Here is a 144,179-nt window from a genome sequence, read left to right as displayed (position 1 = left end):
GTCGTCAGGATGAGAGTCAGATATCTTAACCCCTCGACTACACAGCACGTCTTATAACTGGGTTTAGGACGACTGTAAAGGTATTTGGATTATTGGAAACTAGTTTGAGTTCCGTATTTGTAAAGAAGAAGCGTGATTATTCATTGCGGGATTCGAACCTGAGTCGTCAGGACGAGGGTCAGATTTCTTAAACACACGACTACACAGGACGTCCTAAAACTAGGTTTAGGAAGACTGTAAAGGTATTTGGAATATTAGAAACTAGTTTGAGTTCCATATTTGTACAGAAGTAGCTTGATTGGTCATTCCGGGATTCGAACCCGGGTCGTCAGGGTTAGAGTCAGATATCTCAACCACTCGATTACACAGCACGTCTTATAACTGGGTTTAGGAAGACTGTAAAGTTATGTGGAATATTGGAAACTAGTTTGAGTTCCGTATTTGTACAGAAGAAGCGTGATTATTCATTGCGGGATTCAAACCATGGTCGTCAGGGTGAGAGTGAGGTATCTTAACCACTCGATTACACAGCACGTCTTATAACTGGGTTTAGGAAGACTGTAAAGGTATGTGGAATATTGGAAACTAGTTTGAGATCCGTATTTGTACAGAAGAAGCGTGATTATTCATTGCGGGTTTCGAACCTGGGTCGTCAGGATGAGAGTCAGGTATCTTTACCACTCGACTACACAGCACGTCTTATAACTGGGTTTAGGAAGACTGTAAAGGTATGTGGAATATTGGAAACTAGTTTGAGTTCCGTATTTGTACAGAAGAAGCGTGATTATTCATTGCGGGTTTCGAACCTGGGTCGTCAGGATGAGAGTCAGGTATCTTTACCACTCGACTACACAGCACGTCTTATAACTGGGTTTAGGAAGACTGTAAAGGTATGTGGAATATTGGAAACTAGTTTGAGTTCCGTATTTGTACAGAAGAAGCGTGATTATTCATTGCGGGATTCAAACCATGGTCGTCAGGGTGAGAGTCAGGTATCTTTACCACTCGACTACACAGCACATCTCAAAACTGGGTTTAGGAAGACTGTAAAGCTATGTGGAATATTAGAATCTAGTTTGAGTTCCGTATTTGAACAGAAGAAGCGCGATTATTCATTGCGGGATTCGAACCATGGTCGTGAAAATGAAAGTCAGGTATCTTTACTACTCGACTACACAGCACATCTCAAAACTGGGTTTAGGAAGACTGTAAAGCTACGTGGAATATTAGAAACTAGTTTGAGTTCCGTATTTGTACAGAAGAAGCGTGATTATTCATTGCGGGATTCGAACCTGAGTCGTCAGGACGAGGGTCAGATATCTTAAACACACGACTACACAGGACGTCCTAAAACTAGGTTTAGGAAGACTGTAAAGGTATTTGGAATATTAGAAACTAGTTTGAGTTCCATATTTGTACAGAAGCAGCGTGATTGGTCATTCCAGAATTCGAACCTGAGTCGTCAGAACGAGAGTCAGATATCGTAAACACACGACTACACAGCACGTCTCAAAATTGGGTTTAGGAAGACTGTAAAGATATATGGTATATTGGAAACTAGTTTAAGTTCCGTATTTGTACAGACGACGCGTGATTATTCATTGCGGGTTTCGAACCCGGGTCATCAGGGTGAGAGTCAGGTATCTTTACCACTCGACTACACAGCACATCTCAAAACTGGGTTTAGGAAGACTGTAAAGCTATGTGGAATATTAGAAACTAGTTTGAGTTCCGTATTTGTACAGAAGAAGCGTGACTATTCATTGCGGGATTCGAACCATGGTCGTCAGAATGAAAGTCAGGTATCTTTACCACTCGACTACACAGCACATCTCAAAACTGGGTTTAGGAAGACTGTAAAGCTACGTGGAATATTAGAAACTAGTTTGAGTTCCGTATTTGTACAGAAGAAGCGTGATTATTCATTGCGGGATTCGAACCATGGTCGTCAGGACGAGAGTCAGATATTTTAACCACTCGATTACACAGCACGTCTTATAACTGGGTTTAGGAAGACTGTAAAGGTATGTGGAATGTTGGAAACTAGTTTGAGTTCCGTGTTTGTACAGAAGAAGCATGATTATTCATTGCGGGATTCGAACCCGGGTCGTCAGTACGAGAGTCAGATATCTTAACCACTCGATTACACAGCACGTCTTATAACTGGGTTTAATAAGACTGTAAAGGTATGTGGAATATTGGAAACTAGTTTGAGTTCCGTATTTGTACAGAAGAAGCGTGATTATTCATTGCGGGATTTGAACCATGGTCGTCAGGATGAGAGTCATGTATCTTTACCACTCGACTACACAGCACGTCTTATAACTGGGTTAAGGAAGACTGTAAAGGTATGTGGAATGTTGGAAACTAGTTTGAGTTCCGTGTTTGTACAGAAGAAGCATGATTATTCATTGCGGGATTCGAACCCGGGTCGTCAGTACGAGAGTCAGATATCTTAAACACACGACTACACAGCACGTCCTAAAACTGGGTTTAGGAAGACTGTAAAGGTATGTGGAATATTGGAAACTAGTTTGAGTTCCGTATTTGTACAGAAGAAGCGTGATTATTCATTGCGGGATTCAAACCATGGTCGTCAGGGTGAGAGTCAGGTATCTTTACCACTCGACTACACAGCACATCTCAAAACTGGGTTTAGGAAGACTGTAAAGCTATGTGGAATATTAGAATCTAGTTTGAGTTCCGTATTTGAACAGAAGAAGCGCGATTATTCATTGCGGGATTCGAACCATGGTCGTGAAAATGAAAGTCAGGTATCTTTACTACTCGACTACACAGCACATCTCAAAACTGGGTTTAGGAAGACTGTAAAGCTACGTGGAATATTAGAAACTAGTTTGAGTTCCGTATTTGTACAGAAGAAGCGTGATTATTCATTGCGGGATTCGAACCTGAGTCGTCAGGACGAGGGTCAGATATCTTAAACACACGACTACACAGGACGTCCTAAAACTAGGTTTAGGAAGACTGTAAAGGTATTTGGAATATTAGAAACTAGTTTGAGTTCCATATTTGTACAGAAGCAGCGTGATTGGTCATTCCAGAATTCGAACCTGAGTCGTCAGGGTTAGAGTCAGATATCTCAACCACTCGATTACACAGCACGTCTTATAACTGGGTTTAGGAAGACTGTAAAGGTATGTGGAATATTAGAAACTAGTTTGAGTTCCGTATTTGTACAGAAGAAGCGTGATTATTCATTGCGGGATTCAAACCATGATCGTCAGAATGAAAGTCAGGTATCTTTACCACTCGACTACACAGCACATCTCAAATTTGGGTTTAGGAAGACTGTAAAGATATATGGTATATTGGAAACTAGTTTAAGTTCCGTATTTGTACAGACGACGCGTGATTATTCATTGCGGGTTTCGAACCCGGGTCATCAGGGTGAGAGTCAGGTATCTTTACCACTCGACTACACAGCACATCTCAAAACTGGGTTTAGGAAGACTGTAAAGCTATGTGGAATATTAGAAACTAGTTTGAGTTCCGTATTTGTACAGAAGAAGCGTGACTATTCATTGCGGGATTCGAACCATGGTCGTCAGAATGAAAGTCAGGTTTCTTTACCACTCGACTACACAGCACATCTCAAAACTGGGTTTAGGAAGACTGTAAAGCTACGTGGAATATTAGAAACTAGTTTGAGTTCCGTATTTGTACAGAAGAAGCGTGATTATTCATTGCGGGATTCGAACCATGGTCCTCAGGATGAGAGTCATGTATCTTTACCACTCGACTACACAGCACGTCTTATAACTGGGTTAAGGAAGACTCTAAAGGTATGTGGAATGTTGGAAACTAGTTTGAGTTCCGTGTTTGTACAGAAGAAGCATGATTATTCATTGCGGGATTCGAACCCGGGTCGTCAGTACGAGAGTCAGATATCTTAAACACACGACTACACAGCACGTCCTAAAACTGGGTTTAGGAAGACTGTAAAGCTATGTGGAATATTGGAAACTAGTTTGAGTTCCGTATTTGTACAGAAGTAGCTTGATTGGTCATTCCGGGATTCGAACCCGGGTCGTCAGGGTTAGAGTCAGATATCTCAACCACTCGATTACACAGCACGTCTTATAACTGGGTTTAGGAAGACTGTAAAGGTATGTGGAATATTGGAAACTAGTTTGAGTTCCGTATTTGTACAGAAGAAGCGTGATTATTCATTGCGGGATTCAAACCATGGTCGTCAGGGTGAGAGTGAGGTATCTTAACCACTCGATTACACAGTACGTCTTATAACTGGGTTTAGGAAGACTGTAAAGGTATGTGGAATATTGGAAACTAGTTTGAGATCCGTATTTGTACAGAAGGAGCGTGATTATTCATTGCGGGTTTCGAACCTGGGTCGTCAGGATGAGAGTCAGGTATCTTTACCACTCGACTACACAGCACGTCTTATAACTGGGTTTAGGAAGACTGTAAAGGTATGTGGAATATTGGAAACTAGTTTGAGTTCCGTATTTCTACAGAAGAAGCGTGATTATTCATTGCGGGATTCGAACCCGGGTCGTCAGGAAGAGAGTCAGGTATCTTTAAAACTCGACTACAAAGCACATCTCAAAACTGGGTTTAGGAAGACTGTAAAGCTATGTGGAATATTGGAAACTAGTTTGAGTTCCGTATTTGTACAGAAGTAGCTCGATTGGTCATTCCGGGATTCGAACCCGTGTCGTCACGACGAGAGTCAGATATCTTAACTACTCGACTACACAGCACGTCTTATAACTGGGTTTAGGAAGACTGTAAAGCTATGTGGAATATTGGAAACTAATTTGAGTTCCATATTTGTACAGAAGCAGCGTGAACGGTCATTCCAGAATTCGAACCTGAGTCGTGAGTCAGATATCTTAACCTCACGACTACACAGCACGTCTTATAACTGGGTTTAGGAAGACTGTAAAGGTATTTGGAATATTGGAAACTAGTTTGAGTTCCGTATTTGTACAAAAGAAGCGTGATTATTCATTGCGGAATTCGAACCCGGGTCGTCAGGATGAGAGTCAGGTATCTTTACCACTCGACTACACATCACATCTCAAAACTGGGTTTAGGAAGACTGTAAAGCTACGTGGAATATTAGAAACTAGTTTGAGTTCCGTATTTGTACAGAAGAAGCGTGATTATTCATTGCGGGATTCGAACCATGGTCGTCAGGACGAGAGTCAGATATTTTAACCACTCGATTACACAGCACGTCTTATAACTGGGTTTAGGAAGACTGTAAAGGTATGTGGAATGTTGGAAACTAGTTTGAGTTCCGTGTTTGTACAGAAGAAGCATGATTATTCATTGCGGGATTCGAACCCGGGTCGTCAGTACGAGAGTCAGATATCTTAAACACACGACTACACAGCACGTCCTAAAACTGGGTTTAGGAAGACTGTAAAGGTATGTGGAATATTGGAAACTAGTTTGAGTTCCGTATTTGTACAGAAGAAGCGTGATTATTCATTGCGGGATTCAAACCATGGTCGTCAGGGTGAGAGTCAGGTATCTTTACCACTCGACTACACAGCACATCTCAAAACTGGGTTTAGGAAGACTGTAAAGCTATGTGGAATATTAGAATCTAGTTTGAGTTCCGTATTTGAACAGAAGAAGCGCGATTATTCATTGCGGGATTCGAACCATGGTCGTGAAAATGAAAGTCAGGTATCTTTACTACTCGACTACACAGCACATCTCAAAACTGGGTTTAGGAAGACTGTAAAGCTACGTGGAATATTAGAAACTAGTTTGAGTTCCGTATTTGTACAGAAGAAGCGTGATTATTCATTGCGGGATTCGAACCTGAGTCGTCAGGACGAGGGTCAGATATCTTAAACACACGACTACACAGGACGTCCTAAAACTAGGTTTAGGAAGACTGTAAAGGTATTTGGAATATTAGAAACTAGTTTGAGTTCCATATTTGTACAGAAGCAGCGTGATTGGTCATTCCAGAATTCGAACCTGAGTCGTCAGAACGAGAGTCAGATATCTTAAACACACGACTACACAGCACGTCCTAAAACTGCGTTTAGGAAGACTGTAAAGCTATGTTGAATATTGGAAACTAGTTTGAGTTCCGTATTTGTACAGAAGTAGCTTGATTGGTCATTCCGGGATTCGAACCCGGGTCGTCAGGGTTAGAGTCAGATATCTCAACCACTCGATTACACAGCACGTCTTATAACTGGGTTTAGGAAGACTGTAAAGGTATGTGGAATATTAGAAACTAGTTTGAGTTCCGTATTTGTACAGAAGAAGCGTGATTATTCATTGCGGGATTCAAACCATGATCGTCAGGGTGAGAGTCAGGTATCTTTACCACTCGACTACACAGCACATCTCAAAACTGGGTTTAGGAAGACTGTAAAGCTATGTGGAATATTAGAAACTAGTTTGAGTTCCGTATTTGTACAGAAGAAGCGTGACTATTCATTGCGGGATTCGAACCATGGTCGTCAGAATGAAAGTCAGGTATCTTTACCACTCGACTACACAGCACATCTCAAAATTGGGTTTAGGAAGACTGTAAAGATATATGGTATATTGGAAACTAGTTTAAGTTCCGTATTTGTACAGACGACGCGTGATTATTCATTGCGGGTTTCGAACCCGGGTCATCAGGGTGAGAGTCAGGTATCTTTACCACTCGACTACACAGCACATCTCAAAACTGGGTTTAGGAAGACTGTAAAGCTATGTGGAATATTAGAAACTAGTTTGAGTTCCGCATTTGTACAGAAGAAGCGTGACTATTCATTGCGGGATTCGAACCATGGTCGTCAGAATGAAAGTCAGGTTTCTTTACCACTCGACTACACAGCACATCTCAAAACTGGGTTTAGGAAGACTGTAAAGCTACGTGGAATATTAGAAACTAGTTTGAGTTCCGTATTTGTACAGAAGAAGCGTGATTATTCATTGCGGGATTCGAACCATGGTCGTCAGGACGAGAGTCAGATATTTTAACCACTCGATTACACAGCACGTCTTATAACTGGGTTTAGGAAGACTGTAAAGGTATGTGGAATGTTGGAAACTAGTTTGAGTTCCGTGTTTGTACAGAAGAAGCATGATTATTCATTGCGGGATTCGAACCCGGGTCGTCAGTACGAGAGTCAGATATCTTAACCACTCGATTACACAGCACGTCTTATAACTGGGTTTAATAAGACTGTAAAAGTATGTGGAATATTGGAAACTAGTTTGAGTTCCGTATTTGTACAGAAGAAGCGTGATTATTCATTGCGGGATTTGAACCATGGTCGTCAGGATGAGAGTCATGTATCTTTACCACTCGACTACACAGCACGTCTTATAACTGGGTTAAGGAAGACTCTAAAGGTATGTGGAATGTTGGAAACTAGTTTGAGTTCCGTGTTTGTACAGAAGAAGCATGATTATTCATTGCGGGATTCGAACCCGGGTCGTCAGTACGAGAGTCAGATATCTTAAACACACGACTACACAGCACGTCCTAAAACTGGGCTTAGGAAGACTGTAAAGCTATGTGGAATATTGGAAACTAGTTTGAGTTCCGTATTTGTACAGAAGTAGCTTGATTGGTCATTCCGGGATTCGAACCCGGGTCGTCAGGGTTAGAGTCAGATATCTCAACCACTCGATTACACAGCACGTCTTATAACTGGGTTTAGGAAGACTGTAAAGGTATGTGGAATATTGGAAACTAGTTTGAGTTCCGTATTTGTACAGAAGAAGCGTGATTATTCATTGCGGGATTCAAACCATGGTCGTCAGGGTGAGAGTGAGGTATCTTAACCACTCGATTACACAGTACGTCTTATAACTGGGTTTAGGAAGACTGTAAAGGTATGTGGAATATTGGAAACTAGTTTGAGATCCGTATTTGTACAGAAGGAGCGTGATTATTCATTGCGGGTTTCGAACCTGGGTGGTCAGGATGAGAGTCAGGTATCTTTACCACTCGACTACACAGCACGTCTTATAACTGGGTTTAGGAAGACTGTAAAGGTATGTGGAATATTGGAAACTAGTTTGAGTTCCGTATTTCTACAGAAGAAGCGTGATTATTCATTGCGGGATTCGAACCCGGGTCGTCAGGAAGAGAGTCAGGTATCTTTAAAACTCGACTACAAAGCACATCTCAAAACTGGGTTTAGGAAGACTGTAAAGCTATGTGGAATATTGGAAACTAGTTTGAGTTCCGTATTTGTACAGAAGTAGCTCGATTGGTCATTCCGGGATTCGAACCCGTGTCGTCACGACGAGAGTCAGATATCTTAACTACTCGACTACACAGCACGTCTTATAACTGGGTTTAGGAAGACTGTAAAGCTATGTGGAATATTGGAAACTAATTTGAGTTCCATATTTGTACAGAAGCAGCGTGAACGGTCATTCCAGAATTCGAACCTGAGTCGTGAGTCAGATATCTTAACCTCACGACTACACAGCACGTCTTATAACTGGGTTTAGGAAGACTGTAAAGGTATGTGGAATATTGGAAACTAGTTTGAGTTCCGTATTTGTACAAAAGAAGCGTGATTATTCATTGCGGAATTCGAACCCGGGTCGTCAGGATGAGAGTCAGGTATCTTTACCACTCGACTACACATCACATCTCAAAACTGGGTTTAGGAAGACTGTAAATCTATGTGGAATATAGGAAACTAGTTTGAGTTCCGTATTTGTACAGAAGCAGCGTGACTGGTCATTCCAGAATTCGAACCTGTGTCGTCAGGATGAGAGTCAGATATCTTAACCCCTCGACTACACAGCACGTCTTATAACTGGGTTTAGGACGACTGTAAAGTTATTTGGATTATTGGAAACTAGTTTGAGTTCCATATTTGTACAGAAGCAGCGTGATTGGTCATTCCGGAATTCGAACCTGAGTCGTCAGAACGAGAGTCAGATATCTTAAACACACGACTACACAGCACGTCCTAAAACTGGGTTTAGGAAGACTGTAAAGGTATGTGGAATATTGGAAACTAGTTTGAGTTCCGTATTTGTACAGAAGAAGCGTGATTATTCATTGCGGGTTTCGAACCTGGGTCGTCAGGATGAGAGTCAGGTATCTTTACCACTCGACTACACAGCACGTCTTATAACTGGGTTTAGGAAGACTGTAAAGGTATGTGGAATATTGGAAACTAGTTTGAGTTCCGTATTTGTACAAAAGAAGCGTGATTATTCATTGCGGAATTCGAACCCGGGTCGTCAGGATGAGAGTCAGGTATCTTTACCACTCGACTACACATCACATCTCAAAACTGGGTTTAGGAAGACTGTAAATCTATGTGGAATATAGGAAACTAGTTTGAGTTCCGTATTTGTACAGAAGCAGCGTGACTGGTCATTCCAGAATTCGAACCTGTGTCGTCAGGATGAGAGTCAGATATCTTAACCCCTCGACTACACAGCACGTCTTATAACTGGGTTTAGGACGACTGTAAAGTTATTTGGATTATTGGAAACTAGTTTGAGTTCCATATTTGTACAGAAGCAGCGTGATTGGTCATTCCGGAATTCGAACCTGAGTCGTCAGAACGAGAGTCAGATATCTTAAACACACGACTACACAGCACGTCCTAAAACTGGGTTTAGGAAGACTGTAAAGGTATGTGGAATATTGGAAACTAGTTTGAGTTCCGTATTTGTACAGAAGAAGCGTGATTATTCATTGCGGGATTCAAACCATGGTCGTCAGGGTGAGAGTGAGGTATCTTAACCACTCGATTACACAGCACGTCTTATAACTGGGTTTAGGAAGACTGTAAAGGTATGTGGAATATTGGAAACTAGTTTGAGATCCGTATTTGTACAGAAGAAGCGTGATTATTCATTGCGGGTTTCGAACCTGGGTCGTCAGGATGAGAGTCAGGTATCTTTACCACTCGACTACACAGCACGTCTTATAACTGGGTTTAGGAAGACTGTAAAGGTATGTGGAATATTGGAAACTAGTTTGAGTTCCGTATTTGTACAGAAGAAGCGTGATTATTCATTGCGGGTTTCGAACCTGGGTCGTCAGGATGAGAGTCAGGTATCTTTACCACTCGACTACACAGCACGTCTTATAACTGGGTTTAGGAAGACTGTAAAGGTATGTGGAATATTGGAAACTAGTTTGAGTTCCGTATTTGTACAGAAGAAGCGTGATTATTCATTGCGGGATTCAAACCATGGTCGTCAGGGTGAGAGTCAGGTATCTTTACCACTCGACTACACAGCACATCTCAAAACTGGGTTTAGGAAGACTGTAAAGCTATGTGGAATATTAGAATCTAGTTTGAGTTCCGTATTTGAACAGAAGAAGCGCGATTATTCATTGCGGGATTCGAACCATGGTCGTGAGAATGAAAGTCAGGTATCTTTACTACTCGACTACACAGCATATCTCAAAACTGGGTTTAGGAAGACTGTAAAGCTACGTGGAATATTAGAAACTAGTTTGAGTTCCGTATTTGTACAGAAGAAGCGTGATTATTCATTGCGGGATTCGAACCTGAGTCGTCAGGACGAGGGTCAGATATCTTAAACACACGACTACACAGGACGTCCTAAAACTAGGTTTAGGAAGACTGTAAAGGTATTTGGAATATTAGAAACTAGTTTGAGTTCCGTATTTGTACAGAAGAAGCGTGATTATTCATTGCGGGATTCGAACCATGGTCGTCAGGACGAGAGTCAGATATTTTAACCACTCGATTACACAGCACGTCTTATAACTGGGTTTAGGAAGACTGTAAAGGTATGTGGAATGTTGGAAACTAGTTTGAGTTCCGTGTTTGTACAGAAGAAGCATGATTATTCATTGCGGGATTCGAACCCGGGTCGTCAGTACGAGAGTCAGATATCTTAACCACTCGATTACACAGCACGTCTTATAACTGGGTTTAATAAGACTGTAAAGGTATGTGGAATATTGGAAACTAGTTTGAGTTCCGTATTTGTACAGAAGAAGCGTGATTATTCATTGCGGGATTTGAACCATGGTCGTCAGGATGAGAGTCATGTATCTTTACCACTCGACTACACAGCACGTCTGATAACTGGGTTAAGGAAGACTCTAAAGGTATGTGGAATGTTGGAAACTAGTTTGAGTTCCGTGTTTGTACAGAAGAAGCATGATTATTCATTGCGGGATTCGAACCCGGGTCGTCAGTACGAGAGTCAGATATCTTAAACACACGACTACACAGCACGTCCTAAAACTGGGCTTAGGAAGACTGTAAAGCTATGTGGAATATTGGAAACTAGTTTGAGTTCCGTATTTGTACAGAAGTAGCTTGATTGGTCATTCCGGGATTCGAACCCGGGTCGTCAGGGTTAGAGTCAGATATCTCAACCACTCGATTACACAGCACGTCTTATAACTGGGTTTAGGAAGACTGTAAAGGTATGTGGAATATTGGAAACTAGTTTGAGTTCCGTATTTGTACAGAAGAAGCGTGATTATTCATTGCGGGATTCAAACCATGGTCGTCAGGGTGAGAGTGAGGTATCTTAACCACTCGATTACACAGTACGTCTTATAACTGGGTTTAGGAAGACTGTAAAGGTATGTGGAATATTGGAAACTAGTTTGAGATCCGTATTTGTACAGAAGGAGCGTGATTATTCATTGCGGGTTTCGAACCTGGGTGGTCAGGATGAGAGTCAGGTATCTTTACCACTCGACTACACAGCACGTCTTATAACTGGGTTTAGGAAGACTGTAAAGGTATGTGGAATATTGGAAACTAGTTTGAGTTCCGTATTTCTACAGAAGAAGCGTGATTATTCATTGCGGGATTCGAACCCGGGTCGTCAGGAAGAGAGTCAGGTATCTTTAAAACTCGACTACAAAGCACATCTCAAAACTGGGTTTAGGAAGACTGTAAAGCTATGTGGAATATTGGAAACTAGTTTGAGTTCCGTATTTGTACAGAAGTAGCTCGATTGGTCATTCCGGGATTCGAACCCGTGTCGTCACGACGAGAGTCAGATATCTTAACTACTCGACTACACAGCACGTCTTATAACTGGGTTTAGGAAGACTGTAAAGCTATGTGGAATATTGGAAACTAATTTGAGTTCCATATTTGTACAGAAGCAGCGTGAACGGTCATTCCAGAATTCGAACCTGAGTCGTGAGTCAGATATCTTAACCTCACGACTACACAGCACGTCTTATAACTGGGTTTAGGAAGACTGTAAAGGTATGTGGAATATTGGAAACTAGTTTGAGTTCCGTATTTGTACAAAAGAAGCGTGATTATTCATTGCGGAATTCGAACCCGGGTCGTCAGGATGAGAGTCAGGTATCTTTACCACTCGACTACACATCACATCTCAAAACTGGGTTTAGGAAGACTGTAAATCTATGTGGAATATAGGAAACTAGTTTGAGTTCCGTATTTGTACAGAAGCAGCGTGACTGGTCATTCCAGAATTCGAACCTGTGTCGTCAGGATGAGAGTCAGATATCTTAACCCCTCGACTACACAGCACGTCTTATAACTGGGTTTAGGACGACTGTAAAGTTATTTGGATTATTGGAAACTAGTTTGAGTTCCATATTTGTACAGAAGCAGCGTGATTGGTCATTCCGGAATTCGAACCTGAGTCGTCAGAACGAGAGTCAGATATCTTAAACACACGACTACACAGCACGTCCTAAAACTGGGTTTAGGAAGACTGTAAAGGTATGTGGAATATTGGAAACTAGTTTGAGTTCCGTATTTGTACAGAAGAAGCGTGATTATTCATTGCGGGTTTCGAACCTGGGTCGTCAGGATGAGAGTCAGGTATCTTTACCACTCGACTACACAGCACGTCTTATAACTGGGTTTAGGAAGACGGTAAAGGTATGTGGAATATTGGAAACTAGTTTGAGTTCCGTATTTGTACAAAAGAAGCGTGATTATTCATTGCGGAATTCGAACCCGGGTCGTCAGGATGAGAGTCAGGTATCTTTACCACTCGACTACACATCACATCTCAAAACTGGGTTTAGGAAGACTGTAAATCTATGTGGAATATAGGAAACTAGTTTGAGTTCCGTATTTGTACAGAAGCAGCGTGACTGGTCATTCCAGAATTCGAACCTGTGTCGTCAGGATGAGAGTCAGATATCTTAACCCCTCGACTACACAGCACGTCTTATAACTGGGTTTAGGACGACTGTAAAGTTATTTGGATTATTGGAAACTAGTTTGAGTTCCATATTTGTACAGAAGCAGCGTGATTGGTCATTCCGGAATTCGAACCTGAGTCGTCAGAACGAGAGTCAGATATCTTAAACACACGACTACACAGCACGTCCTAAAACTGGGTTTAGGAAGACTGTAAAGGTATGTGGAATATTGGAAACTAGTTTGAGTTCCGTATTTGTACAGAAGAAGCGTGATTATTCATTGCGGGATTCAAACCATGGTCGTCAGGGTGAGAGTGAGGTATCTTAACCACTCGATTACACAGCACGTCTTATAACTGGGTTTAGGAAGACTGTAAAGGTATGTGGAATATTGGAAACTAGTTTGAGATCCGTATTTGTACAGAAGAAGCGTGATTATTCATTGCGGGTTTCGAACCTGGGTCGTCAGGATGAGAGTCAGGTATCTTTACCACTCGACTACACAGCACGTCTTATAACTGGGTTTAGGAAGACTGTAAAGGTATGTGGAATATTGGAAACTAGTTTGAGTTCCGTATTTGTACAGAAGAAGCGTGATTATTCATTGCGGGTTTCGAACCTGGGTCGTCAGGATGAGAGTCAGGTATCTTTACCACTCGACTACACAGCACGTCTTATAACTGGGTTTAGGAAGACTGTAAAGGTATGTGGAATATTGGAAACTAGTTTGAGTTCCGTATTTGTACAGAAGAAGCGTGATTATTCATTGCGGGATTCAAACCATGGTCGTCAGGGTGAGAGTCAGGTATCTTTACCACTCGACTACACAGCACATCTCAAAACTGGGTTTAGGAAGACTGTAAAGCTATGTGGAATATTAGAATCTAGTTTGAGTTCCGTATTTGAACAGAAGAAGCGCGATTATTCATTGCGGGATTCGAACCATGGTCGTGAGAATGAAAGTCAGGTATCTTTACTACTCGACTACACAGCACATCTCAAAACTGGGTTTAGGAAGACTGTAAAGCTACGTGGAATATTAGAAACTAGTTTGAGTTCCGTATTTGTACAGAAGAAGCGTGATTATTCATTGCGGGATTCGAACCTGAGTCGTCAGGACGAGGGTCAGATATCTTAAACACACGACTACACAGGACGTCCTAAAACTAGGTTTAGGAAGACTGTAAAGGTATTTGGAATATTAGAAACTAGTTTGAGTTCCGTATTTGTACAGAAGAAGCGTGATTATTCATTGCGGGATTCGAACCATGGTCGTCAGGACGAGAGTCAGATATTTTAACCACTCGATTACACAGCACGTCTTATAACTGGGTTTAGGAAGACTGTAAAGGTATGTGGAATGTTGGAAACTAGTTTGAGTTCCGTGTTTGTACAGAAGAAGCATGATTATTCATTGCGGGATTCGAACCCGGGTCGTCAGTACGAGAGTCAGATATCTTAACCACTCGATTACACAGCACGTCTTATAACTGGGTTTAATAAGACTGTAAAGGTATGTGGAATATTGGAAACTAGTTTGAGTTCCGTATTTGTACAGAAGAAGCGTGATTATTCATTGCGGGATTTGAACCATGGTCGTCAGGATGAGAGTCATGTATCTTTACCACTCGACTACACAGCACGTCTTATAACTGGGTTAAGGAAGACTGTAAAGGTATGTGGAATGTTGGAAACTAGTTTGAGTTCCGTGTTTGTACAGAAGAAGCATGATTATTCATTGCGGGATTCGAACCCGGGTCGTCAGTACGAGAGTCAGATATCTTAAACACACGACTACACAGCACGTCCTAAAACTGGGTTTAGGAAGACTGTAAAGGTATGTGGAATATTGGAAACTAGTTTGAGTTCCGTATTTGTACAGAAGAAGCGTGATTATTCATTGCGGGATTCAAACCATGGTCGTCAGGGTGAGAGTCAGGTATCTTTACCACTCGACTACACAGCACATCTCAAAACTGGGTTTAGGAAGACTGTAAAGCTATGTGGAATATTAGAATCTAGTTTGAGTTCCGTATTTGAACAGAAGAAGCGCGATTATTCATTGCGGGATTCGAACCATGGTCGTGAAAATGAAAGTCAGGTATCTTTACTACTCGACTACACAGCACATCTCAAAACTGGGTTTAGGAAGACTGTAAAGCTACGTGGAATATTAGAAACTAGTTTGAGTTCCGTATTTGTACAGAAGAAGCGTGATTATTCATTGCGGGATTCGAACCTGAGTCGTCAGGACGAGGGTCAGATATCTTAAACACACGACTACACAGGACGTCCTAAAACTAGGTTTAGGAAGACTGTAAAGGTATTTGGAATATTAGAAACTAGTTTGAGTTCCATATTTGTACAGAAGCAGCGTGATTGGTCATTCCAGAATTCGAACCTGAGTCGTCAGAACGAGAGTCAGATATCTTAAACACACGACTACACAGCACGTCCTAAAACTGGGTTTAGGAAGACTGTAAAGCTATGTTGAATATTGGAAACTAGTTTGAGTTCCGTATTTGTACAGAAGTAGCTTGATTGGTCATTCCGGGATTCGAACCCGGGTCGTCAGGGTTAGAGTCAGATATCTCAACCACTCGATTACACAGCACGTCTTATAACTGGGTTTAGGAAGACTGTAAAGGTATGTGGAATATTAGAAACTAGTTTGAGTTCCGTATTTGTACAGAAGAAGCGTGATTATTCATTGCGGGATTCAAACCATGATCGTCAGGGTGAGAGTCAGGTATCTTTACCACTCGACTACACAGCACATCTCAAAACTGGGTTTAGGAAGACTGTTAAGCTATGTGGAATATTAGAAACTAGTTTGAGTTCCGTATTTGTACAGAAGAAGCGTGACTATTCATTGCGGGATTCGAACCATGGTCGTCAGAATGAAAGTCAGGTATCTTTACCACTCGACTACACAGCACATCTCAAAATTGGGTTTAGGAAGGCTGTAAAGCTATGTGGAATATTAGAAACTAGTTTGAGTTCCGTATTTGTACAGAAGAAGCGTGACTATTCATTGCGGGATTCGAACCATGGTCGTCAGAATGAAAGTCAGGTATCTTTACCACTCGACTACACAGCACATCTCAAAATTGGGTTTAGGAAGACTGTAAAGATATATGGTATATTGGAAACTAGTTTAAGTTCCGTATTTGTACAGACGACGCGTGATTATTCATTGCGGGTTTCGAACCCGGGTCATCAGGGTGAGAGTCAGGTATCTTTACCACTCGACTACACAGCACATCTCAAAACTGGGTTTAGGAAGACTGTAAAGCTATGTGGAATATTAGAAACTAGTTTGAGTTCCGTATTTCTACAGAAGAAGCGTGATTATTCATTGCGGGATTCGAACCCGGGTCGTCAGGAAGAGAGTCAGGTATCTTTAAAACTCGACTACAAAGCACATCTCAAAACTGGGTTTAGGAAGACTGTAAAGCTATGTGGAATGTTGGAAACTAGTTTGAGTTCCGTGTTTGTACAGAAGAAGCATGATTATTCATTGCGGGATTCGAACCCGGGTCGTCAGTACGAGAGTCAGATATCTTAACCACTCGATTACACAGCACGTCTTATAACTGGGTTTAATAAGACTGTAAAGGTATGTGGAATATTGGAAACTAGTTTGAGTTCCGTATTTGTACAGAAGTAGCGTGATTATTCATTGCGGGATTTGAACCATGGTCGTCAGGATGAGAGTCATGTATCTTTACCACTCGACTACACAGCACGTCTTATAACTGGGTTAAGGAAGACTCTAAAGGTATGTGGAATGTTGGAAACTAGTTTGAGTTCCGTGTTTGTACAGAAGAAGCATGATTATTCATTGCGGGATTCGAACCCGGGTCGTCAGTACGAGAGTCAGATATCTTAAACACACGACTACACAGCACGTCCTAAAACTGGGTTTAGGAAGACTGTAAAGCTATGTGGAATATTGGAAACTAGTTTGAGTTCCGTATTTGTACAGAAGTAGCTTGATTGGTCATTCCGGGATTCGAACCCGGGTCGTCAGGGTTAGAGTCAGATATCTCAACCACTCGATTACACAGCACGTCTTATAACTGGGTTTAGGAAGACTGTAAAGGTATGTGGAATATTGGAAACTAGTTTGAGTTCCGTATTTGTACAGAAGAAGCGTGATTATTCATTGCGGGATTCAAACCATGGTCGTCAGGGTGAGAGTGAGGTATCTTAACCACTCGATTACACAGTACGTCTTATAACTGGGTTTAGGAAGACTGTAAAGGTATGTGGAATATTGGAAACTAGTTTGAGATCCGTATTTGTACAGAAGGAGCGTGATTATTCATTGCGGGTTTCGAACCTGGGTCGTCAGGATGAGAGTCAGGTATCTTTACCACTCGACTACACAGCACGTCTTATAACTGGGTTTAGGAAGACTGTAAAGGTATGTGGAATATTGGAAACTAGTTTGAGTTCCGTATTTCTACAGAAGAAGCGTGATTATTCATTGCGGGATTCGAACCCGGGTCGTCAGGAAGAGAGTCAGGTATCTTTAAAACTCGACTACAAAGCACATCTCAAAACTGGGTTTAGGAAGACTGTAAAGCTATGTGGAATATTGGAAACTTGTTTGAGTTCCGTATTTGTACAGAAGTAGCTCGATTGGTCATTCCGGGATTCGAACCCGTGTCGTCACGACGAGAGTCAGATATCTTAACTACTCGACTACACAGCACGTCTTATAACTGGGTTTAGGAAGACTGTAAAGCTATGTGGAATATTGGAAACTAATTTGAGTTCCATATTTGTACAGAAGCAGCGTGAACGGTCATTCCAGAATTCGAACCTGAGTCGTGAGTCAGATATCTTAACCTCACGACTACACAGCACGTCTTATAACTGGGTTTAGGAAGACTGTAAAGGTATTTGGAATATTGGAAACTAGTTTGAGTTCCGTATTTGTACAAAAGAAGCGTGATTATTCATTGCGGAATTCGAACCCGGGTCGTCAGGATGAGAGTCAGGTATCTTTACCACTCGACTACACATCACATCTCAAAACTGGGTTTAGGAAGACTGTAAATCTATGTGGAATATAGGAAACTAGTTTGAGTTCCGTATTTGTACAGAAGCAGCGTGACTGGTCATTCCAGAATTCGAACCTGTGTCGTCAGGATGAGAGTCAGATATCTTAACCCCTCGACTACACAGCACGTCTTATAACTGGGTTTAGGACGACTGTAAAGTTATTTGGATTATTGGAAACTAGTTTGAGTTCCGTATTTGTAAAGAAGAAGCGTGATTATTCATTGCGGGATTCGAATCTGAGTCGTCAGGACGAGGGTCAGATATCTTAAACACACGACTACACAGGACGTCCTAAAACTAGGTTTAGGAAGACTGTAAAGGTATTTGGAATATTAGAAACTAGTTTGAGTTCCATATTTGTACAGAAGCAGCGTGATTGGTCATTCCGGAATTCGAAACTGAGTCGTCAGAACGAGAGTCAGATATCTTAAACACACGACTACACAGCACGTCCTAAAACTGGGTTTAGGAAGACTGTAAAGGTATGTGGAATATTGGAAACTAGTTTGAGTTCCGTATTTGTACAGAAGAAGCGTGATTATTCATTGCGGGATTCAAACCATGGTCGTCAGGGTGAGAGTGAGGTATCTTAACCACTCGATTACACAGCACGTCTTATAACTGGGTTTAGGAAGACTGTAAAGGTATGTGGAATATTGGAAACTAGTTTGAGATCCGTATTTGTACAGAAGAAGCGTGATTATTCATTGCGGGTTTCGAACCTGGGTCGTCAGGATGAGAGTCAGGTATCTTTACCACTCGACTACACAGCACGTCTTATAACTGGGTTTAGGAAGACTGTAAAGGTATGTGGAATATTGGAAACTAGTTTGAGTTCCGTATTTGTACAGAAGAAGCGTGATTATTCATTGCGGGTTTCGAACATGGGTCGTCAGGATGAGAGTCAGGTATCTTTACCACTCGACTACACAGCACGTCTTATAACAGGGTTTAGGAAGACTGTAAAGGTATGTGGAATATTGAAAACTAGTTTGAGTTCCGTATTTGTACAGAAGAAGCGTGATTATTCATTGCGGGATTCAAACCATGGTCGTCAGGGTGAGAGTCAGGTATCTTTACCACTCGACTACACAGCACATCTCAAAACTGGGTTTAGGAAGACTGTAAAGCTATGTGGAATATTAGAATCTAGTTTGAGTTCCGTATTTGAACAGAAGAAGCGCGATTATTCATTGCGGGATTCGAACCATGGTCGTGAGAATGAAAGTCAGGTATCTTTACTACTCGACTACACAGCACATCTCAAAACTGGGTTTAGGAAGACTGTAAAGCTACGTGGAATATTAGAAACTAGTTTGAGTTCCGTATTTGTACAGAAGAAGCGTGATTATTCATTGCGGGATTCGAACCTGAGTCGTCAGGACGAGGGTCAGATATCTTAAACACACGACTACACAGGACGTCCTAAAACTAGGTTTAGGAAGACTGTAAAGGTATTTGGAATATTAGAAAATAGTTTGAGTTCCATATTTGTACAGAAGCAGCGTGATTGGTCATTCCAGAATTCGAACCTGAGTCGTCAGAACGAGAGTCAGATATCTTAAACACACGACTACACAGCACGTCCTAAAACTGGGTTTAGGAAGACTGTAAAGCTATGTGGAATATTGGAAACTAGTTTGAGTTCCGTATTTGTACAGAAGTAGCTTGATTGGTCATTCCGGGATTCGAACCCGGGTCGTCAGGGTGAGAGTGAGGTATCTTTACCACTCGACTACACAGCACATCTCAAAACTGGGTTTAGGAAGGCTGTAAAGCTATGTGGAATATTAGAAACTAGTTTGAGTTCCGTATTTGTACAGAAGAAGCGTGATTATTCATTGCGGGATTCAAACCATGATCGTCAGGGTGAGAGTCAGGTATCTTTACCACTCGACTACACAGCACATCTCAAAACTGGGTTTAGGAAGACTGTAAAGCTATGTGGAATATTAGAAACTAGTTTGAGTTCCGTATTTGTACAGAAGAAGCGTGACTATTCATTGCGGGATTCGAACCATGGTCGTCAGAATGAAAGTCAGGTATCTTTACCATTCGACTACACAGCACATCTCAAAATTGGGTTTAGGAAGACTGTAAAGCTACGTGGAATATTAGAAACTAGTTTGAGTTCCGTATTTGTACAGAAGAAGCGTGACTATTCATTGCGGGATTCGAACCATGGTCGTTAGAATGAAAGTGAGGTATCTTTACCACTCGACTACACAGCACGTCTTATAACTGGGTTTAGGAAGACTGTAAAGGTATGTGGAATATTGGAAACTAGTTTGAGTTCCGTATTTGTACAGAAGAAGCGTGATTATTCATTGCGGGTTTCGAACCTGGGTCGTCAGGATGAGAGTCAGGTATCTTTACCACTCGACTACACAGCACGTCTTATAACTGGGTTTAGGAAGACTGTAAAGGTATGTGGAATATTGGAAACTAGTTTGAGTTCCGTATTTGTACAGAAGAAGCGTGATTATTCATTGCGGGATTCAAACCATGGTCGTCAGGGTGAGAGTCAGGTATCTTTACCACTCGACTACACAGCACATCTCAAAACTGGGTTTAGGAAGACTGTAAAGCTATGTGGAATATTAGAATCTAGTTTGAGTTCCGTATTTGAACAGAAGAAGCGCGATTATTCATTGCGGGATTCGAACCATGGTCGTGAGAATGAAAGTCAGGTATCTTTACTACTCGACTACACAGCACATCTCAAAACTGGGTTTAGGAAGACTGTAAAGCTACGTGGAATATTAGAAACTAGTTTGAGTTCCGTATTTGTACAGAAGAAGCGTGATTATTCATTGCGGGATTCGAACCTGAGTCGTCAGGACGAGGGTCAGATATCTTAAACACACGACTACACAGGACGTCCTAAAACTAGGTTTAGGAAGACTGTAAAGGTATTTGGAATATTAGAAAATAGTTTGAGTTCCATATTTGTACAGAAGCAGCGTGATTGGTCATTCCAGAATTCGAACCTGAGTCGTCAGAACGAGAGTCAGATATCTTAAACACACGACTACACAGCACGTCCTAAAACTGGGTTTAGGAAGACTGTAAAGCTATGTGGAATATTGGAAACTAGTTTGAGTTCCGTATTTGTACAGAAGAAGCGTGATTATTCATTGCGGGATTCAAACCATGATCGTCAGGGTGAGAGTCAGGTATCTTTACCACTCGACTACACAGCACATCTCAAAACTGGGTTTAGGAAGACTGTAAAGCTATGTGGAATATTAGAAACTAGTTTGAGTTCCGTATTTGTACAGAAGAAGCGTGACTATTCATTGCGGGATTCGAACCATGGTCGTCAGAATGAAAGTCAGGTATCTTTACCATTCGACTACACAGCACATCTCAAAATTGGGTTTAGGAAGACTGTAAAGCTACGTGGAATATTAGAAACTAGTTTGAGTTCCGTATTTGTACAGAAGAAGCGTGACTATTCATTGCGGGATTCGAACCATGGTCGTCAGAATGAAAGTGAGGTATCTTTACCACTCGACTACACAGCACATCTCAAAACTGGGTTTAGGAAGACTGTAAAGCTACGTGGAATATTAGAAACTAGTTTGAGTTCCGTATTTGTACAGAAGAAGCGTGATTATTCATTGCGGGATTCGAACCATGGTCGTCAGGATGAGAGTCAGATATTTTAACCACTCGATTACACAGCACGTCTTATAACTGGGTTTAGGAAGACTGTAAAGGTATGTGGAATGTTGGAAACTAGTTTGAGTTCCGTGTTTGTACAGAAGAAGCATGATTATTCATTGCGGGATTCGAACCCGGGTCGTCAGTACGAGAGTCAGATATCTTAACCACTCGACTACACAGCACGTCTTATAACTGGGTTTAGGAAGACTGTAAAGGTATGTGGAATATTGGAAACTAGTTTGAGTTCCGTATTTCTACAGAAGAAGCGTGATTATTCATTGAGGGATTCGAACCCGGGTCGTCAGGAAGAGAGTCAGGTATCTTTAAAACTCGACTACAAAGCACATCTCAAAACTGGGTTTAGGAAGACTGTAAAGCTATGTGGAATATTGGAAACTAGTTTGAGTTCCGTATTTGTACAGAAGTAGCTCGATTGGTCATTCCGGGATTCGAACCCGTGTCGTCACGACGAGAGTCAGATATCTTAACTACTCGACTACACAGCACGTCTTATAACTGGGTTTAGGAAGACTGTAAAGGTATGTGGAATGTTGGAAACTAGTTTGAGTTCCGTGTTTGTACAGAAGAAGCATGATTATTCATTGCGGGATTCGAACCCGGGTCGTCAGTACGAGAGTCAGATATCTTAACCACTCGATTACACAGCACGTCTTATAACTGGGTTTAATAAGACTGTAAAGGTATGTGGAATATTGGAAACTAGTTTGAGTTCCGTATTTGTACAGAAGTAGCGTGATTATTCATTGCGGGATTTGAACCATGGTCGTCAGGATGAGAGTCATGTATCTTTACCACTCGACTACACAGCACGTCCTAAAACTGGGTTTAGGAAGACTGTAAAGCTATGTGGAATATTGGAAACTAGTTTGAGTTCCGTATTTGTACAGAAGTAGCTTGATTGGTCATTCCGGGATTCGAACCCGGGTCGTCAGGGTTAGAGTCAGATATCTCAACCACTCGATTACACAGCACGTCTTATAACTGGGTTTAGGAAGACTGTAAAGGTATGTGGAATATTGGAAACTAGTTTGAGTTCCGTATTTGTACAGAAGAAGCGTGATTATTCATTGCGGGATTCAAACCATGGTCGTCAGGGTGAGAGTGAGGTATCTTAACCACTCGATTACACAGTACGTCTTATAACTGGGTTTAGGAAGACTGTAAAGGTATGTGGAATATTGGAAACTAGTTTGAGATCCGTATTTGTACAGAAGGAGCTTGATTATTCATTGCGGGTTTCGAACCTGGGTCGTCAGGATGAGAGTCAGGTATCTTTACCACTCGACTACACAGCACGTCTTATAACTGGGTTTAGGAAGACTGTAAAGGTATGTGGAATATTGGAAACTAGTTTGAGTTCCGTATTTCTACAGTAGAAGCGTGATTATTCATTGCGGGATTCGAACCCGGGTCGTCAGGAAGAGAGTCAGGTATCTTTAAAACTCGACTACAAAGCACATCTCAAAACTGGGTTTAGGAAGACTGTAAAGCTATGTGGAATATTGGAAACTTGTTTGAGTTCCGTATTTGTACAGAAGTAGCTCGATTGGTCATTCCGGGATTCGAACCCGTGTCGTCACGACGAGAGTCAGATATCTTAACTACTCGACTACGCAGCACGTCTTATAACTGGGTTTAGGAAGACTGTAAAGCTATGTGGAATATTGGAAACTAATTTGAGTTCCATATTTGTACAGAAGCAGCGTGAACGGTCATTCCAGAATTCGAACCTGAGTCGTGAGTCAGATATCTTAACCTCACGACTACACAGCACGTCTTATAACTGGGTTTAGGAAGACTGTAAAGGTATTTGGAATATTGGAAACTAGTTTGAGTTCCGTATTTGTACAAAAGAAGCGTGATTATTCATTGCGGAATTCGAACCCGGGTCGTCAGGATGAGAGTCAGGTATCTTTACCACTCGACTACACATCACATCTCAAAACTGGGTTTAGGAAGACCGTAAATCTATGTGGAATATAGGAAACTAGTTTGAGTTCCGTATTTGTACAGAAGCAGCGTGACTGGTCATTCCAGAATTCGAACCTGTGTCGTCAGGATGAGAGTCAGATATCTTAACCCCTCGACTACACAGCACGTCTTATAACTGGGTTTAGGACGACTGTAAAGTTATTTGGATTATTGGAAACTAGTTTGAGTTCCGTATTTGTAAAGAAGAAGCGTGATTATTCATTGCGGGATTCGAATCTGAGTCGTCAGGACGAGGGTCAGATATCTTAAACACACGACTACACAGGACGTCCTAAAACTAGGTTTAGGAAGACTGTAAAGGTATTTGGAATATTAGAAACTAGTTTGAGTTCCATATTTGTACAGAAGCAGCGTGATTGGTCATTCCGGAATTCGAAACTGAGTCGTCAGAACGAGAGTCAGATATCTTAAACACACGACTACACAGCACGTCCTAAAACTGGGTTTAGGAAGACTGTAAAGGTATGTGGAATATTGGAAACTAGTTTGAGTTCCGTATTTGTACAGAAGAAGCGTGATTATTCATTGCGGGATTCAAACCATGGTCGTCAGGGTGAGAGTGAGGTATCTTAACCACTCGATTACACAGCACGTCTTATAACTGGGTTTAGGAAGACTGTAAAGGTATGTGGAATATTGGAAACTAGTTTGAGATCCGTATTTGTACAGAAGAAGCGTGATTATTCATTGCGGGTTTCGAACCTGGGTCGTCAGGATGAGAGTCAGGTATCTTTACCACTCGACTACACAGCACGTCTTATAACTGGGTTTAGGAAGACTGTAAAGGTATGTGGAATATTGGAAACTAGTTTGAGTTCCGTATTTGTACAGAAGAAGCGTGATTATTCATTGCGGGTTTCGAACCTGGGTCGTCAGGATGAGAGTCAGGTATCTTTACCACTCGACTACACAGCACGTCTTATAACTGGGTTTAGGAAGACTGTAAAGGTATGTGGAATATTGGAAACTAGTTTGAGTTCCGTATTTGTACAGAAGAAGCGTGATTATTCATTGCGGGATTCAAACCATGGTCGTCAGGGTGAGAGTCAGGTATCTTTACCACTCGACTACACAGCACATCTCAGAACTGGGTTTAGGAAGACTGTAAAGCTATGTGGAATATTAGAATCTAGTTTGAGTTCCGTATTTGAACAGAAGAAGCGCGATTATTCATTGCGGGATTCGAACCATGGTCGTGAGAATGAAAGTCAGGTATCTTTACTACTCGACTACACAGCACATCTCAAAACTGGGTTTAGGAAGACTGTAAAGCTACGTGGAATATTAGAAACTAGTTTGAGTTCCGTATTTGTACAGAAGAAGCGTGATTATTCATTGCGGGATTCGAACCTGAGTCGTCCGGACGAGGGTCAGATATCTTAAACACACGACTACACAGGACGTCCTAAAACTAGGTTTAGGAAGACTGTAAAGGTATTTGGAATATTAGAAAATAGTTTGAGTTCCATATTTGTACAGAAGCAGCGTGATTGGTCATTCCAGAATTCGAACCTGAGTCGTCAGAACGAGAGTCAGATATCTTAAACACACGACTACACAGCACGTCCTAAAACTGGGTTTAGGAAGACTGTAAAGCTATGTGGAATATTGGAAACTAGTTTGAGTTCCGTATTTGTACAGAAGTAGCTTGATTGGTCATTCCGGGATTCGAACCCGGGTCGTCAGGGTTAGAGTCAGATATCTCAACCACTCGATTACACAGCACGTCTTATAACTGGGTTTAGGAAGACTGTAAAGGTATGTGGAATATTGGAAACTAGTTTGAGTTCCGTATTTGTACAGAAGAAGGGTGATTATTCATTGCGGGATTCAAACCATGGTCGTCAGGGTGAGAGTGAGGTATCTTTACCACTCGACTACACAGCACATCTCAAAACTGGGTTTAGGAAGACTGTAAAGCTATGTGGAATATTAGAAACTAGTTTGAGTTCCGTATTTGTACAGAAGAAGCGTGACTATTCATTGCGGGATTCGAACCATGGTCGTCAGAATGAAAGTCAGGTATCTTTACCATTCGACTACACAGCACATCTCAAAATTGGGTTTAGGAAGACTGTAAAGCTACGTGGAATATTAGAAACTAGTTTGAGTTCCGTATTTGTACAGAAGAAGCGTGACTATTCATTGCGGGATTCGAACCATGGTCGTCAGAATGAAAGTGAGGTATCTTTACCACTCGACTACACAGCACATCTCAAAACTGGGTTTAGGAAGACTGTAAAGCTACGTGGAATATTAGAAACTAGTTTGAGTTCCGTATTTGTACAGAAGAAGCGTGATTATTCATTGCGGGATTCGAACCATGGTCGTCAGGATGAGAGTCAGATATTTTAACCACTCGATTACACAGCACGTCTTATAACTGGGTTTAGGAAGACTGTAAAGGTATGTGGAATGTTGGAAACTAGTTTGAGTTCCGTATTTGTACAGAAGTAGCGTGATTATTCATTGCGGGATTTGAACCATGGTCGTCAGGATGAGAGTCATGTATCTTTACCACTCGACTACACAGCACGTCTTATAACTGGGTTAAGGAAGACTCTAAAGGTATGTGGAATGTTGGAAACTAGTTTGAGTTCCGTGTTTGTACAGATGAAGCATGATTATTCATTGCGGGATTCGAACCCGGGTCGTCAGTACGAGAGTCAGATATCTTAAACACACGACTACACAGCACGTCCTAAAACTGGGTTTAGGAAGACTGTAAAGCTATGTGGAATATTGGAAACTAGTTTGAGTTCCGTATTTGTACAGAAGTAGCTTGATTGGTCATTCCGGGATTCGAACCCGGGTCGTCAGTACGAGAGTCAGATATCTCAACCACTCGATTACACAGCACGTCTTATAACTGGGTTTAGGAAGACTGTAAAGGTATGTGGAATATTGGAAACTAGTTTGAGTTCCGTATTTGTACAGAAGAAGCGTGATTATTCATTGCGGGATTCAAACCATGGTCGTCAGGGTGAGAGTGAGGTATCTTAACCACTCGATTACACAGTACGTCTTATAACTGGGTTTAGGAAGACTGTAAAGGTATGTGGAATATTGGAAACTAGTTTGAGATCCGTATTTGTACAGAAGGAGCGTGATTATTCATTGCGGGTTTCGAACCTGGGTCGTCAGGATGAGAGTCAGGTATCTTTACCACTCGACTACACAGCACGTCTTATAACTGGGTTTAGGAAGACTGTAAAGGTATGTGGAATATTGGAAACTAGTTTGAGTTCCGTATTTCTACAGAAGAAGCGTGATTATTCATTGCGGGATTCGAACCCGGGTCGTCAGGAAGAGAGTCAGGTATCTTTAAAACTCGACTACAAAGCACATCTCAAAACTGGGTTTAGGAAGACTGTAAAGCTATGTGGAATATTGGAAACTAGTTTGAGTTCCGTATTTGTACAGAAGTAGCTCGATTGGTCATTCCGGGATTCGAACCCGTGTCGTCACGACGAGAGTCAGATATCTTAACTACTCGACTACACAGCACGTCTTATAACTGGGTTTAGGAAGACTGTAAAGCTATGTGGAATATTGGAAACTAATTTGAGTTCCATATTTGTACAGAAGCAGCGTGAACGGTCATACCAGAATTCGAACCTGATTCGTGAGTCAGATATCTTAACCTCACGACTACACAGCACGTCTTATAACTGGGTTTAGGAAGACTGTAAAGGTATTTGGAATATTGGAAACTAGTTTGAGTTCCGTATTTGTACAAAAGAAGCGTGATTATTCATTGCGGAATTCGAACCCGGGTCGTCAGGATGAGAGTCAGGTATCTTTACCACTCGACTACACATCACATCTCAAAACTGGGTTTAGGAAGACTGTAAATCTATGTGGAATATAGGAAACTAGTTTGAGTTCCGTATTTGTACAGAAGCAGCGTGACTGGTCATTCCAGAATTCGAACCTGTGTCGTCAGGATGAGAGTCAGATATCTTAACCCCTCGACTACACAGCACGTCTTATAACTGGGTTTAGGACGACTGTAAAGTTATTTGGATTATTGGAAACTAGTTTGAGTTCCGTATTTGTAAAGAAGAAGCGTGATTATTCATTGCGGGATTCGAATCTGAGTCGTCAGGACGAGGGTCACATATCTTAAACACACGACTACACAGGACGTCCTAAAACTAGGTTTAGGAAGACTGTAAAGGTATTTGGAATATTAGAAACTAGTTTGAGTTCCATATTTGTACAGAAGCAGCGTGATTGGTCATTCCGGAATTCGAACCTGAGTCGTCAGAACGAGAGTCAGATATCTTAAACACACGACTACACAGCACGTCCTAAAACTGGGTTTAGGAAGACTGTAAAGCTATGTGGAATATTGGAAACTAGTTTGAGTTCCGTATTTGTACAGAAGAAGCGTGATTATTCATTGCGGGATTCAAACCATGGTCGTCAGGATGAGAGTCAGGTATCTTTACCACTCGACTACACAGCACGTCTTATAACTGGGTTTAGGACGACTGTAAAGTTATTTGGATTATTGGAAACTAGTTTGAGTTCCGTATTTGTAAAGAAGAAGCGTGATTATTCATTGCGGGATTCGAATCTGAGTCGTCAGGACGAGGGTCACATATCTTAAACACACGACTACACAGGACGTCCTAAAACTAGGTTTAGGAAGACTGTAAAGGTATTTGGAATATTAGAAACTAGTTTGAGTTCCATATTTGTACAGAAGCAGCGTGATTGGTCATTCCGGAATTCGAACCTGAGTCGTCAGAACGAGAGTCAGATATCTTAAACACACGACTACACAGCACGTCCTAAAACTGGGTTTAGGAAGACTGTAAAGCTATGTGGAATATTGGAAACTAGTTTGAGTTCCGTATTTGTACAGAAGAAGCGTGATTATTCATTGCGGGATTCAAACCATGGTCGTCAGGGTGAGAGTGAGGTATCTTAACCACTCGATTACACAGTACGTCTTATAACTGGGTTTAGGAAGACTGTAAAGGTATGTGGAATATTGGAAACTAGTTTGAGATCCGTATTTGTACAGAAGAAGCGTGATTATTCATTGCGGGTTTCGAACCTGGGTCGTCAGGATGAGAGTCAGGTATCTTTACCACTCGACTACACAGCACGTCTTATAACTGGGTTTAGGAAGACTGTAAAGATATGTGGAATATTGGGAACTAGTTTGAGTTCCGTATTTCTACGGAAGAAGCGTGATTATTCATTGCGGGATTCGAACCCGGGTCGTCAGGATGAGAGTCAGGTATCTTTAAAACTCGACTACACAGCACATCTCAAAACTGGGTTTAGGAAGACTGTAAAGCTATGTGGAATATTGGAAACTAGTTTGAGTTCCGTATTTGTACAGAAGTAGCTCGATTGGTCATTCCGGGATTCGAACCCGTGTCGTCACGACGAGAGTCAGATATCTTAACTACTCGACTACACAGCACGTCTTATAACTGGGTTTAGGAAGACTGTAAAGGTATTTGGAATATTGGAAACTCGTTCGAGTTCCGTATTTGTACAGACGTAGCTTGATTGCTCATTGCGGGATTCGAACCCAGGTCGTCAGGACGAGAGTCAGATATCTTAACCCCTCGACTACACAGCACAACTCAAAACTGGGTTTAGGAAGACTGTAAAGCTATGTGGAATATTGGAAACTAATTTGAGTTCCATATTTGTACAGAACCAGCGTGAACGGTCATTCCAGAATTCGAACCTGAGTCGTGAGTCAGATATCTTAACCTCACGACTACACAGCACGTCTTATAACTGGGTTTAGGAAGACTGTAAAGGTATTTGGAATATTGGAAACTAGTTTGAGTTCCGTATTTGTACAAAAGAAGCGTGATTATTCATTGCGGAATTCGAACCCGGGTCGTCAGGATGAGAGTCAGGTATCTTTACCACAAGACTACACATCACATCTCAAAACTGGGTTTAGGAAGACTGTAAATCTATGTGGAATATAGGAAACTAGTTTGAGTTCCGTATTTGTACAGAAGCAGCGTGACTGGTCATTCCAGAATTCGAACCTGTGTCGTGAGGATGAGAGTCAGATATCTTAACCCCTCGACTACACAGCACGTCTTATAACTGGGTTTAGGACGACTGTAAAGTTATTTGGATTATTGGAAACTAGTTTGAGTTCCGTATTTGTAAAGAAGAAGCGTGATTATTCATTGCGGGATTCGAATCTGAGTCGTCAGGACGAGGGTCAGATATCTTAAACACACGACTACACAGGACGTCCTAAAACTAGGTTTAGGAAGACTGTAAAGGTATTTGGAATATTAGAAACTAGTTTGAGTTCCATATTTGTACAGAAGCAGCGTGATTGGTCATTCCGGAATTCGAACCTGAGTCGTCAGAACGAGAGTCAGATATCTTAAACACACGACTACACAGCACGTCCTAAAACTGGGTTTAGGACGGTTTAGGACTGGGTTTTAAAGCTATGTGGAATATTGGAAACTAGTTTGAGTTCCGTATTTGTACAGAAGAAGCGTGATTATTCATTGCGGGTTTCGAACCTGGGTCGTCAGGATGAGAGTCAGGTATCTTTACCACTCGACTACACAGCACGTCTTATAACTGGGTTTAGGAAGACTGTAAAGATATGTGGAATATTGGAAACTAGTTTGAGTTACGTATTTCTACAGAAGAAGCGTGATTATTCATTGCGGGATTCGAACCCGGGTCGTCAGGATGAGAGTCAGGTATCTTTAAAACTCGACTACACAGCACATCTCAAAACTGGGGTTAGGAAGACTGTAAATCTATGTGGAATATAGGAAACTAGTTTGAGTTCCGTATTTGTACAGAAGCAGCGTGACTGGTCATTCCAGAATTCGAACCTGTGTCGTCAGGATGAGAGTCAGATATCTTAACCCCTCGACTACACAGCACGTCTTATAACTGGGTTTAGGACGACTGTAAAGGTATTTGGATTATTGGAAACTAGTTTGAGTTCCGTATTTGTAAAGAAGAAGCGTGATTATTCATTGCGGGATTCGAACCTGAGTCGTCAGGACGAGGGTCAGATATCTTAAACACACGACTACACAGGACGTCCTAAAACTAGGTTTAGGAAGACTGTAAAGGTATTTGGAATATTAGAAACTAGTTTGAGTTCCGTATTTGTACAGAAGAAGCGCGATTATTCATTGCGGGATTCGAACCATGGTCGTGAGAATGAAAGTCAGGTATCTTTACTACTCGACTACACAGCACATCTCAAAACTGGGTTTAGGAAGACTGTAAAGCTACGTGGAATATTAGAAACTAGTTTGAGTTCCGTATTTGTACAGAAGAAGCGTGATTATTCATTGCGGGATTCGAACCTGAGTCGTCAGGACGAGGGTCAGATATCTTAAACACACGACTACACAGGACGTCCTAAAACTAGGTTTAGGAAGACTGTAAAGGTATTTGGAATATTAGAAACTAGTTTGAGTTCCATATTTGTACAGAAGCAGCGTGATTGGTCATTCCAGAATTCGAACCTGAGTCGTCAGAACGAGAGTCAGATATCTTAAACACACGACTACACAGCACGTCCTAAAACTGGGTTTAGGAAGACTGTAAAGCTATGTGGAATATTGGAAACTAGTTTGAGTTCCGTATTTGTACAGAAGAAGGGTGATTATTCATTGCGGGATTCAAACCATGGTCGTCAGGGAGAGAGTGAGGTATCTTTACCACTCGACTACACAGCACATCTCAAAACTGGGTTTAGGAAGGCTGTAAAGCTATGTGGAATATTAGAAACTAGTTTGAGTTCCGTATTTGTACAGACGACGCGTGATTATTCATTGCGGGTTTCGAACCCGGGTCATCAGGGTGAGAGTCAGGTATCTTTACCACTCGACTACACAGCACATCTCAAAACTGGGTTTAGGAAGACTGTAAAGCTATGTGGAATATTAGAAACTAGTTTGAGTTCTGTATTTATACAGAAGTAGCTTGATAGGTCATTCCGGGATTCGAACCCGGGTCGTCAGGTATCTTTACCACTCGGCTACACAGCACATCTCAAAACTTGGTTTAGGAAGACTGTAAAGGTATGTGGAATGTTAGAAACTAGTTCGAGTTCCGTATTTGTACAGAAGAAGCGTGATTATTCATTGCGGGATTCGAACCATGGTTGTCAGGACGAGAGTCAGATATCTTAACCACTCGATTACACAGCACGTCTTATAACAGGGTTTAGGAAGACTGTAAAGGTAGGTTGAATATTGGAAACTACTTTGAGTTCCGTATTTCTACAGAAGAAGCGTGATTATTCATTGCGGGATTCGAACCCGAGTCGTCAGGATGAGAGTCAGGTATCTTTACCACTCGACTACACAGCATATCTCAAAATTGGGTTTAGGAAGACTAAAGCTATGTGGAATATTAGAAACTATTTTGAGTTCCGTGTTTGTACAGAAAAAGCGTGATTGGTCTTTGCGGGATTCGAACCCGGCTCGTCAGGGTGAGAGTCAGGTATCTTTACCACTCGACTACACAGCACATCTCAAAACTGGGTTTAGGAAGACAGTAAAGGTGTGTGGAACATTGGAAACTAGTTTGAGTTCCGTATTTGTACAGAAGAAGCGTGATTATTCATTGCGGGTTTGGAACCCGGGTCGTCAGGTATCTTTACCAGTGGACTACACAGCACATCTCAAAACTGGGTTTAGGAAGACTGTAAAGCTATGTGGAATATTAGAAACTAGTTTGAGTTCCGTATTTGTACAGAAGAAGCGCGATTATTCATTGCGGGATTCGAATCATGGTCGTGAGAATGAAAGTCAGGTATCTTTACCACTCGACTACACAGCACATCTCAAAACTCGGTTTAGGAAGACTGTAAAGGTATGTGGAATATTAGAAACTAGTTTGAGTTTCGTATTTGTACAGACGTAGCTTGATTGGTCATTCCGGGTTTCGAACCCGGGTCGTCAGGACGAGAATCAGATATCTTAACCACTCGATTACACAGCACGTCTTATAACTGGGTTTAGGAAGACTGTAAAGGTATTTGGAATATTGGAAACTCGTTCGAGTTCCGTATTTGTACAGAAGTAGCTCGATTGGTCATTCCGGGATTCGAACCCGGGTCGTCAGGATGAGAGTCAGATATCTTTAAAACTCGACTACACAGCACATCTCAAAACTGGGTTTAGGAAGACTGTAAAGCTATGTGGAATATTGGAAACTAGTTTGAGTTCCGTGTTTGTACAGAAGAAGCGTGATTGGTCATTCCGGGATTCGAACCCGGGTCGTCAGGATGAGATTCAGGTATCTCTACCACTCGACTACACAGCACATCTCAAAACTGGGTTTAGGAAGACTGTAAAGCTATGTGGAATATTGGAAACTAGTTTGAGTTCCGTATTTGTACAGAAGTAGCTCGATTGGTCATTCCGGGATTCGAACCCGTGTCGTCACGACGAGAGTCAGATATCTTAACTACTCGACTACACAGCACGTCTTATAACTGGGTTTAGGAAGACTGTAAAGGTATTTGGAATATTGGAAACTCGTTCGAGTTCCGTATTTGTACAGACGTAGCTTGATTGGTCATTGCGGGATTCGAACCCGGGTCGTCAGGACGAGAGTCAGATATCTTAACCCCTCGACTACACAGCACAACTCAAAACTGGGTTTAGGAAGACTGTAAAGCTATGTGGAATATTGGAAACTAATTTGAGTTCCGTATTTGTACAGAAGCAGCGTGATTGGTCAGAAGCATTCCAGAATTCGAACCTGAGTCGTGAGTCAGATATCTTAACCACACGACTACACAGCACGTCTTATAACTGGGTTTAGGAAGACTGTAAAGGTATTTGTAATATTGGAAAGTAGTTTGAGTTCCGTGTTTGTACAGAAGAAGCGTGATTGGTCATTCCGGGATTCGAACTCGGGTCGTCAGGATGAGAGTCAGATATCTTAACCCCTCGACTACACAGCGCATGTCAAAACTGGGTTTAGGAAGACTGTGACGCTATGTTGAATATTGGAAATTAGTTTGAGTTACGTATTTGTACAGAAGTAGCTCAATTGGTCATTCCGGGATTCGAACCCGGGTCGTCAGGACGAGAGTCGGATATCTTAACTACTCGACTACACAGCACGTCTTATAACTGGGTTTAGGACGACTGTAAAGTTATTTGGATTATTGGAAAGTAGTTTGAGTTCCGTATTTGTAAAGAAGAAGCGTGATTATTCATTGCGGGATTCGAACCTGAGTCGTCAAGACGAGAGTCAGATATCTTAAACACTCGACTACACAGCACGTCTTATAACTGGCTTTAGGAGAACCGTAAAGGTATTTGGATTATTGGAAATTAGTTTGAGTTTCGTATTTGTACAGAAGTAGCTTGATTGGTCATTCCAGTATTCGAACCTGAGTCGTCAGGACGAGGGTCAGATATCTTAAACACACGACTACACAGCACGTCCTAAAACTGGGTTTAGGAAGACTGTAAAGCTATGTGGAATATTGGAAACTAGTTTGAGTTCTGTATTTGTACAGAAGAAGCGCGATTATTCATTGCGGGATTCGAACCATGGTCGTGAGGATGAAAGTCAGGTATCTTTACCACTCGACTACACAGCACATCTCAAAACTGGGTTTAGGAAGACTGTAAAGCTATGTGGAATAATGGAAACTAGTTTGAGTTCCGTATTTGTACAGAAGAAGCGGGATTATTCATTGCGGGATTCGAACCATGGTCGTGAGGATGAAAGTCAGGTATCTTTACCACTCGACTACACAGCACATCTCAAAACTGGGTTTAGGAAGACAGTAAAGGTATGTGGAATGTTAGAAACTAGTTCGAGTTCCGTATTTGTACAGAAGAAGCGTGATTATTCATTGCGGGATTCGAACCATGGTTGTCAGGATGAGAGTCGGATATCTTTACCACTCGACTACACAGCACATCTCAAAACTGGGTTTAGGAAGACTGTAAAGGTATGTGGAATATTAGAAACTACTTTGAGTTTCGTATTTGTACAGAAGTAGCTTGATTGGTCATTCCGGGATTCGAACCCGGGTCGTCAGGACGAGAGTCAGATATCTTAACCACTCGATTACACAGCACGTCTTATAACAGGGTTTAGGAAGACTGTAAAGGTATGTTGAATAATGGAAACTACTTTGAGTTCCGTATTTCTACAGAAGAAGCGTGATTATTCATTGCGGGATTCGAACCCGGGTCGTCAGGATGAGAGTCAGGTATCTTTACCACTCGACTACACAGCATATCTCAAAATTGGGTTTAGGAAGACTAAAGCTATGTGGAATATTAGAAACTATTTTGAGTTACGTGTTTGTACAGAAGAAGCGTGATTGGTCATTGCGGGATTCGAACCCGGCTCGTCAGGGTGAGAGTCAGGTATCTTTACCACTCGACTACACAGCACATCTCAAAACTGGGTTTAGGAAGACTGTAAAGCTATGAGGAATATTAGAAACTAGTTTGAGTTCCGTATTTGTACAAAAGAAGCGTGATTATTCGTTGCGGGATTCGAACCCGGGTCGTCAGGTATCTTTACCACTCGACTACACAGCACATCTCAAAACTGGGTTTAGGAAGATTGTAAAGCTATGTGGAATATTAGAATCTATTTTCAGTTCCGTGTTTGTACAGAAGCAGCGTGATTGGTCATTGCAGAATTCGAACCTGAGTCGTCAGGATGAAAGTCAGGTATCTTTACCACTCGACTACACAGCACATCTAAAATATTGATATAGGAAGACTGTAAAGCTATGTGGAATATTAGAAACTAGTTTGAGTTCCGTGTTTGTACAGAAGAAGCGTGATTGGTCATTCCGGGATTCGAACCCGGGTCGTCAGGATGATATTCAGATATCTTAACCACACGACTACACAGCACGTCCTAAAACTGGGTTTAGGAAGACTGTAAAGCTATGTGGAATATTAGAAACTATTTTGAGTTCCGTGTTTGTACAGAAGTAGCTCGATTGGTCATTCCGGGATTCGAACCCGGGTCTTCAGGATGCGAGTCAGGTATCTTTACCACTCGACTACACAGCATATCTCAAAATTGGGTTTAGGAAGACTAAAGCTATGTGGAATATTAGAAACTATTTTGTGTTCCGTGTTTGTACAGAAGAAACCTGATTGGTCATTCCAGAATTCGAACCTGAGTCGTGAGTCAGATATCTTAACCACACGACTACACAGCACGTCTTATAACTGGGTTTAGGAAGACTGTAAAGCTATGTGGAATATTGGAAACTAATTTGAGTTCCGTATTTGTACAGAAGCAGCGTGAATGGTCATTCCAGAATTCGAACCTGAGTCGTGAGTCAGATATCTTAACCACACGACTACACAGCACGTCTTATAACTGGGTTTAGGAAGACTGTAAAGCTATGTGGAATATTGGAAAGTAGTTTGAGTTCCGTGTTTTTACAGAAGAAGCGTGATTGGTCATTCCGGGATTCGAACCCGGGTCGTCAGGATGAGATTCAGGTATCTTTACCACTCGACTACACAGCACATCTCAAAACTGGGTTTAGGAAGTCTGTAAAGCTATATGGAATATTGGAAACTAGTTTGAGTTCCGTATTTGTACAGAAGCAGCGTGACTTGTCATTCCAGAATTCGAACCTGAGTCGTCAGGATGAGAGTCAGATATCTTAACCCCTCGACTACACAGCACATCTCAAAACTGGGTTTAGGAAGACTGTAAAGCTATGTGGAATATTAGAAACTAGTTTGAGTTCTGTATTTATACAGAAGTAGCTTGATAGGTCATTCCGGGATTCGAACCCGGGTCGTCAGGTATCTTTACCACTCGGCTACACAGCACATCTCAAAACTTGGTTTAGGAAGACTGTAAAGGTATGTGGAATGTTAGAAACTAGTTCGAGTTCCGTATTTGTACAGAAGAAGCGTGATTATTCATTGCGGGATTCGAACCATGGTTGTCAGGACGAGAGTCAGATATCTTAACCACTCGATTACACAGCACGTCTTATAACAGGGTTTAGGAAGACTGTAAAGGTAGGTTGAATATTGGAAACTACTTTGAGTTCCGTATTTCTACAGAAGAAGCGTGATTATTCATTGCGGGATTCGAACCCGAGTCGTCAGGATGAGAGTCAGGTATCTTTACCACTCGACTACACAGCATATCTCAAAATTGGGTTTAGGAAGACTAAAGCTATGTGGAATATTAGAAACTATTTTGAGTTCCGTGTTTGTACAGAAAAAGCGTGATTGGTCATTGCGGGATTCGAACCCGGCTCGTCAGGGTGAGAGTCAGGTATCTTTACCACTCGACTACACAGCACATCTCAAAACTGGGTTTAGGAAGACAGTAAAGGTGTGTGGAACATTGGAAACTAGTTTGAGTTCCGTATTTGTACAGAAGAAGCGTGATTATTCATTGCGGGTTTGGAACCCGGGTCGTCAGGTATCTTTACCAGTGGACTACACAGCACATCTCAAAACTGGGTTTAGGAAGACTGTAAAGCTATGTGGAATATTAGAAACTAGTTTGAGTTCCGTATTTGTACAGAAGAAGCGCGATTATTCATTGCGGGATTCGAATCATGGTCGTGAGAATGAAAGTCAGGTATCTTTACCACTCGACTACACAGCACATCTCAAAACTCGGTTTAGGAAGACTGTAAAGGTATGTGGAATATTAGAAACTAGTTTGAGTTTCGTATTTGTACAGACGTAGCTTGATTGGTCATTCCGGGTTTCGAACCCGGGTCGTCAGGACGAGAATCAGATATCTTAACCACTCGATTACACAGCACGTCTTATAACTGGGTTTAGGAAGACTGTAAAGGTATTTGGAATATTGGAAACTCGTTCGAGTTCCGTATTTGTACAGACGTAGCTTGATTGGTCATTGCGGGATTCGAACTCGAGTCGTCAGGACGAGAGTCAGGTATCTTTACCACTCGACTACACAGCACATCTCAAAACTGGGTTTAGGAAGACTGTAAAGGTATGTTGAATATTGGAAACCACTTTGAGTGCCGTGTTTGCACAGAAGTAGCTCGATTGGTCATTCCGGGATTCGAACCCGGGTCGTCAGGATGAGAGTCAGATATCTTTAAAACTCGACTACACAGCACATCTCAAAACTGGGTTTAGGAAGACTGTAAAGCTATGTGGAATATTGGAAACTAGTTTGAGTTCCGTGTTTGTACAGAAGAAGCGTGATTGGTCATTCCGGGATTCGAACCCGGGTCGTCAGGATGAGATTCAGGTATCTCTACCACTCGACTACACAGCACATCTCAAAACTGGGTTTAGGAAGACTGTAAAGCTATGTGGAATATTGGAAACTAGTTTGAGTTCCGTATTTGTACAGAAGTAGCTCGATTGGTCATTCCGGGATTCGAACCCGTGTCGTCACGACGAGAGTCAGATATCTTAACTACTCGACTACACAGCACGTCTTATAACTGGGTTTAGGAAGACTGTAAAGGTATTTGGAATATTGGAAACTCGTTCGAGTTCCGTATTTGTACAGACGTAGCTTGATTGGTCATTGCGGGATTCGAACCCGGGTCGTCAGGACGAGAGTCAGATATCTTAACCCCTCGACTACACAGCACAACTCAAAACTGGGTTTAGGAAGACTGTAAAGCTATGTGGAATATTGGAAACTAATTTGAGTTCCGTATTTGTACAGAAGCAGCGTGATTGGTCAGAAGCATTCCAGAATTCGAACCTGAGTCGTGAGTCAGATATCTTAACCACACGACTACACAGCACGTCTTATAACTGGGTTTAGGAAGACTGTAAAGGTATTTGTAATATTGGAAAGTAGTTTGAGTTCCGTGTTTGTACAGAAGAAGCGTGATTGGTCATTCCGGGATTCGAACTCGGGTCGTCAGGATGAGAGTCAGATATCTTAACCCCTCGACTACACAGCGCATGTCAAAACTGGGTTTAGGAAGACTGTAAAGCTATGTGGAATATTGGAAACTAGTTTGAGTTCCGTATTTGTACAGAAGTAGCTTGATTGGTCATTCCGGGATTCGAACCCGGGTCGTCAGGGTGAGAGTGAGGTATCTTTACCACTCGACTACACAGCACATCTCAAAACTGGGTTTAGGAAGGCTGTAAAGCTATGTGGAATATTAGAAACTAGTTTGAGTTCCGTATTTGTACAGAAGAAGCGTGATTATTCATTGCGGGATTCAAACCATGATCGTCAGGGTGAGAGTCAGGTATCTTTACCACTCGACTACACAGCACATCTCAAAACTGGGTTTAGGAAGACTGTAAAGCTATGTGGAATATTAGAAACTAGTTTGAGTTCCGTATTTGTACAGAAGAAGCGTGACTATTCTTTGCGGGATTCGAACCATGGTCGTCAGAATGAAAGTCAGGTATCTTTACCATTCGACTACACAGCACATCTCAAAATTGGGTTTAGGAAGACTGTAAAGCTACGTGGAATATTAGAAACTAGTTTGAGTTCCGTATTTGTACAGAAGAAGCGTGACTATTCATTGCGGGATTCGAACCATGGTCGTTAGAATGAAAGTGAGGTATCTTTACCACTCGACTACACAGCACGTCTTATAACTGGGTTTAGGAAGACTGTAAAGGTATGTGGAATATTGGAAACTAGTTTGAGTTCCGTATTTGTACAGAAGAAGCGTGATTATTCATTGCGGGTTTCGAACCTGGGTCGTCAGGATGAGAGTCAGGTATCTTTACCACTCGACTACACAGCACGTCTTATAACTGGGTTTAGGAAGACTGTAAAGGTATGTGGAATATTGGAAACTAGTTTGAGTTCCGTATTTGTACAGAAGAAGCGTGATTATTCATTGCGGGATTCAAACCATGGTCGTCAGGGTGAGAGTCAGGTATCTTTACCACTCGACTACACAGCACATCTCAAAACTGGGTTTAGGAAGACTGTAAAGCTATGTGGAATATTAGAATCTAGTTTGAGTTCCGTATTTGAACAGAAGAAGCGCGATTATTCATTGCGGGATTCGAACCATGGTCGTGAGAATGAAAGTCAGGTATCTTTACTACTCGACTACACAGCACATCTCAAAACTGGGTTTAGGAAGACTGTAAAGCTACGTGGAATATTAGAAACTAGTTTGAGTTCCGTATTTGTACAGAAGAAGCGTGATTATTCATTGCGGGATTCGAACCTGAGTCGTCAGGACGAGGGTCAGATATCTTAAACACACGACTACACAGGACGTCCTAAAACTAGGTTTAGGAAGACTGTAAAGGTATTTGGAATATTAGAAAATAGTTTGAGTTCCATATTTGTACAGAAGCAGCGTGATTGGTCATTCCAGAATTCGAACCTGAGTCGTCAGAACGAGAGTCAGATATCTTAAACACACGACTACACAGCACGTCCTAAAACTGGGTTTAGGAAGACTGTAAAGCTATGTGGAATATTGGAAACTAGTTTGAGTTCCGTATTTGTACAGAAGAAGCGTGATTATTCATTGCGGGATTCAAACCATGATCGTCAGGGTGAGAGTCAGGTATCTTTACCACTCGACTACACAGCACATCTCAAAACTGGGTTTAGGAAGACTGTAAAGCTATGTGGAATATTAGAAACTAGTTTGAGTTCCGTATTTGTACAGAAGAAGCGTGACTATTCATTGCGGGATTCGAACCATGGTCGTCAGAATGAAAGTCAGGTATCTTTACCATTCGACTACACAGCACATCTCAAAATTGGGTTTAGGAAGACTGTAAAGCTACGTGGAATATTAGAAACTAGTTTGAGTTCCGTATTTGTACAGAAGAAGCGTGACTATTCATTGCGGGATTCGAACCATGGTCGTCAGAATGAAAGTGAGGTATCTTTACCACTCGACTACACAGCACATCTCAAAACTGGGTTTAGGAAGACTGTAAAGCTACGTGGAATATTAGAAACTAGTTTGAGTTCCGTATTTGTACAGAAGAAGCGTGATTATTCATTGCGGGATTCGAACCATGGTCGTCAGGATGAGAGTCAGATATTTTAACCACTCGATTACACAGCACGTCTTATAACTGGGTTTAGGAAGACTGTAAAGGTATGTGGAATGTTGGAAACTAGTTTGAGTTCCGTGTTTGTACAGAAGAAGCATGATTATTCATTGCGGGATTCGAACCCGGGTCGTCAGTACGAGAGTCAGATATCTTAACCACTCGACTACACAGCACGTCTTATAACTGGGTTTAGGAAGACTGTAAAGGTATGTGGAATATTGGAAACTAGTTTGAGTTCCGTATTTCTACAGAAGAAGCGTGATTATTCATTGAGGGATTCGAACCCGGGTCGTCAGGAAGAGAGTCAGGTATCTTTAAAACTCGACTACAAAGCACATCTCAAAACTGGGTTTAGGAAGACTGTAAAGCTATGTGGAATATTGGAAACTAGTTTGAGTTCCGTATTTGTACAGAAGTAGCTCGATTGGTCATTCCGGGATTCGAACCCGTGTCGTCACGACGAGAGTCAGATATCTTAACTACTCGACTACACAGCACGTCTTATAACTGGGTTTAGGAAGACTGTAAAGGTATGTGGAATGTTGGAAACTAGTTTGAGTTCCGTGTTTGTACAGAAGAAGCATGATTATTCATTGCGGGATTCGAACCCGGGTCGTCAGTACGAGAGTCAGATATCTTAACCACTCGATTACACAGCACGTCTTATAACTGGGTTTAATAAGACTGTAAAGGTATGTGGAATATTGGAAACTAGTTTGAGTTCCGTATTTGTACAGAAGTAGCGTGATTATTCATTGCGGGATTTGAACCATGGTCGTCAGGATGAGAGTCATGTATCTTTACCACTCGACTACACAGCACGTCCTAAAACTGGGTTTAGGAAGACTGTAAAGCTATGTGGAATATTGGAAACTAGTTTGAGTTCCGTATTTGTACAGAAGTAGCTTGATTGGTCATTCCGGGATTCGAACCCGGGTCGTCAGGGTTAGAGTCAGATATCTCAACCACTCGATTACACAGCACGTCTTATAACTGGGTTTAGGAAGACTGTAAAGGTATGTGGAATATTGGAAACTAGTTTGAGTTCCGTATTTGTACAGAAGAAGCGTGATTATTCATTGCGGGATTCAAACCATGGTCGTCAGGGTGAGAGTGAGGTATCTTAACCACTCGATTACACAGTACGTCTTATAACTGGGTTTAGGAAGACTGTAAAGGTATGTGGAATATTGGAAACTAGTTTGAGATCCGTATTTGTACAGAAGGAGCTTGATTATTCATTGCGGGTTTCGAACCTGGGTCGTCAGGATGAGAGTCAGGTATCTTTACCACTCGACTACACAGCACGTCTTATAACTGGGTTTAGGAAGACTGTAAAGGTATGTGGAATATTGGAAACTAGTTTGAGTTCCGTATTTCTACAGTAGAAGCGTGATTATTCATTGCGGGATTCGAACCCGGGTCGTCAGGAAGAGAGTCAGGTATCTTTAAAACTCGACTACAAAGCACATCTCAAAACTGGGTTTAGGAAGACTGTAAAGCTATGTGGAATATTGGAAACTTGTTTGAGTTCCGTATTTGTACAGAAGTAGCTCGATTGGTCATTCCGGGATTCGAACCCGTGTCGTCACGACGAGAGTCAGATATCTTAACTACTCGACTACGCAGCACGTCTTATAACTGGGTTTAGGAAGACTGTAAAGCTATGTGGAATATTGGAAACTAATTTGAGTTCCATATTTGTACAGAAGCAGCGTGAACGGTCATTCCAGAATTCGAACCTGAGTCGTGAGTCAGATATCTTAACCTCACGACTACACAGCACGTCTTATAACTGGGTTTAGGAAGACTGTAAAGGTATTTGGAATATTGGAAACTAGTTTGAGTTCCGTATTTGTACAAAAGAAGCGTGATTATTCATTGCGGAATTCGAACCCGGGTCGTCAGGATGAGAGTCAGGTATCTTTACCACTCGACTACACATCACATCTCAAAACTGGGTTTAGGAAGACCGTAAATCTATGTGGAATATAGGAAACTAGTTTGAGTTCCGTATTTGTACAGAAGCAGCGTGACTGGTCATTCCAGAATTCGAACCTGTGTCGTCAGGATGAGAGTCAGATATCTTAACCCCTCGACTACACAGCACGTCTTATAACTGGGTTTAGGACGACTGTAAAGTTATTTGGATTATTGGAAACTAGTTTGAGTTCCGTATTTGTAAAGAAGAAGCGTGATTATTCATTGCGGGATTCGAATCTGAGTCGTCAGGACGAGGGTCAGATATCTTAAACACACGACTACACAGGACGTCCTAAAACTAGGTTTAGGAAGACTGTAAAGGTATTTGGAATATTAGAAACTAGTTTGAGTTCCATATTTGTACAGAAGCAGCGTGATTGGTCATTCCGGAATTCGAAACTGAGTCGTCAGAACGAGAGTCAGATATCTTAAACACACGACTACACAGCACGTCCTAAAACTGGGTTTAGGAAGACTGTAAAGGTATGTGGAATATTGGAAACTAGTTTGAGTTCCGTATTTGTACAGAAGAAGCGTGATTATTCATTGCGGGATTCAAACCATGGTCGTCAGGGTGAGAGTGAGGTATCTTAACCACTCGATTACACAGCACGTCTTATAACTGGGTTTAGGAAGACTGTAAAGGTATGTGGAATATTGGAAACTAGTTTGAGATCCGTATTTGTACAGAAGAAGCGTGATTATTCATTGCGGGTTTCGAACCTGGGTCGTCAGGATGAGAGTCAGGTATCTTTACCACTCGACTACACAGCACGTCTTATAACTGGGTTTAGGAAGACTGTAAAGGTATGTGGAATATTGGAAACTAGTTTGAGTTCCGTATTTGTACAGAAGAAGCGTGATTATTCATTGCGGGTTTCGAACCTGGGTCGTCAGGATGAGAGTCAGGTATCTTTACCACTCGACTACACAGCACGTCTTATAACTGGGTTTAGGAAGACTGTAAAGGTATGTGGAATATTGGAAACTAGTTTGAGTTCCGTATTTGTACAGAAGAAGCGTGATTATTCATTGCGGGATTCAAACCATGGTCGTCAGGGTGAGAGTCAGGTATCTTTACCACTCGACTACACAGCACATCTCAAAACTGGGTTTAGGAAGACTGTAAAGCTATGTGGAATATTAGAATCTAGTTTGAGTTCCGTATTTGAACAGAAGAAGCGCGATTATTCATTGCGGGATTCGAACCATGGTCGTGAGAATGAAAGTCAGGTATCTTTACTACTCGACTACACAGCACATCTCAAAACTGGGTTTAGGAAGACTGTAAAGCTACGTGGAATATTAGAAACTAGTTTGAGTTCCGTATTTGTACAGAAGAAGCGTGATTATTCATTGCGGGATTCGAACCTGAGTCGTCCGGACGAGGGTCAGATATCTTAAACACACGACTACACAGGACGTCCTAAAACTAGGTTTAGGAAGACTGTAAAGGTATTTGGAATATTAGAAAATAGTTTGAGTTCCATATTTGTACAGAAGCAGCGTGATTGGTCATTCCAGAATTCGAACCTGAGTCGTCAGAACGAGAGTCAGATATCTTAAACACACGACTACACAGCACGTCCTAAAACTGGGTTTAGGAAGACTGTAAAGCTATGTGGAATATTGGAAACTAGTTTGAGTTCCGTATTTGTACAGAAGTAGCTTGATTGGTCATTCCGGGATTCGAACCCGGGTCGTCAGGGTTAGAGTCAGATATCTCAACCACTCGATTACACAGCACGTCTTATAACTGGGTTTAGGAAGACTGTAAAGGTATGTGGAATATTGGAAACTAGTTTGAGTTCCGTATTTGTACAGAAGAAGGGTGATTATTCATTGCGGGATTCAAACCATGGTCGTCAGGGTGAGAGTGAGGTATCTTTACCACTCGACTACACAGCACATCTCAAAACTGGGTTTAGGAAGACTGTAAAGCTATGTGGAATATTAGAAACTAGTTTGAGTTCCGTATTTGTACAGAAGAAGCGTGACTATTCATTGCGGGATTCGAACCATGGTCGTCAGAATGAAAGTCAGGTATCTTTACCATTCGACTACACAGCACATCTCAAAATTGGGTTTAGGAAGACTGTAAAGCTACGTGGAATATTAGAAACTAGTTTGAGTTCCGTATTTGTACAGAAGAAGCGTGACTATTCATTGCGGGATTCGAACCATGGTCGTCAGAATGAAAGTGAGGTATCTTTACCACTCGACTACACAGCACATCTCAAAACTGGGTTTAGGAAGACTGTAAAGCTACGTGGAATATTAGAAACTAGTTTGAGTTCCGTATTTGTACAGAAGAAGCGTGATTATTCATTGCGGGATTCGAACCATGGTCGTCAGGATGAGAGTCAGATATTTTAACCACTCGATTACACAGCACGTCTTATAACTGGGTTTAGGAAGACTGTAAAGGTATGTGGAATGTTGGAAACTAGTTTGAGTTCCGTATTTGTACAGAAGTAGCGTGATTATTCATTGCGGGATTTGAACCATGGTCGTCAGGATGAGAGTCATGTATCTTTACCACTCGACTACACAGCACGTCTTATAACTGGGTTAAGGAAGACTCTAAAGGTATGTGGAATGTTGGAAACTAGTTTGAGTTCCGTGTTTGTACAGATGAAGCATGATTATTCATTGCGGGATTCGAACCCGGGTCGTCAGTACGAGAGTCAGATATCTCAACCACTCGATTACACAGCACGTCTTATAACTGGGTTTAGGAAGACTGTAAAGGTATGTGGAATATTGGAAACTAGTTTGAGTTCCGTATTTGTACAGAAGAAGCGTGATTATTCATTGCGGGATTCAAACCATGGTCGTCAGGGTGAGAGTGAGGTATCTTAACCACTCGATTACACAGTACGTCTTATAACTGGGTTTAGGAAGACTGTAAAGGTATGTGGAATATTGGAAACTAGTTTGAGATCCGTATTTGTACAGAAGGAGCGTGATTATTCATTGCGGGTTTCGAACCTGGGTCGTCAGGATGAGAGTCAGGTATCTTTACCACTCGACTACACAGCACGTCTTATAACTGGGTTTAGGAAGACTGTAAAGGTATGTGGAATATTGGAAACTAGTTTGAGTTCCGTATTTCTACAGAAGAAGCGTGATTATTCATTGCGGGATTCGAACCCGGGTCGTCAGGAAGAGAGTCAGGTATCTTTAAAACTCGACTACAAAGCACATCTCAAAACTGGGTTTAGGAAGACTGTAAAGCTATGTGGAATATTGGAAACTAGTTTGAGTTCCGTATTTGTACAGAAGTAGCTCGATTGGTCATTCCGGGATTCGAACCCGTGTCGTCACGACGAGAGTCAGATATCTTAACTACTCGACTACACAGCACGTCTTATAACTGGGTTTAGGAAGACTGTAAAGCTATGTGGAATATTGGAAACTAATTTGAGTTCCATATTTGTACAGAAGCAGCGTGAACGGTCATACCAGAATTCGAACCTGATTCGTGAGTCAGATATCTTAACCTCACGACTACACAGCACGTCTTATAACTGGGTTTAGGAAGACTGTAAAGGTATTTGGAATATTGGAAACTAGTTTGAGTTCCGTATTTGTACAAAAGAAGCGTGATTATTCATTGCGGAATTCGAACCCGGGTCGTCAGGATGAGAGTCAGGTATCTTTACCACTCGACTACACATCACATCTCAAAACTGGGTTTAGGAAGACTGTAAATCTATGTGGAATATAGGAAACTAGTTTGAGTTCCGTATTTGTACAGAAGCAGCGTGACTGGTCATTCCAGAATTCGAACCTGTGTCGTCAGGATGAGAGTCAGATATCTTAACCCCTCGACTACACAGCACGTCTTATAACTGGGTTTAGGACGACTGTAAAGTTATTTGGATTATTGGAAACTAGTTTGAGTTCCGTATTTGTAAAGAAGAAGCGTGATTATTCATTGCGGGATTCGAATCTGAGTCGTCAGGACGAGGGTCACATATCTTAAACACACGACTACACAGGACGTCCTAAAACTAGGTTTAGGAAGACTGTAAAGGTATTTGGAATATTAGAAACTAGTTTGAGTTCCATATTTGTACAGAAGCAGCGTGATTGGTCATTCCGGAATTCGAACCTGAGTCGTCAGAACGAGAGTCAGATATCTTAAACACACGACTACACAGCACGTCCTAAAACTGGGTTTAGGAAGACTGTAAAGCTATGTGGAATATTGGAAACTAGTTTGAGTTCCGTATTTGTACAGAAGAAGCGTGATTATTCATTGCGGGATTCAAACCATGGTCGTCAGGATGAGAGTCAGGTATCTTTACCACTCGACTACACAGCACGTCTTATAACTGGGTTTAGGACGACTGTAAAGTTATTTGGATTATTGGAAACTAGTTTGAGTTCCGTATTTGTAAAGAAGAAGCGTGATTATTCATTGCGGGATTCGAATCTGAGTCGTCAGGACGAGGGTCACATATCTTAAACACACGACTACACAGGACGTCCTAAAACTAGGTTTAGGAAGACTGTAAAGGTATTTGGAATATTAGAAACTAGTTTGAGTTCCATATTTGTACAGAAGCAGCGTGATTGGTCATTCCGGAATTCGAACCTGAGTCGTCAGAACGAGAGTCAGATATCTTAAACACACGACTACACAGCACGTCCTAAAACTGGGTTTAGGAAGACTGTAAAGCTATGTGGAATATTGGAAACTAGTTTGAGTTCCGTATTTGTACAGAAGAAGCGTGATTATTCATTGCGGGATTCAAACCATGGTCGTCAGGGTGAGAGTGAGGTATCTTAACCACTCGATTACACAGTACGTCTTATAACTGGGTTTAGGAAGACTGTAAAGGTATGTGGAATATTGGAAACTAGTTTGAGATCCGTATTTGTACAGAAGAAGCGTGATTATTCATTGCGGGTTTCGAACCTGGGTCGTCAGGATGAGAGTCAGGTATCTTTACCACTCGACTACACAGCACGTCTTATAACTGGGTTTAGGAAGACTGTAAAGATATGTGGAATATTGGGAACTAGTTTGAGTTCCGTATTTCTACGGAAGAAGCGTGATTATTCATTGCGGGATTCGAACCCGGGTCGTCAGGATGAGAGTCAGGTATCTTTAAAACTCGACTACACAGCACATCTCAAAACTGGGTTTAGGAAGACTGTAAAGCTATGTGGAATATTGGAAACTAGTTTGAGTTCCGTATTTGTACAGAAGTAGCTCGATTGGTCATTCCGGGATTCGAACCCGTGTCGTCACGACGAGAGTCAGATATCTTAACTACTCGACTACACAGCACGTCTTATAACTGGGTTTAGGAAGACTGTAAAGGTATTTGGAATATTGGAAACTCGTTCGAGTTCCGTATTTGTACAGACGTAGCTTGATTGCTCATTGCGGGATTCGAACCCAGGTCGTCAGGACGAGAGTCAGATATCTTAACCCCTCGACTACACAGCACAACTCAAAACTGGGTTTAGGAAGACTGTAAAGCTATGTGGAATATTGGAAACTAATTTGAGTTCCATATTTGTACAGAACCAGCGTGAACGGTCATTCCAGAATTCGAACCTGAGTCGTGAGTCAGATATCTTAACCTCACGACTACACAGCACGTCTTATAACTGGGTTTAGGAAGACTGTAAAGGTATTTGGAATATTGGAAACTAGTTTGAGTTCCGTATTTGTACAAAAGAAGCGTGATTATTCATTGCGGAATTCGAACCCGGGTCGTCAGGATGAGAGTCAGGTATCTTTACCACAAGACTACACATCACATCTCAAAACTGGGTTTAGGAAGACTGTAAATCTATGTGGAATATAGGAAACTAGTTTGAGTTCCGTATTTGTACAGAAGCAGCGTGACTGGTCATTCCAGAATTCGAACCTGTGTCGTGAGGATGAGAGTCAGATATCTTAACCCCTCGACTACACAGCACGTCTTATAACTGGGTTTAGGACGACTGTAAAGTTATTTGGATTATTGGAAACTAGTTTGAGTTCCGTATTTGTAAAGAAGAAGCGTGATTATTCATTGCGGGATTCGAATCTGAGTCGTCAGGACGAGGGTCAGATATCTTAAACACACGACTACACAGGACGTCCTAAAACTAGGTTTAGGAAGACTGTAAAGGTATTTGGAATATTAGAAACTAGTTTGAGTTCCATATTTGTACAGAAGCAGCGTGATTGGTCATTCCGGAATTCGAACCTGAGTCGTCAGAACGAGAGTCAGATATCTTAAACACACGACTACACAGCACGTCCTAAAACTGGGTTTAGGACGGTTTAGGACTGGGTTTTAAAGCTATGTGGAATATTGGAAACTAGTTTGAGTTCCGTATTTGTACAGAAGCAGCGTGACTGGTCATTCCAGAATTCGAACCTGTGTCGTGAGGATGAGAGTCAGATATCTTAACCCCTCGACTACACAGCACGTCTTATAACTGGGTTTAGGACGACTGTAAAGTTATTTGGAATATTGGAAACTAGTTTGAGTTCCGTATTTGTACAGACGTAGCTTGATTGCTCATTGCGGGATTCGAACCCAGGTCGTCAGGACGAGAGTCAGATATCTTAACCCCTCGACTACACAGCACAACTCAAAACTGGGTTTAGGAAGACTGTAAAGCTATGTGGAATATTGGAAACTAATTTGAGTTCCATATTTGTACAGAACCAGCGTGAACGGTCATTCCAGAATTCGAACCTGAGTCGTGAGGATGAGAGTCAGATATCTTAACCCCTCGACTACACAGCACGTCTTATAACTGGGTTTAGGACGACTGTAAAGTTATTTGGATTATTGGAAACTAGTTTGAGTTCCGTATTTGTAAAGAAGAAGCGTGATTATTCATTGCGGGATTCGAATCTGAGTCGTCAGGACGAGGGTCAGATATCTTAAACACACGACTACACAGGACGTCCTAAAACTAGGTTTAGGAAGACTGTAAAGGTATTTGGAATATTAGAAACTAGTTTGAGTTCCGTATTTGTACAGAAGAAGCGCGATTATTCATTGCGGGATTCGAACCATGGTCGTGAGAATGAAAGTCAGGTATCTTTACTACTCGACTACACAGCACATCTCAAAACTGGGTTTAGGAAGACTGTAAAGCTACGTGGAATATTAGAAACTAGTTTGAGTTCCGTATTTGTACAGAAGAAGCGTGATTATTCATTGCGGGATTCGAACCTGAGTCGTCAGGACGAGGGTCAGATATCTTAAACACACGACTACACAGGACGTCCTAAAACTAGGTTTAGGAAGACTGTAAAGGTATTTGGAATATTAGAAACTAGTTTGAGTTCCATATTTGTACAGAAGCAGCGTGATTGGTCATTCCAGAATTCGAACCTGAGTCGTCAGAACGAGAGTCAGATATCTTAAACACACGACTACACAGCACGTCCTAAAACTGGGTTTAGGAAGACTGTAAAGCTATGTGGAATATTGGAAACTAGTTTGAGTTCCGTATTTGTACAGAAGAAGGGTGATTATTCATTGCGGGATTCAAACCATGGTCGTCAGGGAGAGAGTGAGGTATCTTTACCACTCGACTACACAGCACATCTCAAAACTGGGTTTAGGAAGGCTGTAAAGCTATGTGGAATATTAGAAACTAGTTTGAGTTCCGTATTTGTACAGACGACGCGTGATTATTCATTGCGGGTTTCGAACCCGGGTCATCAGGGTGAGAGTCAGGTATCTTTACCACTCGACTACACAGCACATCTCAAAACTGGGTTTAGGAAGACTGTAAAGCTATGTGGAATATTAGAAACTAGTTTGAGTTCTGTATTTATACAGAAGTAGCTTGATAGGTCATTCCGGGATTCGAACCCGGGTCGTCAGGTATCTTTACCACTCGGCTACACAGCACATCTCAAAACTTGGTTTAGGAAGACTGTAAAGGTATGTGGAATGTTAGAAACTAGTTCGAGTTCCGTATTTGTACAGAAGAAGCGTGATTATTCATTGCGGGATTCGAACCATGGTTGTCAGGACGAGAGTCAGATATCTTAACCACTCGATTACACAGCACGTCTTATAACAGGGTTTAGGAAGACTGTAAAGGTAGGTTGAATATTGGAAACTACTTTGAGTTCCGTATTTCTACAGAAGAAGCGTGATTATTCATTGCGGGATTCGAACCCGAGTCGTCAGGATGAGAGTCAGGTATCTTTACCACTCGACTACACAGCATATCTCAAAATTGGGTTTAGGAAGACTAAAGCTATGTGGAATATTAGAAACTATTTTGAGTTCCGTGTTTGTACAGAAAAAGCGTGATTGGTCTTTGCGGGATTCGAACCCGGCTCGTCAGGGTGAGAATCAGGTATCTTTACCACTCGACTACACAGCACATCTCAAAACTGGGTTTAGGAAGACAGTAAAGGTGTGTGGAACATTGGAAACTAGTTTGAGTTCCGTATTTGTACAGAAGAAGCGTGATTATTCATTGCGGGTTTGGAACCCGGGTCGTCAGGTATCTTTACCAGTGGACTACACAGCACATCTCAAAACTGGGTTTAGGAAGACTGTAAAGCTATGTGGAATATTAGAAACTAGTTTGAGTTCCGTATTTGTACAGAAGAAGCGCGATTATTCATTGCGGGATTCGAATCATGGTCGTGAGAATGAAAGTCAGGTATCTTTACCACTCGACTACACAGCACATCTCAAAACTCGGTTTAGGAAGACTGTAAAGGTATGTGGAATATTAGAAACTAGTTTGAGTTTCGTATTTGTACAGACGTAGCTTGATTGGTCATTCCGGGTTTCGAACCCGGGTCGTCAGGACGAGAATCAGATATCTTAACCACTCGATTACACAGCACGTCTTATAACTGGGTTTAGGAAGACTGTAAAGGTATTTGGAATATTGGAAACTCGTTCGAGTTCCGTATTTGTACAGAAGTAGCTCGATTGGTCATTCCGGGATTCGAACCCGGGTCGTCAGGATGAGAGTCAGATATCTTTAAAACTCGACTACACAGCACATCTCAAAACTGGGTTTAGGAAGACTGTAAAGCTATGTGGAATATTGGAAACTAGTTTGAGTTCCGTGTTTGTACAGAAGAAGCGTGATTGGTCATTCCGGGATTCGAACCCGGGTCGTCAGGATGAGATTCAGGTATCTCTACCACTCGACTACACAGCACATCTCAAAACTGGGTTTAGGAAGACTGTAAAGCTATGTGGAATATTGGAAACTAGTTTGAGTTCCGTATTTGTACAGAAGTAGCTCGATTGGTCATTCCGGGATTCGAACCCGTGTCGTCACGACGAGAGTCAGATATCTTAACTACTCGACTACACAGCACGTCTTATAACTGGGTTTAGGAAGACTGTAAAGGTATTTGGAATATTGGAAACTCGTTCGAGTTCCGTATTTGTACAGACGTAGCTTGATTGGTCATTGCGGGATTCGAACCCGGGTCGTCAGGACGAGAGTCAGATATCTTAACCCCTCGACTACACAGCACAACTCAAAACTGGGTTTAGGAAGACTGTAAAGCTATGTGGAATATTGGAAACTAATTTGAGTTCCGTATTTGTACAGAAGCAGCGTGATTGGTCAGAAGCATTCCAGAATTCGAACCTGAGTCGTGAGTCAGATATCTTAACCACACGACTACACAGCACGTCTTATAACTGGGTTTAGGAAGACTGTAAAGGTATTTGTAATATTGGAAAGTAGTTTGAGTTCCGTGTTTGTACAGAAGAAGCGTGATTGGTCATTCCGGGATTCGAACTCGGGTCGTCAGGATGAGAGTCAGATATCTTAACCCCTCGACTACACAGCGCATGTCAAAACTGGGTTTAGGAAGACTGTGACGCTATGTTGAATATTGGAAATTAGTTTGAGTTCCGTATTTGTACAGAAGTAGCTCAATTGGTCATTCCGGGATTCGAACCCGGGTCGTCAGGACGAGAGTCGGATATCTTAACTACTCGACTACACAGCACGTCTTATAACTGGGTTTAGGACGACTGTAAAGTTATTTGGATTATTGGAAAGTAGTTTGAGTTCCGTATTTGTAAAGAAGAAGCGTGATTATTCATTGCGGGATTCGAACCTGAGTCGTCAAGACGAGAGTCAGATATCTTAAACACTCGACTACACAGCACGTCTTATAACTGGCTTTAGGAGAACCGTAAAGGTATTTGGATTATTGGAAATTAGTTTGAGTTTCGTATTTGTACAGAAGTAGCTTGATTGGTCATTCCAGTATTCGAACCTGAGTCGTCAGGACGAGGGTCAGATATCTTAAACACACGACTACACAGCACGTCCTAAAACTGGGTTTAGGAAGACTGTAAAGCTATGTGGAATATTGGAAACTAGTTTGAGTTCTGTATTTGTACAGAAGAAGCGCGATTATTCATTGCGGGATTCGAACCATGGTCGTGAGGATGAAAGTCAGGTATCTTTACCACTCGACTACACAGCACATCTCAAAACTGGGTTTAGGAAGACTGTAAAGCTATGTGGAATAATGGAAACTAGTTTGAGTTCCGTATTTGTACAGAAGAAGCGGGATTATTCATTGCGGGATTCGAACCATGGTCGTGAGGATGAAAGTCAGGTATCTTTACCACTCGACTACACAGCACATCTCAAAACTGGGTTTAGGAAGACAGTAAAGGTATGTGGAATGTTAGAAACTAGTTCGAGTTCCGTATTTGTACAGAAGAAGCGTGATTATTCATTGCGGGATTCGAACCATGGTTGTCAGGATGAGAGTCGGATATCTTTACCACTCGACTACACAGCACATCTCAAAACTGGGTTTAGGAAGACTGTAAAGGTATGTGGAATATTAGAAACTACTTTGAGTTTCGTATTTGTACAGAAGTAGCTTGATTGGTCATTCCGGGATTCGAACCCGGGTCGTCAGGACGAGAGTCAGATATCTTAACCACTCGATTACACAGCACGTCTTATAACAGGGTTTAGGAAGACTGTAAAGGTATGTTGAATAATGGAAACTACTTTGAGTTCCGTATTTCTACAGAAGAAGCGTGATTATTCATTGCGGGATTCGAACCCGGGTCGTCAGGATGAGAGTCAGGTATCTTTACCACTCGACTACACAGCATATCTCAAAATTGGGTTTAGGAAGACTAAAGCTATGTGGAATATTAGAAACTATTTTGAGTTACGTGTTTGTACAGAAGAAGCGTGATTGGTCATTGCGGGATTCGAACCCGGCTCGTCAGGGTGAGAGTCAGGTATCTTTACCACTCGACTACACAGCACATCTCAAAACTGGGTTTAGGAAGACTGTAAAGCTATGAGGAATATTAGAAACTAGTTTGAGTTCCGTATTTGTACAAAAGAAGCGTGATTATTCGTTGCGGGATTCGAACCCGGGTCGTCAGGTATCTTTACCACTCGACTACACAGCACATCTCAAAACTGGGTTTAGGAAGATTGTAAAGCTATGTGGAATATTAGAATCTATTTTCAGTTCCGTGTTTGTACAGAAGCAGCGTGATTGGTCATTGCAGAATTCGAACCTGAGTCGTCAGGATGAAAGTCAGGTATCTTTACCACTCGACTACACAGCACATCTAAAATATTGATATAGGAAGACTGTAAAGCTATGTGGAATATTAGAAACTAGTTTGAGTTCCGTGTTTGTACAGAAGAAGCGTGATTGGTCATTCCGGGATTCGAACCCGGGTCGTCAGGATGATATTCAGATATCTTAACCACACGACTACACAGCACGTCCTAAAACTGGGTTTAGGAAGACTGTAAAGCTATGTGGAATATTAGAAACTATTTTGAGTTCCGTGTTTGTACAGAAGTAGCTCGATTGGTCATTCCGGGATTCGAACCCGGGTCTTCAGGATGCGAGTCAGGTATCTTTACCACTCGACTACACAGCATATCTCAAAATTGGGTTTAGGAAGACTAAAGCTATGTGGAATATTAGAAACTATTTTGTGTTCCGTGTTTGTACAGAAGAAACCTGATTGGTCATTCCAGAATTCGAACCTGAGTCGTGAGTCAGATATCTTAACCACACGACTACACAGCACGTCTTATAACTGGGTTTAGGAAGACTGTAAAGCTATGTGGAATATTGGAAACTAATTTGAGTTCCGTATTTGTACAGAAGCAGCGTGAATGGTCATTCCAGAATTCGAACCTGAGTCGTGAGTCAGATATCTTAACCACACGACTACACAGCACGTCTTATAACTGGGTTTAGGAAGACTGTAAAGCTATGTGGAATATTGGAAAGTAGTTTGAGTTCCGTGTTTTTACAGAAGAAGCGTGATTGGTCATTCCGGGATTCGAACCCGGGTCGTCAGGATGAGATTCAGGTATCTTTACCACTCGACTACACAGCACATCTCAAAACTGGGTTTAGGAAGTCTGTAAAGCTATATGGAATATTGGAAACTAGTTTGAGTTCCGTATTTGTACAGAAGCAGCGTGACTTGTCATTCCAGAATTCGAACCTGAGTCGTCAGGATGAGAGTCAGATATCTTAACCCCTCGACTACACAGCGCATCTCAAAACTGGGTTTAGGAAGACTGTAAAGCTATGTGGAATATTAGAAACTAGTTTGAGTTCTGTATTTATACAGAAGTAGCTTGATAGGTCATTCCGGGATTCGAACCCGGGTCGTCAGGTATCTTTACCACTCGGCTACACAGCACATCTCAAAACTTGGTTTAGGAAGACTGTAAAGGTATGTGGAATGTTAGAAACTAGTTCGAGTTCCGTATTTGTACAGAAGAAGCGTGATTATTCATTGCGGGATTCGAACCATGGTTGTCAGGACGAGAGTCAGATATCTTAACCACTCGATTACACAGCACGTCTTATAACAGGGTTTAGGAAGACTGTAAAGGTAGGTTGAATATTGGAAACTACTTTGAGTTCCGTATTTCTACAGAAGAAGCGTGATTATTCATTGCGGGATTCGAACCCGAGTCGTCAGGATGAGAGTCAGGTATCTTTACCACTCGACTACACAGCATATCTCAAAATTGGGTTTAGGAAGACTAAAGCTATGTGGAATATTAGAAACTATTTTGAGTTCCGTGTTTGTACAGAAAAAGCGTGATTGGTCATTGCGGGATTCGAACCCGGCTCGTCAGGGTGAGAGTCAGGTATCTTTACCACTCGACTACACAGCACATCTCAAAACTGGGTTTAGGAAGACAGTAAAGGTGTGTGGAACATTGGAAACTAGTTTGAGTTCCGTATTTGTACAGAAGAAGCGTGATTATTCATTGCGGGTTTGGAACCCGGGTCGTCAGGTATCTTTACCAGTGGACTACACAGCACATCTCAAAACTGGGTTTAGGAAGACTGTAAAGCTATGTGGAATATTAGAAACTAGTTTGAGTTCCGTATTTGTACAGAAGAAGCGCGATTATTCATTGCGGGATTCGAATCATGGTCGTGAGAATGAAAGTCAGGTATCTTTACCACTCGACTACACAGCACATCTCAAAACTCGGTTTAGGAAGACTGTAAAGGTATGTGGAATATTAGAAACTAGTTTGAGTTTCGTATTTGTACAGACGTAGCTTGATTGGTCATTCCGGGTTTCGAACCCGGGTCGTCAGGACGAGAATCAGATATCTTAACCACTCGATTACACAGCACGTCTTATAACTGGGTTTAGGAAGACTGTAAAGGTATTTGGAATATTGGAAACTCGTTCGAGTTCCGTATTTGTACAGACGTAGCTTGATTGGTCATTGCGGGATTCGAACTCGAGTCGTCAGGACGAGAGTCAGGTATCTTTACCACTCGACTACACAGCACATCTCAAAACTGGGTTTAGGAAGACTGTAAAGGTATGTTGAATATTGGAAACCACTTTGAGTGCCGTGTTTGCACAGAAGTAGCTCGATTGGTCATTCCGGGATTCGAACCCGGGTCGTCAGGATGAGAGTCAGATATCTTTAAAACTCGACTACACAGCACATCTCAAAACTGGGTTTAGGAAGACTGTAAAGCTATGTGGAATATTGGAAACTAGTTTGAGTTCCGTGTTTGTACAGAAGAAGCGTGATTGGTCATTCCGGGATTCGAACCCGGGTCGTCAGGATGAGATTCAGGTATCTCTACCACTCGACTACACAGCACATCTCAAAACTGGGTTTAGGAAGACTGTAAAGCTATGTGGAATATTGGAAACTAGTTTGAGTTCCGTATTTGTACAGAAGTAGCTCGATTGGTCATTCCGGGATTCGAACCCGTGTCGTCACGACGAGAGTCAGATATCTTAACTACTCGACTACACAGCACGTCTTATAACTGGGTTTAGGAAGACTGTAAAGGTATTTGGAATATTGGAAACTCGTTCGAGTTCCGTATTTGTACAGACGTAGCTTGATTGGTCATTGCGGGATTCGAACCCGGGTCGTCAGGACGAGAGTCAGATATCTTAACCCCTCGACTACACAGCACAACTCAAAACTGGGTTTAGGAAGACTGTAAAGCTATGTGGAATATTGGAAACTAATTTGAGTTCCGTATTTGTACAGAAGCAGCGTGATTGGTCAGAAGCATTCCAGAATTCGAACCTGAGTCGTGAGTCAGATATCTTAACCACACGACTACACAGCACGTCTTATAACTGGGTTTAGGAAGACTGTAAAGGTATTTGTAATATTGGAAAGTAGTTTGAGTTCCGTGTTTGTACAGAAGAAGCGTGATTGGTCATTCCGGGATTCGAACTCGGGTCGTCAGGATGAGAGTCAGATATCTTAACCCCTCGACTACACAGCGCATGTCAAAACTGGGTTTAGGAAGACTGTGACGCTATGTTGAATATTGGAAATTAGTTTGAGTTCCGTATTTGTACAGAAGTAGCTCAATTGGTCATTCCGGGATTCGAACCCGGGTCGTCAGGACGAGAGTCGGATATCTTAACTACTCGACTACACAGCACGTCTTATAACTGGGTTTAGGACGACTGTAAAGTTATTTGGATTATTGGAAAGTAGTTTGAGTTCCGTATTTGTAAAGAAGAAGCGTGATTATTCATTGCGGGATTCGAACCTGAGTCGTCAAGACGAGAGTCAGATATCTTAAACACTCGACTACACAGCACGTCTTATAACTGGCTTTAGGAGAACCGTAAAGGTATTTGGATTATTGGAAATTAGTTTGAGTTTCGTATTTGTACAGAAGTAGCTTGATTGGTCATTCCAGTATTCGAACCTGAGTCGTCAGGACGAGGGTCAGATATCTTAAACACACGACTACACAGCACGTCCTAAAACTGGGTTTAGGAAGACTGTAAAGCTATGTGGAATATTGGAAACTAGTTTGAGTTCTGTATTTGTACAGAAGAAGCGCGATTATTCATTGCGGGATTCGAACCATGGTCGTGAGGATGAAAGTCAGGTATCTTTACCACTCGACTACACAGCACATCTCAAAACTGGGTTTAGGAAGACTGTAAAGCTATGTGGAATAATGGAAACTAGTTTGAGTTCCGTATTTGTACAGAAGAAGCGGGATTATTCATTGCGGGATTCGAACCATGGTCGTGAGGATGAAAGTCAGGTATCTTTACCACTCGACTACACAGCACATCTCAAAACTGGGTTTAGGAAGACAGTAAAGGTATGTGGAATGTTAGAAACTAGTTCGAGTTCCGTATTTGTACAGAAGAAGCGTGATTATTCATTGCGGGATTCGAACCATGGTTGTCAGGATGAGAGTCGGATATCTTTACCACTCGACTACACAGCACATCTCAAAACTGGGTTTAGGAAGACTGTAAAGGTATGTGGAATATTAGAAACTACTTTGAGTTTCGTATTTGTACAGAAGTAGCTTGATTGGTCATTCCGGGATTCGAACCCGGGTCGTCAGGACGAGAGTCAGATATCTTAACCACTCGATTACACAGCACGTCTTATAACAGGGTTTAGGAAGACTGTAAAGGTATGTTGAATAATGGAAACTACTTTGAGTTCCGTATTTCTACAGAAGAAGCGTGATTATTCATTGCGGGATTCGAACCCGGGTCGTCAGGATGAGAGTCAGGTATCTTTACCACTCGACTACACAGCATATCTCAAAATTGGGTTTAGGAAGACTAAAGCTATGTGGAATATTAGAAACTATTTTGAGTTACGTGTTTGTACAGAAGAAGCGTGATTGGTCATTGCGGGATTCGAACCCGGCTCGTCAGGGTGAGAGTCAGGTATCTTTACCACTCGACTACACAGCACATCTCAAAACTGGGTTTAGGAAGACTGTAAAGCTATGAGGAATATTAGAAACTAGTTTGAGTTCCGTATTTGTACAAAAGAAGCGTGATTATTCGTTGCGGGATTCGAACCCGGGTCGTCAGGTATCTTTACCACTCGACTACACAGCACATCTCAAAACTGGGTTTAGGAAGATTGTAAAGCTATGTGGAATATTAGAATCTATTTTCAGTTCCGTGTTTGTACAGAAGCAGCGTGATTGGTCATTGCAGAATTCGAACCTGAGTCGTCAGGATGAAAGTCAGGTATCTTTACCACTCGACTACACAGCACATCTAAAATATTGATATAGGAAGACTGTAAAGCTATGTGGAATATTAGAAACTAGTTTGAGTTCCGTGTTTGTACAGAAGAAGCGTGATTGGTCATTCCGGGATTCGAACCCGGGTCGTCAGGATGATATTCAGATATCTTAACCACACGACTACACAGCACGTCCTAAAACTGGGTTTAGGAAGACTGTAAAGCTATGTGGAATATTAGAAACTATTTTGAGTTCCGTGTTTGTACAGAAGTAGCTCGATTGGTCATTCCGGGATTCGAACCCGGGTCTTCAGGATGCGAGTCAGGTATCTTTACCACTCGACTACACAGCATATCTCAAAATTGGGTTTAGGAAGACTAAAGCTATGTGGAATATTAGAAACTATTTTGTGTTCCGTGTTTGTACAGAAGAAACCTGATTGGTCATTCCAGAATTCGAACCTGAGTCGTGAGTCAGATATCTTAACCACACGACTACACAGCACGTCTTATAACTGGGTTTAGGAAGACTGTAAAGCTATGTGGAATATTGGAAACTAATTTGAGTTCCGTATTTGTACAGAAGCAGCGTGAATGGTCATTCCAGAATTCGAACCTGAGTCGTGAGTCAGATATCTTAACCACACGACTACACAGCACGTCTTATAACTGGGTTTAGGAAGACTGTAAAGCTATGTGGAATATTGGAAAGTAGTTTGAGTTCCGTGTTTTTACAGAAGAAGCGTGATTGGTCATTCCGGGATTCGAACCCGGGTCGTCAGGATGAGATTCAGGTATCTTTACCACTCGACTACACAGCACATCTCAAAACTGGGTTTAGGAAGTCTGTAAAGCTATATGGAATATTGGAAACTAGTTTGAGTTCCGTATTTGTACAGAAGCAGCGTGACTTGTCATTCCAGAATTCGAACCTGAGTCGTCAGGATGAGAGTCAGATATCTTAACCCCTCGACTACACAGCGCATGTCAAAACTGGGTTTAGGAAGACTGTGACGCTATGTGGAATATTGGAAACTAGTTTGAGTTCCGTATTTGTACAGAAGCAGCGTGATTGGTCATTCCAGTATTCGAACCTGAGTCGTCAGGACGAGGGTGACATATCTTAAACACACGACGTCCTAAAACTAGGTTTAGGAAGACTGCAAAGCTACGTGGAATATTAGAAACTAGTTTGAGTTTCGTATTTGTACAGACGTAGCTTGATTGGTCATTCCGGGTTTCGAACCCGGGTCGTCAGGACGAGAGCCAGATATCTTAACCACTCGATTACACAGCACGTCTTATAACTGGGTTTAGGAAGACTGTAAAGGTATTTGGAATATTGGAAACTCGTTCGAGTTCCGTATTTGTACAGACGTAGCTTGATTGGTCATTGCGGGATTCGAACTCGAGTCGTCAGGACGAGAGTCAGGTATCTTTACCACTCGACTACACAGCACATCTCAAAACTGGGTTTAGGAAGACTGTAAAGGTATGTTGAATATTGGAAACCACTTTGAGTGCCGTGTTTGCACAGAAGTAGCTCGATTGGTCATTCCGGGATTCGAACCCGGGTCGTCAGGATGAGAGTCAGATATCTTTAAAACTCGACTACACAGCACATCTCAAAACTGGGTTTAGGAAGACTGTAAAGCTATGTGGAATATTGGAAACTAGTTTGAGTTCCGTGTTTGTACAGAAGAAGCGTGATTGGTCATTCCGGGATTCGAACCCGGGTCTTCAGGATGAGATTCAGGTATCTCTACCACTCGACTACACAGCACATCTCAAAACTGGGTTTAGGAAGGCTGTAAAGCTATGTGGAATATTGGAAACTAGTTTGAGTTCCGTATTTGTACAGAAGTAGCTCGATTGGTCATTCCGGGATTCGAACCCGTGTCGTCACGACGAGAGTCAGATATCTTAACCCCTCGACTACACAGCACAACTCAAAACTGGGTTTAGGAAGACTGTAAAGCTATGTGGAATATTGGAAACTAATTTGAGTTCCGTATTTGTACAGAAGCAGCGTGAATGGTCATTCCAGAATTCGAACCTGAGTCGTGAGTCAGATATCTTAACCACACGACTACACAGCACGTCTTATAACTGGGTTTAGGAAGACTGTAAAGGTATTTGTAATATTGGAAAGTAGTTTGAGTTCCGTGTTTGTACAGAAGAAGCGTGATTGGTCATTCCGGGATTCGAACTCGGGTCGTCAGGATGAGAGTCAGATATCTTAACCCCTCGACTACACAGCGCATGTCAAAACTGGGTTTAGGAAGACTGTGACGCTATGTTGAATATTGGAAATTAGTTTGAGTTCCGTATTTGTACAGAAGTAGCTCAATTGGTCATTCCGGGATTCGAACCCGGGTCGTCAGGACGAGAGTCGGATATCTTAACTACTCGACTACACAGCACGTCTTATAACTGGGTTTAGGACGACTGTAAAGTTATTTGGATTATTGGAAAGTAGTTTGAGTTCCGTATTTGTAAAGAAGAAGCGTGATTATTCATTGCGGGATTCGAACCTGAGTCGTCAAGACGAGAGTCAGATATCTTAAACACTCGACTACACAGCACGTCTTATAACTGGCTTTAGGAGAACCGTAAAGGTATTTGGATTATTGGAAATTAGTTTGAGTTTCGTATTTGTACAGAAGTAGCTTGATTGGTCATTCCAGTATTCGAACCTGAGTCGTCAGGACGAGGGTCAGATATCTTAAACACACGACTACACAGCACGTCCTAAAACTGGGTTTAGGAAGACTGTAAAGCTATGTGGAATATTGGAAACTAGTTTGAGTTCTGTATTTGTACAGAAGAAGCGCGATTATTCATTGCGGGATTCGAACCATGGTCGTGAGGATGAAAGTCAGGTATCTTTACCACTCGACTACACAGCACATCTCAAAACTGGGTTTAGGAAGACTGTAAAGCTATGTGGAATAATGGAAACTAGTTTGAGTTCCGTATTTGTACAGAAGAAGCGGGATTATTCATTGCGGGATTCGAACCATGGTCGTGAGGATGAAAGTCAGGTATCTTTACCACTCGACTACACAGCACATCTCAAAACTGGGTTTAGGAAGACTGTAAAGCTATGTGGAATATTGAAAACTAGTTTGAGTTCCGTATTTGTACAGAAGAAGCGTGATTATTCATTGCGGGCTTCGAACCATGGTCGTCAGGTATCTTTACCGCTCGACTACACAACACATCTCAAAACTGGGTTTAGGAAGACTGTAAAGGTATGTGGAATATTGGAAACTAGTTTGAGTTCTGTATTTGTACAGAAGAAGCGTGATTATTCATTGCGGGATTCGAACCATGGTCGTCAGGATGAGAGTCAGATATCTTTACTACTCGACTACACAGCACATCTCAAAACTGGGTTTAGGAAGACTGTAAAGGTATGTGGAATATTAGAAACTATTTTGAGTTCCGTGTTTGTACAGAAGCAGCGTGATTGGTCATTGCGGGATTCGAACCCGGGTCGTCAGGATGAGAGTCAGGTATATTTATCACTCGACTACACAGCACATCTCAAAACTGGGTTTAGGAAGACTGTAAAGCTATGTGGAATATTGGAAACTAGTTTGAGTTCCGTATTTGTACAGAAGTAGCTCGATTGGTCATTCCGGGATTCGAACCCGTGTCGTCACGACGAGAGTCAGATATCTTAACTACTCGACTACACAGCACATCTCAAAACTGGGTTTAGGAAGACTGTAAAGGTATGTGGAATGTTAGAAACTAGTTCGAGTTCCGTATTTGTACAGAAGAAGCGTGATTATTCATTGCGGGATTCGAACCATGGTTGTCAGGATGAGAGTCGGATATCTTTACCACTCGACTACACAGCACATCTCAAAACTGGGTTTAGGAAGACTGTAAAGGTATGTGGAATATTAGAAACTACTTTGAGTTTCGTATTTGTACAGAAGTAGCTTGATTGGTCATTCCGGGATTCGAACCCGGGTCGTCAGGACGAGAGTCAGATATCTTAACCACTCGATTACACAGCACGTCTTATAACAGGGTTTAGGAAGACTGTAAAGGTATGTTGAATAATGGAAACTACTTTGAGTTCCGTATTTCTACAGAAGAAGCGTGATTATTCATTGCGGGATTCGAACCCGGGTCGTCAGGATGAGAGTCAGGTATATTTATCACTCGACTACACAGCACATCTCAAAACTGGGTTTAGGAAGACTGTAAAGGTATGTGGAATAATGGAAACTAGTTTGAGTTCCGTATTTGTACAGAAGAAGCGCGATTATTCATTGCGGGATTTGAACCATGGTCGTGAGGATGAACGTCAGGTATCTTTACCACTCGACAACACAGCACATCTCAAAACTGGGTTTAGGAAGACTGTAAAGCTATGTGGAATATTGAAAACTAGTTTGAGTTCCGTATTTGTACAGAAAAAGCGTGATTATTCATTGCGGGATTCGAACCCGGGTCTTCAGGATGCGAGTCAGGTATCTTTACCACTCGATTACACAACACGTGTTATAACTGGGTTTAGGAAGACTAAAGCTATGTGGAATATTAGAAACTATTTTGTGTTCCGTGTTTGTACAGAAGAAGCCTGATTGGTCATCGCGGGATTCGAACCCGGGTCGTCAGGGTGAGAGTCAGGTATCTTTACCACTCGACTACACAGCATATCTCAAAACTGGGTTTAGGAAGACTGTAAAGCTATGAGGAATATTAGAAACTAGTTTGAGTTCTGTATTTATACAGAAGTTGCTTGATAGGTCATTCCGGGATTCGAACCCGTGTCGTCAGGTATCTTTACCACTCGGCTACACAGCACATCTCAAAACTTCGTTTAGGAAGACTGTAAAGGTATGTGGAATGTTAGAAACTAGTTCGAGTTCCGTATTTGTACAGAAGAAGCGTGATTATTCATTGCGGGATTCGAACCATGGTTGTCAGGATGAGAGTCAGATATCTTTACCACTCGACTACACAGCACATCTCAAAACTGGGTTTAGGAAGACTGTAAAGGTATGTGGAATATTAGAAACTAGTTTGAGTTTGGTATTTGTACAGAAGTAGTTGATTGGTCATTCCGGGATTCGAACCCGGGTCGTCAGGACGAGAGTCAGATATCTTAACCACTCGATTACACAGCACGTCGTATAACAGGGTTTAGGAAGACTGTAAAGGTAGGTTGAATATTGGAAACTACTTTGAGTTCCGTATTTCTACAGAAGAAGCGTGATTATTCATTGCGGGATTCGAACCCGAGTCGTCAGGATGAGAGTCAGGTATCTTTACCACTCGACTACACAGCATATCTCAAAATTGGGTTTAGGAAGACTAAAGCTATGTGGAATATTAGAAACTATTTTGAGTTCCGTGTTTGTACAGAAAAAGCGTGATTGGTCATTGCGGGATTCGAACCCGGCTCGTCAGGGTGAGAGTCAGGTATCTTTACCACTCGACTACACAGCACATCTCAAAACTGGGTTTAGGAAGACTGTAAAGCTATGTGGAATATTAGAAACTAGTTTGAGTTTCGTATTTGTACAGAAGAAGCGCGATTATTCATTGCGGGATTCGAATCATGGTCGTGAGAATGAAAGTCAGGTATCTTTACCACTCGACTACACAGCACATCTCAAAACTCGGTTTAGGAAGACTGTAAAGGTATGTGGAATATTAGAAACTAGTTTGAGTTTCGTATTTGTACAGACGTAGCTTGATTGGTCATTCCGGGTTTCGAACCCGGGTCGTCAGGACGAGAGTCAGATATCTTAACCACTCGATTACACAGCACGTCTTATAACTGGGTTTAGGAAGACTGTAAAGGTATTTGGAATATTGGAAACTCGTTCGAGTTCCGTATTTGTACAGACGTAGCTTGATTGGTCATTGCGGGATTCGAACTTGAGTCGTCAGGACGAGAGTCAGGTATCTTTACCACTCGACTACACAGCACATCTCAAAACTGGGTTTAGGAAGACTGTAAAGGTATGTGGAATATTGGAAACTAGTTTGAGTTCCGTGTTTGTACAGAAGAAGCGTGATTGGTCATTCCGGGATTCGAACCCGGGTCGTCAGGATGAGATTCAGGTATCTCTACCACTCGACTACACAGCACATCTCAAAACTGGGTTTAGGAAGACTGTAAAGCTATGTGGAATATTGGAAACTAGTTTGAGTTCCGTATTTGTACAGAAGTAGCTCGATTGGTCATTCCGGGATTCGAACCCGTGTCGTCACGACGAGAGTCAGATATCTTAACTACTCGACTACACAGCACGTCTTATAACTGGGTTTAGGAAGACTGTAAAGGTATTTGGAATATTGGAAACTCGTTCGAGTTCCGTATTTGTACAGACGTAGCTTGATTGGTCATTGCGGGATTCGAACTTGAGTCGTCAGGACGAGAGTCAGGTATCTTTACCACTCGACTGCACAGCACATCTCAAAACTGGGTTTAGGAAGACTGTAAAGGTATGTGGAATATTGGAAACTAGTTTGAGTTCCGTGTTTGTACAGAAGAAGCGTGATTGGTCATTCCGGGATTCGAACCCGGGTCGTCAGGATGAGATTCAGGTATCTCTACCACTCGACTACACAGCACATCTCAAAACTGGGTTTAGGAAGACTGTAAAGCTATGTGGAATATTGGAAACTAGTTTGAGTTCCGTATTTGTACAGAAGTAGCTCGATTGGTCATTCCGGGATTCGAACCCGTGTCGTCACGACGAGAGTCAGATATCTTAACTACTCGACTACACAGCACGTCTTATAACTGGGTTTAGGAAGACTGTAAAGGTATTTGGAATATTGGAAACTCGTTCGAGTTCCGTATTTGTACAGACGTAGCTTGATTGGTCATTGCGGGATTCGAACCCGGGTCGTCAGGATGAGAGTGAGATATCTTAACCCCTCGACTACACAGCACAACTCAAAACTGGGTTTAGGAAGACTGTAAAGCTATGTGGAATATTGGAAACTAATTTGAGTTCCGTATTTGTACAGAAGCAGCGTGAATGGTCATTCCAGAATTCGAACCTGAGTCGTGAGTCAGATATCTTAACCACACGACTACACAGCACGTCTTATAACTGGGTTTAGGAAGACTGTAAAGGTATTTGTAATATTGGAAAGTAGTTTGAGTTCCGTGTTTGTACAGAAGAAGCGTGATTGGTCATTCCGGGATTCGAACTCGGGTCGTCAGGATGAGAGTCAGATATCTTAACCCCTCGACTACACAGCGCATGTCAAAACTGGGTTTAGGAAGACTGTGACGCTATGTTGAATATTGGAAATTAGTTTGAGTTCCGTATTTGTACATAAGTAGCTCAATTGGTCATTCCGGGATTCGAACCCGGGTCGTCAGGACGAGAGTCGGATATCTTAACTACTCGACTACACAGCACGTCTTATAACTGGGTTTAGGACGACTCTAAAGTTATTTGGATTATTGGAAAGTAGTTTGAGTTCCGTATTTGTAAAGAAGAAGCGTGATTATTCATTGCGGGATTCGAACCTGAGTCGTCAAGACGAGAGTCAGATATCTTAAACACTCGACTACACAGCACGTCTTATAACTGGCTTTAGGAGAACCGTAAAGGTATTTGGATTATTGGAAATTAGTTTGAGTTTCGTATTTGTACAGAAGTAGCTTGATTGGTCATTCCAGTATTCGAACCTGAGTCGTCAGGACGAGGGTCAGATATCTTAAACACACGACTACACAGCACGTCCTAAAACTGGGTTTAGGAAGACTGTAAAGGTATGTGGTATATTGGAAACTAGTTTGAGTTCTGTATTTGCACAGAAGTAGCTTGATAGGTCATTCCGGGATTCGTACCCGGGTCGTCAGGACGAGAGTCAGATATTTTAACCACACGATTACACAGCACGCGTTATAACTGGGTTTAGGAAGACTGTAAAGGTATGTGGAATAATGGAAACTAGTTTGTGTTCCGTATTTGTACAGAAGTAGCTTGATTGGTTATTCCGGGGTTCCAACCCGGGTCGTCAGGACGAGTGTCAGATATTTTAACCACTCGATTGCACAGCACGTCTTATAACTGGGTTTAGGAAGACTGTAAAGGTATGTGGTATATTGGAAACTAGTTTGAGTTCCGTATTTGTACAGAGGAAGCGCGATTATTCATTGCGGGCTTCGAACCATGGTCGTCAGGTATCTTTACCACTCGACTACACAACACATCTCAAAACTGGGTTTAGGAAGACTGTAAAGATATGTGGAATATTGGAAACTAGTTTGAGTTCCGTATTTATACAGAAGAAGCGTGATTATTCATTGCGGGATTCGAACCATGGTCGTCAGGATGAGAGTCAGATATCTTTACCACTCGACTACACAGCACATCTCAAAACTGGGTTTAGGAAGACTCTAAAGGTATGTGGAATATTAGAAACTACTTTGAGTTTCGTATTTGTACAGAAGTAGCTTGATTGGTCATTCCGGGATTCGAACCCGGGTCGTCAGGACGAGAGTCAGATATCTTAACCACTCGATTACACAGCACGTCTTATAACAGGGTTTAGGAAGACTGTAAAGGTATGTTGAATAATGGAAACTACTTTGAGTTCCGTATTTCTACAGAAGAAGCGTGATTATTCATTGCGGGATTCGAACCCGGGTCGTCAGGATGAGAGTCAGGTATCTTTACCACTCGACTACACAGCATATCTCAAAATTGGGTTTAGGAAGACTAAAGCTATGTGGAATATTAGAAACTATTTTGAGTTCCGTGTTTGTACAGAAGAAGCGTGATTGGTCATTGCGGGATTCGAACCCGGCTCGTCAGGGTGAGAGTCAGGTATCTTTACCACTCGACTACACAGCACGTCTTATAACTGGGTTTAGGAAGACTGTAAAGCTATGTGGAATATTGGAAACTAATTTGAGTTCCGTATTTGTACAGAAGCAGCGTGAATGGTCATTCCAGAATTCGAACCTGAGACAGATATCCTAACCACACGACTACACAGCACGTCTTATAACTGGGTTTAGGAAGACTGTAAAGGTATTTGCAATATTGGAAAGTAGTTTGAGTTCCGTGTTTGTACAGAAGTAGCTCGATTGGTCAATCCGGGATTCGAACCCGTGTCGTCACGACGAGAGTCAGATATCTTAACTACTCGACTACACAGCACGTCTTATAACTGGGTTTAGGACGACTGTAAAGTTATTTGGATTATTGGAAAGTAGTTTGAGTTCCGTATTTGTAAAGAAGAAGCGTGATTATTCATTGCGGGATTCGAACCTGAGTCGTCAAGACGAGAGTCAGATATCTTAAACACTCGACTACACAGCACGTCTTATAACTGGCTTTAGGAGAACCGTAAAGGTATTTGGATTATTGGAAATTAGTTTGAGTTCCGTATTTGTACAGAAGAAGCGTGATTGGTCATTCCAGTATTCGAACCTGAGTCGTCAGGACGAGGGTCAGATATCTTAAACACACGAATACACAGCACGTCCTAAAACTGGGTTTAGGAAGACTGTAAAGCTATGTGGAATATTAGAAACTAGTTTGAGTTCCGTATTTGTACAAAAGAAGCGTGATTATTCATTGCGGGTTTCGAACCCGGGTCGTCAGGATGAGAGTCAGGTATCTTTACCACTCGACTACACAGCACGTCTTATAACTGGGTTTAGGAAGATTGTAAAGGTACGTGGAATATTGGAAACTAGTTTGAGTTCCGTATTTGTACAGAAGAAGCGTGATTATTCATTGCGGGATTCAAACCATGGTCGTCAGGGTGAGAGTCAGGTATCTTTACCACTCGACTACACAGCACGTCTTATAACTGGGTTTAGGAAGACTGTAAAGGTATGTTGAATATTGGAAACTAGTTTGAGTTCCGTATTTGTACAGAAGAAGCGTGATTATTCATTGCGGGATTCGAACCATGGTCGTCAGGGTGCGAGTCAGGTATCTTTACCACTCGGCTACACAGCACATCTCAAAACTTGGTTTAGGAAGACTGTAAAGGTATGTGGAATGTTAGAAACTAGTTCGAGTTCCGTATTTGTACAGAAGAAGCGTGATTCGAACCATGGTTGTCAGGATGAGAGTCAGATATCTTTACCACTCGACTACACAGCACATCTCAAAACTGGGTTTAGGAAGACTCTAAAGGTATGTGGAATATTAGAAACTACTTTGAGTTTCGTATTTGTACAGAAGTAGCTTGATTGGTCATTCCGGGATTCGAACCCGGGTCGTCAGGACGAGAGTCAGATATCTTAACCACTCGATTACACAGCACGTCTTATAACAGGGTTTAGGAAGACTGTAAAGGTATGTTGAATAATGGAAACTACTTTGAGTTCCGTATTTCTACAGAAGAAGCGTGATTATTCATTGCGGGATTCGAACCCGGGTCGTCAGGATGAGAGTCAGGTATCTTTACCACTCGACTACACAGCATATCTCAAAATTGGGTTTAGGAAGACTAAAGCTATGTGGAATATTAGAAACTATTTTGAGTTCCGTGTTTGTACAGAAGAAGCGTGATTGGTCATTGCGGGATTCGAACCCGGCTCGTCAGGGTGAGAGTCAGGTATCTTTACCACTCGACTACACAGCACGTCTTATAACTGGGTTTAGGAAGACTGTAAAGCTATGTGGAATATTGGAAACTAATTTGAGTTCCGTATTTGTACAGAAGCAGCGTGAATGGTCATTCCAGAATTCGAACCTGAGACAGATATCCTAACCACACGACTACACAGCACGTCTTATAACTGGGTTTAGGAAGACTGTAAAGGTATTTGCAATATTGGAAAGTAGTTTGAGTTCCGTGTTTGTACAGAAGTAGCTCGATTGGTCAATCCGGGATTCGAACCCGTGTCGTCACGACGAGAGTCAGATATCTTAACTACTCGACTACACAGCACGTCTTATAACTGGGTTTAGGACGACTGTAAAGTTATTTGGATTATTGGAAAGTAGTTTGAGTTCCGTATTTGTAAAGAAGAAGCGTGATTATTCATTGCGGGATTCGAACCTGAGTCGTCAAGACGAGAGTCAGATATCTTAAACACTCGACTACACAGCACGTCTTATAACTGGCTTTAGGAGAACCGTAAAGGTATTTGGATTATTGGAAATTAGTTTGAGTTCCGTATTTGTACAGAAGAAGCGTGATTGGTCATTCCAGTATTCGAACCTGAGTCGTCAGGACGAGGGTCAGATATCTTAAACACACGAATACACAGCACGTCCTAAAACTGGGTTTAGGAAGACTGTAAAGCTATGTGGAATATTAGAAACTAGTTTGAGTTCCGTATTTGTACAAAAGAAGCGTGATTATTCATTGCGGGTTTCGAACCCGGGTCGTCAGGATGAGAGTCAGGTATCTTTACCACTCGACTACACAGCACGTCTTATAACTGGGTTTAGGAAGATTGTAAAGGTACGTGGAATATTGGAAACTAGTTTGAGTTCCGTATTTGTACAGAAGAAGCGTGATTATTCATTGCGGGATTCAAACCATGGTCGTCAGGGTGAGAGTCAGGTATCTTTACCACTCGACTACACAGCACGTCTTATAACTGGGTTTAGGAAGACTGTAAAGGTATGTTGAATATTGGAAACTAGTTTGAGTTCCGTATTTGTACAGAAGAAGCGTGATTATTCATTGCGGGATTCGAACCATGGTTGTCAGGATGAGAGTCAGATATCTTTACCACTCGACTACACAGCACATCTCAAAACTGGGTTTAGGAAGACTGTAAAGGTATGTGGAATATTAGAAACTAGTTTGAGTTTCGTATTTGTACAGAAGTAGCTTGATTGGTCATTCCGGGATTCGAACCCGGGTCGTCAGGACGAGAGTCAGATATCTTAACCACACGACTACACAGCACGTCCTAAAACTGGGTTTAGGAAGACTGTAAAGGTATGTTGAATATTGGAAACTACTTTGAGTTCCGTATTTCTACAGAAGAAGCGTGATTATTCATTGCGGGATTCGAACCCGGGTCGTCAGGTATCTTTACCACTCGACTACACAGCACATCTAAAATCTTGATATAGGAAGACCGCAAAGATATGTGGAATATTAGAAACTAGTTTGAGTTCCGTGTTTTTACAGAAGAAGCGCGATTATTCATTGCGGGCTTCGAACCCGGGTCGTCAGGATGAGAGTCAGGTATCTTTAAAACTCGACTACACATCACATCTCAAAACTGGGTTTAGGAAGACTGTAAAGCTATGTGGAACATTGGAAACTAGTTTGAGTTCCGTATTTGTACAGAAGAAGCGTGATTATTCATTGCGGGTTTTGAACCCGGGTCGTCAGGATGAGAGTCAGGTATCTTTACCACTCGACTACACAGCACGTCTTATAACTGGGTTTAGGAAGATTGTAAAGGTACGTGGAATATTGGAAACTAGTTTGAGTTCCGTATTTGTACAGAAGAAGCGTGATTATTCATTGCGGGATTCGAACCATGGTTGTCAGGATGAGAGTGAGATATCTTTACCACTCGACTACACAGCACATCTCAAAACTGGGTTTAGGAAGACTGTAAAGGTATGTGGAATATTAGAAACTAGTTTGAGTTTCGTATTTGTTCAGAAGTAGCTTGATTGGTCATTCCGGGATTCGAACCCGGGTCGTCAGGACGAGAGTCAGATATCTTAACCACTCGATTACACAGCACGTCTTATAACAGGGTTTAGGAAGACTGTAAAGGTATGTTGAATATTGGAAACTACTTTGAGTTCCGTATTTCTACAGAAGAAGCGTGATTATTCATTGCGGGATTCGAACCCGGGTCGTCAGGTATCTTTACCACTCGACTACACAGCATATCTCAAAATTGGGTTTAGGAAGACTAAAGCTATGTGGAATATTAGAAACTATTTTGAGTTCCGTGTTTGTACAGAAGAAGCGTGATTGGTCATTGCGGGATTCGAACCCGGCTCGTCAGGGTGCGAGTCAGGAATCTTTACCACTCGACTACACAGCACATCTCAAAACTGGGTTTAGGAAGACTGTAAAGCTATGAGGAATATTAGAAACTAGTTTGAGTTCCGTATTTGTACAAAAGAAGCGTGATTATTCATTGCGGGATTCGAACCCGGGTCGTCAGGTATCTTTACCACTCGACTACACAGCACATCTCAAAACTGGGTTTAGGAAGATTGTAAAGCTATGTGGAATATTAGAATCTATTTTCAGTTCCGTGTTTGTACAGAAGCAGCGTGATTGGTCATTGCAGAATTCGAACCTGAGTCGTCAGGATGAAAGTCAGGTATCTTTACCACTCGACTACACAGCACATCTAAAATCTTGATATAGGAAGACTGTAAAGCTATGTGGAATATTAGAAACTAGTTTGAATTCCGTATTTGTACAGAAGAAGCGCGATTATTCATTGCGGGATTCGAACCATGGTCGTGAGAATGAAAGTCAGGTATCTTTAAAACTCGACTATACAGCACGTCTTATAACTGGGTTTAGGAAGACTGTAAAGGTATGTTGAATATTAGAAACTAGTTTGAGTTTCGTATTTGTACAGAAGTAGCTTGATTGGTCATTCCGGGATTCGAACCCGGGTCGTCAGGACGAGAGTCAGATATCTTAACCACTCGATTACACAGCACGTCATATAACTGGGTTTAGGAAGACTGTAAAGGTATGTTTAATATTGGAAACTACTTTGAGTTCCGTATTTCTACAGAAGAAGCGTGATTATTCATTGCGGGATTCGAACCCGGGTCGTCAGGATGAGAGTCAGGTATCTTTACCACTCCACTACACAGCACATCTCAAACTGGGTTTAGGAAGACTGTAAAGCTATGTGGAATATTAGAAACTAGTTTGGGTTCCGTGTTTGTACAGAAGAAGCGTGATTGGTCATTCCGGGATTCGAACCCGGGTCGTCAGGATGAGATTCAGGTATCTTTCCCACTCGACTACACAGCACATCTCAAAACTGGGTTTAGGAAGACTGTAAAGCTATGTGGCATATTGGAAACTAGTTTGAGTTCCGTATTTGTACAGACGTAGCTTGATTGGTCATTGCGGGATTCGAACCCGGGTCGTGAGGACGAGAGTCAGATATCTTAACCCCTCGACTACACAGCACAACTCAAAACTGGGTTTAGGAAGACTGTAAAGCTATGTGGAATATTGGAAACTAATTTGAGTTCCGTATTTGTACAGAAGCAGCGTGAATGGTCATTCCAGAATTCGAACCTGAGTCGTGAGTCACATATCTTAACCACACGACTACACAGCACGTCCTAAAACTGGGTTTAGGAAGACTGTAAAGGTATGTTGAATATTGGAAACTACTTTGAGTTCCGTATTTCTACAGAAGAAGCGTGATTATTCATTGCGGGATTCGAACCCGGGTCGTCAGGATGAGAGTCAGGTATCTTTACCACTCGACTACACAGCACATCTCAAAACTGGGTTTAGGAAGACTGTAAAGCTATGTGGAATATTGGAAACTAGTTTGAGTTCCGTATTTGTACAGACGTAGCTTGATTGGTCATTGCGGGATTCGAACCCGGGTCGTGAGGACGAGAGTCAGATATCTTAACCCCTCGACTACACAGCACAATTCAAAACTGGGTTTAGGAAGACTGTAAAGCTATGTGGAATATTGGAAACTAATTTGAGTTCCGTATTTGTACAGAAGCAGCGTGAATGGTCATTCCAGAATTCGAACCTGAGTCGTGAGTCACATATCTTAACCACACGACTACACAGCACGTCCTAAAACTGGGTTTAGGAAGACTGTAAAGGTATGTTGAATATTGGAAACTACTTTGAGTTCCGTATTTCTACAGAAGAAGCGTGATTATTCATTGCGGGATTCGAACCCGGGTCGTCAGGATGAGAGTCAGGTATCTTTACCACTCGACTACACAGCACGTCTTATAACTGGGTTTAGGACGACTGTAAAGTTATTTGGATTATTGGAAAGTAGTTTGAGTTCCGTATTTGTAAAGAAGAAGCGTGATTATTCATTGCGGGATTCGAACCTGAGTCGTCAAGACGAGAGTCAGATATCTTAAACACTCGACTACACAGCACGTCTTATAACTGGCTTTAGGAGAACCGTAAAGGTATTTGGATTATTGGAAATTAGTTTGAGTTCCGTATTTGTACAGAAGTAGCTCGATTGGTCATTCCGAGATTCGAACCTGAGTCGTCAGGACGAGAGTCAGATATCTTAACCACACGACTACACAGCACGTCCTAAAACTGGGTTTAGGAAGACTGTAAAGGTATGTTGAATATTGGAAACTACTTTGAGTTCCGTATTTCTACAGAAGAAGCGTGATTATTCATTGCGGGATTCGAACCCGGGTCGTCAGGATGAGAGTCAGGTATCTTTACCACTCGACTACACAGCACATCTCAAACTGGGTTTAGGAAGACTGTAAAGCTATGTGGAATATTGGAAACTAGTTTAAGTTCCGTATTTGTACAGAAGCAGCGTGACTGGTCATTCCAGAATTCGAACCTGAGTCGTCAGGATGAGAGTCAGATATCTTAACCCCTCGACTACACAGCGCATGTCAAAACTGGGTTTAGGAAGACTGTAAAGGTAAGTGGAATATTGGAAACTACTTTGAGTTCCGTATTTGTACAGAAGCAGCGTGAATGGTCATTCCAGAATTCGAACCTGAGTCGTGAGTCAGATATCTTAACCACACGACTACACAGCACGTCTTATAACTGGGTTTAGGAAGACTGTAAAGGTATTTGCAATATTGGAAAGTAGTTTGAGTTCCGTGTTTGTACAGAAGTAGCTCGATTGGTCATTCCGGGATTCGAACCCGTGTCGTCACGACGAGAGTCAGATATCTTAACTACTCGACTACACAGCACGTCTTATAACTGGGTTTAGGACGACTGTAAAGTGTGACGACGAAGAAGCGTGATTATTCATTGCGGGATTCGAACCATGGTCGTCAGGGTGCGAATCAGGTATGTTTACCACTCGGCTACACAGCACATCTCAAAACTTGGTTTAGGAAGACTGTAAAGGTATGTGGAATGTTAGAAACTAGTTCGAGTTCCGTATTTGTACAGAAGAAGCGTGATTATTCATTGCGGGATTCGAACCATGGTTGTCAGGATGAGAGTCAGATATCTTTACCACTCGACTACACAGCACATCTCAAAACTGGGTTTAGGAAGACTGTAAAGGTATGTTGAATATTAGAAACTACTTTGAGTTCCGTATTTCTACAGAAGAAGCGTGATTATTCATTGCGGGATTCGAACCCGGGTCGTCAGGATGAGAGTCAGGTATCTTTACCACTCGACTACACAGCACATCTCAAACTGGGTTTAGGAAGACTGTAAAGGTATGTGGAATATTAGAAACTAGTTTGAGTTTCGTATTTGTACAGAAGTAGCTCGATTGGTCATTCCGGGATTCGAACCCGGGTCGTCAGGACGAGAGTCAGGTATCTTAACTACTCGACTACACAGCACGTCTTATAACTGGGTTTAGGAAGACTGTAAAGGTATTTGGAATATTGGAAACTCGTTCGAGTTCCGTATTTGTACAGACGTAGCTTGATTGGTCATTGCGGGATTCGAATCCGGGTCGTCAGGACGAGAGTCGGATATCTTAACCCCTCGACTACACAGCACAACTCAAAACTGGGTTTAGGAAGACTGTAAAGCTATATGGAATATTGGAACTAATTTGAGTTCCGTATTTGTACAGAAGCAGCGTGAATGGTCATTCCAGAATTCGAACCTGAGACGTGAGTCAGATATCTTAACCACACGACTACACAGCACGTCTTATAACTGGGTTTAGGAAGACTGTAAAGCTATGTGGAATATTGGAAACTAGTTTGAGTTCCGTATTTGTACAGAAGCAGCGTGACTGGTCATTCCAGAATTCGAACCTGAGTCGTCAGGATGAGAGTCAGATATCTTAACCCCTCGACTACACAGCGCATGTCAAAACTGGGTTTAGGAAGACTGTAAAGGTAAGTGGAATATTGGAAACTACTTTGAGTTCCGTATTTGTACAGAAGCAGCGTGAATGGTCATTCCAGAATTCGAACCTGAGACGTGAGTCAGATATCCTAACCACACGACTACACAGCACGTCTTATAACTGGGTTTAGGAAGACTGTAAAGGTATTTGCAATATTGGAAAGTAGTTTGAGTTCCGTGTTTGTACAGAAGTAGCTCGATTGGTCATTCCGGGATTCGAACCCGTGTCGTCACGACGAGAGTCAGATATCTTAACTACTCGACTACACAGCACGTCTTATAACTGGGTTTAGGACGACTGTAAAGTTATTTGGATTATTGGAAAGTAGTTTGAGTTCCGTATTTGTAAAGAAGAAGCGTGATTATTCATTGCGGGATTCGAACCTAAGTTGTCAAGACGAGAGTCAGATATCTTAAACACTCGACTACACAGCACGTCTTATAACTGGCTTTAGGAGAACCGTAAAGGTATTTGGATTATTGGAAATTAGTTTGAGTTCCGTATTTGTACAGAAGAAGCGTGATTGGTCATTCCAGTATTCGAACCTGAGTCGTCAGGACGAGGGTCAGATATCTTAAACACACGACTACACAGCACGTCCTAAAACTGGGTTTAGGAAGACTGTAAAGCTATGTGGAATATTAGAAACTAGTTTGAGTTCCGTATTTGTACAAAAGAAGCGTGATTATTCATTGCGGGATTCAAACCATGGTCGTCAGGGTGCGAGTCAGGTATCTTTACCACTCGGCTACACAGCACATCTCAAAACTTGGTTTAGGAAGACTGTAAAGGTATGTGGAATGTTAGAAACTAGTTCGAGTTCCGTATTTGTACAGAAGAAGCGTGATTCGAACCATGGTTGTCAGGATGAGAGTCAGATATCTTTACCACTCGACTACACAGCACATCTCAAAACTGGGTTTAGGAAGACTGTAAAGGTATGTGGAATATTAGAAACTAGTTTGAGTTCCGTATTTGTACAGAAGTAGCTCGATTGGTCATTCCGAGATTCGAACCTGAGTCGTCAGGACGAGAGTCAGATATCTTAACCACACGACTACACAGCACGTCCTAAAACTGGGTTTAGGAAGACTGTAAAGGTATGTTGAATATTGGAAACTACTTTGAGTTCCGTATTTCTACAGAAGAAGCGCGATTATTCATTGCGGGCTTCGAACCCGGGTCGTCAGGATGAGAGTCAGGTATCTTTAAAACTCGACTACACATCACATCTCAAAACTGGGTTTAGGAAGACTGTAAAGCTATGTGGAACATTGGAAACTAGTTTGAGTTCCGTATTTGTACAGAAGAAGCGTGATTATTCATTGCGGGATTCGAACCATGGTCGTCAGGGTGCGAGTCAGGTATCTTTACCACTCGGGTACACAGCACATCTCAAAACTTGGTTTAGGAAGACTGTAAAGGTATGTGGAATGTTAGAAACTAGTTCGAGTTCCGTATTTGTACAGAAGAAGCGTGATTATTCATTGCGGTATTCGAACCATGGTTGTCAGGATGAGAGTCAGATATCTTTACCACTCGACTACACAGCACATCTCAAAACTGGGTTTAGGAAGACTGTAAAGGTATGTGGAATATTAGAAACTAGTTTGAGTTTCGTATTTGTTCAGAAGTAGCTTGATTGGTCATTCCGGGATTCGAACCCGGGTCGTCAGGACGAGAGTCAGATATCTTAACCACTCGATTACACAGCACGTCTTATAACAGGGTTTAGGAAGACTGTAAAGGTATGTTGAATATTGGAAACTACTTTGAGTTCCGTATTTCTACAGAAGAAGCGTGATTATTCATTGCGGGATTCGAACCCGGGTCGTCAGGATGAGAGTCAGGTATCTTTACCACTCGACTACACAGCATATCTCAAAATTGGGTTTAGGAAGACTAAAGCTATGTGGAATATTAGAAACTATTTTGAGTTCCGTGTTTGTACAGAAGAAGCGTGATTGGTCATTGCGGGATTCGAACCCGGCTCGTCAGGGTGAGAGTCAGGAATCTTTACCACTCGACTACACAGCACATCTCAAAACTGGGTTTAGGAAGACTGTAAAGCTATGAGGAATATTAGAAACTAGTTTGAGTTCCGTATTTGTACAAAAGAAGCGTGATTATTCATTGCGGGATTCGAACCCGGGTCGTCAGGTATCTTTACCACTCGACTACACAGCACATCTCAAAACTGGGTTTAGGAAGATTGTAAAGCTATGTGGAATATTAGAATCTATTTTCAGTTCCGTTTTTGTACAGAAGCAGCGTGATTGGTCATTGCAGAATTCGAACCTGAGTCGTCAGGATGAAAGTCAGGTATCTTTACCACTCGACTACACAGCACATCTAAAATCTTGATATAGAAAGACTGTAAAGCTATGTGGAATATTAGAAACTAGTTTGAATTCCGTATTTGTACAGAAGAAGCGCGATTATTCATTGCGGGATTCGAACCATGGTCGTGAGAATGAAAGTCAGGTATCTTTAAAACTCGACTATACAGCACGTCTTATAACTGGGTTTAGGAAGACTGTAAAGGTATGTTGAATATTAGAAACTAGTTTGAGTTTCGTATTTGTACAGAAGTAGCTTGATTGGTCATTCCGGGATTCGAACCCGGGTCGTCAGGACGAGAGGCAGATATCTTAACCACACGACTACACAGCACGTCCTAAAACTGGGTTTAGGAAGACTGTAAAGGTATGTTTAATATTGGAAACTACTTTGAGTTCCGTATTTCTACAGAAGAAGCGTGATTATTCATTGCGGGATTCGAACCCGGGTCGTCAGGATGAGAGTCAGGTATCTTTACCACTCCACTACACAACACATCTCAAACTGGGTTTAGGAAGACTGTAAAGCTATGTGGAATATTAGAAACTAGTTTGGGTTCCGTGTTTGTACAGAAGAAGCGTGATTGGTCATTGCGGGATTCGAACCCGGGTCGTGAGGACGAGAGTCAGATATCTTAACCCCTCGACTACACAGCACAACTCAAAACTGGGTTTAGGAAGACTGTAAAGCTATGTGGAATATTGGAAACTAATTTGAGTTCCGTATTTGTACAGAAGCAGCGTGAATGGTCATTCCAGAATTCGAACCTGAGTCGTGAGTCACATATCTTAACCACACGACTACACAGCACGTCCTAAAACTGGGTTTAGGAAGACTGTAAAGGTATGTTGAATATTGGAAACTACTTTGAGTTCCGTATTTCTACAGAAGAAGCGTGATTATTCATTGCGGGATTCGAACCCGGGTCGTCAGGATGAGAGTCAGGTATCTTTACCACTCGACTACGCAGCACATCTCAAACTGGGTTTAGGAAGACTGTAAAGTTATGTGGAATATTAGAAACTATTTTGAGTTCCGTGTTTGTACAGAAGTAGCTCGATTGGTCATTCCGGGATTCGAACCCGTGTCGTCACGACGAGAGTCAGATATCTTAACTACTCGACTACACAGCACGTCTCAAACTGGGTTTAGGAAGACTGTAAAGGTATTTGGAATATTGGAAACTCGTTCGAGTTCCGTATTTGTACAGACGTAGCTTGATTGGTCATTGCGGGATTCGAACCCGGGTCGTCAGGGTTAGAGTCAGATATCTCAACCACTCGATTACACAGCACGTCTTATAACTGGGTTTAGGAAGACTGTAAATGTATGTGGAATATTGGAAACTAATTTGAGTTCCGTATTTGTACAGAAGCAGCGTGAATGGTCATTCCAGAATTCGAACCTGAGTCGTGAGTCAGATATCTTAACCACACGACTACACAGCACGTCTTATAACTGGGTTTAGGAAGACTGTAAAGGTATTTGTAATATTGGAAAGTAGTTTGAGTTCCGTGTTTGTACAGAAGAAGCGCGATTATTCATTGCGGGATTCGAACCTGAGTCGTCAAGACGAGAGTCAGATATCTTAAACACTCGACTACACAGCACGTCTTATAACTGGGTTTAGGAAGACTGTAAAGGTATGTGGAATATTGGAAACTAGTTTGAGTTCCATATTTGTACAGAAGTAGCTTGATTGGTGATTCCGGGATTCGAACCCGGGTCGTGAGGGTTAGAGTCAGATATCTCAACCACTCGATTACACAGCACGTCTTATAACTGGGTTTAGGAAGACTGTAAAGGTATGTGGAATATTGGAAACTAGTTAGATTTCCGTATTTGTACAGAAGAAGCGTGATTTTTCATTGCGGGATTGGAACCATGGTCGTCAGGATGAAAGTCAGGTATCTTTACCACTCGATTACACAGCACGTCTTATAACTGGGATTAGGAACACTGTAAAGGTATGTGGAATATTGGAAACTAGTTTGAGTTCCGTATTTGTACAGAAGAAGCGTGATTATTCATTGCGGGATTTGAACCATGGTCGTCATGGTGAGAGTCAGGTATCTTTACCTCTCGACTACACAGCACGTCTTATAACGGGGTTTAGGAAGACTGTAAAGGTATGTGGTATATTGGAAACTAGTTTTAGTTCCGTATTTGTACAGAAGAATCGTGATTATTCATTGCGGGATTCGAACCATGGTCGTCAGGATGAGAGTCAGGTATCTTTACCACTCCACTACACAGCACATCTCAAACTGGGTTTAGGAAGACTGTAAAGCTATGTGGAATATTAGAAACTAGTTTGGGTTCCGTGTTTGTACAGAAGAAGCTTGATTATTCATTGCGGGATTCGAACCCGGGTCGTCAGGATGAGAGTCAGGTATCTTTACTACTCGACTACACAGCACATCTCAAAACTGGGTTTAGGAAGACTGTAAAGCTATGTGGAATATTGGAAACTAATTTGAGTTCCGTATTTGTACAGAAGCAGCGTGAGTGGTCATTCCAGAATTCGAACCTGATTCGTGAGTCAGATATCTTAACCACACGACTACACAGCACGTCTTATAACTGGGTTTAGGAAGACTGTAAAGGTATTCGCAATATTGGAAAGTAGTTTGAGTTCCGTGTTTGTACAGAAGAAGCGTGATTGGTCATTCCGGGATACGAACCCGGGTCGTCACGACGAGAGTCAGATATCTTAACTACTCGACTACACAGCACGTCTTATAACTGGGTTTAGGAAGACTGTAAAGCTATGTGGAATATTGGAAACTAATTTGAGTTCCGTGTTTGTACAGAAGTAGCTCGATTGGCCATTGCGGGATTCGAACCCGGGTCGTCAGGACGAGAGTCAGATATCTTAACCCCTCGACTACACAGCACAACTCAAAACTGGGTTTAGGAAGACTGTAAAGCTATGTGGAATATTGGAAACTTATTTGAGTTCCGTATTTGTACAGAAGCAGCGTGAATGGTCATTCCAGAATTCGAACCTGAGTCGTGAGTCAGATATCCTAACCACACGACTACACAGCACGTCTTATAACTGGGTTTAGGAAGACTGTAAAGGTATTTGCAATATTGGAAAGTAGTTTGAGTTCCGTGTTTGTACAGAAGTAGCTCGATTGGTCATTCCGGGATTCGAACCCGTGTCGTCACGACGAGAGTCAGATATCTTAACTACTCGACTACACAGCACGTCTTATAACTGGGTTTAGGACGACTGTAAAGTTATTTGGATTATTGGAAAGTAGTTTGAGTTCCGTATTTGTAAAGAAGAAGCGTGATTATTCATTGCGGGATTCGAACCTGAGTCGTCAAGACGAGGGTCAGATATCTTAACTACTCGACTACACAACACGTCCTAAAACTGGGTTTAGGAAGACTGTAAAGCTATGTGGAATATTAGAAACTAGTTTGAGTTCCGTATTTGTACAGAAGTAGCTTGATTGGTCATTCCGGGATACGAACCCGTGTCGTCACGACGAGAGTCAGATATCTTAACTACTCGACTACACAGCACGTCTTATAACTGGGTTTAGGAAGACAGTAAAGGTATGTGGAATATTGGAAACTAGTTTGAGTTCCGTATTTGTACAGAAGTAGCTTGATTGGTCATTCCGGGATTCGAACCCGGGTCGTCAGGATGAGAGTCAGGTATATTTATCACTCGACTACACAGCACATCTGAAAACTGGGTTTAGGAAGACTGTAAAGCTATGTCGAATATTGGAAACTAGTTTGAGTTCCGTATTTGTACAGAAGCAGCTCGATTGGACATTCCGGGATTCGAACCCGTGTCTTCAGGATGCGAGTCAGGTATCTTTACCACTCGACTACACAGCATATCTCAAAATTTGGTTTAGGAAGACTAAAGCTATGTGGAATATTAGAAACTATTTTGTGTTCCGTGTTTGTACAGAAGAAGCCTGATTGGTCATTGCGGGATTCGAACCCGGGTCGTCAGGGTGAGAGTCAGGTATCTTTACCACTCGACTACACAGCACGTCTTATAACTGGGTTTAGGAAGACTGTAAAGGTATGTTGAATATTGGAAACTAGTTTGAGTTCCGTATTTGTACAGAAGAAGCGTGATTATTCATTGCGGGATTCGAACCATGGTCGTCAGGGTGCGAGTCAGGTATCTTTACCACTCGGCTACACAGCACATCTCAAAACTTGGTTTAGGAAGACTGTAAAGGTATGTGGAATGTTAGAAACTAGTTCGAGTTCCGTATTTGTACAGAAGAAGCGTGATTGGTCATTCCGGGATTCGAACCCGGGTCGTCAGGACGAGAGTCAGATATCTTAACCACACGACTACACAGCCCGTCCTAAAACTGGGTTTAGGAAGACTGTAAAGGTATGTTGAATATTGGAAACTACTTTGAGTTCCGTATTTCTACAGAAGAAGCGTGATTATTCATTGCGGGATTCGAACCATGGTCGTCAGGGTGCGAGTCAGGTATCTTTACCACTCGGCTACACAGCACATCTCAAAACTTGGTTTAGGAAGACTGTAAAGGTATGTGGAATGTTAGAAACTAGTTCGAGTTCCGTATTTGTACAGAAGAAGCGTGATTGGTCATTCCGGGATTCGAACCCGGGTCGTCAGGACGAGAGTCAGATATCTTAACCACACGACTACACAGCCCGTCCTAAAACTGGGTTTAGGAAGACTGTAAAGGTATGTTGAATATTGGAAACTACTTTGAGTTCCGTATTTCTACAGAAGAAGCGTGATTATTCATTGCGGGATTCGAACCCGGGTCGTCAGGATGAGAGTCAGGTATCTTTTCCACTCAGCACATCTCAAACTGGGTTTAGGAAGACTGTAAAGCTATGTGGAATATTAGAAACTATTTTGCGTTCCGTGTTTGTACAGAAGTAGCTCGATTGGTCATTCCGGGATTCGAACCCGGGTCGTCAGGATGAGAGTCAGGTATCTTTAAAACTCGACTACACATCACATCTCAAAACTGGGTTTAGGAAGACTGTAAAGGTATGTTGAATATTGGAAACTAGTTTGAGTTCCGTATTTGTACAGAAGAAGCGTGATTATTCATTGCGGGATTCGAACCATGGTCGTCAGGGTGCGAGTCAGGTATCTTTACCACTCGGCTACACAGCACATCTCAAAACTTGGTTTAGGAAGACTGTAAAGGTATGTGGAATGTTAGAAACTAGTTCGAGTTCCGTATTTGTACAGAAGAAGCGTGATTGGTCATTCCGGGATTCGAACCCGGGTCGTCAGGACGAGAGTCAGATATCTTAACCACACGACTACACAGCCCGTCCTAAAACTGGGTTTAGGAAGACTGTAAAGGTATGTTGAATATTGGAAACTACTTTGAGTTCCGTATTTGTACAGAAGAAGCGTGATTATTCATTGCGGGATTCGAACCATGGTTGTCAGGATGAGAGTCAGGTATATTTATCACTCGACTACACAGCACATCTGAAAACTGGGTTTAGGAAGACTGTAAAGCTATGTCGAATATTGGAAACTAGTTTGAGTACCGTATTTGTACAGAAGCAGCTCGATTGGACATTCCGGGATTCGAACCCGTGTCTTCAGGATGCGAGTCAGGTATCTTTACCACTCGACTACACAGCATATCTCAAAATTTGGTTTAGGAAGACTAAAGCTATGTGGAATATTAGAAACTATTTTGTGTTCCGTGTTTGTACAGAAGAAGCCTGATTGGTCATTGCGGGATTCGAACCCGGGTCGTCAGGGTGAGAGTCAGGTATCTTTACCACTCGACTACACAGCACATCTAAAAACTGGGTTTAGGAAGACTGTAAAGCTATGAGGAATATTAGAAACTAGTTTGAGTTCCGTATTTGTACAAAAGAAGCGTGATTATTCATTGCGGGTTTCGAACCCGGGTCGTCAGGATGAGAGTCAGGTATCTTTACCACTCGACTACACAGCACGTCTTATAACTGGGTTTAGGAAGACTGTAAAGGTATGTTGAATATTGGAAACTAGTTTGAGTTCCGTATTTGTACAGAAGAAGCGTGATTATTCATTGCGGGATTCGAACCATGGTCGTCAGGGTGCGAGTCAGGTATCTTTACCACTCGGCTACACAGCACATCTCAAAACTTGGTTTAGGAAGACTGTAAAGGTATGTGGAATGTTAGAAACTAGTTCGAGTTCCGTATTTGTACAGAAGAAGCGTGATTGGTCATTCCGGGATTCGAACCCGGGTCGTCAGGACGAGAGTCAGATATCTTAACCACACGACTACACAGCCCGTCCTAAAACTGGGTTTAGGAAGACTGTAAAGGTATGTTGAATATTGGAAACTACTTTGAGTTCCGTATTTCTACAGAAGAAGCGTGATTATTCATTGCGGGATTCGAACCCGGGTCGTCAGGATGAGAGTCAGGTATCTTTTCCACTCAGCACATCTCAAACTGGGTTTAGGAAGACTGTAAAGCTATGTGGAATATTAGAAACTATTTTGCGTTCCGTGTTTGTACAGAAGTAGCTCGATTGGTCATTCCGGGATTCGAACCCGGGTCGTCAGGATGAGAGTCAGGTATCTTTAAAACTCGACTACACATCACATCTCAAAACTGGGTTTAGGAAGACTGTAAAGCTATGTGGAACATTGGAAACTAGTTTGAGTTCCGTATTTGTACAGAAGAAGCGTGATTATTCATTGCGGGTTTCGAACCCGGGTCGTCAGGATGAGAGCCAGGTATCTTTACCACTCGACTACACAGCACGTCTTATAACTGGGTTTAGGAAGATTGTAAAGGTACGTGGAATATTGGAAACTAGTTTGAGTTCCGTATTTGTACAGAAGAAGCGTGATTATTCATTGCGGGATTCGAACCATGGTCGTCAGGGTGCGAGTCAGGTATCTTTACCACTCGGGTACACAGCACATCTCAAAACTTGGTTTAGGAAGACTGTAAAGGTATGTGGAATGTTAGAAACTAGTTCGAGTTCCGTATTTGTACAGAAGAAGCGTGATTATTCATTGCGGGATTCGAACCATGGTTGTCAGGATGAGAGTCAGATATCTTTACCACTCGACTACACAGCACATCTCAAAACTGGGTTTAGGAAGACTGTAAAGGTATGTGGAATATTAGAAACTAGTTTGAGTTTCGTATTTGTTCAGAAGTAGCTTGATTGGTCATTCCGGGATTCGAACCCGGGTCGTCAGGACGAGAGTCAGATATCTTAACCACTCGATTACACAGCACGTCTTATAACAGGGTTTAGGAAGACTGTAAAGGTATGTTGAATATTGGAAACTACTTTGAGTTCCGTATTTCTACAGAAGAAGCGTGATTATTCATTGCGGGATTCGAACCCGGGTCGTCAGGATGAGAGTCAGGTATCTTTACCACTCGACTACACAGCATATCTCAAAATTGGGTTTAGGAAGACTAAAGCTATGTGGAATATTAGAAACTATTTTGAGTTCCGTGTTTGTACAGAAGAAGCGTGATTGGTCATTGCGGGATTCGAACCCGGCTCGTCAGGGTGAGAGTCAGGTATCTTTACCACTCGACTACACAGCACATCTCAAAACTGGGTTTAGGAAGACTGTAAAGCTATGAGGAATATTAGAAACTAGTTTGAGTTCCGTATTTGTACAGAAGAAGCGTGATTATTCATTGCGGGATTCGAACCATGGTCGTCAGGATGAGAGTCAGATATCTTTACCACTCGACTACACAGCACATCTCAAAACTGGGTTTAGGAAGACTGTAAAGGTATGTGGAATATTAGAAACTAGTTTGAGTTTCGTATTTGTACAGAAGTAGCTTGATTGGTCATTCCGGGATTCGAACCCGGGTCGTCAGGACGAGAGTCAGATATCTTAACCACTCGATTACACAGCACGTCATATAACTGGGTTTAGGAAGACTGTAAAGGTATTTGGAATATTGGAAACTCGTTCGAGTTCCGTATTTGTACAGCCGTAGCTTGATTGGTCATTGCGGGATTCGAACCTGAGTCGTCAGGACGAGAGTCAGATATCTTAACCACACGACTACACAGCACGTCCTAAAACTGGGTTTAGGAAAACTGTAAAGGTATGTTTAATATTGGAAACTACTTTGAGTTCCGTATTTCTACAGAAGAAGCGTGATTATTCATTGCGGGATTCGAACCCGGGTCGTCAGGATGAGAGTCAGGTATCTTCACCACTCCACTACACAGCACATCTCAAACTGGGTTTAGGAAGACTGTAAAGCTATGTGGAATATTAGAAACTAGTTTGGGTTCCGTGTTTGTACAGAAGAAGCGTGATTGGTCAATCCGGGATTCGAACCCGGGTCGTCAGGATGAGATTCAGGTATCTTTCCCACTCGACTACACAGCACATCTCAAAACTGGGTTTAGGAAGACTGTAAAGCTATGTGGAATATTGGAAACTAGTTTGAGTTCCGTATTTGTACAGACGTAGCTTGATTGGTCATTGCGGGATTCGAACCCGGGTCGTCAGGACGAGAGTCAGATATCTTAACCCCTCGACTACACAGCACAACTCAAAACTGGGTTTAGGAAGACTGTAAAGCTATGTGGAATATTGGAAACTAATTTGAGTTCCGTATTTGTACAGAAGCAGCGTGAATGGTCATTCCAGAATTCGAACCTGAGTCGTGAGTCAGATATCTTAACCACACGACTACACAGCACGTCCTAAAACTGGGTTTAGGAAGACTAAAGCTGTGTGGAGTATTAGAAACTATTTTGAGTTCCGTGTTTGTACAGAAGAAGCGTGATTGGTCATTGCGGGATTTGAACCCGGCTCGTCAGGGTGAGAGTCAGATATCTTTAAAACTCGACTACACAGCACATCTCAAACTGGGTTTAGGAAGACTGTAAAGCTATGTGGAATATTAGAAACTATTTTGAGTTCCGTTTTTGTACAGAAGTAGCTCGATTGGTCATTCCGGGATTCGAACCCGGGTCGTCAGGATGAGAGTCAGATATCTTTAAAACTCGACTACACAGCACATCTCAAAACTGGGTTTAGGAAGACTGTAAAGCTATGTGGAATATTGGAAACTAGTTTGAGTTCCGTATTTGTACAGAAGTAGCTCGATTGGTCATTCCGGGATTCGAACCCGTGTCGTCACGACGAGAGTCAGATATCTTAACTACTCGACTACACAGCACGTCTTATAACTGGGTTTAGGAAGACTGTAAAGGTATTTGGAATATTGGAAACTCGTTCGAGTTCCGTATTTGTACAGACGTAGCTTGATTGGTCATTGCGGGATTCGAACCCGGGTCGTCAGGACGAGAGTCAGATATCTTAACCCCTCGACTACACAGCACAACTCAAAACTGGGTTTAGGAAGACTGTAAAGCTATGTGGAATATTGGAAACTAATTTGAGTTTCGTATTTGTACAGAAGCAGCGTGAATGGTCATTCCAGAATTCGAACCTGAGTCGTGAGTCAGATATCTTAACCACACGACTACACAGCACGTCTTATAACTGGGTTTAGGAAGACTGTAAAGCTTGGAATAATATTGGAAAGTAGTTTGAGTTCCGTGTTTGTACAGAAGAAGCGTGATTGGTCATTCCGGGATTCGAACCCGGGTCGTCAGGATGAGATTCAGGTATCTTTACCACTCGACTACACAGCACATCTCAAAACTGGGTTTAGGAAGACTGTAAAGCTATGTGGAATATTGGAAATTAGTTTGAGTTCCGTGTTTGTACAGAAGTAGCTCAATTGGTCATTCCGGGATTCGAACCCGGGTCGTCAGGACGAGAGTCAGATATTTTAACTACTCGACTACACAGCACGTCTTATAACTGGGTTTAGGACGACTGTAAAGTTATTTGGATTATTGGAAAGTAGTTTGAGTTCCGTATTTGTAAAGAAGAAGCGTGATTATTCATTGCGGGATTCGAACCTGAGTCGTCAAGACGAGAGTCAGATATCTTAAACACACGACTACACAGCACGTCCTAAAATTGGGTTTAGGAAGACTGTAAAGCTATGTGGAATATTGGAAACTAGTTTGAGTTCCGCATTTGTACATAAGTAGCTTGATTGGTCATTCCAGAATTCGAACCTGAGTCGTCAGGGTGAGATATCTTAACCACTCGACTACACAGCACGTCTTATAACTGGGTTTAGGAAGACTGTAAAGCTATGTGGAATATTGGAAACTAGTTTGAGTTCCGTATTTGTACAGATGTAGCTTGATTGGTCATTCCAGAATTCGAACCTGAGTCGTCAGGGTGAGATATCTTAACCACTCGACTACACAGCACGTCTTATAACTGGGTTTAGGAAGACTGTAAAGGTATGTGGAATATTGGAAACTAGTTTGAGTTCCATATTTGTACAGAAGTAGCTTGATTGGTCATTCCGGGATTCGAACCCGGGTCGTCAGGATGAAAGTCAGGTATCTTTACCACTCGATTACACAGCACGTCTTATAACTGGGATTAGGAAGATTGTAAAGGTATGTGGAATATTGGAAACTAGTTTGAGTTCCGTATTTGTACAGAAGAAGCGTGATTATTCATTGCGGGATTCGAACCATGGTCGTCAGGGTGCGAGTCAGGTATCTTTACCACTCGACTACACAGCACATCTCAAAACTGGGTTTAGGAAGACTGTAAAGGTATGTGGAATATTAGAAACTAGTTTGAGTTTCGTATTTGTACAGAAGTAGCTTGATTATTCATTGCGGGATTCGAACCCGGGTCGTCAGGACGAGAGTCAGATATCTTAACCACTCGATTACACAGCACGTCCTAAAGCTGGGTTTAGGAAGACTGTAAAGGTATGTTGAATATTGGAAACTACTTTGAGTTCCGTATTTCTACAGAAGAAGCGTGATTATTCATTGCGGGATTCGAACCCGGGTCGTCAGGATGAGAGTCAGGTATCTTTACTACTCGACTACACAGCACATCTCAAACTGGGCTTAGGAAGACTGTAAAGCTATGTGGACTATTAGAAACTATTTTGAGTTCCGTGTTTGTACAGAAGTAGCTCGATTGGTCATTCCGGGATTCGAACCCGGGTCGTCAGGATGAGAGTCAGGTATCTTTAAAACTCGACTACACAGCACATCTCAAAACTGGGTTTAGGAAGACTGTAAAGCTATGTGGAATATTGGAAACTAGTTTGAGTTCCGTATTTGTACAGAAGTAGCTCGATTGGTCATTCCGGGATTCGAACCCGTGTCGTCACGACGAGAGTCAGATATCTTAACTACTCAGCACGTCTTATAACTGGGTTTAGGAAGACTGTAAAGGTATTTGGAATATTGGAAACTCGTTCGAGTTCCGTATTTGTACAGACGTAGCTTGATTGGTCATTGCGGGATTCGAACCCGGGTCGTCAGGACGAGAGTCAGATATCTTAACCCCTCGACTACACAGCACAACTCAAAACTGGGTTTAGAAAGACTGTAAAGCTATGTGGAATATTGGAAACTAATTTGAGTTCCGTATTTGTACAGAAGCAGCGTGAATGGTCATTCCAGAATTCGAACCTGAGTCGTGAGTCAGATATCTTAACCACCCGACTACACAGCACGTCTTATAACTGGGTTTAGGAAGACTGTAAAGGTATTCGCAATATTGGAAAGTAGTTTGAGTTCCGTGTTTGTACAGAAGAAGCGTGATTGGTCATTCCGGGATTGGAACCCGGGTCGTCAGGATGAGATTCAGGTATCTTTACCACTCGACTACACAGCACATCTCAAAACTGGGGTTAGGAAGACTGTAAAGCTATGTGGAATATTGGAAACTAGTTTGAGTTCCGTATTTGTACAGAAGCAGCGTGACTGGTCATTCCAGAATTCGAACCTGAGTCGTCAGGATGAGAGTCAGATATCTTAACCCCTCCACTACACAGCGCATGTCAAAACTGGGTTTAGGAAGACTGTGACGCTATGTGGAATATTGGAAACTAGTTTGAGTTCCGTATTTGTACAGAAGTAGCTCGATTGGTCATTCCGGGATACGAACCCGTGTCGTCACGACGAGAGTCAGATATCTTAACTACTCGACTACACAGCACGTCTTATAACTGGGTTTAGGAAGACTGTAAAGGTATTTGGAATATTGGAAACTCGTTCGAGTTCCGTATTTGTACAGACGTAGCTTGATTGGTCATTGCGGGTTTCGAACCCGGGTCGTCAGGACGAGAGTCAGATATCTTAACCCCTCGACTACACAGCACAACTCAAAACTGGGTTTAGGAAGTCTGTAAAGCTATGTGGAATATTGGAAACTAATTTGAGTTCCGTATTTGTACAGAAGCAGCGTGAATGGTCATTCCAGAATTCGAACCTGAGTCGTGAGTCAGATATCTTAACCACACGACTACACAGCACGTCTTATAACTGGGTTTAGGAAGACTGTAAAGGTATTTGTAATATTGGAAAGTAGTTTGAGTTCCGTGTTTGTACAGAAGAAGCGTGATTGGTCATTCCGGGATTCGAACCCGGGTCGTCAGGATGAGATTCAGGTATCTTTACCACTCGACTACACAGCACATCTCAAAACTGGGTTTAGGAAGACTGTAAAGCTATGTGGAATATTGGAAATTAGTTTGAGTTCCGTGTTTGTACAGAAGTAGCTCAATTGGTCATTCCGGGATTCGAACCCGGGTCGTCAGGACGAGAGTCAGATATCTTAACTACTCGACTACACAGCACGTCTTATAACTGGGTTTAGGACGACTGTAAAGTTATTTGGATTATTGGAAAGTAGTTTGAGTTCCGTATTTGTAAAGAAGAAGCGTGATTATTCATTGCGGGATTCGAACCTGAGTCGTCAAGACGAGAGTCAGATATCTTAAACACTCGACTACACAGCACGTCCTAAAACTGGGTTTAGGAAGACTGTAAAGCTATGTGGAATATTGGAAACTAGTTTGAGTTCCGTATTTGTACAGAAGTAGCTTGATTGGTCATTCCGGGATTCGAACCCGGGTCGTCAGGGTTAGAGTCAGATATCTCAATCACTCGATTACACAGCACGTCTTATAACTGGGTTTAGGAAGACTGTAAAGGTATGTGGAATATTGGAAACTACTTTGAGTTCCGTATTTCTACAGAAGAAGCGTGATTATTCATTGCGGGATTCGAACCCGGGTCGTCAGGATGAGAGTCAGGTATCTTTACCACTCGACTACACAGCATATCTCAAAATTGGGTTTAGGAAGACTAAAGCTATGTGGAATATTAGAAACTATTTTGAGTTCCGTGTTTGTACAGAAGAAGCGTGATTGGTCATTCCGGGATTCGAACCCGGGTCGTCAGGATGAGATTCAGGTATCTTTACCACTCGACTACACAGCACATCTCAAAACTGGGTTTAGGAAGACTGTAAAGCTATGTGGAATATTGGAAACTAGTTTGAGTTCCGTATTTGTACAGAAGTAGCTCGATTGGTCATTCCGGGATTCGAACCCGTGTCGTCACGACGAGAGTCAGATATCTTAACTACTCGACTACACAGCACGTCTTATAACTGGGTTTAGGAAGACTGTAAAGGAATTTGGAATATTGGAAACTCGTTCGAGTTCCGTATTAGTACAGACGTAGCTTGATTGGTCATTGCGGGATTCGAACCCGGGTCGTCAGGACGAGAGTCAGATATCTTAACCCCTCGACTACACAGCACAACTCAAAACTGGGTTTAGGAAGACTGTAAAGCTATGTGGAATATTGGAAACTAATTTGAGTTTCGTATTTGTACAGAAGCAGCGTGAATGGTCATTCCAGAATTCGAACCTGAGTCGTGAGTCAGATATCTTAACCACACGACTACACAGCACGTCTTATAACTGGGTTTAGGAAGACTGTAAAGCTTTGTGGAATATTAGAAACTAGTTTGAGTTCCGTGTTTGTACAGAAGTAGCTCGATTGGTCATTCCGGGATTCGAACCCGGGTCGTCAGGATGAGAGTCAGATATCTCAACCACTCGATTACACAGCACGTCTTATAACTGGGTTTAGGAAGACTGTAAAGGTATGTGGAATATTGGAAACTAGTTTGAGTTCCATATTTGTACAGAAGTAGCTTGATTGGTCATTCCGGGATTCGAACCCGGGTCGTGAGGGTTAGAGTCAGATATCTCAACCACTCGATTACACAGCACGTCCTAAAGCTGGGTTTAGGAAGACTGTAAAGGTATGTTGAATATTGGAAACTACTTTGAGTTCCGTATTTCTACAGAAGAAGCGTGATTATTCATTGCGGGATTCGAACCCGGGTAGTCAGGATGAGAGTCAGGTATCTTTACTACTCGACTACACAGCACATCTCAAACTGGGCTTAGGAAGACTGTAAAGCTATGTGGAATATTAGAAACAATTTTGAGTTCCGTGTTTGAACAGAAGTAGCTCGATTGGTCATTCCGAGATTCGAACCCGGGTCGTCAGGATGAGAGTCAGGTATCTTTAAAACTCGACTACACAGCACATCTCAAAACTGGGTTTAGGAAGACTGTAAAGCTATGTGGAATATTGGAAACTACTTTGAGTTCCGTATTTCTACAGAAGAAGCGTGATTATTCATTGCGGGATTCGAACCCGGGTCGTCAGGATGAGAGTCAGGTATCTTTACCACTCGACTACACAGCATATCTCAAAATTGGGTTTAGGAAGCCTAAAGCTATGTGGAATATTAGAAACTATTTTGAGTTCCGTGTTTGTACAGAAGAAGCGTGATTGGTCATTCCGGGATTCGAACCCGGGTCGTCAGGGTGCGAGTCAGGTATCTTTACCACTCGGCTACACAGCACATCTCAAAACTTGGTTTAGGAAGACTGTAAAGGTATGTGGAATGTTAGAAACTAGTTCGAGTTCCGTATTTGTACAGAAGAAGCGTGATTCGAACCATGGTTGTCAGGATGAGAGTCAGATATCTTTACCACTCGACTACACAGCACATCTCAAAACTTGGTTTAGGAAGACTGTAAAGGTATGTGGAATGTTAGAAACTAGTTCGAGTTCCGTATTTGTACAGAAGAAGCGTGATTATTCATTGCGGGATTCGAACCATGGTTGTCAGGATGAGAGTCAGGTATCTTTACCACTCGACTACACAGCATATCTCAAAATTGGGTTTAGGAAGACTAAAGCTATGTGGAATATTAGAAACTATTTTGAGTTCCGTGTTTGTACAGAAGAAGCGTGATTGGTCATTGCGGGATTCGAACCCGGCTCGTCAGGGTGAGAGTCAGGTATCTTTACCACTCGACTACACAGCACATCTCAAAACTGGGTTTAGGAAGACTGTAAAGCTATGAGGAATATTAGAAACTAGTTTGAGTTCCGTATTTGTACAAAAGAAGCGTGATTATTCATTGCGGGATTCGAACCCGGGTCGTCAGGTATCTTTACCACTCGACTACACAGCACATCTCAAAACTGGGTTTAGGAAGATTGTAAAGCTATGTGGAATATTAGAATCTATTTTCAGTTCCGTGTTTGTACAGAAGCAGCGTGATTGGTCATTGCAGAATTCGAACCTGAGTCGTCAGGATGAAAGTCAGGTATCTTTACCACTCGACTACACAGCACATCTAAAATCTTGATATAGGAAGACTGTAAAGCTATGTGGAATATTAGAAACTAGTTTGAATTCCGTATTTGCACAGAAGAAGCGCGATTATTCATTGCGGGATTCGAACCATGGTCGTGAGAATGAAAGTCAGGTATCTTTAAAACTCGACTACACAGCACGTCTTATAACTGGGTTTAGGAAGACTGTAAAGGTATTTGGAATATTGGAAACTAGTTTGTGTTCCGTATTTGTACAGAAGTAGTTTGATTGGTCATTCCGGGATTCGAACCCGGGTCGTCAGGACAAGAGTCAGCTATCTTAACTACTCGACTACACAGCACGTCTTATAACTGGGTTTAGGAAGACTGTAAAGGTATTTGGAATATTGGAAACTCGTTCGAGTTCCGTATTTGTACAGACGTAGCTTGATTGGTCATTGCGGGTTTCGAACCCGGGCCGTCAGGACGAGAGTCAGATATCTTAACCCCTCGACTACACAGCACAACTCAAAACTGGGTTTAGGAAGACTGTAAAGCTATGTGGAATATTGGAAACTAATTTGAGTTCCGTATTTGTACAGAAGCAGCGTGAAAGGTCATTCCAGAATTCGAACCTGAGTCGTGAGTCAGATATCTTAACCACACGACTACACAGCACGTCTTATAACTGGGTTTAGGAAGACTGTAAAGGTATTTGTAATATTGGAAAGTAGTTTGAGTTCCGTGTTTGTACAGAAGAAGCGTGATTGGTCATTCCGGGATTCGAACCCGGGACGTCAGGATGAGATTCAGGTATCTTTACCACTCGACTACACAGCACATCTCAAAACTGGGTTTAGGAAGACTGTAAAGCTATGTGGAATATTGGAAACTAGTTTGAGTTCCGTATTTGTACAGATGTAGCTTGATTGGTCATTCCAGAATTCGCACCTGAGTCGTCAGGGTGAGATATCTTAACCACTCGACTACACAGCACGTCTTATAACTGGGTTTAGGAAGACTGTAAAGCTATGTGGAATATTAGAAACAATTTTGAGTTCCGTGTTTGAACAGAAGTAGCTCGATTGGTCATTCCGAGATTCGAACCCGGGTCGTCAGGATGAGAGTCAGGTATCTTTAAAACTCGACTACACAGCACATCTCAAAACTGGGTTTAGGAAGACTGTAAAGCTATGTGGAATATTGGAAACTAGTTTGAGTTCCGTATTTGTACAGAAGTAGCTCGATTGGTCATTCCGGGATTCGAACCCGTGTCGTCACGACGAGAGTCAGATATCTTAACTACTCGACTACACAACACGTCTTATAACTGGGTTTAGGAAGACTGTAAAGGTATTTGGAATATTGGAATCTAGTTTGTGTTCCGTATTTGTACAGAAGTAGTTTGATTGGTCATTCCGGGATTCGAACCCGGGTCGTCAGGACAAGAGTCAGCTATCTTAACTACTCGACTACACAGCACGTCTTATAACTGGGTTTAGGAAGACTGTAAAGGTATTTGGAATATTGGAAACTCGTTCGAGTTCCGTATTTGTACAGACGTAGCTTGATTGGTCATTGCGGGTTTCGAACCCGGGCCGTCAGGACGAGAGTCAGATATCTTAACCCCTCGACTACACAGCACAACTCAAAACTGGGTTTAGGAAGACTGTAAAGCTATGTGGAATATTGGAAACTAATTTGAGTTCCGTATTTGTACAGAAGCAGCGTGAATGGTCATTCCAGAATTCGAACCTGAGTCGTGAGTCAGATATCTTAACCACACGACTACACAGCACGTCTTATAACTGGGTTTAGGAAGACTGTAAAGGTATTTGTAATATTGGAAAGTAGTTTGAGTTCCGTGTTTGTACAGAAGAAGCGTGATTGGTCATTCCGGGATTCGAACCCGGGTCGTCAGGATGAGATTCAGGTATCTTTACCACTCGACTACACAGCACATCTCAAAACTGGGTTTAGGAAGACTGTAAAGCTATGTGGAATATTGGAAACTAGTTTGAGTTCCGTATTTGTACAGAAGCAGCGTGACTGGTCATTCCAGAATTCGAACCTGAGTCGTCAGGATGAGAGTCAGATATCTTAACCCCTCGACTACACAGCGCATGTCAAAACTGGGTTTAGGAAGACTGTGACGCTATGTGGAATATTGGAAATTAGTTTGAGTTCCGTGTTTGTACAGAAGTAGCTCAATTGGTCATTCCGGGATTCGAACCCGGGTCGTCAGGACGAGAGTCAGATATCTTAACTACTCGACTACACAGCACGTCTTATAACTGGGTTTAGGATGACTGTAAATTTATTTGGATTATTGGAAAGGAGTTTGAGTTCCGTATTTGTAAAGAAGAAACGTGCTTATTCATTGCGGGATTCGAACCTGAGTCGTCAAGACGAGAGTCAGATATCTTAAACACTCGACTACACAGCACGTCCTAAAACTGGGTTTAGGAAGACTGTATAGCTATGTGGAATATTGGAAACTAGTTTGAGTTCCGTATTTGTACAGAAGTAGCTTGATTGGTCATTCCGGGATTCGAACCCGGGTCGTCAGTGTTAGAGTAAGATATCTCAATCACTCGATTACACAGCACGTCTTATAACTGGGTTTAGGAAGACTGTAAAGGTATGTGGAATATTGGAAACTAGTTTGAGTTCCGTATTTGTACAGAAGAAGCCTGATTATTCATTGCGGGATTCGAACCATGGTCGTCAGGATGAGAGTCAGGTATCTTTACCACTCGACTACACAGCACGTCTTATAACTGGGTTTAGGAAGACTGTAAAGCTATGTGGAATATTAGAAACTAGTTTGAGTTCAGTATTTGTACAGAAGAAGCGTGATTTTTCATTTCGGGATTGGAACCATGGTCGTCAGGATGAAAGTCAGGTATCTTTACCACTCGACTACACAGCACATCTCAAAACTGGGTTTAGGAAGACTGTAAAGCTATGTGGAATATTGGAAACTAGTTTGAGTTCCGTATTTGTCCAGAAGTAGCTCGATTGGTCATTCCGGGATTCGAACCCGTGTCGTCACGACGAGAGTCAGATATCTTAACTACTCAGCACGTCTTATAACTGGGTTTAGGAAGACTGTAAAGGTATTTGGAATATTGGAAACTCGTTCGAGTTCCTTATTTGTACAGACGTAGCTTGATTGGTCATTGCGGGATTCGAACCCGGGTCGTCACGACGAGAGTCAGATATCTTAACTACTCGACTACACAGCACAACTCAAAACTGGGTTTAGAAAGACTGTAAAGCTATGTGGAATATTGGAAACTAATTTGAGTTCCGTATTTGTACAGAAGCAGCGTGAATGGTCATTCCAGAATTCGAACCTGAGTCGTGAGTCAGATATCTTAACCACCCGACTACACAGCACGTCTTATAACTGGGTTTAGGAAGACTGTAAAGGTATTCGCAATATTGGAAAGTAGTTTGAGTTCCGTGTTTGTACAGAAGAAGCGTGATTGGTCATTCCGGGATTCGAACCCGGGTCGTCAGGATGAGATTCAGGTATCTTTACCACTCGACTACACAGCACATCTCAAAACTGGGTTTAGGAAGACTGTAAAGCTATGTGGAATATTGGAAACTAGTTTGAGTTCCGTATTTGTACAGAAGCAGCGTGACTGGTCATTCCAGAATTCGAACCTGAGTCGTCAGGATGAGAGTCAGATATCTTAACCCCTCGACTACACAGCGCATGTCAAAACTGGGTTTAGGAAGACTGTGACGCTATGTGGAATATTGGAAACTAGTTTGAGTTCCGTATTTTGACAGAAGAAGCGTGATTTTTCATTGCGGGATTGGAACCATGGTCGTCAGGATGAAAGTCAGGTATCTTTACCACTCGATTACACAGCACGTCTTATAACTGGGATTAGGAAGACTGTAAAGGTATGTGGAATATTGGAAACTAGTTTGAGTTCCGTATTTGTACAGAAGAAGCGTGATTATTCATTGCGGGATTTGAACCATGGTCGTCAGGGTGCGAGTCAGGTATCTTTACCACTCGACTACACAGCACATCTCAAAACTGGGTTTAGGAAGACTGTAAAGGTATGTGGAATATTAGAAACTAGTTTGAGTTTCGTATTTGTACAGAAGTAGCTTGATTATTCATTGCGGGATTCGAACCCGGGTCGTCAGGACGAGAGTCAGATATCTTAACCACTCGATTACACAGCACGTCCTAAAACTGGGTTTAGGAAGACTGTAAAGGTATGTTGAATATTGGAAACTACTTTGAGTTCCGTATTTCTGCAGAAGAAGCGTGATTATTCATTGCGGGATTCGAACCCGGGTCGTCAGGATGAGAGTCAGGTATCTTTACTACTCGACTACACAGCACATCTCAAACTGGGCTTAGGAAGACTGTAAAGCTATGTGGAATATTAGAAACCATTTTGAGTTCCGTGTTTGTACAGAAGTAGCTCGATTGGTCATTCCGGGATTCGAACCCGGGTCGTCAGGATGAGAGTCAGGTATCTTTAAAACTCGACTACACAGCACATCTCAAAACTGGGTTTAGGAAGACTGTAAAGCTATGTGGAATATTGGAAACTAGTTTGAGTTCCGTATTTGTACAGAAGTAGCTCGATTGGTCATTCCGGGATTCGAACCCGTGTCGTCACGACGAGAGTCAGATATCTTAACTACTCAGCACGTCTTATAACTGGGTTTAGGAAGACTGTAAAGGTATTTGGAATATTGGAAACTCGTTCGAGTTCCGTATTTGTACAGACGTAGCTTGATTGGTCATTGCGGGATTCGAACCCGGGTCGTCAGGACGAGAGTCAGATATCTTAACCCCTCGACTACACAGCACAACTCAAAACTGGGTTTAGAAAGACTGTAAAGCTATGTGGAATATTGGAAACTAATTTGAGTTCCGTATTTGTACAGAAGCAGCGTGAATGGTCATTCCAGAATTCGAACCTGAGTCGTGAGTCAGATATCTTAACCACCCGACTACACAGCACGTCTTATAACTGGGTTTAGGAAGACTGTAAAGGTATTCGCAATATTGGAAAGTAGTTTGAGTTCCGTGTTTGTACAGAAGAAGCGTGATTGGTCATTCCGGGATTCGAACCCGGGTCGTCAGGATGAGATTCAGGTATCTTTACCACTCGACTACACAGCACATCTCAAAACTGGGTTTAGGAAGACTGTAAAGCTATGTGGAATATTGGAATCTAATTTGAGTTCCGTATTTGTACAGAAGCAGCGTGAATGGTCATTCCAGAATTCGAACCTGAGTCGTGAGTCAGATATCTTAACCACACGACTACACAGCACGTCTTATAACTGGGTTTAGGAAGACTGTAAAGGTATTTGTAATATTGGAAAGTAGTTTGAGTTCCGTGTTTGTACAGAAGAAGCGTGATTGGTCATTCCGGGATTCGAACCCGGGTCGTCAGGATGAGATTCAGGTATCTTTACCACTCGACTACACAGCACATCTCAAAACTGGGTTTAGGAAGACTGTAAAGCTATGTGGAATATTGGAAACTAGTTTGAGTTCCGTATTTGTACAGAAGCAGCGTGACTGGTCATTCCAGAATTCGAACCTGAGTCGTCAGGATGAGAGTCAGATATCTTAACCCCTCGACTACACAGCGCATGTCAAAACTGGGTTTAGGAAGACTGTGACGCTATGTGGAATATTGGAAATTAGTTTGAGTTCCGTGTTTGTACAGAAGTAGCTCAATTGGTCATTCCGGGATTCGAACCCGGGTCGTCAGGACGAGAGTCAGATATCTTAACTACTCGACTACACAGCACGTCCTAAAACTGGGTTTAGGAAGACTGTAAAGCTATGTGGAATATTAGAAACTAGTTTGAGTTCCGTATTTGTACAGAAGAAGCGTGATTTTTCATTTCGGGATTGGAACCATGGTCGTCAGGATGAAAGTCAGGTATCTTTACCACTGGACTACACAGCACATCTCAAAACTGGGTTTAGGAAGACTGTAAATCTATGTGAAATATAGGAAACTAGTTTGAGTTCCGTATTTGTACAGAAGTAGCTCGATTGGTCATTCCGGGATTCGAACCCGGGTCGTCAGGATGAGAGTCAGGAATCTTTAAAACTCGACTACACAGCACATCTCAAAACTGGGTTTAGGAAGACTGTAAAGCTATGTGGAATATTGGAAACTAGTTTGAGTTCCGTGTTAGTACAGAAGAAGCGTGATTGGTCATTCCGGGATTCGAACCCGGGTCGTCAGGATGAGATTCAGGTATCTTTACCACTCGACTACACAGCACATCTCAAAACTATGTTTAGGAAGACTGTAAAGCTATGTGGAATATTGGAAACTAGTTTGAGTTCCGTATTTGTACAGAAGTAGCTCGATTGGTCATTCCGGGATTCGAACCCGTGTCGTCACGACGAGAGTCAGATATCTTAACTACTCGACTACACAGCACGTCTTATAACTGGGTTTAGGAAGACTGTAAAGGTATTTGGAATATTGGAAACTCGTGCGACTTCCGTATTTGTACAGACGTAGCTTGATTGGTCATTGCGGGATTCGAACCCGGGTCGTCAGGACGAGAGTCAGATATCTTAACCCCTCGACTACACAGCACAACTCAAAACTGGGTTTAGGAAGACTGTAAAGCTATGTGGAATATTGGAAACTAATTTGAGTTCGGTATTTGTACAGAAGCAGCGTGAATGGTCATTCCAGAATTCGAACCTGAGTCGTCAGGATGAGATTCAGGTATCTTTACCACTCGACTACACAGCACATCTCAAAACTGGGTTTAGGAAGACTGTAAAGCTATGTGGAATATTGGAAACTAGTTTGAGTTCCGTATTTGTACAGAAGGAGCTCAATTGGTCATTCCGGGATTCGAACCCGGGTCGTCAGGACGAGAGACAGATATCTTAACTACTCGACTACACAGCACGTCTTATAACTGGGTTTAGGACGACTGTAACGGTATTTGGATTATTGGAAAGTAGTTTGAATTCCGTATTTGTAAAGAAGAAGCGTGATTATTCATTGCGGGATTCGAACCTGAGTCGTCAAGACGAGAGTCAGATATCTTAAACACTCGATTACACAGCTCGTCTTATAACTGGGTTTAGGAAGACTGTAAAGGTATGTGGAATATTGGAAACTAGTTTGAGTTCCGTATTTGTACAGAAGCAGCTTGATTGGTCATTCCAGAATTCGAACCTGAGTCGTCAGGACGAGGGTCAGATATCTTAAACACACGACTACACAGCACGTCCTAAAACTGGGTTTAGAAAGACTGTAAAGCTATGTGGAATATTGGAAACTAGTTTGAGTTCCGTATTTGTACAGAAGAAGCGTGATTATTCATTGCGGGATTCGAACCATGGTCGTCAGGATGAGAGTCAGGTATCTTTACCACTCGACTACACAGCACGTCTTATAACTGGGTTTAGGAAGACTGTAAAGGTATTTGGAATATTGGAAACTACTTTGAGATCCGTATTTGTACAGAAGAAGCGTGATAATTCATTGCAGGATTCGAACCCGAGTCGTCAGGTATCTTTACCACTCGACTACACAGCACATCCTAAAACTGGGTTTAGGAAGAGTGTGAAGCTATGTGGAATATTGGAAACTAGTTTCAGTTTCGTATTTGTACAGAAGTAGCTCGATTGGACATTCCGGGATTCGAACCCGGGTCGTCAGGACGAGAGTCAAATATCTTAACCCCTCGACTACACAGCGCATCTGAAAACTGGGTTTAGGAAGACTTTAAAGCTATGTGGAATATTGGAAACTAATTTGAGTTCCGTATTTGTACAGAAGAAGGGTGATTATTCATTGCGGGATTCGAACCCGGGTCGTCAGGATGAGAGTGAGGTATCTTTACCACTCGACTACACAGCACGTCTTATAACTGGGTTTAGGAAGACTGTAAAGGTATTTGGAATATTGGAAACTAGTTTCAGTTCCGTATTTGTAAAGAAGAAGCGTGATTGGTCATTCCGGGATTCGAACCCGGGTCGTCAGGATGAGAGTCAGGTATCTTTACCACTCGACTACACAGCATATCCAAAACTGGGTTTAGGAAGACTGTAAAGGTATGTGGAATAATTGAAACTAGTTTGAGTTCCGTATTTGTACAGAAGTAGCTTGATTGGTCATTGCGGGATTCGAACCCGGGTCGTCAGGTATCTTTACCACTCGACTACACAGCACGTCTTATAACTGGGTTTAGGAAGACTGTAAAGGTATTTGGAATATTGGAAACTAATTTGAGTTCCGTTTTTGTACAGAAGAAGCGTGATTGGTCATTCCGGGATTCGAACCCGGGTCGTCAGAATGAGAGTCAGGTATCTTTACCACTCGACTACACAGCATATCTCAAAACTGGGATTAGGAAGACTGTAAAGGTATGTGGAATATTGGGAATTTGTTTGAGTTCCGTATTTGTGCAGAAGAAGCGTGATTATTCATTGCGGGATTCGAACACGGGTCGTCAGGACGAGAGCCAGATATCTTAACCACTCGACTACACAGAACGTCTTATAACTGGGTTTAGGAAGACAGTAAAGTTAAGTGGAATATTGGAAACTAGTTTGCGTTACGTATTTAGACAGAAGTAGCTTGATTGGTCATTGCGGGATTCGAACCCGGGTCGTCAGGACGAGAGTCAGATATCTTTACCCCTCGACTACACAGCACATCTGAAAACTGGGTTTAGGAAGACTGTAAAGCTATGTGGAATAATTGAAACTAGTTTGAGTTCCGTATTTGTACAGAAGCAGCGTGAATGGTCATTCCAGAATTCGAACCTGAGTCGTGAGTCAGATATCTTAACCACACGACTACACAGCACGTCCTAAAACTGGGTTTAGGAAGACTGTAAAGGTATGTTGAATATTGGAAACTACTTTGAGTTCCGTATTTCTACAGAAGAAGCGTGATTATTCATTGCGGGATTCGAACCCGGGTCGTCAGGATGAGAGTCAGGTATCTTAACTACTCGACTACACAGCACGTCTTATAACTGGGTTTAGGAAGACTGTAAAGGTATTTGGAATATTGGAAACTATTTTGAGTTCCGTGTTTGTACAGAAGTAGCTCGATTGGTCATTCCGGGATTCGAACCCGGGTCGTCAGGATGAGAGTCAGATATCTTTAAAACTCGACTACACAGCACATCTCAAAACTGGGTTTAGGAAGACTGTAAAGCTATGTGGAATATTGGAAACTTGTTTGGGTTCCGTGTTTGTACAGAAGAAGCGTGATTGGTCATTCCGGGATTCGAACCCGGGTCGTCAGGATGAGATTCGGGTATCTTTACCACTCGACTACACAGCACATCTCAAAACTGGGTTTAGGAAGACTGTAAAGCTATGTGGAATATTGGAAACTAGTTCGAGTTCCGTATTTGTACAGAAGTAGCTCGATTGGTCATTCCGGGATTCGAACCCGTGTCGTCACGACGAGAGTCAGATATCTTAACTACTCGACTACACAGCACGTCTTATAACTGGGTTTAGGAAGACTGTAAAGGTATTTGGAATATTGGAAACACGTTCGAGTTCCGTATTTGTACAGACGTAGCTTGATTGGTCATTGCGGGATTCGAACCCGGGTCGTCAGGACGAGAGTCAGATATCTTAACCCCTCGACTACACAGCACAACTCAAAACTGGGTTTAGGAAGACTGTAAAGCTATGTGGAATATTGGAAACTAATTTGAGTTCCGTATTTGTACAGAAGCAGCGTGAATGGTCATTCCAGAATTCGAACCTGAGTCAGATATCTTAACCACACGACTACACAGCACGTCTTATAACTGGGTTTAGGAAGACTGTAAAGGTATTTGTAATATTGGAAAGTAGTTTGAGTTCCGTGTTTGTACAGAAGAAGCGTTATTGGTCATTCCGGGATTCGAACCCGGGTCGTCAGGATGAGATTCAGGTATCTTTACCACTCGACTACACAGCACATCTCAAAACTGGGTTTAGGAAGACTGTAAAGCTATGTGGAATATTGGAAATTAGTTTGAGTTCCGTGTTTGTACAGAAGTAGCTCAATTGGTCATTCCGGGATTCGAACCCGGGTCGTCAGGACGAGAGTCAGATATTTTAACTACTCGACTACACAGCACGTCTTATAACTGGGTTTAGGACGACTGTAAAGTTATTTGGATTATTGGAAAGTAGTTTGAGTTCCGTATTTGTAAAGAAGAAGCGTGATTATTCATTGCGGGATTCGAACCTGAGTCGTCAAGACGAGAGTCAGATATCTTAAACACTCGACTACACAGCACGTCTTATAACTGGCTTTAGGAGAACCGTAAAGGTATTTGGATTATTGGAAATTAGTTTGAGTTTCGTATTTGTACAGAAGAAGCGTGATTGGTCATTCCAGTATTCGAACCTGAGTCGTCAGGACGAGGGTCAGATATCTTAAACACACGACTACACAGCACGTCCTAAAACTGGGTTTAGGAAGACTGTAAAGCTATGTGGAATATTGGAAACTAGTTTGAGTTCCGTATTTGTACAGAAGTAGCTTGATTGGTCATTCCAGAATTCGAACCTGAGTCGTCAGGGTGAGATATCTTAACCACTCGACTACACAGCACGTCTTATAACTGGGTTTAGGAAGACTGTAAAGCTATGTGGAATATTGGAAACCAGTTTGAGTTCCGTATTTGTACAGATGTAGCTTGATTGGTCATTCCAGAATTCGAACCTGAGTCGTCAGGGTGAGATATCTTAACCACTCGACTACACAGCACGTCTTATAACTGGGTTTAGGAAGACTGTAAAGCTATGTGGAATATTAGAAACTAGTTTGAGTTCCGTATTTGTACAGAAGTAGCTTGATTGGTCATTCCGGGATTCGAACCCGGGTCGTCAGGGTTAGAGTCAGATATCTCAACCACTCGATTACACAGCACGTCTTATAACTGGGTTTAGGAAGACTGTAAAGGTATGTGGAATATTGGAAACTAGTTTGAGTTCCGTATTTGTACAGAAGAAGCGTGATTATTCATTGCGGGATTTGAACCATGGTCGTCAGGGTGAGAGTCAGGTATCTTTACCTCTCGACTACACAGCACGTCTTATAACGGGGTTTAGGAAGACTGTAAAGGTATGTGGTATATTGGAAACTAGTTTTAGTTCCGTATTTGTACAGAAGAATCGTGATTATTCATTGCGGGATTCGAACCATGGTCGTCAGGGTGCGAGTCAGGTATCTTTACCACTCGACTACACAGCACATCTCAAAACTGGGTTTAGGAAGACTGTAAAGGTATGTGGAATATTAGAAACTAGTTTGAGTTTCGTATTTGTACAGAAGTAGCTTGATTATTCATTGCGGGATTCGAACCCAGGTCGTCAGGACGAGAGTCAGATATCTTAACCACTCGATTACACAGCACGTCCTAAAGCTGGGTTTAGGAAGACTGTAAAGGTATGTTGAATATTGGAAACTACTTTGAGTTCCGTATTTCTACAGAAGAAGCGTGATTATTCATTGCGGGATTCGAACCCGGGTCGTCAGGATGAGAGTCAGGTATCTTTACTACTCGACTACACAGCACATCTCAAACTGGGCTTAGGAAGACTGTAAAGCTATGTGGAATATTAGAAACTATTTTGAGTTCCGTGTTTGTACAGAAGTAGCTCGATTGGTCATTCCGGGATTCGAACCCGGGTCGTCAGGATGAGAGTCAGGTATCTTTACTACTCGACTACACAGCACATCTCAAAACTGGGTTTAGGAAGACTGTAAAGCTATGTGGAATATTGGAAACTAGTTTGAGTTCCGTATTTGTACAGAAGTAGCTCGATTGGTCATTCCGGGATTCGAACCCGTGTCGTCACGACGAGAGTCAGATATCTTAACTACTCAGCACGTCTTATAACTGGGTTTAGGAAGACTGTAAAGGTATTTGGAATATTGGAAACTCGTTCGAGTTCCGTATTTGTACAGACGTAGCTTGATTGGTCATTGCGGGATTCGAACCCGGGTCGTCAGGACGAGAGTCAGATATCTTAACCCCTCGACTACACAGCACAACTCAAAACTGGGTTTAGAAAGACTGTAAAGCTATGTGGAATATTGGAAACTAATTTGAGTTCCGTATTTGTACAGAAGCAGCGTGAATGGTCATTCCAGAATTCGAACCTGAGTCGTGAGTCAGATATCTTAACCACCCGACTACACAGCACGTCTTATAACTGGGTTTAGGAAGACTGTAAAGGTATTCGCAATATTGGAAAGTAGTTTGAGTTCCGTGTTTGTACAGAAGAAGCGTGATTGGTCATTCCGGGATTCGAACCCGGGTCGTCAGGATGAGATTCAGGTATCTTTACCACTCGACTACACAGCGCATCTCAAAACTGGGTTTAGGAAGACTGTAAAGCTATGTGGAATATTGGAAACTAGTTTGAGTTCCGTATTTGTACAGAAGCAGCGTGACTGGTCATTCCAGAATTCGAACCTGAGTCGTCAGGATGAGAGTCAGATATCTTAACCCCTCCACTACACAGCGCATGTCAAAACTGGGTTTAGGAAGACTGTGACGCTATGTGGAATATTGGAAACTAGTTTGAGTTCCGTATTTGTACAGAAGTAGCTCGATTGGTCATTCCGGGATTCGAACCCGTGTCGTCACGACGAGAGTCAGATATCTTAACTACTCGACTACACAGCACGTCTTATAACTGGGTTTAGGAAGACTGTAAAGGTATTTGGAATATTGGAAAGTAGTTTGAGTTCCGTGTTTGTACAGAAGAAGCGTGATTGGTCATTCCGGGATTCGAACCCGGGTCGTCAGGATGAGATTCAGGTATCTTTACCACTCGACTACACAGCACATCTCAAAACTGGGTTTAGGAAGACTGTAAAGCTATGTGGAATATTGGAAACTAGTTTGAGTTCCGTATTTGTACAGAAGTAGCTCGATTGGTCATTCCGGGATTCGAACCCGTGTCGTCAAGACGAGAGTCAGATATCTTAAACACTCGACTACACAGCACGTCTTATAACTGGCTTTAGGAGAACCGTAAAGGTATTTGGATTATTGGAAATTAGTTTGAGTTTCGTATTTGTACAGAAGAAGCGTGATTGGTCATTCCAGTATTCGAACCTGAGTCGTCAGGACGAGGGTCAGATATCTTAAACACACGACTACACAGCACGTCCTAAAACTGGGTTTAGGAAGACTGTAAAGCTATGTGGAATATTGGAAACTAGTTTGAGTTCCGTATTTGTACAGAAGTAGCTTGATTGGTCATTCCAGAATTCGAACCTGAGTCGTGAGTCAGATATCTTAACCACACGACTACACAGCACGTCTTATAACTGGGTTTAGGAAGACTGTAAAGGTATTTGTAATATTGGAAAGTAGTTTGAGTTCCGTGTTTGTACAGAAGAAGCGTGATTGGTCATTCCGGGATTCGAACCCGGGTCGTCAGGATGAGATTCAGGTATCTTTACCACTCGACTACACAGCACATCTCAAAACTGGGTTTAGGAAGACTGTAAAGCTATGTGGAATATTGGAAACTAGTTTGAGTTCCGTATTTGTACAGAAGCAGCGTGACTGGTCATTCCAGAATTCGAACCTGAGTCGTCAGGATGAGAGTCAGATATCTTAACCCCTCGACTACACAGCGCATGTCAAAACTGGGTTTAGGAAGACTGTGACGCTATGTGGAATATTGGAAATTAGTTTGAGTTCCGTGTTTGTACAGAAGTAGCTCAATTGGTCATTCCGGGATTCGAACCCGGGTCGTCAGAATGAGAGTCAGGTATCTTTACCACTCGACTACACAGCATATCTCAAAACTGGGATTAGGAAGACTGTAAAGGTATGTGGAATATTGGGAATTTGTTTGAGTTCCGTATTTGTGCAGAAGAAGCGTGATTATTCATTGCGGGATTCGAACACGGGTCGTCAGGACGAGAGCCAGATATCTTAACCACTCGACTACACAGAACGTCTTATAACTGGGTTTAGGAAGACAGTAAAGTTAAGTGGAATATTGGAAACTAGTTTGCGTTACGTATTTAGACAGAAGTAGCTTGATTGGTCATTGCGGGATTCGAACCCGGGTCGTCAGGACGAGAGTCAGATATCTTTACCCCTCGACTACACAGCACATCTGAAAACTGGGTTTAGGAAGACTGTAAAGCTATGTGGAATAATTGAAACTAGTTTGAGTTCCGTATTTGTACAGAAGCAGCGTGAATGGTCATTCCAGAATTCGAACCTGAGTCGTGAGTCAGATATCTTAACCACACGACTACACAGCACGTCCTAAAACTGGGTTTAGGAAGACTGTAAAGGTATGTTGAATATTGGAAACTACTTTGAGTTCCGTATTTCTACAGAAGAAGCGTGATTATTCATTGCGGGATTCGAACCCGGGTCGTCAGGATGAGAGTCAGGTATCTTTACCACTCGACTACACAGCACATCTCAAACTGGGTTTAGGAAGACTGTAAAGCTATGTGGAATATTAGAAACTATTTTGAGTTCCGTGTTTGTACAGAAGTAGCTCGATTGGTCATTCCGGGATTCGAACCCGGGTCGTCAGGATGAGAGTCAGATATCTTTAAAACTCGACTACACAGCACATCTCAAAACTGGGTTTAGGAAGACTGTAAAGCTATGTGGAATATTGGAAACTTGTTTGGGTTCCGTGTTTGTACAGAAGAAGCGTGATTGGTCATTCCGGGATTCGAACCCGGGTCGTCAGGATGAGATTCGGGTATCTTTACCACTCGACTACACAGCACATCTCAAAACTGGGTTTAGGAAGACTGTAAAGCTATGTGGAATATTGGAAACTAGTTCGAGTTCCGTATTTGTACAGAAGTAGCTCGATTGGTCATTCCGGGATTCGAACCCGTGTCGTCACGACGAGAGTCAGATATCTTAACTACTCGACTACACAGCACGTCTTATAACTGGGTTTAGGAAGACTGTAAATGTATTTGGAATATTGGAAACACGTTCGAGTTCCGTATTTGTACAGACGTAGCTTGATTGGTCATTGCGGGATTCGAACCCGGGTCGTCAGGACGAGAGTCAGATATCTTAACCCCTCGACTACACAGCACAACTCAAAACTGGGTTTAGGAAGACTGTAAAGCTATGTGGAATATTGGAAATTAGTTTGAGTTCCGTATTTGTACAGAAGCAGCGTGAATGGTCATTCCAGAATTCGAACCTGAGTCAGATATCTTAACCACACGACTACACAGCACGTCTTATAACTGGGTTTAGGAAGACTGTAAAGGTATTTGTAATATTGGAAAGTAGTTTGAGTTCCGTGTTTGTACAGAAGAAGCGTTATTGGTCATTCCGGGATTCGAACCCGGGTCGTCAGGATGAGATTCAGGTATCTTTACCACTCGACTACACAGCACATCTCAAAACTGGGTTTAGGAAGACTGTAAAGCTATGTGGAATATTGGAAATTAGTTTGAGTTCCGTGTTTGTACAGAAGTAGCTCAATTGGTCATTCCGGGATTCGAACCCGGGTCGTCAGGACGAGAGTCAGATATTTTAACTACTCGACTACACAGCACGTCTTATAACTGGGTTTAGGACGACTGTAAAGTTATTTGGATTATTGGAAAGTAGTTTGAGTTCCGTATTTGTAAAGAAGAAGCGTGATTATTCATTGCGGGATTCGAACCTGAGTCGTCAAGACGAGAGTCAGATATCTTAAACACTCGACTACACAGCACGTCTTATAACTGGCTTTAGGAGAACCGTAAAGGTATTTGGATTATTGGAAATTAGTTTGAGTTTCGTATTTGTACAGAAGAAGCGTGATTGGTCATTCCAGTATTCGAACCTGAGTCGTCAGGACGAGGGTCAGATATCTTAAACACACGACTACACAGCACGTCCTAAAACTGGGTTTAGGAAGACTGTAAAGCTATGTGGAATATTGGAAACTAGTTTGAGTTCCGTATTTGTACAGAAGTAGCTTGATTGGTCATTCCAGAATTCGAACCTGAGTCGTCAGGGTGAGATATCTTAACCACTCGACTACACAGCACGTCTTATAACTGGGTTTAGGAAGACTGTAAAGCTATGTGGAATATTGGAAACTAGTTTGAGTTCCGTATTTGTACAGATGTAGCTTGATTGGTCATTCCAGAATTCGAACCTGAGTCGTCAGGGTGAGATATCTTAACCACTCGACTACACAGCACGTCTTATAACTGGGTTTAGGAAGACTGTAAAGCTATGTGGAATATTAGAAACTAGTTTGAGTTCCGTATTTGTACAGAAGTAGCTTGATTGGTCATTCCGGGATTCGAACCCGGGTCGTCAGGGTTAGAGTCAGATATCTCAACCACTCGATTACACAGCACGTCTTATAACTGGGTTTAGGAAGACTGTAACGGTATGTGGAATATTGGAAACTAGTTTGAGTTCCATATTTGTACAGAAGAAGCGTGATTATTCATTGCGGGATTTGAACCATGGTCGTCAGGGTGAGAGTCAGGTATCTTTACCACTCGATTACACAGCACGTCTTATAACTGGGATTAGGAAGACTGTAAAGGTATGTGGAATATTGGAAACTAGTTTGAGTTCCATATTTGTACAGAAGTAGCTTGATTGGTCATTCCGGGATTCGAACCCGGGTCGTCAGGATGAAAGTCAGGTATCTTTACCACTCGATTACACAGCACGTCTTATAACTGGGATTAGGAAGACTGTAAAGGTATGTGGAATATTGGAAACTAGTTTGAGTTCCGTATTTGTACAGAAGAAGCGTGATTATTCATTGCGGGATTTGAACCATGGTCGTCAGGGTGAGAGTCAGGTATCTTTACCTCTCGACTACACAGCACGTCTTATAACGGGGTTTAGGAAGACTGTAAAGGTATGTGGTATATTGGAAACTAGTTTTAGTTCCGTATTTGTACAGAAGAATCGTGATTATTCATTGCGGGATTCGAACCATGGTCGTCAGGGTGCGAGTCAGGTATCTTTACCACTCGACTACACAGCACATCTCAAAACTGGGTTTAGGAAGACTGTAAAGGTATGTGGAATATTAGAAACTAGTTTGAGTTTCGTATTTGTACAGAAGTAGCTTGATTATTCATTGCGGGATTCGAACCCAGGTCGTCAGGACGAGAGTCAGATATCTTAACCACTCGATTACACAGCACGTCCTAAAGCTGGGTTTAGGAAGACTGTAAAGGTATGTTGAATATTGGAAACTACTTTGAGTTCCGTATTTCTACAGAAGAAGCGTGATTATTCATTGCGGGATTCGAACCCGGGTCGTCAGGATGAGAGTCAGGTATCTTTACTACTCGACTACACAGCACATCTCAAACTGGGCTTAGGAAGACTGTAAAGCTATGTGGAATATTAGAAACTATTTTGAGTTCCGTGTTTGTACAGAAGTAGCTCGATTGGTCATTCCGGGATTCGAACCCGGGTCGTCAGGATGAGAGTCAGGTATCTTTACTACTCGACTACACAGCACATCTCAAAACTGGGTTTAGGAAGACTGTAAAGCTATGTGGAATATTGGAAACTAGTTTGAGTTCCGTATTTGTACAGAAGTAGCTCGATTGGTCATTCCGGGATTCGAACCCGTGTCGTCACGACGAGAGTCAGATATCTTAACTACTCAGCACGTCTTATAACTGGGTTTAGGAAGACTGTAAAGGTATTTGGAATATTGGAAACTCGTTCGAGTTCCGTATTTGTACAGACGTAGCTTGATTGGTCATTGCGGGATTCGAACCCGGGTCGTCAGGACGAGAGTCAGATATCTTAACCCCTCGACTACACAGCACAACTCAAAACTGGGTTTAGAAAGACTGTAAAGCTATGTGGAATATTGGAAACTTGTTTGGGTTCCGTGTTTGTACAGAAGAAGCGTGATTGGTCATTCCGGGATTCGAACCCGGGTCGTCAGGATGAGATTCGGGTATCTTTACCACTCGACTACACAGCACATCTCAAAACTGGGTTTAGGAAGACTGTAAAGCTATGTGGAATATTGGAAACTAGTTCGAGTTCCGTATTTGTACAGAAGTAGCTCGATTGGTCATTCCGGGATTCGAACCCGTGTCGTCACGACGAGAGTCAGATATCTTAACTACTCGACTACACAGCACGTCTTATAACTGGGTTTAGGAAGACTGTAAAGGTATTTGGAATATTGGAAACACGTTCGAGTTCCGTATTTGTACAGACGTAGCTTGATTGGTCATTGCGGGATTCGAACCCGGGTCGTCAGGACGAGAGTCAGATATCTTAACCTCTCGACTACACAGCACAACTCAAAACTGGGTTTAGGAAGACTGTAAAGCTATGTGGAATATTGGAAACTAATTTGAGTTCCGTATTTGTACAGAAGCAGCGTGAATGGTCATTCCAGAATTCGAACCTGAGTCAGATATCTTAACCACACGACTACACAGCACGTCTTATAACTGGGTTTAGGAAGACTGTAAAGGTATTTGTAATATTGGAAAGTAGTTTGAGTTCCGTGTTTGTACAGAAGAAGCGTTATTGGTCATTCCGGGATTCGAACCCGGGTCGTCAGGATGAGATTCAGGTATCTTTACCACTCGACTACACAGCACATCTCAAAACTGGGTTTAGGAAGACTGTAAAGCTATGTGGAATATTGGAAATTAGTTTGAGTTCCGTGTTTGTACAGAAGTAGCTCAATTGGTCATTCCGGGATTCGAACCCGGGTCGTCAGGACGAGAGTCAGATATTTTAACTACTCGACTACACAGCACGTCTTATAACTGGGTTTAGGACGACTGTAAAGTTATTTGGATTATTGGAAAGTAGTTTGAGTTCCGTATTTGTAAAGAAGAAGCGTGATTATTCATTGCGGGATTCGAACCTGAGTCGTCAAGACGAGAGTCAGATATCTTAAACACTCGACTACACAGCACGTCTTATAACTGGCTTTAGGAGAACCGTAAAGGTATTTGGATTATTGGAAATTAGTTTGAGTTTCGTATTTGTACAGAAGAAGCGTGATTGGTCATTCCAGTATTCGAACCTGAGTCGTCAGGACGAGGGTCAGATATCTTAAACACACGACTACACAGCACGTCCTAAAACTGGGTTTAGGAAGACTGTAAAGCTATGTGGAATATTGGAAACTAGTTTGAGTTCCGTATTTGTACAGAAGTAGCTTGATTGGTCATTCCAGAATTCGAACCTGAGTCGTCAGGGTGAGATATCTTAACCACTCGACTACACAGCACGTCTTATAACTGGGTTTAGGAAGACTGTAAAGCTATGTGGAATATTGGAAACTAGTTTGAGTTCCGTATTTGTACAGATGTAGCTTGATTGGTCATTCCAGAATTCGAACCTGAGTCGTCAGGGTGAGATATCTTAACCACTCGACTACACAGCACGTCTTATAACTGGGTTTAGGAAGACTGTAAAGCTATGTGGAATATTAGAAACTAGTTTGAGTTCCGTATTTGTACAGAAGTAGCTTGATTGGTCATTCCGGGATTCGAACCCGGGTCGTCAGGGTTAGAGTCAGATATCTCAACCACTCGATTACACAGCACGTCTTATAACTGGGTTTAGGAAGACTGTAACGGTATGTGGAATATTGGAAACTAGTTTGAGTTCCATATTTGTACAGAAGAAGCGTGATTATTCATTGCGGGATTTGAACCATGGTCGTCAGGGTGAGAGTCAGGTATCTTTACCACTCGATTACACAGCACGTCTTATAACTGGGATTAGGAAGACTGTAAAGGTATGTGGAATATTGGAAACTAGTTTGAGTTCCATATTTGTACAGAAGTAGCTTGATTGGTCATTCCGGGATTCGAACCCGGGTCGTCAGGATGAAAGTCAGGTATCTTTACCACTCGATTACACAGCACGTCTTATAACTGGGATTAGGAAGACTGTAAAGGTATGTGGAATATTGGAAACTAGTTTGAGTTCCGTATTTGTACAGAAGAAGCGTGATTATTCATTGCGGGATTTGAACCATGGTCGTCAGGGTGAGAGTCAGGTATCTTTACCTCTCGACTACACAGCACGTCTTATAACGGGGTTTAGGAAGACTGTAAAGGTATGTGGTATATTGGAAACTAGTTTTAGTTCCGTATTTGTACAGAAGAATCGTGATTATTCATTGCGGGATTCGAACCATGGTCGTCAGGGTGCGAGTCAGGTATCTTTACCACTCGACTACACAGCACATCTCAAAACTGGGTTTAGGAAGACTGTAAAGGTATGTGGAATATTAGAAACTAGTTTGAGTTTCGTATTTGTACAGAAGTAGCTTGATTATTCATTGCGGGATTCGAACCCAGGTCGTCAGGACGAGAGTCAGATATCTTAACCACTCGATTACACAGCACGTCCTAAAGCTGGGTTTAGGAAGACTGTAAAGGTATGTTGAATATTGGAAACTACTTTGAGTTCCGTATTTCTACAGAAGAAGCGTGATTATTCATTGCGGGATTCGAACCCGGGTCGTCAGGATGAGAGTCAGGTATCTTTACTACTCGACTACACAGCACATCTCAAACTGGGCTTAGGAAGACTGTAAAGCTATGTGGAATATTAGAAACTATTTTGAGTTCCGTGTTTGTACAGAAGTAGCTCGATTGGTCATTCCGGGATTCGAACCCGGGTCGTCAGGATGAGAGTCAGGTATCTTTACTACTCGACTACACAGCACATCTCAAAACTGGGTTTAGGAAGACTGTAAAGCTATGTGGAATATTGGAAACTAGTTTGAGTTCCGTATTTGTACAGAAGTAGCTCGATTGGTCATTCCGGGATTCGAACCCGTGTCGTCACGACGAGAGTCAGATATCTTAACTACTCAGCACGTCTTATAACTGGGTTTAGGAAGACTGTAAAGGTATTTGGAATATTGGAAACTCGTTCGAGTTCCGTATTTGTACAGACGTAGCTTGATTGGTCATTGCGGGATTCGAACCCGGGTCGTCAGGACGAGAGTCAGATATCTTAACCCCTCGACTACACAGCACAACTCAAAACTGGGTTTAGAAAGACTGTAAAGCTATGTGGAATATTGGAAACTAATTTGAGTTCCGTATTTGTACAGAAGCAGCGTGAATGGTCATTCCAGAATTCGAACCTGAGTCGTGAGTCAGATATCTTAACCACCCGACTACACAGCACGTCTTATAACTGGGTTTAGGAAGACTGTAAAGGTATTCGCAATATTGGAAAGTAGTTTGAGTTCCGTGTTTGTACAGAAGAAGCGTGATTGGTCATTCCGGGATTCGAACCCGGGTCGTCAGGATGAGATTCAGGTATCTTTACCACTCGACTACACAGCGCATCTCAAAACTGGGTTTAGGAAGACTGTAAAGCTATGTGGAATATTGGAAACTAGTTTGAGTTCCGTATTTGTACAGAAGCAGCGTGACTGGTCATTCCAGAATTCGAACCTGAGTCGTCAGGATGAGAGTCAGATATCTTAACCCCTCCACTACACAGCGCATGTCAAAACTGGGTTTAGGAAGACTGTGACGCTATGTGGAATATTGGAAACTAGTTTGAGTTCCGTATTTGTACAGAAGTAGCTCGATTGGTCATTCCGGGATTCGAACCCGTGTCGTCACGACGAGAGTCAGATATCTTAACTACTCGACTACACAGCACGTCTTATAACTGGGTTTAGGAAGACTGTAAAGGTATTTGGAATATTGGAAAGTAGTTTGAGTTCCGTGTTTGTACAGAAGAAGCGTGATTGGTCATTCCGGGATTCGAACCCGGGTCGTCAGGATGAGATTCAGGTATCTTTACCACTCGACTACACAGCACATCTCAAAACTGGGTTTAGGAAGACTGTAAAGCTATGTGGAATATTGGAAACTAGTTTGAGTTCCGTATTTGTACAGAAGTAGCTCGATTGGTCATTCCGGGATTCGAACCCGTGTCGTCAAGACGAGAGTCAGATATCTTAAACACTCGACTACACAGCACGTCTTATAACTGGCTTTAGGAGAACCGTAAAGGTATTTGGATTATTGGAAATTAGTTTGAGTTTCGTATTTGTACAGAAGAAGCGTGATTGGTCATTCCAGTATTCGAACCTGAGTCGTCAGGACGAGGGTCAGATATCTTAAACACACGACTACACAGCACGTCCTAAAACTGGGTTTAGGAAGACTGTAAAGCTATGTGGAATATTGGAAACTAGTTTGAGTTCCGTATTTGTACAGAAGTAGCTTGATTGGTCATTCCAGAATTCGAACCTGAGTCGTGAGTCAGATATCTTAACCACACGACTACACAGCACGTCTTATAACTGGGTTTAGGAAGACTGTAAAGGTATTTGTAATATTGGAAAGTAGTTTGAGTTCCGTGTTTGTACAGAAGAAGCGTGATTGGTCATTCCGGGATTCGAACCCGGGTCGTCAGGATGAGATTCAGGTATCTTTACCACTCGACTACACAGCACATCTCAAAACTGGGTTTAGGAAGACTGTAAAGCTATGTGGAATATTGGAAACTAGTTTGAGTTCCGTATTTGTACAGAAGCAGCGTGACTGGTCATTCCAGAATTCGAACCTGAGTCGTCAGGATGAGAGTCAGATATCTTAACCCCTCGACTACACAGCGCATGTCAAAACTGGGTTTAGGAAGACTGTGACGCTATGTGGAATATTGGAAATTAGTTTGAGTTCCGTGTTTGTACAGAAGTAGCTCAATTGGTCATTCCGGGATTCGAACCCGGGTCGTCAGGACGAGAGTCAGATATCTTAACTACTCGACTACACAGCACGTCTTATAACTGGGTTTAGGACGACTGTAAAGTTATTTGGATTATTGGAAAGTAGTTTGAGTTCCGTATTTGTAAAGAAGAAGCGTGATTATTCATTGCGGGATTCGAACCTGAGTCGTCAAGACGAGAGTCAGATATCTTAAACACTCGACTACACAGCACGTCCTAAAACTGGGTTTAGGAAGACTGTAAAGCTATGTGGAATATTGGAAACTAGTTCGAGTTCCGTATTTGTACAGAAGTAGCTTGATTGGTCATTCCGGGATTCGAACCCGGGTCGTCAGGGTTAGAGTCAGATATCTCAATCACTCGATTACACAGCACGTCTTATAACTGGGTTTAGGACGACTGTAAAGGTATGTGGAATATTAGAAACTATTTTGAGTTCCGTGTTTGTACAGAAGAAGCGTGATTGGTCATTCCGGGATTCGAACCCGGGTCGTCAGGATGAGATTCAGGTATCTTTACCACTCGACTACACAGCACATCTCAAAACTGGGTTTAGGAAGACTGTAAAGCTATGTGGAATATTGGAAACTAGTTTGAGTTCCGTATTTGTACAGAAGTAGCTCGATTGGTCATTCCGGGATTCGAACCCGTGTCGTCACGACGAGAGTCAGATATCTTAACTACTCGACTACACAGCACGTCTTATAACTGGGTTTAGGAAGACTGTAAAGGAATTTGGAATATTGGAAACTCGTTCGAGTTCCGTATTTGTACAGACGTAGCTTGATTGGTCATTGCGGGATTCGAACCCGGGTCGTCAGGACGAGAGTCAGATATCTTAACCCCTCGACTACACAGCACAACTCAAAACTGGGTTTAGGAAGACTGTAAAGGTATGTTGAATATTGGAAACTACTTTGAGTTCCGTATTTCTACAGAAGAAGCGTGATTATTCATTGCGGGATTCGAACCCGGGTCGTCAGGATGAGAGTCAGGTATCTTTACCACTCGACTACACAGCACATCTCAAACTGGGTTTAGGAAGACTGTAAAGCTATGTGGAATATTAGAAACTATTTTGAGTTCCGTGTTTGTACAGAAGCAGCGTGAATGGTCATTCCAGAATTCGAACCTGAGTCGTGAGTCAGATATCTTAACCACCCGACTACACAGCACGTCTTATAACTGGGTTTAGGAAGACTGTAAAGGTATTCGCAATATTGGAAAGTAGTTTGAGTTCCGTGTTTGTACAGAAGAAACGTGATTGGTCATTCCGGGATTCGAACCCGGGTCGTCAGGATGAGATTCAGGTATCTTTACCACTCGACTACACAGCACATCTCAAAACTGGGTTTAGGAAGACTGTAAAGCTATGTGGAATATTGGAAACTAGTTTGAGTTCCGTATTTGTACAGAAGCAGCGTGACTGGTCATTCCAGAATTCGAACCTGAGTCGTCAGGATGAGAGTCAGATATCTTAACCCCTCGACTACACAGCGCATGTCAAAACTGGGTTTAGGAAGACTGTGACGCTATGTGGAATATTGGAAACTAGTTTGAGTTCCGTATTTTGACAGAAGAAGCGTGATTTTTCATTGCGGGATTGGAACCATGGTCGTCAGGATGAAAGTCAGGTATCTTTACCACTCGATTACACAGCACGTCTTATAACTGGGATTAGGAAGACTGTAAAGGTATGTGGAATATTGGAAACTAGTTTGAGTTCCGTATTTGTACAGAAGAAGCGTGATTATTCATTGCGGGATTTGAACCATGGTCGTCAGGGTGCGAGTCAGGTATCTTTACCACTCGACTACACAGCACATCTCAAAACTGGGTTTAGGAAGACTGTAAAGGTATGTGGAATATTAGAAACTAGTTTGAGTTTCGTATTTGTACAGAAGTAGCTTGATTATTCATTGCGGGATTCGAACCCGGGTCGTCAGGACGAGAGTCAGATATCTTAACCACTCGATTACACAGCACGTCCTAAAACTGGGTTTAGGAAAACTGTAAAGGTATGTTGAATATTGGAAACTACTTTGAGTTCCGTATTTCTACAGAAGAAGCGTGATTATTCATTGCGGGATTCGAACCCGGGTCGTCAGGATGAGAGTCAGGTATCTTTACTACTCGACTACACAGCACATCTCAAACTGGGCTTAGGAAGACTGTAAAGCTATGTGGAATATTAGAAACCATTTTGAGTTCCGTGTTTGTACAGAAGTAGCTCGATTGGTCATTCCGGGATTCGAACCCGGGTCGTCAGGATGAGAGTCAGGTATCTTTAAAACTCGACTACACAGCACATCTCAAAACTGGGTTTAGGAAGACTGTAAAGCTATGTGGAATATTGGAAACTAGTTTGAGTTCCGTATTTGTACAGAAGTAGCTCGATTGGTCATTCCGGGATTCGAACCCGTGTCGTCACGACGAGAGTCAGATATCTTAACTACTCAGCACGTCTTATAACTGGGTTTAGGAAGACTGTAAAGGTATTTGGAATATTGGAAACTCGTTCGAGTTCCGTATTTGTACAGACGTAGCTTGATTGGTCATTGCGGGATTCGAACCCGGGTCGTCAGGACGAGAGTCAGATATCTTAACCCCTCGACTACACAGCACAACTCAAAACTGGGTTTAGAAAGACTGTAAAGCTATGTGGAATATTGGAAACTAATTTGAGTTCCGTATTTGTACAGAAGCAGCGTGAATGGTCATTCCAGAATTCGAACCTGAGTCGTGAGTCAGATATCTTAACCACCCGACTACACAGCACGTCTTATAACTGGGTTTAGGAAGACTGTAAAGGTATTCGCAATATTGGAAAGTAGTTTGAGTTCCGTGTTTGTACAGAAGAAGCGTGATTGGTCATTCCGGGATTCGAACCCGGGTCGTCAGGATGAGATTCAGGTATCTTTACCACTCGACTACACAGCACATCTCAAAACTGGGTTTAGGAAGACTGTAAAGCTATGTGGAATATTGGAAACTAATTTGAGTTCCGTATTTGTACAGAAGCAGCGTGAATGGTCATTCCAGAATTCGAACCTGAGTCGTGATTCAGATATCTTAACCACACGACTACACAGCACGTCTTATAACTGGGTTTAGGAAGACTGTAAAGGTATTTGTAATATTGGAAAGTAGTTTGAGTTCCGTGTTTGTACAGAAGAAGCGTGATTGGTCATTCCGGGATTCGAACCCGGGTCGTCAGGATGAGATTCAGGTATCTTTACCACTCGACTACACAGCACATCTCAAAACTGGGTTTAGGAAGACTGTAAAGCTATGTGGAATATTGGAAACTAGTTTGAGTTCCGTATTTGTACAGAAGCAGCGTGACTGGTCATTCCAGAATTCGAACCTGAGTCGTCAGGATGAGAGTCAGATATCTTAACCCCTCGACTACACAGCGCATGTCAAAACTGGGTTTAGGAAGACTGTGACGCTATGTGGAATATTGGAAATTAGTTTGAGTTCCGTGTTTGTATAGAAGTAGCTCAATTGGTCATTCCGGGATTCGAACCCGGGTCGTCAGGACGAGAGTCAGATATCTTAACTACTCGACTACACAGCACGTCCTAAAACTGGGTTTAGGAAGACTAAAGCTATGTGGAATATTAGAAACTAGTTTGAGTTCCGTATTTGTACAGAAGAAGCGTGATTTTTCATTTCGGGATTGGAACCATGGTCGTCAGGATGAAAGTCAGGTATCTTTACCACTGGACTACACAGCACATCTCAAAACTGGGTTTAGGAAGACTGTAAATCTATGTGAAATATAGGAAACTAGTTTGAGTTCCGTATTTGTACAGAAGTAGCTCGATTGGTCATTCCGGGATTCGAACCCGGGTCGTCAGGATGAGAGTCAGGAATCTTTAAAACTCGACTACACAGCACATCTCAAAACTGGGTTTAGGAAGACTGTAAAGCTATGTGGAATATTGGAAACTAGTTTGAGTTCCGTGTTAGTACAGAAGAAGCGTGATTGGTCATTCCGGGATTCGAACCCGGGTCGTCAGGATGAGATTCAGGTATCTTTACCACTCGACTACACAGCACATCTCAAAACTATGTTTAGGAAGACTGTAAAGCTATGTGGAATATTGGAAACTAGTTTGAGTTCCGTATTTGTACAGAAGTAGCTCGATTGGTCATTCCGGGATTCGAACCCGTGTCGTCACGACGAGAGTCAGATATCTTAACTACTCGACTACACAGCACGTCTTATAACTGGGTTTAGGAAGACTGTAAAGGTATTTGGAATATTGGAAACTCGTTCGACTTCCGTATTTGTACAGACGTAGCTTGATTGGTCATTGCGGGATTCGAACCCGGGTCGTCAGGACGAGAGTCAGATATCTTAACCCCTCGACTACACAGCACAACTCAAAACTGGGTTTAGGAAGACTGTAAAGCTATGTGGAATATTGGAAACTAATTTGAGTTCGGTATTTGTACAGAAGGAGCTCAATTGGTCATTCCGGGATTCGAACCCGGGTCGTCAGGACGAGAGACAGATATCTTAACTACTCGACTACACAGCACGTCTTATAACTGGGTTTAGGACGACTGTAACGGTATTTGGATTATTGGAAAGTAGTTTGAATTCCGTATTTGTAAAGAAGAAGCGTGATTATTCATTGCGGGATTCGAACCTGAGTCGTCAAGACGAGAGTCAGATATCTTAAACACTCGATTACACAGCTCGTCTTATAACTGGGTTTAGGAAGACTGTAAAGGTATGTGGAATATTGGAAACTAGTTTGAGTTCCGTATTTGTACAGAAGCAGCTTGATTGGTCATTCCAGAATTCGAACCTGAGTCGTCAGGACGAGGGTCAGATATCTTAAACACACGACTACACAGCACGTCCTAAAACTGGGTTTAGAAAGACTGTAAAGCTATGTGGAATATTGGAAACTAGTTTGAGTTCCGTATTTGTACAGAAGAAGCGTGATTATTCATTGCGGGATTCGAACCATGGTCGTCAGGATGAGAGTCAGGTATCTTTACCACTCGACTACACAGCACGTCTTATAACTGGGTTTAGGAAGACTGTAAAGGTATTTGGAATATTGGAAACTACTTTGAGATCCGTATTTGTACAGAAGAAGCGTGATAATTCATTGCAGGATTCGAACCCGAGTCGTCAGGTATCTTTACCACTCGACTACACAGCACATCCTAAAACTGGGTTTAGGAAGAGTGTGAAGCTATGTGGAATATTGGAAACTAGTTTCAGTTTCGTATTTGTACAGAAGTAGCTCGATTGGACATTCCGGGATTCGAACCCGGGTCGTCAGGACGAGAGTCAAATATCTTAACCCCTCGACTACACAGCGCATCTGAAAACTGGGTTTAGGAAGACTTTAAAGCTATGTGGAATATTGGAAACTAATTTGAGTTCCGTATTTGTACAGAAGAAGGGTGATTATTCATTGCGGGATTCGAACCCGGGTCGTCAGGATGAGAGTGAGGTATCTTTACCACTCGACTACACAGCACGTCTTATAACTGGGTTTAGGAAGACTGTAAAGGTATTTGGAATATTGGAAACTAGTTTCAGTTCCGTATTTGTAAAGAAGAAGCGTGATTGGTCATTCCGGGATTCGAACCCGGGTCGTCAGGATGAGAGTCAGGTATCTTTACCACTCGACTACACAGCATATACAAAACTGGGTTTAGGAAGACTGTAAAGGTATGTGGAATAATTGAAACTAGTTTGAGTTCCGTATTTGTACAGAAGTAGCTTGATTGGTCATTGCGGGATTCGAACCCGGGTCGTCAGGTATCTTTACCACTCGACTACACAGCACGTCTTATAACTGGGTTTAGGAAGACTGTAAAGGTATTTGGAATATTGGAAACTAATTTGAGTTCCGTATTTGTACAGAAGAAGCGTGATTGGTCATTCCGGGATTCGAACCCGGGTCGTCAGAATGAGAGTCAGGTATCTTTACCACTCGACTACACAGCATATCTCAAAACTGGGATTAGGAAGACTGTAAAGGTATGTGGAATATTGGGAATTTGTTTGAGTTCCGTATTTGTGCAGAAGAAGCGTGATTATTCATTGCGGGATTCGAACACGGGTCGTCAGGACGAGAGCCAGATATCTTAACCACTCGACTACACAGAACGTCTTATAACTGGGTTTAGGAAGACAGTAAAGTTAAGTGGAATATTGGAAACTAGTTTGCGTTACGTATTTAGACAGAAGTAGCTTGATTGGTCATTGCGGGATTCGAACCCGGGTCGTCAGGACGAGAGTCAGATATCTTTACCCCTCGACTACACAGCACATCTGAAAACTGGGTTTAGGAAGACTGTAAAGCTATGTGGAATAATTGAAACTAGTTTGAGTTCCGTATTTGTACAGAAGCAGCGTGAATGGTCATTCCAGAATTCGAACCTGAGTCGTGAGTCAGATATCTTAACCACACGACTACACAGCACGTCCTAAAACTGGGTTTAGGAAGACTGTAAAGGTATGTTGAATATTGGAAACTACTTTGAGTTCCGTATTTCTACAGAAGAAGCGTGATTATTCATTGCGGGATTCGAACCCGGGTCGTCAGGATGAGAGTCAGGTATCTTTACCACTCGACTACACAGCACATCTCAAACTGGGTTTAGGAAGACTGTAAAGCTATGTGGAATATTAGAAACTATTTTGAGTTCCGTGTTTGTACAGAAGTAGCTCGATTGGTCATTCCGGGATTCGAACCCGGGTCGTCAGGATGAGAGTCAGATATCTTTAAAACTCGACTACACAGCACATCTCAAAACTGGGTTTAGGAAGACTGTAAAGCTATGTGGAATATTGGAAACTTGTTTGGGTTCCGTGTTTGTACAGAAGTAGCTCGATTGGTCATTCCGGGATTCGAACCCGTGTCGTCACGACGAGAGTCAGATATCTTAACTACTCGACTACACAGCACGTCTTATAACTGGGTTTAGGAAGACTGTAAAGGTATTTGGAATATTGGAAACTCGTTCGACTTCCGTATTTGTACAGACGTAGCTTGATTGGTCATTGCGGGATTCGAACCCGGGTCGTCAGGACGAGAGTCAGGTATCTTAACCCCTCGACTACACAGCACAACTCAAAACTGGGTTTAGGAAGACTGTAAAGCTATGTGGAATATTGGAAACTAATTTGAGTTCGGTATTTGTACAGAAGCAGCGTGAATGGTCATTCCAGAATTCGAACCTGAGTCGTCAGGATGAGATTCAGGTATCTTTACCACTCGACTACACAGCACATCTCAAAACTGGGTTTAGGAAGACTGTAAAGCTATGTGGAATATTGGAAACTAGTTTGAGTTCCGTATTTGTACAGAAGGAGCTCAATTGGTCATTCCAGAATTCGAACCTGAGTCAGATATCTTAACCACACGACTACACAGCACGTCTTATAACTGGGTTTAGGAAGACTGTAAAGGTATTTGTAATATTGGAAAGTAGTTTGAGTTCCGTGTTTGTACAGAAGAAGCGTTATTGGTCATTCCGGGATTCGAACCCGGGTCGTCAGGATGAGATTCAGGTATCTTTACCACTCGACTACACAGCACATCTCAAAACTGGGTTTAGGAAGACTGTAAAGCTATGTGGAATATTGGAAATTAGTTTGAGTTCCGTGTTTGTACAGAAGTAGCTCAATTGGTCATTCCGGGATTCGAACCCGGGTCGTCAGGACGAGAGTCAGATATTTTAACTACTCGACTACACAGCACGTCTTATAACTGGGTTTAGGACGACTGTAAAGTTATTTGGATTATTGGAAAGTAGTTTGAGTTCCGTATTTGTAAAGAAGAAGCGTGATTATTCATTGCGGGATTCGAACCTGAGTCGTCAAGACGAGAGTCAGATATCTTAAACACTCGACTACACAGCACGTCTTATAACTGGCTTTAGGAGAACCGTAAAGGTATTTGGATTATTGGAAATTAGTTTGAGTTTCGTATTTGTACAGAAGAAGCGTGATTGGTCATTCCAGTATTCGAACCTGAGTCGTCAGGACGAGGGTCAGATATCTTAAACACACGACTACACAGCACGTCCTAAAACTGGGTTTAGGAAGACTGTAAAGCTATGTGGAATATTGGAAACTAGTTTGAGTTCCGTATTTGTACAGAAGTAGCTTGATTGGTCATTCCAGAATTCGAACCTGAGTCGTCAGGGTGAGATATCTTAACCACTCGACTACACAGCACGTCTTATAACTGGGTTTAGGAAGACTGTAAAGCTATGTGGAATATTGGAAACTAGTTTGAGTTCCGTATTTGTACAGATGTAGCTTGATTGGTCATTCCAGAATTCGAACCTGAGTCGTCAGGGTGAGATATCTTAACCACTCGACTACACAGCACGTCTTATAACTGGGTTTAGGAAGACTGTAAAGCTATGTGGAATATTAGAAACTAGTTTGAGTTCCGTATTTGTACAGAAGTAGCTTGATTGGTCATTCCGGGATTCGAACCCGGGTCGTCAGGGTTAGAGTCAGATATCTCAACCACTCGATTACACAGCACGTCTTATAACTGGGTTTAGGAAGACTGTAACGGTATGTGGAATATTGGAAACTAGTTTGAGTTCCATATTTGTACAGAAGAAGCGTGATTATTCATTGCGGGATTTGAACCATGGTCGTCAGGATGAAAGTCAGGTATCTTTACCACTCGATTACACAGCACGTCTTATAACTGGGATTAGGAAGACTGTAAAGGTATGTGGAATATTGGAAACTAGTTTGAGTTCCGTATTTGTACAGAAGAAGCGTGATTATTCATTGCGGGATTTGAACCATGGTCGTCAGGGTGAGAGTCAGGTATCTTTACCACTCGACTACACAGCACGTCTTATAACGGGGTTTAGGAAGACTGTAAAGGTATGTGGTATATTGGAAACTAGTTTTAGTTCCGTATTTGTACAGAAGAATCGTGATTATTCATTGCGGGATTCGAACCATGGTCGTCAGGGTGCGAGTCAGGTATCTTTACCACTCGACTACACAGCACATCTCAAAACTGGGTTTAGGAAGACTGTAAAGGTATGTGGAATATTAGAAACTAGTTTGAGTTTCGTATTTGTACAGAAGTAGCTTGATTATTCATTGCGGGATTCGAACCCAGGTCGTCAGGACGAGAGTCAGATATCTTAACCACTCGATTACACAGCACGTCCTAAAGCTGGGTTTAGGAAGACTGTAAAGGTATGTTGAATATTGGAAACTACTTTGAGTTCCGTATTTCTACAGAAGAAGCGTGATTATTCATTGCGGGATTCGAACCCGGGTCGTCAGGATGAGAGTCAGGTATCTTTACTACTCGACTACACAGCACATCTCAAACTGGGCTTAGGAAGACTGTAAAGCTATGTGGAATATTAGAAACTATTTTGAGTTCCGTGTTTGTACAGAAGTAGCTCGATTGGTCATTCCGGGATTCGAACCCGGGTCGTCAGGATGAGAGTCAGGTATCTTTAAAACTCGACTACACAGCACATCTCAAAACTGGGTTTAGGAAGACTGTAAAGCTATGTGGAATATTGGAAACTAGTTTGAGTTCCGTATTTGTACAGAAGTAGCTCGATTGGTCATTCCGGGATTCGAACCCGTGTCGTCACGACGAGAGTCAGATATCTTAACTACTCAGCACGTCTTATAACTGGGTTTAGGAAGACTGTAAAGGTATTTGGAATATTGGAAACTCGTTCGAGTTCCGTATTTGTACAGACGTAGCTTGATTGGTCATTGCGGGATTCGAACCCGGGTCGTCAGGACGAGAGTCAGATATCTTAACCCCTCGACTACACAGCACAACTCAAAACTGGGTTTAGAAAGACTGTAAAGCTATGTGGAATATTGGAAACTAATTTGAGTTCCGTATTTGTACAGAAGCAGCGTGAATGGTCATTCCAGAATTCGAACCTGAGTCGTGAGTCAGATATCTTAACCACCCGACTACACAGCACGTCTTATAACTGGGTTTAGGAAGACTGTAAAGGTATTCGCAATATTGGAAAGTAGTTTGAGTTCCGTGTTTGTACAGAAGAAGCGTGATTGGTCATTCCGGGATTCGAACCCGGGTCGTCAGGATGAGATTCAGGTATCTTTACCACTCGACTACACAGCGCATCTCAAAACTGGGTTTAGGAAGACTGTAAAGCTATGTGGAATATTGGAAACTAGTTTGAGTTCCGTATTTGTACAGAAGCAGCGTGACTGGTCATTCCAGAATTCGAACCTGAGTCGTCAGGATGAGAGTCAGATATCTTAACCCCTCCACTACACAGCGCATGTCAAAACTGGGTTTAGGAAGACTGTGACGCTATGTGGAATATTGGAAACTAGTTTGAGTTCCGTATTTGTACAGAAGTAGCTCGATTGGTCATTCCGGGATTCGAACCCGTGTCGTCACGACGAGAGTCAGATATCTTAACTACTCGACTACACAGCACGTCTTATAACTGGGTTTAGGAAGACTGTAAAGGTATTTGGAATATTGGAAAGTAGTTTGAGTTCCGTGTTTGTACAGAAGAAGCGTGATTGGTCATTCCGGGATTCGAACCCGGGTCGTCAGGATGAGATTCAGGTATCTTTACCACTCGACTACACAGCACATCTCAAAACTTGGTTTAGGAAGACTGTAAAGCTATGTGGAATATTGGAAACTAGTTTGAGTTCCGTATTTGTACAGAAGTAGCTCGATTGGTCATTCCGGGATTCGAACCCGTGTCGTCAAGACGAGAGTCAGATATCTTAAACACTCGACTACACAGCACGTCTTATAACTGGCTTTAGGAGAACCGTAAAGGTATTTGGATTATTGGAAATTAGTTTGAGTTTCGTATTTGTACAGAAGAAGCGTGATTGGTCATTCCAGTATTCGAACCTGAGTCGTCAGGACGAGGGTCAGATATCTTAAACACACGACTACACAGCACGTCCTAAAACTGGGTTTAGGAAGACTGTAAAGCTATGTGGAATATTGGAAACTAGTTTGAGTTCCGTATTTGTACAGAAGTAGCTTGATTGGTCATTCCAGAATTCGAACCTGAGTCGTGAGTCAGATATCTTAAACACACGACTACACAGCACGTCTTATAACTGGGTTTAGGAAGACTGTAAAGGTATTTGTAATATTGGAAAGTAGTTTGAGTTCCCTGTTTGTACAGAAGAAGCGTGATTGGTCATTCCGGGATTCGAACCCGGGTCGTCAGGATGAGATTCAGGTATCTTTACCACTCGACTACACAGCACATCTCAAAACTGGGTTTAGGAAGACTGTAAAGCTATGTGGAATATTGGAAACTAGTTTGAGTTCCGTATTTGTACAGAAGCAGCGTGACTGGTCATTCCAGAATTCGAACCTGAGTCGTCAGGATGAGAGTCAGATATCTTAACCCCTCGACTACACAGCGCATGTCAAAACTGGGTTTAGGAAGACTGTAAAGGTATTTGGAATATTGGAAACTACTTTGAGATCCGTATTTGTACAGAAGAAGCGTGATAATTCATTGCAGGATTCGAACCCGAGTCGTCAGGTATCTTTACCACTCGACTACACAGCACATCCTAAAACTGGGTTTAGGAAGAGTGTGAAGCTATGTGGAATATTGGAAACTAGTTTCAGTTTCGTATTTGTACAGAAGTAGCTCGATTGGACATTCCGGGATTCGAACCCGGGTCGTCAGGACGAGAGTCAAATATCTTAACCCCTCGACTACACAGCGCATCTGAAAACTGGGTTTAGGAAGACTTTAAAGCTATGTGGAATATTGGAAACTAATTTGAGTTCCGTATTTGTACAGAAGAAGGGTGATTATTCATTGCGGGATTCGAACCCGGGTCGTCAGGATGAGAGTGAGGTATCTTTACCACTCGACTACACAGCACGTCTTATAACTGGGTTTAGGAAGACTGTAAAGGTATTTGGAATATTGGAAACTAGTTTCAGTTCCGTATTTGTAAAGAAGAAGCGTGATTGGTCATTCCGGGATTCGAACCCGGGTCGTCAGGATGAGAGTCAGGTATCTTTACCACTCGACTACACAGCATATACAAAACTGGGTTTAGGAAGACTGTAAAGGTATGTGGAATAATTGAAACTAGTTTGAGTTCCGTATTTGTACAGAAGTAGCTTGATTGGTCATTGCGGGATTCGAACCCGGGTCGTCAGGTATCTTTACCACTCGACTACACAGCACGTCTTATAACTGGGTTTAGGAAGACTGTAAAGGTATTTGGAATATTGGAAACTAATTTGAGTTCCGTATTTGTACAGAAGAAGCGTGATTGGTCATTCCGGGATTCGAACCCGGGTCGTCAGAATGAGAGTCAGGTATCTTTACCACTCGACTACACAGCATATCTCAAAACTGGGATTAGGAAGACTGTAAAGGTATGTGGAATATTGGGAATTTGTTTGAGTTCCGTATTTGTGCAGAAGAAGCGTGATTATTCATTGCGGGATTCGAACACGGGTCGTCAGGACGAGAGCCAGATATCTTAACCACTCGACTACACAGAACGTCTTATAACTGGGTTTAGGAAGACAGTAAAGTTAAGTGGAATATTGGAAACTAGTTTGCGTTACGTATTTAGACAGAAGTAGCTTGATTGGTCATTGCGGGATTCGAACCCGGGTCGTCAGGACGAGAGTCAGATATCTTTACCCCTCGACTACACAGCACATCTGAAAACTGGGTTTAGGAAGACTGTAAAGCTATGTGGAATAATTGAAACTAGTTTGAGTTCCGTATTTGTACAGAAGCAGCGTGAATGGTCATTCCAGAATTCGAACCTGAGTCGTGAGTCAGATATCTTAACCACACGACTACACAGCACGTCCTAAAACTGGGTTTAGGAAGACTGTAAAGGTATGTTGAATATTGGAAACTACTTTGAGTTCCGTATTTCTACAGAAGAAGCGTGATTATTCATTGCGGGATTCGAACCCGGGTCGTCAGGATGAGAGTCAGGTATCTTTACCACTCGACTACACAGCACATCTCAAACTGGGTTTAGGAAGACTGTAAAGCTATGTGGAATATTAGAAACTATTTTGAGTTCCGTGTTTGTACAGAAGTAGCTCGATTGGTCATTCCGGGATTCGAACCCGGGTCGTCAGGATGAGAGTCAGATATCTTTAAAACTCGACTACACAGCACATCTCAAAACTGGGTTTAGGAAGACTGTAAAGCTATGTGGAATATTGGAAACTTGTTTGGGTTCCGTGTTTGTACAGAAGTAGCTCGATTGGTCATTCCGGGATTCGAACCCGTGTCGTCACGACGAGAGTCAGATATCTTAACTACTCGACTACACAGCACGTCTTATAACTGGGTTTAGGAAGACTGTAAAGGTATTTGGAATATTGGAAACTCGTTCGACTTCCGTATTTGTACAGACGTAGCTTGATTGGTCATTGCGGGATTCGAACCCGGGTCGTCAGGACGAGAGTCAGGTATCTTAACCCCTCGACTACACAGCACAACTCAAAACTGGGTTTAGGAAGACTGTAAAGCTATGTGGAATATTGGAAACTAATTTGAGTTCCGTATTTGTACAGAAGCAGCGTGAATGGTCATTCCAGAATTCGAACCTGAGTCGTCAGGATGAGATTCAGGTATCTTTACCACTCGACTACACAGCACATCTCAAAACTGGGTTTAGGAAGACTGTAAAGCTATGTGGAATATTGGAAACTAGTTTGAGTTCCGTATTTGTACAGAAGGAGCTCAATTGGTCATTCCAGAATTCGAACCTGAGTCAGATATCTTAACCACACGACTACACAGCACGTCTTATAACTGGGTTTAGGAAGACTGTAAAGGTATTTGTAATATTGGAAAGTAGTTTGAGTTCCGTGTTTGTACAGAAGAAGCGTTATTGGTCATTCCGGGATTCGAACCCGGGTCGTCAGGATGAGATTCAGGTATCTTTACCACTCGACTACACAGCACATCTCAAAACTGGGTTTAGGAAGACTGTAAAGCTATGTGGAATATTGGAAATTAGTTTGAGTTCCGTGTTTGTACAGAAGTAGCTCAATTGGTCATTCCGGGATTCGAACCCGGGTCGTCAGGACGAGAGTCAGATATTTTAACTACTCGACTACACAGCACGTCTTATAACTGGGTTTAGGACGACTGTAAAGTTATTTGGATTATTGGAAAGTAGTTTGAGTTCCGTATTTGTAAAGAAGAAGCGTGATTATTCATTGCGGGATTCGAACCTGAGTCGTCAAGACGAGAGTCAGATATCTTAAACACTCGACTACACAGCACGTCTTATAACTGGCTTTAGGAGAACCGTAAAGGTATTTGGATTATTGGAAATTAGTTTGAGTTTCGTATTTGTACAGAAGAAGCGTTATTGGTCATTCCAGTATTCGAACCTGAGTCGTCAGGACGAGGGTCAGATATCTTAAACACACGACTACACAGCACGTCCTAAAACTGGGTTTAGGAAGACTGTAAAGCTATGTGGAATATTGGAAACTAGTTTGAGTTCCGTATTTGTACAGAAGTAGCTTGATTGGTCATTCCAGAATTCGAACCTGAGTCGTCAGGGTGAGATATCTTAACCACTCGACTACACAGCACGTCTTATAACTGGGTTTAGGAAGACTGTAAAGCTATGTGGAATATTGGAAACTAGTTTGAGTTCCGTATTTGTACAGATGTAGCTTGATTGGTCATTCCAGAATTCGAACCTGAGTCGTCAGGGTGAGATATCTTAACCACTCGACTACACAGCACGTCTTATAACTGGGTTTAGGAAGACTGTAAAGCTATGTGGAATATTAGAAACTAGTTTGAGTTCCGTATTTGTACAGAAGTAGCTTGATTGGTCATTCCGGGATTCGAACCCGGGTCGTCAGGGTTAGAGTCAGATATCTCAACCACTCGATTACACAGCACGTCTTATAACTGGGTTTAGGAAGACTGTAACGGTATGTGGAATATTGGAAACTAGTTTGAGTTCCATATTTGTACAGAAGAAGCGTGATTATTCATTGCGGGATTTGAACCATGGTCGTCAGGATGAAAGTCAGGTATCTTTACCACTCGATTACACAGCACGTCTTATAACTGGGATTAGGAAGACTGTAAAGGTATGTGGAATATTGGAAACTAGTTTGAGTTCCGTATTTGTACAGAAGAAGCGTGATTATTCATTGCGGGATTTGAACCATGGTCGTCAGGGTGAGAGTCAGGTATCTTTACCACTCGACTACACAGCACGTCTTATAACGGGGTTTAGGAAGACTGTAAAGGTATGTGGTATATTGGAAACTAGTTTTAGTTCCGTATTTGTACAGAAGAATCGTGATTATTCATTGCGGGATTCGAACCATGGTCGTCAGGGTGCGAGTCAGGTATCTTTACCACTCGACTACACAGCACATCTCAAAACTGGGTTTAGGAAGACTGTAAAGGTATGTGGAATATTAGAAACTAGTTTGAGTTTCGTATTTGTACAGAAGTAGCTTGATTATTCATTGCGGGATTCGAACCCAGGTCGTCAGGACGAGAGTCAGATATCTTAACCACTCGATTACACAGCACGTCCTAAAGCTGGGTTTAGGAAGACTGTAAAGGTATGTTGAATATTGGAAACTACTTTGAGTTCCGTATTTCTACAGAAGAAGCGTGATTATTCATTGCGGGATTCGAACCCGGGTCGTCAGGATGAGAGTCAGGTATCTTTACTACTCGACTACACAGCACATCTCAAACTGGGCTTAGGAAGACTGTAAAGCTATGTGGAATATTAGAAACTATTTTGAGTTCCGTGTTTGTACAGAAGTAGCTCGATTGGTCATTCCGGGATTCGAACCCGGGTCGTCAGGATGAGAGTCAGGTATCTTTAAAACTCGACTACACAGCACATCTCAAAACTGGGTTTAGGAAGACTGTAAAGCTATGTGGAATATTGGAAACTAGTTTGAGTTCCGTATTTGTACAGAAGTAGCTCGATTGGTCATTCCGGGATTCGAACCCGTGTCGTCACGACGAGAGTCAGATATCTTAACTACTCAGCACGTCTTATAACTGGGTTTAGGAAGACTGTAAAGGTATTTGGAATATTGGAAACTCGTTCGAGTTCCGTATTTGTACAGACGTAGCTTGATTGGTCATTGCGGGATTCGAACCCGGGTCGTCAGGACGAGAGTCAGATATCTTAACCCCTCGACTACACAGCACAACTCAAAACTGGGTTTAGAAAGACTGTAAAGCTATGTGGAATATTGGAAACTAATTTGAGTTCCGTATTTGTACAGAAGCAGCGTGAATGGTCATTCCAGAATTCGAACCTGAGTCGTGAGTCAGATATCTTAACCACCCGACTACACAGCACGTCTTATAACTGGGTTTAGGAAGACTGTAAAGGTATTCGCAATATTGGAAAGTAGTTTGAGTTCCGTGTTTGTACAGAAGAAGCGTGATTGGTCATTCCGGGATTCGAACCCGGGTCGTCAGGATGAGATTCAGGTATCTTTACCACTCGACTACACAGCGCATCTCAAAACTGGGTTTAGGAAGACTGTAAAGCTATGTGGAATATTGGAAACTAGTTTGAGTTCCGTATTTGTACAGAAGCAGCGTGACTGGTCATTCCAGAATTCGAACCTGAGTCGTCAGGATGAGAGTCAGATATCTTAACCCCTCCACTACACAGCGCATGTCAAAACTGGGTTTAGGAAGACTGTGACGCTATGTGGAATATTGGAAACTAGTTTGAGTTCCGTATTTGTACAGAAGTAGCTCGATTGGTCATTCCGGGATTCGAACCCGTGTCGTCACGACGAGAGTCAGATATCTTAACTACTCGACTACACAGCACGTCTTATAACTGGGTTTAGGAAGACTGTAAAGGTATTTGGAATATTGGAAAGTAGTTTGAGTTCCGTGTTTGTACAGAAGAAGCGTGATTGGTCATTCCGGGATTCGAACCCGGGTCGTCAGGATGAGATTCAGGTATCTTTACCACTCGACTACACAGCACATCTCAAAACTTGGTTTAGGAAGACTGTAAAGCTATGTGGAATATTGGAAACTAGTTTGAGTTCCGTATTTGTACAGAAGTAGCTCGATTGGTCATTCCGGGATTCGAACCCGTGTCGTCAAGACGAGAGTCAGATATCTTAAACACTCGACTACACAGCACGTCTTATAACTGGCTTTAGGAGAACCGTAAAGGTATTTGGATTATTGGAAATTAGTTTGAGTTTCGTATTTGTACAGAAGAAGCGTGATTGGTCATTCCAGTATTCGAACCTGAGTCGTCAGGACGAGGGTCAGATATCTTAAACACACGACTACACAGCACGTCCTAAAACTGGGTTTAGGAAGACTGTAAAGCTATGTGGAATATTGGAAACTAGTTTGAGTTCCGTATTTGTACAGAAGTAGCTTGATTGGTCATTCCAGAATTCGAACCTGAGTCGTGAGTCAGATATCTTAACCACACGACTACACAGCACGTCTTATAACTGGGTTTAGGAAGACTGTAAAGGTATTTGTAATATTGGAAAGTAGTTTGAGTTCCCTGTTTGTACAGAAGAAGCGTGATTGGTCATTCCGGGATTCGAACCCGGGTCGTCAGGATGAGATTCAGGTATCTTTACCACTCGACTACACAGCACATCTCAAAACTGGGTTTAGGAAGACTGTAAAGCTATGTGGAATATTGGAAACTAGTTTGAGTTCCGTATTTGTACAGAAGCAGCGTGACTGGTCATTCCAGAATTCGAACCTGAGTCGTCAGGATGAGAGTCAGATATCTTAACCCCTCGACTACACAGCGCATGTCAAAACTGGGTTTAGGAAGACTGTGACGCTATGTGGAATATTGGAAATTAGTTTGAGTTCCGTGTTTGTACAGAAGTAGCTCAATTGGTCATTCCGGGATTCGAACCCGGGTCGTCAGGACGAGAGTCAGATATCTTAACTACTCGACTACACAGCACGTCTTATAACTGGGTTTAGGACGACTGTAAAGTTATTTGGATTATTGGAAAGTAGTTTGAGTTCCGTATTTGTAAAGAAGAAGCGTGATTATTCATTGCGGGATTCGAACCTGAGTCGTCAAGACGAGAGTCAGATATCTTAAACACTCGACTACACAGCACGTCCTAAAACTGGGTTTAGGAAGACTGTAAAGCTATGTGGAATATTGGAAACTAGTTTGAGTTCCGTATTTGTACAGAAGTAGCTTGATTGGTCATTCCGGGATTCGAACCCGGGTCGTCAGGGTTAGAGTCAGATATCTCAATTACTCGATTACACAGCACGTCTTATAACTGGGTTTAGGACGACTGTAAAGGTATGTGGAATATTAGAAACTATTTTGAGTTCCGTGTTTGTACAGAAGAAGCATGATTGGTCATTCCGGGATTCGAACCCGGGTCGTCAGGATGAGATTCAGGTATCTTTACCACTCGACTACACAGCACATCTCAAAACTGGGTTTAGGAAGACTGTAAAGCTATGTGGAATATTGGAAACTAGTTTGAGTTCCGTATTTGTACAGAAGTAGCTCGATTGGTCATTCCGGGATTCGAACCCGTGTCGTCACGACGAGAGTCAGATATCTTAACTACTCGACTACACAGCACGTCTTATAACTGGGTTTAGGAAGACTGTAAAGGAATTTGGAATATTGGAAACTCGTTCGAGTTCCGTGTTTGTACAGAAGTAGCTCAATTGGTCATTCCGGGATTCGAACCCGGGTCGTCAGGACGAGAGTCAGATATTTTAACTACTCGACTACACAGCACGTCTTATAACTGGCTTTAGGAGAACCGTAAAGGTATTTGGATTATTGGAAATTAGTTTGAGTTTCGTATTTGTACAGAAGAAGCGTGATTGGTCATTCCAGTATTCGAACCTGAGTCGTCAGGACGAGGGTCAGATATCTTAAACACACGACTACACAGCACGTCCTAAAACTGGGTTTAGGAAGACTGTAAAGCTATGTGGAATATTGGAAATTAGTTTGAGTTCCGTGTTTGTACAGATGTAGCTCAATTGGTCATTCCGGGATTCGAACCCGGGTCGTCAGGACGAGAGTCAGATATTTTAACTACTCGACTACACAGCACGTCTTATAACTGGCTTTAGGAGAACCGTAAAGGTATTTGGATTATTGGAAATTAGTTTGAGTTTCGTATTTGTACAGAAGAAGCGTGATTGGTCATTCCAGTATTCGAACCTGAGTCGTCAGGACGAGGGTCAGATATCTTAAACACACGACTACACAGCACGTCCTAAAACTGGGTTTAGGAAGACTGTAAAGCTATGTGGAATATTGGAAACTAGTTTGAGTTCCGTATTTGTACAGAAGTAGCTTGATTGGTCATTCCAGAATTCGAACCTGAGTCGTCAGGGTGAGATATCTTAACCACTCGACTACACAGCACGTCTTATAACTGGGTTTAGGAAGACTGTAAAGCTATGTGGAATATTGGAAACTAGTCTGAGTTCCGTATTTGTACAGATGTAGCTTGATTGGTCATTCCAGAATTCGAACCTGAGTCGTCAGGGTGAGATATCTTAACCACTCGACTACACAGCACGTCTTATAACTGGGTTTAGGAAGACTGTAAAGCTATGTGGAATATTAGAAACTAGTTTGAGTTCCGTATTTGTACAGAAGTAGCTTGATTGGTCATTCCGGGATTCGAACCCGGGTCGTCAGGGTTAGAGTCAGATATCTCAACCACTCGATTACACAGCACGTCTTATAACTGGGTTTAGGAAGACTGTAAAGGTATGTGGAATATTGGAAACTAGTTTGAGTTCCATATTTGTACAGAAGTAGCTTGATTGGTCATTCCGGGATTCGAACCCGGGTCGTGAGGGTTAGAGTCAGATATCTCAACCACTCGATTACACAGCACGTCTTATAACTGGGTTTAGGAAGACTGTAAAGGTATGTGGAATATTGGAAACTAGTTTGAGTTCCGTATTTGTACAGAAGAAGCGTGATTTTTCATTGCGGGATTGGAACCATGGTCGTCAGGATGAAAGTCAGGTATCTTTACCACTCGATTACACAGCACGTCTTATAACTGGGATTAGGAAGACTGTAAAGGTATGTGGAATATTGGAAACTAGTTTGAGTTCCGTATTTGTACAGAAGAAGCGTGATTATTCATTGCGGGATTCGAACCATGGTCGTCAGGGTGCGAGTCAGGTATCTTTACCACTCGATTACACAGCACGTCTTATAACTGGGATTAGGAAGACTGTAAAGCTATGTGGAATATTGGAAACTAGTTTGAGTTTCGTATTTGTACAGAAGTAGCTTGATTATTCATTGCGGGATTCGAACCCGGGTCGTCAGGGCGAGAGTCAGATATCTTAACCACTCGATTACACAGCACGTCCTAAAACTGGGTTTAGGAAGACTGTAAAGGTATGTTGAATATTGGAAACTACTTTGAGTTCCGTATTTCTACAGAAGAAGCGTGATTATTCATTGCGGGATTCGAACCCGGGTCGTCAGGATGAGAGTCAGGTATATTTTCTACTCGACTACACAGCACATCTCAAACTGGGCTTAGGAAGACTGTAAAGCTATGTGGAATATTAGAAACTATTTTGAGTTCCGTGTTTGTACAGAAGTAGCTCGATTGGTCATTCCGGGATTCGAACCCGGGTCGTCAGGATGAGAGTCAGGTATCTTTAAAACTCGACTACACAGCACATCTCAAAACTGGGTTTAGAAAGACTGTAAAGCTATGTGGAATATTGGAAACTAATTTGTGTTCCGTATTTGTACAGAAGCAGCGTGAATGGTCATTCCAGAATTCGAACCTGAGTCGTGAGTCAGATATCTTAACCACCCGACTACACAGCACGTCTTATAACTGGGTTTAGGAAGACTGTAAAGGTATTCGCAATATTGGAAAGTAGTTTGAGTTCCGTGTTTGTACAGAAGAAACGTGATTGGTCATTCCGGGATTCGAACCCGGGTCGTCAGGATGAGATTCAGGTATCTTTACCACTCGACTACACAGCACATCTCAAAACTGGGTTTAGGAAGACTGTAAAGCTATGTGGAATATTGGAAACTAGTTTGAGTTCCGTATTTGTACAGAAGCAGCGTGACTGGTCATTCCAGAATTCGAACCTGAGTCGTCAGGATGAGAGTCAGATATCTTAACCCCTCGACTACACAGCGCATGTCAAAACTGGGTTTAGGAAGACTGTGACGCTATGTGGAATATTGGAAACTAGTTGGAGTTCCGTATTTGTACAGAAGTAGCTCGATTGGTCATTCCGGGATTCGAACCCGTGTCGTCACGACGAGAGTCAGATATCTTAACTACTCGACTACACAGCACGTCTTATAACTGGGTTTAGGAAGACTGTAAAGGTATTTGGAATATTGGAAACTCGTTCGAGTTCCGTATTTGTACAGACGTAGCTTGATTGGTCATTGCGGGTTTCGAACCCGGGTCGTCAGGACGAGAGTCAGATATCTTAACCCCTCGACTACACAGCACAACTCAAAACTGGGTTTAGGAAGACTGTAAAGCTATGTGGAATATTGGAAACTAATTTGAGTTCCGTATTTGTACAGAAGCAGCGTGAATGGTCATTCCAGAATTCGAACCTGAGTCGTGAGTCAGATATCTTAACCACACGACTACACAGCACGTCTTATAACTGGGTTTAGGAAGACTGTAAAGGTATTTGTAATATTGGAAAGTAGTTTGAGTTCCGTGTTTGTACAGAAGAAGCGTGATTGGTCATTCCGGGATTCGAACCCGGGTCGTCAGGATGAGATTCAGGTATCTTTACCACTCGACTACACAGCACATCTCAAAACTGGTTTAGGAAGACTGTAAAGCTATGTGGAATATTGGAAACTAGTTTGAGTTCCGTATTTGTACAGAAGTAGCTCGATTGGTCATTCCGGGATTCGAACCCGTGTCGTCACGACGAGAGTCAGATATCTTAACTACTCAGCACGTCTTATAACTGGGTTTAGGAAGACTGTAAAGGTATTTGGAATATTGGAAACTCGTTCGAGTTCCGTATTTGTACAGACGTAGCTTGATTGGTCATTGCGGGATTCGAACCCGGGTCGTCAGGACGAGAGTCAGATATCTTAACCCCTCGACTACACAGCACAACTCAAAACTGGGTTTAGAAAGACTGTAAAGCTATGTGGAATATTGGAAACTAATTTGAGTTCCGTATTTGTACAGAAGCAGCGTGAATGGTCATTCCAGAATTCGAACCTGAGTCGTGAGTCAGATATCTTAACCACCCGACTACACAGCACGTCTTATAACTGGGTTTAGGAAGACTGTAAAGGTATTCGCAATATTGGAAAGTAGTTTGAGTTCCGTGTTTGTACAGAAGAAACGTGATTGGTCATTCCGGGATTCGAACCCGGGTCGTCAGGATGAGATTCAGGTATCTTTACCACTCGACTACACAGCACATCTCAAAACTGGGTTTAGGAAGACTGTAAAGCTATGTGGAATATTGGAAACTAGTTTGAGTTCCGTATTTGTACAGAAGCAGCGTGACTGGTCATTCCAGAATTCGAACCTGAGTCGTCAGGATGAGAGTCAGATATCTTAACCCCTCGACTACACAGCGCATGTCAAAACTGGGTTTAGGAAGACTGTGACGCTATGTGGAATATTGGAAACTAGTTGGAGTTCCGTATTTGTACAGAAGTAGCTCGATTGGTCATTCCGGGATTCGAACCCGTGTCGTCACGACGAGAGTCAGATATCTTAACTACTCGACTACACAGCACGTCTTATAACTGGGTTTAGGAAGACTGTAAAGGTATTTGGAATATTGGAAACTCGTTCGAGTTCCGTATTTGTACAGACGTAGCTTGATTGGTCATTGCGGGTTTCGAACCCGGGTCGTCAGGACGAGAGTCAGATATCTTAACCCCTCGACTACACAGCACAACTCAAAACTGGGTTTAGGAAGACTGTAAAGCTATGTGGAATATTGGAAACTAATTTGAGTTCCGTATTTGTACAGAAGCAGCGTGAATGGTCATTCCAGAATTCGAACCTGAGTCGTGAGTCAGATATCTTAACCACACGACTACACAGCACGTCTTATAACTGGGTTTAGGAAGACTGTAAAGGTATTTGTAATATTGGAAAGTAGTTTGAGTTCCGTGTTTGTACAGAAGAAGCGTGATTGGTCATTCCGGGATTCGAACCCGGGTCGTCAGGATGAGATTCAGGTATCTTTACCACTCGACTACACAGCACATCTCAAAACTGGTTTAGGAAGACTGTAAAGCTATGTGGAATATTGGAAACTAGTTTGAGTTCCGTATTTGTACAGAAGTAGCTCGATTGGTCATTCCGGGATTCGAACCCGTGTCGTCACGACGAGAGTCAGATATCTTAACTACTCAGCACGTCTTATAACTGGGTTTAGGAAGACTGTAAAGGTATTTGGAATATTGGAAACTCGTTCGAGTTCCGTATTTGTACAGACGTAGCTTGATTGGTCATTGCGGGATTCGAACCCGGGTCGTCAGGACGAGAGTCAGATATCTTAACCCCTCGACTACACAGCACAACTCAAAACTGGGTTTAGAAAGACTGTAAAGCTATGTGGAATATTGGAAACTAATTTGAGTTCCGTATTTGTACAGAAGCAGCGTGAATGGTCATTCCAGAATTCGAACCTGAGTCGTGAGTCAGATATCTTAACCACCCGACTACACAGCACGTCTTATAACTGGGTTTAGGAAGACTGTAAAGGTATTCGCAATATTGGAAAGTAGTTTGAGTTCCGTGTTTGTACAGAAGAAGCGTGATTGGTCATTCCGGGATTCGAACCCGGGTCGTCAGGATGAGATTCAGGTATCTTTACCACTCGACTACACAGCACATCTCAAAACTGGGTTTAGGAAGACTGTAAAGCTATGTGGAATATTGGAAACTAGTTTGAGTTCCGTATTTGTACAGAAGCAGCGTGACTGGTCATTCCAGAATTCGAACCTGAGTCGTCAGGATGAGAGTCAGATATCTTAACCCCTCGACTACACAGCGCATGTCAAAAGTGGGTTTAGGAAGACTGTGACGCTATGTGGAATATTGGAAACTAGTTGGAGTTCCGTATTTGTACAGAAGTAGCTCGATTGGTCATTCCGGGATTCGAACCTGAGTCGTCAGGGTGAGATATCTTAACCACTCGACTACACAGCACGTCTTATAACTGGGTTTAGGAAGACTGTAAAGCTATGTGGAATATTGGAAACTAGTCTGAGTTCCGTATTTGTACAGATGTAGCTTGATTGGTCATTCCAGAATTCGAACCTGAGTCGTCAGGGTGAGATATCTTAACCACTCGACTACACAGCACGTCTTATAACTGGGTTTAGGAAGACTGTAAAGCTATGTGGAATATTAGAAACTAGTTTGAGTTCCGTATTTGTACAGAAGTAGCTTGATTGGTCATTCCGGGATTCGAACCCGGGTCGTCAGGGTTAGAGTCAGATATCTCAACCACTCGATTACACAGCACGTCTTATAACTGGGTTTAGGAAGACTGTAAAGGTATGTGGAATATTGGAAACTAGTTTGAGTTCCATATTTGTACAGAAGTAGCTTGATTGGTCATTCCGGGATTCGAACCCGGGTCGTGAGGGTTAGAGTCAGATATCTCAACCACTCGATTACACAGCACGTCTTATAACTGGGTTTAGGAAGACTGTAAAGGTATGTGGAATATTGGAAACTAGTTTGAGTTCCGTATTTGTACAGAAGAAGCGTGATTTTTCATTGCGGGATTGGAACCATGGTCGTCAGGATGAAAGTCAGGTATCTTTACCACTCGATTACACAGCACGTCTTATAACTGGGATTAGGAAGACTGTAAAGGTATGTGGAATATTGGAAACTAGTTTGAGTTCCGTATTTGTACAGAAGAAGCGTGATTATTCATTGCGGGATTCGAACCATGGTCGTCAGGGTGCGAGTCAGGTATCTTTACCACTCGATTACACAGCACGTCTTATAACTGGGATTAGGAAGACTGTAAAGCTATGTGGAATATTGGAAACTAGTTTGAGTTTCGTATTTGTACAGAAGTAGCTTGATTATTCATTGCGGGATTCGAACCCGGGTCGTCAGGGCGAGAGTCAGATATCTTAACCACTCGATTACACAGCACGTCCTAAAACTGGGTTTAGGAAGACTGTAAAGGTATGTTGAATATTGGAAACTACTTTGAGTTCCGTATTTCTACAGAAGAAGCGTGATTATTCATTGCGGGATTCGAACCCGGGTCGTCAGGATGAGAGTCAGGTATCTTTACTACTCGACTACACAGCACATCTCAAACTGGGCTTAGGAAGACTGTAAAGCTATGTGGAATATTAGAAACTATTTTGAGTTCCGTGTTTGTACAGAAGTAGCTCGATTGGTCATTCCGGGATTCGAACCCGGGTCGTCAGGATGAGAGTCAGGTATCTTTAAAACTCGACTACACAGCACATCTCAAAACTGGGTTTAGGAAGACTGTAAAGCTATGTGGAATATTGGAAACTAGTTTGAGTTCCGTATTTGTACAGAAGTAGCTCGATTGGTCATTCCGGGATTCGAACCCGTGTCGTCACGACGAGAGTCAGATATCTTAACTACTCAGCACGTCTTATAACTGGGTTTAGGAAGACTGTAAAGGTATTTGGAATATTGGAAACTCGTTCGAGTTCCGTATTTGTACAGACGTAGCTTGATTGGTCATTGCGGGATTCGAACCCGGGTCGTCAGGACGAGAGTCAGATATCTTAACCCCTCGACTACACAGCACAACTCAAAACTGGGTTTAGAAAGACTGTAAAGCTATGTGGAATATTGGAAACTAATTTGTGTTCCGTATTTGTACAGAAGCAGCGTGAATGGTCATTCCAGAATTCGAACCTGAGTCGTGAGTCAGATATCTTAACCACCCGACTACACAGCACGTCTTATAACTGGGTTTAGGAAGACTGTAAAGGTATTCGCAATATTGGAAAGTAGTTTGAGTTCCGTGTTTGTACAGAAGAAACGTGATTGGTCATTCCGGGATTCGAACCCGGGTCGTCAGGATGAGATTCAGGTATCTTTACCACTCGACTACACAGCACATCTCAAAACTGGGTTTAGGAAGACTGTAAAGCTATGTGGAATATTGGAAACTAGTTTGAGTTCCGTATTTGTACAGAAGCAGCGTGACTGGTCATTCCAGAATTCGAACCTGAGTCGTCAGGATGAGAGTCAGATATCTTAACCCCTCGACTACACAGCGCATGTCAAAACTGGGTTTAGGAAGACTGTGACGCTATGTGGAATATTGGAAACTAGTTGGAGTTCCGTATTTGTACAGAAGTAGCTCGATTGGTCATTCCGGGATTCGAACCCGTGTCGTCACGACGAGAGTCAGATATCTTAACTACTCGACTACACAGCACGTCTTATAACTGGGTTTAGGAAGACTGTAAAGGTATTTGGAATATTGGAAACTCGTTCGAGTTCCGTATTTGTACAGACGTAGCTTGATTGGTCATTGCGGGTTTCGAACCCGGGTCGTCAGGACGAGAGTCAGATATCTTAACCCCTCGACTACACAGCACAACTCAAAACTGGGTTTAGGAAGACTGTAAAGCTATGTGGAATATTGGAAACTAATTTGAGTTCCGTATTTGTACAGAAGCAGCGTGAATGGTCATTCCAGAATTCGAACCTGAGTCGTGAGTCAGATATCTTAACCACACGACTACACAGCACGTCTTATAACTGGGTTTAGGAAGACTGTAAAGGTATTTGTAATATTGGAAAGTAGTTTGAGTTCCGTGTTTGTACAGAAGAAGCGTGATTGGTCATTCCGGGATTCGAACCCGGGTCGTCAGGATGAGATTCAGGTATCTTTACCACTCGACTACACAGCACATCTCAAAACTGGTTTAGGAAGACTGTAAAGCTATGTGGAATATTGGAAACTAGTTTGAGTTCCGTATTTGTACAGAAGTAGCTCGATTGGTCATTCCGGGATTCGAACCCGTGTCGTCACGACGAGAGTCAGATATCTTAACTACTCAGCACGTCTTATAACTGGGTTTAGGAAGACTGTAAAGGTATTTGGAATATTGGAAACTCGTTCGAGTTCCGTATTTG

The sequence above is a fragment of the Pholcus phalangioides genome, unplaced genomic scaffold (assembly GCF_987345545.1).
Source record: "Pholcus phalangioides strain wild (caught in Gottingen) unplaced genomic scaffold, Ppha-v1.0 ptg000005l_1, whole genome shotgun sequence".
NCBI classification, from domain to species: Eukaryota; Metazoa; Arthropoda; class Arachnida; order Araneae; family Pholcidae; genus Pholcus; species Pholcus phalangioides.
Note: the sequence above shows the minus strand (reverse complement) of the source record.